Source organism: Tasmannia lanceolata, unplaced genomic scaffold (assembly GCF_043159265.1).
Source record: "Tasmannia lanceolata isolate RefF3 unplaced genomic scaffold, GAP_Taslan_0.1 ptg000037l, whole genome shotgun sequence".
NCBI classification, from domain to species: domain Eukaryota; kingdom Viridiplantae; phylum Streptophyta; class Magnoliopsida; order Canellales; family Winteraceae; genus Tasmannia; species Tasmannia lanceolata.
In genome coordinates this window covers 5528026-5670557 of record NW_027518714.1, presented here as the reverse complement: position 1 = coordinate 5670557, position 142532 = coordinate 5528026, and the positions used below count along the sequence as shown (strand labels likewise).

The window sequence follows — 142532 nt, the reverse complement described above, 5'->3', positions numbered from 1 at the left end:
CGACGTATTCCTTTCGACCTTCTCTTAAATCCCTTTCCTTTTACCCTATTGGCTAGACTTTGGGCTCATCACTTACCCTATTGGCGAACACCTTTCCCAAAAAAACTCAAGTTTTGTGAAATTAGGAAAGAGATGCCTCCTCTTGCATCAAGAAATGCGCCCCCCCCCCCCCCCCCCCCCCCCCCCCAAACCAAAAAAAAAACTTCTCCTGTCTTTTCTACCCTCACCTCTCTCCTTATCTCTCTCCCTTCTCACATCCTTTTCACCTCTCCTCCTCTCCTCTATCTCACCCCCCCCATAATTGGGTTCATACACCGCCCCCTTCTATCCGTCTCTTACCCTCACAATTGGGTTCATAAGCCATCACCTTCTACCCTCTTTTATCACTCCCACGGTTGCATTCACAAGCTGCCCCTTCTATCCCTACCTTATTCATTTCTTGATCTTATTCCTTTAATGATCTATATTCCTCTCTTGATATTGATTATATATTCTCTCTCTCTCTCTTTATCTTGGCTGTGAGAAGCCCTTCTTTCCCTCAGTTTGGCTTGCTTTCTTCCCTTCTCAAAAATTGGCTACAACCTAGGATCAAGTCTCAGTCCATGGATCCTAGTGAATTTCATCTCAAAAATACTTGATATAAATAGAGACTTGAACCCCTTGTAATAGGCACTTTCAAAGAAGTGCCAATGATATGGCATATACTAACAAAGGAGAGAGTAGATAGAATAGAAACCAGCATTGGCTCCCTCAGTTATTGTTACCTTTTTCACTAGAATTTCTCTTCATCATCACTCAAATGAAGGAATAAAAAAAGAAAACAAAAAAAAAATACTGCTTGGGGCTAAAGATCCACCACTTTACTGCCTGTTTCAAAGAGCAATAACTTGGTATTTAGCTGAATAAAAGCAGTTGCAAATCTATGAATAAGACATGTTATATATATATATATATATATATATATATATATATACACACACACACACACTGTAGCATCCTGATCTGCTGAAGGGCATCTAAGAAAGTCTATAAGTTCATCCAAGAGTATCTCTAATGACTAGCACACAATAGGAACCTCCGGTGCCAATCAATTCCATTCTTCTCACTCCACCTTGAAAACTCATAGCACAACGCTAAATTGATTATTTCCTAATAATTCTTATAACTCACAAGTAATTAATTTTCTGAGGTGTCGTAATCCTTAATACCAAAGCATTTTAAATATTAGGCATCAGGTACATAAAATAATGAATCCCAAAAAGCAACCAGTGACCACTAAGTTAAAACTATTATATATGAATGCCAACAAAAAAGGGTAGAAGTGATCAGAACACATTTTTCACGCTAATGAAAATAGGATTGTTTCAACAGAGTAACTCTAAAGAAAAAACCATTTATGCAAAATTCAACAAAAAATGTTAAAATTGTAGTGGAGAATGGTGTCATCAAGAAATATGTACATGAGGACCTTCAGTTGTTCACAGAAAAAACTGTGCCTAATATGCATAGAGGGAACAACCTGTCTAAAACAATGTAAAGTAAGATGTTAAAAACAAATTGACAGAACAAATGGACAAATGGAATCGAGTGTTTGAATCAAAACAGGAAAATCTAATCGAAGAAATAAACCTAAAACAAAATTGCAAATCATGCTTGGAAATTCATAATTGCCATTTATTTCCTTTCTTTCCCCTACAATACCTGTATCCTGGTACTTATTGGATTTTTCCCAAATATCACCCCAATATGATCCAGGTTTATCAGAATCAGTTTTCTTTGCCATCCTCCTTTTCGCTTGCCCCTGCATCCAAAGTTTAGCAGTTAAAGGATAACAATACTGAGGGTTCCCTACACCACTGAAATATGAACTTTGAGAACCTTAGATGAAAATTTATTACTTGAGGTTTACCCCAATGTGCAAATCTACTCAAAAATATAATAAATCTTAAGTCCAAAGATCTAACCAAATGTAAATAGAAATTTTCTAAAGCACCCTATGGGAAATTTTAAAAAAATGTACAAACCACTCCCCAAAGTGTGCCATAATGATCATAAAGGGCAGTGAGTTGCAAGACAAAAATCATAAAGGTCAGGTTTTCAACTAGAAAAAAATGGTGATCATGAGGTCAACTTCATAAAAAGGTCAGTGAGTTGCTAGAAGGAAATAATAACCCAACAACACTTCTCCCCATTAAAGTGCCATTGAACTTTAATATTTTTAGTGATCATGATGAACCGTAATAGAGGAAAACTAAATGTCACTTTTTTTCATGGTGAAGAGGGTAGGAGAAAAGAGACGAATGCCAAATTCAAACAAAAGAGCAAAGACAGACAACTTGCAACAAGTAGATGAAATGGTTCGGCACCCAGTTTCCACACTTTATTTGGCTACAGTAAGTTTCTTTATTAATGCCCATGAGTTAATGGAGGATTCAAGACCTCTCTGCAGGGGTGGGCTTTTTTTGTGTGTGTGTGTGGGTGGGTGGGTGGGTGGGTCGTGTGTGTGGTGGTGGTGTGTGTGTGTGTGTGTGTGTGGGGGGGGGGGGGGGGGGGGGGGGGGGGGGGGAGGTTCAAAAATGACATAGACAATAGGGTCAAAGTAACTACAATGCTAAAGACATCAGTCTAATACTGATCGCCCTCTCAAAGTGCTTTAGCTAATCAGCCCTCTTCAGCTCAGGCTCCACATGTTGAGGTACATAATACGACTATGATCCCCTATCATTTGCGTCATCCTTGTTTGAGTAGGAATACAAGTATCATTGTTTCTATTTAGCTTTTCCCCTCAGTTGTGTAGATTGATCAAGGGTTAACAAAATTAATTGTTAGTCGGGAAGTCACTCATGATTCTTCTCGCAATCCTTCTTTCCATGCTCTAACAATCCTATAGAGCGTGTTTCTTTTTATGGTTCCCTTTCCAAAGGTCCTAGGTCATCTCTTGCTTCCATCACCTTTTCTTGTGAACCTAAACTCAACTCAACTAAGCCTTTGTCCCAAACTAGTTGGGGTCGAATAATGAATCCTTCAGAAAATTTTCTTGCAGAAAAGAAAAAAACAATCATGAAGAAAGCTATCTCTTTCTAAAAATTTTATGAACCTATCTCTTTCTAAAAAGCATTCAATTGAATTTTTCTGAAGTAAGCTAGGAAAGAAGAAATAAATGCTTTTTGAAGGAATAATATACGGAAACTAGTTTATCTTGCTAAAGGAAAACCCATCATAAACTTGTTAGACTGCATAATAGCCCCTTCCAACTTGTGCACCATATGGGTGGTTCCAAGGCGAACAAACCTGGAGATACTTCCATATTAAATTCTAATATATGTTCCAAAAGAAAAGGCACTCCTCATGTTTGTCTGATGAAGATGCCAGTTCCTTTGAGTAATGATAATGACAATACCAAGGTTCATGACATAGGAGCTCCTAGCATCCACTCTTTTGGGAAGGTTTCCTTGTGTCCTACGGTTTTAGTGGGAAACCAAAATAGGAAAGCCTTTTAGATATTGGGTAAAACCTATAAAGAAGAGAAAATGGGCGTATGTTTTTCTCTTGGCGTGGAGGCTGTGTGGCGGCTGCAAATAAGAGGCAAGGGAGAGGAAAAAAAAAGAGAAAGAGAGGAGTTTCTTCTCGGATTTTTCATGGGTTTCTCTTGTGTACGGTCTTGGTTGAGAGGACAAGGGAAAGGGTTGCTGTTTGGAGGTTTTCAGCTTTATCCAGTTGCAATCCTTGCAATTTAGTTTTCTCAAAGTGAAGATCATGTTCTCGCCCATGGAAGTAGGCATCTTGGCCGAACCACGTAAAAACTCAGTGCTCATCTTGTGGTTTACTTTTACTTTTACTTTTCCATTTCTTTTGCATGAAATAAGATCGGAGTAGCATGGCAGTTTTCTCAAAACACTCCATACTTCTAAATGCACTCTTTTCCTGATAAATGGCTATGTGCCTCCAACTGACGCTCTAGATACTTGATCTTGTACATCCACTAACAACTAATACCAACTAATGCCTCCAAATTCAGTCACATACGATCTATTATGTTACTTGGATACCAAATCTCACATAAAGCCTAGGCCTTTGGACCTTTGTATGCTGCTGCATAACCATGCCTTCCAACAAATTGAAGTCACTTGCAATTAATAATGAGAAATCATCAATAAAAGAGTGGCAGATTCAGGAAGGAAATGGAGTGGTATAGGCCCCAAACACTGCTATGAGAGGATAATAAATGTAAGGCACATGAGTATCCAAATTGCAAAAAAAGAAGTCTCCATATGTTTAAATGAACAGATCATGGAAGGAGGGAAAAGTATCCAAGACATGTATGCCCAAATAATGAGGGAAAGAAATGATTGGAAAAAATTGATCAAGGATGTGACTGTCCAAGTGTGTTTCCTCAGTGATGGCTCTGAAAAACATCATGAGGAAAAGAAATCAGAGCAAGGATTTGTTGGAAAAAACTTTAGTTATTCATTCAATATGATATATACATGATAACTGAAAAAGGGAATTCTCTTTTATGAATAAAAGACCTGACCTCACGAGTTATTTCAAATAAAATAAAAACAAAAGCATATAATCATATATGGCAAGACAGCTAAAACAAAACAGAGTATAGAAAAATTGAAATCGTATATAAATGAAGATAAAAAGAAATCAGTGTTTCTACCAAGACTTTCAATTGCCGCTTTTCCCACCGAGAAGATGCCTGCCAAATGAGAGAAAATAAGTGATTAAAAATGCTGAGGTAGTAATGCAAACAGCAAATAAGCTAACAATTCTTTTACACAACAAGCTTAATCGAAAATAAAGATCTTCATATAAAAAGAATAATAGCCATAATTTATTTTAAGTATTGCAAATGAAGCCAATGCTAAAGAGAAATGATTCAGAGAGCATCTCAAACAGTGTTTCAAAATGCGGATGCGGGTTAAAACGCGTCCAAAGAAAATCCTAGTCAACTCAGCGCAACATGATCGAGTACTCAGTTAACGTGGCAAAGTACTGGGTTGGCCCTATCATACCTCGGGACTAAGAGTTTTGATCGACTTTGTAGGGCAAAATGAGGGCTTGGACAAGAATGGGGCCAAGGTAAAAAGGACTCAACTCAGGGGAATCGATGACGACGTGGAGGAGCTTTGAAACTATGATCTCAAAAGCAATTTTCTTGATCCTCTGAGACTTGTTTCTCAAACCAGTCAAGTCATGACTTCCAGGTTGAAAGAGTTGAGTTCGATAATAACTTTTTGAATCCTAACTTAAAATTAAGAGAGAGAGAGAGAGAGAGAGAGAGAGAGAGAGAGAGAGAGAGAGAGATGACTTAGAAAAATAGATTCTGTACGCCTGGTCAGATTGTATATATTTTAAGATATTCTTGTAAGCCCAAAAATCAAGAAATACCATAGCCTTACCATCCTGAAAACATCAGATGAAGCCCCCATTCCTGAAAGCATTAGTCCAACCTGTTCAAATAAAATCCCAATACCATCCAATTCAGCATTAATTTGCAATGACTAATACAAATAATTCAAAATTCAAAGTAACAGCATAGGAACTTTAACTGCATGTTCACACTACATAAATATTAATTCTCAGTATGTTAAACAGAGAGCTGCTATTTTCATCTCATATACTTACAGTTACTCTCTCTACCCTCCTCATTTCATCTTCAAGCAGAGATAGTTGTGCAGCCGATGTCCAATGAATGCAATCAACTGGGCTGAAAAATAAAAGGCCTCAAACTGTTAATACCACGAGTTTTGAACATGGTACAGACACAGAGAGAGAACAATGCAAATGGGAATCACCAACAGAATTAATCTACATAGATTTCATTAATTATCCCTGATGTGAACGTGCCTAAGCCTTCAGATATACAAAAAGGGCAAGGAGCTTCTTACTAAAAAGACTTCAGAGTGAATTAATAAAACATAAATGCTAATAGCAATAAGTTCATTGGTAGATTTAGCAAGTGGAAATCAATCTCTTATATTAGAAATTTCTGTATCATCTTATTATTTGTGTGAGGTACGTTATTCATGAAGTACTCTGTATTTAGCCCACTACATTGACAAAATTTTATATATAATAGAGGCATCATAATTGGAGATCACCACAATGAAGGTGTCAAATCCATATGTAGAATTTTCGGAGTCTTTAGTCACCACCAATAGTTTTAGTTGTTCATTTATCTATGTTTGCTTCTGCATATTTAGATCATTAAACCAGGGCTTCCTTTTCTTTCATTCATGTTTTTGCTTTCTTTGCTTACCTTTTTTTTTCATTTTTACTCCAGATTTCATAGATCTCACAATAGAGATCTCTGTTCTTTATTTTTCATTTGACCATTATGAAAATGAAGAAACATTTTCAAATGGTCAAATTATCAACACGTTATTCTCTATGGCTACCTTTATTACCAATAATACATGGGTAAAATGATCAGAAGTTCAGTATGATAAGGAAAGTGGGTTCTAAAGTTATTGATCCTAAACACGATAATTTAAAACCATGACAAGGTCACAAAGACCAAATGTTAGTACCCTAATATCCCCTTAAACTGGAGTCACTTTGCACATTATTAACACCCTAATAACCCCTAGCACAAAAGTTATAGATCAGACATAAGATCTTGGTCAACTTAGGTTTTCACAGTGGTAATGTCCCAATTTATTTATTTTTTGATTAACCTTGCAAATTCCCACCTTTTATTCTCCTCATGTTCCCGAAACATCAAAGACTTGAAGGAGCTGAATGAAACCAAATTCTACCTACTTTAAAGATATGTGCAAAATGGGGGACCCCTATAGGTTATTTAATCATTTATACTTCAACACTCCCCCTCACATGTGACCCCTCTTTTTTGGGGTTGGCCGTACATGTGGTATTTTTTAATATCAAGGAGTTGCGAGTTTTGAACCCTGTAGCTCTGATACCATGTGAAACAACCAATTACTCCAAAAGCTTAAGCTGATTGGAGTTGGTGTTATTTAATCATTTATACTTCAACAACAACATGATATGCCACAAAGCATGAGTAATAATGTACTCCTTGTCTAATACTTATGTCCCATGATCACCTATATGAAGGCAACAGTAGATGAATCACTTGAAAGGCCTACCATGAGTTATTGTATTCTGATTTTTTTTCTTAATGTTCCATGTCAAATAACTTAATAAAAAAAATTAGTAAGCATGTGACATCTACATTGTTGAAATTGGAACTTACCAACTATCTATGGCCTGTTGAACTAATTCAGGCTTCCCAGACTGACTGCAGACTCTAGCTCTTCCAAAGTCTTCTTCAATTTGAAATACATTTGGGGCCAAGTTGGCACAATTTTTACACCCTGTGCAGCCACAGAAATCAAGTGACGATATTGTTGTAAAATATGAGGGTGTTCTCATAAGCATGATGAGTTGTTAGCCACTAGAGTATTTTAAAATGGCAGAAATTTATACCTATGCAACTAAATTCATCAACAAATGCATGATCCATGGGACTGGTGTCATCCAAGAAGGGATTAATTGCAGTCAATGCATACCCATGAATTTCATCATAAACCATACGTTGCACAGGGTCACTCAGTACCTGTGTTATGTTGATTATCATTAGAACAACAAGTATTGAACGGATTAGTTTAGAAAGAATTGAGTCTCGAGTTGAGGAACACACCGTGTAGACCTCATTGACGAACATGCAAAAGTTATTAGTCTCTGGGTCATTGCCACTCAAGTCTGGATGGCAAGCTTTCATGCAGTTATAGTAAGCCTTCTTTATCTGCCCAGGTGTTGCATCTGGCAGCTGGTAACATGGGCCAACCAACGTTGAAAAAACAAAGTTTATAATTCAGAAATGTGAGATCAATTTTATTCGGTGCAAGTGATCTCGATCACCAGATCTTGTTTCCATGTGTGACAACAATCTTGTTCAGTGGTTCCCACCAGAGATGAATCAAACATATATAGCTTCTAATAATTGATTTCCCTTAATAGGGAATTGCCTCCATTCACGAGATGGGTGGTAGGACAGGCGACAGACCAGCCGTGAAATGCCTTGCGATGGACGCTAGCAAATCCCAACTTAATATTAAAAATAAAAATAAAAATAAAAAATGGGACCCACTGCAACATAGTGGGCTATGGCCCGTCTACAATGCTGACCCCAACATAGTGGTTTCGCTAAATGTACTGTTTTAGATTGAGGAACACTGAATCAAAAGATTTCCCCATGCAATATGATAATCCTAGCACAATCGCGTCTTCATATAAAGTGTCCCTAATAATGACATTGTGGGTGATACCTGAAACCTCTATTTCTGTAGCATATACACCAAAACTCGGAGACTATTTCAGTGTATAGACTATTTCCACACATGGGCGAATATAGAAGAATACACAACCCAGTTCATTTTGGATTTTGAGAATTGATTTTGGATCCAATACTGATTACTGGACTCAGAATTAAACCCAATTTTGAGTCCATTAATCAGTTTTAGACTCAAAATCCAAAACAAACAACGGCCCAAATAGATTCTAAAAAAATCAACAACAATTGGGGGGACGACCTCACAATTGATGAAAATTGAAAAGATCCCACACGAGAAGAAAGAAAAGGAGAGAAATGAGAAGGAAATTTGGAAATACCAAGCCCAAAACCGCGTAATAATCATCGGCGATCGCCTCCTGCGCAACAGAATCACCGGCGACGGCCTTGATTCTGCGGCCTCTTCGCCGGCCGGTCGTCGTTGGAATGACTTTGGCTGGCCTGCGCCATCTGATTCTGGAACAAGAGATCAAAGGGCTTTGCAAATTGAATGTATCAGTGTAAACAGGAGAAAGTAATTGAGCCATTTGCAAAAGTTTCAGAGAGAGAGAGAGAGAGGAAGGGGCTTTCCCTTTTTCTCTTCATCTCAAAAAAAACATGGAGCAGAAACACATAAATCTAGAGATATTTTCTCACGTGAGGAGGAGAAAATCCTTGACGTCAATTTCTAGAGGTAACGATTTTTTGTGTACTGTTTTCTGTATATATTTTTAATAATTTTGCTGAGATGGCACGCTATCGGCCTTTGTTGTCACTGGAATCGTGGAGTCGCGCGTCCCTCTACGGTTGGGGTGGTGGTCGGCTCGTGCAAACGTGTCGAGTATGCAAGTCAGGGCAACCGGGAGAATTTATATCTCCACTCTCTTTTTCACTTTCAAACACTATTTTATTCCTCATGCTTGATGAGGTGGGGTCCAATAATTTATAACTAGGATAGGTGGACGCACCATTTTACTGACACCTCCGTTTTTTGTTCTAGTGGGCCCACCATATCGACCCAGAGTCACAAACCCATGCATAGGGTGAGGGTGGGGCTGCCATTTTACATCTCATGTTGTTGATGAGATGGGCCCAACGCTTTTACACCTCGTGTTTTTATTAGACGTGCAACTTGGGTCAGGCTCAGCCCAAACTCAACGGGTTCAATTTTGGCTCGTGTTTGATTGGCATTTCCTCCTATTGGGTTGCGTTAGGGTTGGAAAAGGCCAACCTGATTTAATTTCGGGTTGGGTTAGGATTGATGCCTTGGCAACCCAACACGACCTCCGTCCTCTAACTTTGTTTTGATTTTCTTTGGGTTTTTGTATTTTTTTGTTTGGCCTCAGGTGACCCCAATTCAACCTGACCCAACCCTATCTTATTTCGGGTTAGATGGGTTAGGTTAGGGCTGAGAGATTTAGAGGTGGGTTGGGTTAGGATTGACAATCCTCAACCCGAGCCTCAGGATAGGTTGGGTTGGGTTAGGGTTGACGGAATGCTTATCTCGGGTTGGATTAGGGTCCCCTAGTTTTTATGAGGGTGAGTCTTACCAATTTATATCATTGAACATTGATTGAGTAGGTTCGGATGGTGTTGGGACAACCATCTCAACCAAATACGTGCATAGGGTGGAGCCCAACATTTTACTCATTAATGTATTTAGACCTGGCAAAAAGTGACCCGGACCCGCGGATCCACCCGGCCTGCCCGTAAATTACGAGTCTGGGTCACTGATTCACCGATCAGTGACCCGTTTGAAATTGACCAACAGATGCCGTAGAGAAGTTCATTTTGACTTTTGGCACTTTTTTTTCCCTGATTGTCGTGACTTTTACTTTTTCTATGTTTTTTTTTCATTATTGTCATAACTTTTGCTTTTTCTGTGATTTTTTTTTGGTAATTGTCATATTTTATGACATTCTTTCGGTTTTTTTTTTTTTTTCATATTTTTTCTATTTTGCTTCCATTTTTCCTTAATTTCTCATTTAAAACTTAGTACCCATGATTATTATTTATTTATTGGTAGCCACTTTTTTCACAAATCGTACTTCTGACAATCTTTGCGGTAACAACATAAATGGTTGGCTGGCTAGCAAATCCCCATACAAATAAAAAAATCTTAAAAAATATGTTAAAAATCCGGGTGACCCGTGGGTCGACCTGGCCTGTAAGGGCTGGGTGCGGGTCCAAGCTTAGTGACCCGTAAAATTTTATGCGGCCTGTTTGACTCGGACCCGTACGGGCAGGTCAAAACGGCCCTGCCCGCCCGTTTGCCAGGTCTAAATGTATTAATGTGATTGATGGGTAGGCTGGGCCACCATCTCTACCCAAACTCATGCATTTAGGATGGAGCCCACCATTTTACACCTCATATCTTGTGGGGTAGGGCCCTATTTTACACCCATGCGTAGTATGGGCCCGGACTACTAGTATTGTATACTTTTCTAAGGGCAGTGACATATTCTCCCCCTTTTTTAGATGGCACAGTCCCTGTAAAACAGTAGTCATAAAAGTCTCATCTAAAAGAATAGTCATAATTCATAAATACACTGGAGGGGGCTGTCCCAAATAAAATACCTTGGCTTTGAGCATCCTATATTTGACTCGCTCTGCTTCCTCTAGCGCTGGCAATTTCACCCCGGAAAGCGGGGATCCGCCCCGCCCCGCTTGGGGAGGGGATTCTCCGATTTGAGCGGGGAAGGGGATTAAATTCCCTGGTGCGGGGAAGGGGAGGAGAAAGGGATGGAGTTGGCCCCGCCCCGCCCTCATTAATGCTATTTTTTCTTGTATTTTTTTTAAGTGTTTTTTTTTTAGGGAAAACTACTAGAAACCCCTTAGATCGAAACATATCTACAAGATTCCCCAAAAAATTTCATAATTTCCATTAGTACAGTTTTGTCCCTGAAAATAGCTTTTTATGTTTTCTTTGACCCATAATCCATTGGGCATTGTCCTTCATTATATTAGTATATTACCCTTAGAAATCCTTAAAATATCTTCATCGAACCATGACTGTAAGGCAACATTAAATCCGTTGAAAATCTCCCTCCCCCAAATAAAGGCAACATCTCTCTGACAAGTGATGAGATTTTATATGGTGTGTGCTCGTATAGTCCATTATTTTTCAAAAAGTAATGTATGGGCTACGCCATAGGATGATCCAAATCGTCCATTTGATGGGCTACAATTTAAAAGTACTTTACAGGCCACACCATAGATCATCCAAACCGTCCATTTGATGGGCCACAACGTAAATAGATTGCAGCCCAAAAAACATTTCCATAGGATGATTGCAACCCTCTAATCTATAGAAGGTACCATAATATGCAATTCCTCTATAGATCAGAGGGTTGGGATTATCCTATGGAAATGATTTTTGGGCCACAACCTATTTACGTTGTGGCCCATCAAATGGACAATTTGGATCATCCTACAATGAGCCCATCAAGTGGAAGGTTTGGATCATCCTATGCCTATGGTAGTATGGTGTGCCCATCAAATGAATGGTTTGGATCTTCCTATGGTGTGGCACGTACAGTGCTTTTGGCAAGTGGGATTGGGAATTAGGGATCTGCTAGGGACTATCGATCAATTAAATGAATCTGAAAGCAACCACCTTTGTCCCCGGGTTAATAAAATGAATAAGACAAAATCTTAGCCTGTGTGGGTTGTGTGGCTATTCTCACAGTCTCACATGCAACAGTCAAGCCGCAACATGCCTGAAGTGATTGTCCCTAGCAAATCTTTAGTTTTAAACTTAACATTTAACAAAGTAAAGTGATCGTCCCCGAAGGATACGGGTCGGGGAGGGGATGGGGATTAGATATTCCCCGTGGGGGAGGCGAGGGGGATTCCCCCACCATCCCCGCAGTGGGGAGGGGAAGGGGAGGGGGGAAATTCCCCGCAAAGGGGAAGGGGTAGGGGACCCCAACATCCGGCTCCGACCCGCCCCGTTGCCGGCCCTCCCTTCCTCCTCTTACACGGGGCTCGGTAATCCGAAGCAAACAATCCCCGAACCTCCGGTCCGGACCAAAACAAAGGAAAAACCTACAGAAGGCCAACAGTCAACTTCACTGGCGGTTGCTCTCTTCTCTTCGCTCTTCAAGATCCAATACAATGTCGGCTCCCAATCCTGCCTCAAGCGACAACGAAGACTGCAACGGCAAGGACGCCGCCGTTGCCAAAACCGCCGGATTCGTCGTGTTTTCCGGCATCGCCATGAGTATTATCAAAGCCCTGACGCCCATGATCAAATCCCACGAATCTCCACCTCTGCAAGAATCCAAGGTAATATTCATTAAGAAGAACAGAAGTTTATTGCCTTCTCATCTCCCCATTTTTTCTCATAGCTTTGGTTCATCTCCCTTACAGAAGCCCATCACTGAGGAAAAATCATCATCACCTCAAATGCTTCAAACCATAGATATTGTGAAGGGGGATACCCTTTGGGGCCTCTCCAGAAAATATGGGGTGCGTTTTTTTATTTTTACTTTGCATGTTTAGCTATCAAATCTCTGGCTTTTTTTTTCTTCTTATTTTTAAAAAAAAAAAAAACAAAGGTATTTGAATTGGGTTTTTTGTGATGATAAATGGTGGGTGGTATTAGGTTTCGATCGATGCAATCAAGGAGGCGAATGGTCTTACAGGGGATACGATCTATGCCGGGAAGAAGCTTGTTATTCCCTGATGTTTCTCTTTTTATTTTTAATTTTTTTTGAATGGCATATACTCTGATGTTTCTCTAGGCTGGTTTTATGGTAGAATCGTTGTGGGCTTTTTGTTGTATCGACACAAAAAACTGTTAAAGAAGAAGAAAAAATTGTTCCCTTTTGTTTCTAGAATGAACTTCTTTTTGAATTCTCTGGCATTCTTGTCACACAACTATCCATGATAAAATCTATCTCGGAGATGAAAATTATCTGCATAGAACCTGTTCAAAAGTCAAAACAACCTACCATAGAATATAATGTAACCTGAGATAAGGATTTATCTATGGAAAACTATCATCGATCAAGCAATTGGATGGTCTTTCTTTTTGAACTTTTAAGCCTAGATGGACTGAAGCCATATAGTTGGAAGGTGGTTAAAAAAATCTTTAAAGCATAGATACTAATAGAAATATCAGTACTTCACCTTACATACAAAAGTAGATTATTTCGGTTATGTTAGACCTTAAGCATCTTGCGATCCTTAAACAAATGGTTTCACTGGTATGCATAGACGGTATCTTATGGTTTGCAGGTTCCCATTGGTTGAGGTGATGAGACCACCCATGGCATTTCATAAGGGCCACATTGCTCTCACCAATGGTCGCATATGGACTTGTATCTCTGCAAATGACTTGGGTTATATGCTAATAATGTCTTTTTTTAAAGTAATGACACCCTCACATCACAGCCTTGCAAGGTTCCATGACCCTGGCCATCTAAATCCAGAGAAATTATATAGCATCAAAGACAACTAAGGGCAAGGAAAAGTGTAACTGAGGATCACTTGTTCAATGATCCAAACCATCCAATTGTTAGTCCCTAATCCATATAGTGAATAAACCATACACCAAAAATACCCTCAAATCTTAATCGCTAAATTTGTGGTCTGTGCAAAAATCTTCATAGACTAGAAGGTTAGCACTCTCGATGGAGACAGATTAATGGATTAGTCTAGTAAAATGGCATATTTTGTTATGACTTATGACAACTGGCATTTTTACTAATAATTGGCCAAATTTTAACTATTTCCTGAGAATAGGATGGTTGCATTTGCTGGTTTGATTTGCACTGCAAAGATGTGTTATTTACCATGAATGTGGTGAAAACTCAGGTTTCATCTGTGTTTCTAACAGTTGGCTTTTGCTTCATCTTTAGATTAATTCATGCTTGGATGTATTTACTGATTCACAGAATAATTTTCTTGTGAATGGTTCTCATTATAATTTTTTATCAATCTTCTATGAGTTGTTGTTGAAGTCCATTTAGGCTAAGATTTATCTATCGTCATGCCTTCCTAAATATTTAAAAGAAAGAAAAAGTATAGAGTTTAGAGCATTAAATTGAATACCATGATTCATATCCTTTACGTAGATTGCATTTGAATCTACACCCAAATTGCAATTTTCATGCAGTTTTGGGTGGTTCTAGGTTGCAGTCGTTGATAAAGGAAGAAAGAATTATATATAGTAGATATTGAATGTAAAACACTTCAGAAGAGAGGGGGATAGAAGCCTGGAGTTAAGGTGTAGTTAAGGTGATGATCTCAACATTCTCGTTTGCTTTACTATGAATTGAATGCATAGAAAACTGAGTACAAATATCATGTAATTCTTCCAAAAGATACTGTTAGTATTGGATGAAGTTAACATTGCTAGTTTAAGGCCTCTGTTTTATGAGAATATAAAGCAAGCTCATGTAGCATGTGTATATGTGCTTGTGTATACTTTCATTCCTTACATTAGTGTTTGGTAGTATGATATTTTTTCGTTTCTATATTGACATAAGTAATGTGCATTAATCAAAGAATGATAAGAGCCAATTTTAGGCTAATGCAGCTCAACATACACGGCCTAAAACCAGAGAAATTTCCGAACTCTCAAACCTAACAAAGGACCGTTCTGGTCGGTAGCTTGCTTGCTATGGCGTTTTTCTCCTTTTAAAGATGGATCACATGAGTGAAGTGCTTACAAGCTCAGTAGTATCATAGATCCCATGAAAGGGGCATTCCACCCATTGAATGATTTTATCTTCTCTTGAGGTGTTTTTTTATCATGGAATTTAAAATCTCCCTCTTAAATAATTTATTATGACCTTGTTGCTTCTGGATCTTTTTTTGTTTCTATTTCTTTTGATAATGGCCTGTTATAATGTTCTTTCTGTAAGCCTAGACCATTTTTTTCTCATTGTTTTGTTCTTTGACATACACTCCATTAATATTAATAACCCATGTGGATTTAAGCATGCTTACATGTAGGTTTTGAGGATCTAAGTATTGCTATTGTAATGTTTCTTTCCGTGCTCTTCTTATTTCTTTCTTCCTCAAGTCTTGTCCAATTTAAACAAGGGTATCCCTTGACCATATTGTTCTAGACTTGTAGCCGTGTACAATTTGTTCCTTGGAGGCCTTGGGAAGGTACTGTTTAGCATTTACTCATTCTCATTGAAATTCATAAATCTTTGTTTAATTCTAATAGTAATCTCACTAAAATGAACAAAACATGGGTAAAAGGATCTAAACTATCAACTGGAATAAGACAGACCATCACCATGACATCATGTAATGACTAAACATACGAACTTCAATCATGGAGAGGGGCTGACCCATGCCCTTCTGAAAATGGGTTTTCTCGATGCATGATGTAGCCTCCTCTTCTACTCATCAAAGAGGAGAAGAACCATGTGCATTTACTTGCAAAGCTCATTCTTTTCCTCTAAATGTAATTTTGTTGGGGATCCTCCTTAACCTCAAGATTACCCATTAAAGTATGGTCAATAATAGCAGAGAATCTGCAGTCCAGTGGAACTGAATCCATGATGCCTCAATACTGAAAACCTTGAACACAAGATCGGACAGTGCTAGTATGAAGACTTGTTACTAAAGCCATGAGTGGGTGCTGGTTTCTTAGTGAAGAATGAAATTATGAATTGGCATTGTTTTTTTAATTATGTCAGGGAAGCTGAAACCCAATGGAACTGTATCCGTGATTCCTTTTTGTTAAAAAATCATCCACAAGGTCAGTTAGTGCTAGCACCAATGCTTGCTGCTACTGTTAAATACTTCAGAGTAGAAGTATGTGAAATTATTGATGGCTATCAGGATATGTAAGTTTAATGTCATGGTTCTCTGGAACTTTCCTATCACCGATTTGGAATTTTCTGTGATTCTGTAAGCTGGATCAAAATTATCTATGTTGTGCCCATTGTGCTACAATGTCCATGCTTATAATATGTGATGGCATGCTGGGTGGACTTTTTCTTCTTCTTTATTCGATATGTGTAACTTGGAATTGCTTTTGACAATCATTGTTAGTGGCATAGATGCAAAGCTTGTGATGTGAGACTTTTCCAGGGGGCAGCCATACAAAGTTGTGGCTTATGGTAATTACATGCTATTTGCTGTTAATTTTTTCACTTGTATTCTTTTAGCATGTTGATTCACAACTCAAAATGTGTATTGAATGAAATTGGGTTGGAAAGCCCCACAGATTTTTAGTTTGAGATGAAATCATGTCTTCTTAAGTAGATGAATCAAGTGCATTACACATTATATACTGAACGAATGAGTAGTTCCTCTTACAGTACCCCTGTTGCGGAATGGAACATAATAAACACAAAATTTTAAGATGCCAATGTTCATAATTCGGATACCTATACAAAATGTTCATAATTAGGATACTTTGGGCTTGTTCCTTTCTTTCTTATGGTTATTTAGTGGCTTTTTTCCCCTTTTCAATTCACTCAGGGATGCCTGAGTGGATTAGTCAGATGGAATAGCAGTTCCTGAAGTGGATAAGCCAGATGGATTGTATCAGATAAAGTTTGTGCCGAGGGGTCTCGGTATCGTTGTCATGGTTGATAGTGAATCTGAGGTGTCTGTTGTTAAGAAGAGAGTTTCATCAGGTCCCAAGAAGGGATCTCAGCTGAATTGTAGGGACAATACAAATTCACTGACAAATACTGCGACCTTTAATCAAAACCAAGGAAAGAGGTTGCAGTTAAATTATTCTTGTAGATATTAATGCAGCAGAATACGCAATCAAGCATTCAAAGTAAATATAAAAAACAATACAATTTTTTGGAGAAAAGAAGCACACAGAGGAAACACTATGAATTTGAGAGCAAGAAGAGTTTCTCTTTAAAAAATACTATTACATCTTTGCTTGTCCAGAGGTATGGGCTTTCATTTATTATAGAAACCAAAGATTTAATCCAACTCAAATAATAACTCCCTCTCCCAGTCAAATAATGACTCCTACTCCTACTCAAATAGAAATAGGAAACAAGAGAGCATGTTTCATCTAAACTACCAAATAATAGAATCCTACAGTCCGAGTCAAATATGGACATTCCCATAATTCTAATCTAATCTAATCTAATCTTCTGGTGTTGTTCAAGAATCTGTGATGACGCCAACAATGCTTTGGGAGGAGGGCATACTGCCGGTGTATCTCTTTTTCTTTTTTTTTTGTTCAAGACTTGCATCTCTACAAAGGTTGAAGTGTTCAAGGATAAAGCGGACAAGGCTCCATGGGCTGGATAAGTGTTTTAAATCCGAAGAGATAGCACTCCTAGACTTCCCTTTGACAACTAGATTTCTTGATAGGTCCTTGACTCCTTGTAATAGTTTAACTTTTTTTCGAACATTTACTAGTTTTTAGAACTATCTAAATAGTAAAACATGTTACTTTACCTTGATTTTTAAGGTTAATGTCATTTTGTAAGAGCCGTTGGACCTCTTCTGCATAATGAAAGTGACTTAAGCAATCACACTCTGGTTTGTCTTCAGATGTCATCAACTTGATGGCCTTAAGCCTATGTAATCTGCAAGTTAAAAACTTCTGTCCTTCTGTAAGATCTATATTTGGTCAATTATTTGATGCTAATTTTTGGCATGAAATATTAATTTCTCTTGTTAAGAAATGGCATGCATAAATGATAAATCTCATTAAAATAAATTTTACTATATTTTCCTCTGAACCATGTCACAAGTCTCAGCCAAATCAAATCATTTCTGCCAAAACAACTCGGCTGTGGCTTTCCTGCAATGAAACTAGCATGTGAAACGTTCATTTGGAATCTGGCTAACTTGTGACCGAAGCTTCCAAACCATTCTTACTTCGGCCAAAACATACATGAGAATGACATGGGACCTTGACTATATGTGTGAAAAATAAAAAAAAACCTTTTTTTGAGGGGAAGCATGTTCCTCACATTCTCTTTGAGCAACAAGCATTATTATGTCCATGGGTTTGCCATGATCCACGTATTTATGTAGTTAGTGTTGGATAAGCGATGGATTAGTAATTTTAGTATTTTATAAATTTTTGATGGTTTTATTATTTTGTGATGACATGTAAGAGCATCAGAGGCATATATTTGGCATTAGATCCATGCATATGAGATTGATCAGTGGACCATCAGTAATAATTTATTATTTTTACAGGTTTTTATTTTATTTTATTTTTGTCCTTGAAGTACCATCAGTATTTTTAAGTTTATCTAATATGTTTTATTTTTACCATTGGTTGCATGAAATCCTGCTCCAATACATATGGGATTGGATAATGATGCGAATAGAAATTATGGGTGAAGATCATGATAAAAATCAAACCTTGGGAAACAGTTTTGAGAAGATCATTGCACTCTGAAACACAAGTTTTGATTAGAAATCCAAACAATTTCCCAATAATTCCAATCAGACCTGTGAATTTCACTCTGAAACATGCAAGGATATGCATATGTGATTTCAAAAATAACTAATCTGCCACCACATGGGATTTGTCTGTCTGTAGCACTGTATCGGGATTAGTTTTTGATAATGTAATTTAGTTATTTTTGAGAATGTTGTGTGACAGAATTGAATAAGGCGTTTTTTCTTAGGACGGATAGTTGCTTTAGAACCTGTGATCAATGGTCACATATTTTGAATAATTCTCATGTTGTGTTGCTTGTTTTGTGACATTTATCTTCACCTCTTGCATAAAATGTAGATCTTCCCTTCTGACTCTTTTCTAACTTTTGCAGGTTCAGAAAATGTAGTCTTGTTCGATAAGTAAGGTCATCCCATGGCAATGGTTTATGGGGTGTACGGTATTTATGTTGTGGCCCATCAAATGAACGGTTTGGATCATCATAAATGGCCCCATTGTACTGACAAATACTGAACTTCATGCTCGCTCTTCATATACATTGAAAGTCAGAGATTTTATTTTGTGTGTGGCTGTGTGTCGCCGGATGCTCAGTATTTTTCAAAAAGTACGGTACGAGTCACTGGACATGCCAGTTTGCTGTATCTCATTTGATATCTTCGTATCCGAGAATCATCAAATTTGACTCCGCATTGTTCGGAAAATTTCGGATTACCATCCAATCAAAGAAGGTTTTTTTATTGGGTTGATGCAAACTGTTCATTTGGGCCATGACGTAAATAGGTTGTGCCCCAAAAATTATTTCCACAGGGTGATGCTATGCCTCCTATCTATGGTAGGACTGCACATTTTGGGAACCTCTATAGATCAAGGGTTAGGATCATCCTATGGAAAGGATTTTTGAGACCCAAACTATTTATATTGTGGCCCAACAAATGATTAGTTTGGATCATCCTATGGTGTGGTCTGTACAGTACATTTTGAAAAATAATGGACTATAAGATCCCGTACCATCTAAAAGATCAATGTTTCATGACCATAATCCGATGCAATAAATCAGATCAAGGATTGCAAAAATCAATGGTTTTATTTTGAAAAATCGTAAAAATACAGGTGTAGCCTACTTGTGCCTCATGAACAAGATCGGATCGATTGATCTGAACAGCAACAATAATTCTGGCCAAAAATCGTGGAGAAATCCTTCCTTGATCTGATTATCTTGCCTTTATGCCCTTAGGCCCTTTATTGGTCGCCGGTTAAATTTTTGTCACAGGAAGTTTGAGTAAAATTTTGGTCCCATCCCATGTTTGGTTGCCTATTAGCACTAGGTTTTTTTTAATCCCACTCTTGTAATGATTGCTTGTGTGATGAATTTTTTAATCCCACTTTTGTAATGATTGCCTTTTCATCCCATCCCAAAATAATCATAGGAACCAAAAATAAGCTTGAGAAGAATTTTTTTCTTCCCAACAGTTCAAGCAACCAAACAGAGGGTTTTTTTTTCTCCCCCATAGTTCGGTCAACCAAACATGAGATTTTTATTTTACCGGGATACTTCTAGGATTTTTTTTTCTCCCACATAAATCCCAGGAACCAAAAAAAACCCGGCAACCAAACTCATGCGTAACTTTTATAGTCCCTCTACTCATGCACGGCATGTCTTTGTAATGATGTTCCACAAGATCAACGGTCTTGTTTCCTTCTGTGGGACCCAAAAATTATTAATCTTTTACCATTGACTCCAGCAGCGACTTTCTGCCTCGTTGTAAGAAGAAACGGGAAAGTTGTAGATGATTCGAGACATTTCTTGCCAAACATCGGGAACCTTCTGCTGGAATTTACATAATCGGTCGCTCCTTTTCCTATAAATACCTCTCCCCTAACAATTCTCTGCAATACAATCTCAAATCGTTTTCTTGAGTCCTGATACGAAATCACTCTGTCTCGTTCTTGTTCTCCTGTTTTTGTGCTTCTGAAATCTTTCTTAATTTCTATTTCTTTTTTATATACCAACGAAGATGTCGATCATCCCTAGCTTCTTTGGCCGACGAACCAACGTCTCTGAACCCTTCTCTCTTGACATATGGTACCCCTTTGAGGGATTCCCCTTCAACAACACCCTTGCAACAGCCCCTCGTTCCAATTTCGCAAGCGAAACCTCTGCATTCGCTAACACACAGATAGATTGGAAGGAAACCCCTGAAGCCCATGTTTTCAAAGCTGATCTTCCTGGGCTTAAGAAGGAAGAAGTGAAGGTGGAGGTGGAAGAGGGGAGAGTGCTTCAGATAAGCGGAGAGAGGAGCAAAGAGAGCGAAGAAAAGAAGGACAAATGGCATCGTGTGGAGAGGAGCAGCGGCAAATTCTTGAGGCGATTCCGTTTGCCGGAGAATGCCAAGGTGGATGAGGTGAAGGCTGCTATGGAGAACGGGGTGCTCACTGTTACTGTTCCCAAAGAGGAAGTCAAGAAGCCCCAATTGAAACCCATTGAAATCTCTGGTTGAAACGAAATATGTTTATATATTGAATCTTAGTATTTTTGTTATGGTGGTGTTTTGTTTTTTCTATGTTTCTGGATAATAAGAAGAGCTGTTGCAAGATAGATTGGTGCTTTTATTTATAAAGTATCATTTTATCTTCGGCAATGGATTGATGTCTAGTGTAAATTTCTATTTTGTATGGAGAATATATTAAGGGTTTAGCCTCAATTTCATTTCCATTCCCATTCAAATTCCATTTCTTCTTTTATGATTTTTAATCTCAGATTAATTCCAATGTTTTGTTAATGGATCTATTCATCCTGGTTTTAACATCCTACCCTCAGAATATGAAGTTGCCTCTTGGATTTGAAAATTTGAGATTAAGGACTAGTTAATTACTTGGTAGAGAACCGACGTATTCAGGTTTTGATTATGGGATTTAGAATCCCAACATTAGGTACAAAATACACATGGTCAGACCAGTCTATGCGCGAACTGTAATAGGCAACTGAATCTTTTCTTCTCTTTCAAATGAGGAAACTCATTCACAATGATTCTAAGAGAAAGGCCAGATCAACCTTACATTATGTGAGCCTGGGGAATTTTCTTAGGTTTTCTTAAAGTTCAAGAGATCCCTACATGTGTGATAAAATTGAAAAGTTTCTATTAATTTTCATTCAATTAAAGAGAAGGTAAAGAGTGTTTTAAATAAAAAGATTTAGAAAAATCTCGTGATAAGAATGAAGATAACTAAATAAAGATTAACCTAATCTTCACTAGTATCCAAATTGATAACAGTTGCTTAATCTACACTACCTGCCCAATGTACCATTCAATAAATCCAATGATCTCTGATATATTCTAACACTATGATTATGACCGTTAGAATTTTTCAGGTTTGAAATGTTTTTAGACTCAGTTTTTTCTTAGGTTTCAATGCTTAGCATATCATTGTCGCCATCGCTGGAGGTGTCTACAGTACTGTGTCATATACCTTGTCCCTCTTTTGATTTTTTGGAAGAGTTATGTTGGATTATATTTGTTTATCTTAAAAACAAATCCGAGAAAATACAAAAGATTAGAGAAAATAAAAAAAAAAAATTACAATGACCATGTATATATTAGGAGGAATGCCAGACTACAGCGAGCCTTTGCAAAAATGAGAGAAAGGGCTCCCTCATTGGCTATGTGCCAATGTGTGTTGCCAGAAATCTGCCCGCTCACTTGTGATGGATTTGATCGATTTTAGTTAGTGTTGGAATGGCGCCTTCTTAGGGGTGGGTCTTGTGATGGATTTTATCGATTTTAGTTAGTGTTGGACTGGCGCTTTCTTAGGGGTGGGTTAGGTTATGGCTGGTGAAAGCCAACCTGATTTAATTTGGAATTGGGTTACGGTCCAAGCTGACAGTGGGCTGCAAGGCATGTCATTTTGGAAATTTCCAAAATTTCCCAAAAGTATCACACGGCTCTTTCTAAAATCAAGAGAATAAAGAAAGCCACATGTTTCTTGGCAATGCATTTCAAATTTGAGTATATATATATACTCTCTCTCTCTCTCTCTGTCTCTCTCTCTACTGCCCTATATTGGCTCGATTTAAGATATATGGGGTCCATTTATCCCTGCCCTTTTTTTTCATTGGCTATTTAAAACAAGTGGTAATGGATCTGTTCATTTGGTGAGCCATCATCATTGTATTTAGAACACCCTACAAATAATGTGGAGGAAATGCAAAAAATCCATCCGATTCAACATTCTTTTGTTTTACCATACAAAGAAACTGAGAATAATAATGTAAAGGAGAATTTGTCTTCTGTTCAGTGTCATTTTCACATCGCATACTCAGACTCTGAAGTTGCCACTTGGATATGAAAAATTGAGATTGAGACCTTGTAAATTACTTGGTAGAGAACCGGCCAGAAGATTTCATATTTTGGTTGTGGGATTTAGAAGGGGTTGGGCACCAAATCTACCTTGTCGAACCCCAGTCTATGCTTGACCATTTCTTAAACCAATTAAGTAGCTAGGCAATTGAATCTTTTCTTAAACTCTTTTTAAGTGTGGAAAGCAATTGACTCGAAGAAAGAACGTGCAATTAGGAAAGAAAACGGTCAAAGATGCATGCTAACGTTGAGATTAATGACTGGCGAATTTTTTAGAATTTTTATAAGGACTTGGGCACCCTCCCCTGAATGGCTTTCTCAGACTATGTTCCAAGAGATGCCTATGACTGCTAGATGTTTTAGAGCGGTTTGATAAGGTAGGTAGTTTGTAATGGGATTTGGGACTTCCATGCAGAACAAAGATCCCACATAGAAAAGAGAATTGATGTGGATGGGCTTATGAGGACTTGGGCACCCTCCCCTTAATGGCTGGCTTTTAAGGGTGAGTTATACCTAGTTCCCAACAAGTGGTATCGGTGCCGGGGGTGTTAACTCCAGTTAGCCTCGAGGAGAAAATCCATCCATCTCGTAGTTCTCACGCTGCTTCCGCACGGCGGGGGAGATTTTTGCGAGTTCCACGCAGATGCAAAGGATCCCACATCTGACCTGGACACCCTCCCCATAATGGCTAATTTTAAAGGGTGAGTTCTACCTGGGTCTCAACAGTCTGAAATATTTTTAGACTCGCTTTTCATAGGTTTCAATTGTTAGGGTATCAATGACACCTCTTCATCATTGGAGGTGTCTACACCATGTCATCTACCTTTGTCCCTCTTTTGATTTTTTGGAAAAATTCTGTTGGATTCGAAAGAATATTAGAGATATATTTGTTTATCTTAAACAAAATTAAAATAAGAAAATACAAAAAATAAAATAAAAATACAATAGCCATGTATATATTATGAAGAGAAATTATATGATGCCCGACCGTCAAAATAAAGTGCGGAGAGAGACAAACCCTCTCTCCCTTGATTTTTAATCCAAGGGAAAGCACCGTTTTTTACTTTTCCTTGGTTAAAAAACCAAGGCAGCAGGTTTTGTCTCCTTCCACCTTTTACATTTTGACGGTCGGGCATCATATAATTTCTCTATTATTAAATACTCTTTCTTTAAGTTATATTTTAAAGGTTAAAATTTTTAATAAAATTTCTTAAAATTAACAATTGATGAAAATTTTCAAAAGCAAAAGAGAACTCCCCTCCCCCTCCCCCAAAAAATAAAATAAAAATAAAAATGTGTCTAACAAACCATTCTCACCTACAGAGGCTGAGGTCATGTCCGTTTTAGAATTTGAGAATTGATTTAAAGTCCAACACTGATTGCTGGACTCAAAATTAAACAAATCTGTGAGCCCAAAAGTCAGTTTTGGAAATCAATTTTCAATAATGATATGGAAACCAAGTTGGGGATTTAGAGTGGAACCGAACAAATAGCCTCTCAACACATTAGCATCTTTCCCTTTTTTGGGGATTTTTCTCCCTGAAAATGGCAAAACTGCCCCTCCCATGCCATGTGGCATGTGGGGATTTGTTTAGGTTCCACTCTTGGTTCCACACATGGTTTATGTAGCAGTATTCTGCTCAAAAATTCAAAACAAGCCTTTGCCCCACTTCCCAAAAAAACCTTGTGGCAGGCATGCGAGGCAGCTCCTACTTAGTCTGCCTTTGGAGTCGGTCTTTTTCTAGGTCATGACTATGGGTGTAAACGGATTGAATTTGAAGCGGATATGGCTATATCCGAATTCGATTACAGTATACACTATCCGAATTCGAATTCAGATACGAATTCGACGGATATTTAATATCTATTACCAAATTCGATTCCGGCGGATATTGTTCGAATTCGGATATTATCCGTATCCATTTATCCTGTAAATACAAAATCTTTCTCCTTTTTGCTCTTCGAATGAATTTTCCAAACCCTAAAACAAGACCTCTACCTCCTCTACTCAAAATTAACTCTCAAACCTTAAAATATATGAGATCATCTTCTTCCTTTTAAAACAAAGGCAGAGAGAGAGGGGATGGATGACGATGTTGGTAGTGGTCTTTGGATTTCTTTTTTCGTGGTGTATATGATGGAATGGGTTTGGGCTAATTTGAACAGGGGAAGTGGGAGTGTTGATGGTGGAAGATGAAGAGAAATGGGGATAGAGATGCGGTTTGAGTTAGAGATGGAGGTGAATGACGGTGATGGAGGTGGCCGTGAGAAGGTGGAGAGGGGCGGCGGTGGATTTTGTTGGAGGTTAGGGGCACCAAGGAATGCCGGAGATGGTGTCTCTGCCTCCTCCTTTCTCCTCTCTCATTCTTCTCCTTGCAAACCTTATAGGTCCGCACTTTAAATTGCATTTTGGGTTTTTATATAACCCTAAGGTGGAAAATTGATCCGAGCCGTCCATGTACCATCAATGACCTAGATGGCCTTTTTGCTTTAGAATTCTCCAGAAGCTATGCCACCATTTTTCAATCGTCATCATCCATTTGTCTCTCCATCCTACAGCCCATATTTGTTGCTTCATAAAGAAGCCATGTCAAACTCCAAGAATGCCCTTCAAATGAGAGATAACTCCATTTCTCACCCAAAATGAAAATTCAAAACAAAATTCACTTTCTTTTAGAAACAAAAGATAGTGTGTCATTACTAAAAATAAATATTAATGATATTATTAATAATAAATAAAAAGGATGTACTTCTCGGATTCGGATGTTAAACAGATCGGATATACCATTTATCAGATTCGCATCCGCTAAGAGCCGGATATCTCATAAACGGATGTGGATAATAAGGGTAGAGTCCTATTACCTAAAAGTGGGGCGATGCCCATCCTTTGTTGTCATGTAAGGGTAGAGTCCTATTACCTAAAAGGGGGACGATGCCCGTCCATTGTTGTCATGCCATCTTGTTGATCAGCCTTCCCGCTGAGCAACAAGTGCAAACCACGAAAACCAAAATCAGAATGAGGAAGTACATGATATCGTGATTAAGTCAATTGGAAATTCAAGCTTGTAGTTGTTAGTTACCGGGACTAAATATCCATCTGATTTATAATGTTCGATTCTCTGAACCACGGATCTGATGCAACACCAAGCAACACTGCAGGTCTAAGTCCTATACTGAACTGAGATTCCCATCCATTATATCTAGGATTAGAGAAATCTACAACCTAAATGTGAAACAACCAATTGCTCCAAAAGCTTATACTGTTAGTGTTGGTGATTTAATCATTTATAGTTTTAGACTTCAACACTCTCCCTCAGGCGTGGAGAGTGTTGCCCATGTGAAACAACCAATTAGCCCAAAAGCTTAAGCTGTTAGAGTTGGAGTAATTTAATCATTTCTACTTCAACACTAAGATTGCATCCAATGCTGAATTATAAGAACGAGTTTGAACAAAAGAACCCAAGATCATCTATTCACGATGAGAGTGGAAGCAGTGGACTGCACTCAGGGGGGCTGACGAAGCAACATTAGACGATTACGCTCCCAGTACCGTTTCTATATTTTTACTAATGGTGACTGATAATAAGCTTTGGAGAAATGTCATTATGGGATGTCACAATTTAAGATGCTAACCCAGAAAAAAATGGGAGCAAACCATGGCCCAACATGAAATGGGACTAGGAAGAGAGGGTTGCACCTCAGGTCGGATTGAAACCCCATTCAAGCTTGAGTTCGAGGAGGCCAATCCAAGCCCAAAACTAAAAAAACATTATTTTTAGTGAGATTATTCTTAGCCCTTTTGAAAAAAGTGAAGGGATGATTTTCAGGCTTGGTCCCGAGAGAGGTGGATCGGACTCCTTGCCAAAGGTTAAAAAAGGGGATTTTGCAAAAGGCGTCTTTTGCTGTGCTTTATTTGCAAAAAAGAGCCTTCTAGTTTGATAATTTTGCAAATAAAGTCCTCACATTTGAGGGAATCTTGCAAATCGGGTGGTGCCATAAATTTGTCACCAATATACCCATGGTGGATTTTTCTTCTCATAAAAGACCAAAACCTCCACACATGAAAAGATGAAAACTAGCCTGTAAAAAGATTAAAATAACCCTGACGATCCCCACAAAGCATGAGGTGTAAACTAGTGGCCCCACTCTCTCTTAGCAGGTAAGCTGGGATTGAACCTCCGGCCTCAGGGTTGGTGAATATATTGTCTTTACCAATTGAGGAACATTGTCTTTACCAATTGAGTGAGAGGCACAGCCCTGATAATGGCCCCACCCATGCATAGGCTCGGGTGGATATCGTGGGCCTACCCCATCAAAACATGAGATAAAATGGTGGGTCACACCCGATGCATAGGTTTGAGATAAGTAGGTGGGACCCATCCTATCAAAGCACTAAAGGGTCCCACCGCATCAAAACATGAAGTGTAAAATGGTGGACCCTCACCCCATCAAAACATGACGTATGAAATTGTGGGCCCCATCCTACGCATTGTTTGAGTTGTGTCGGTGAGCCCTCCCTACCAAACTATATCGGATGGATATCGTGTGACCCAGTGGCGGATCCAGGATTTATGCACAATGAGGGGCAAGCTTATACATGCTTATACATAAGGAGGGCAGGCCTTCAAATTTTAGAAGGGGCTGGGCCTATTAAGGATTTGGTCCAACTCAACGGGGGCAGCCGTTATGCTCAATGTAGCTCCACCCCTGGTGTGACCTACGCCATGAAAATTTGATAGTTGGTGGAACGCATCCTATCAAAACATGTTCTTGACTGGAATTTTGGTCTTTTTATAAGGTAATTTTCGTCTTTTCAAATATATGAGGATATTTTGGTCTTTTTACCGAGGTAAAATGGTGGGACCCACCTGATGCACGGGTATGTGTTGAGTTGGAGGGACTGACCCTATCAAAATATTAAAAGCCCCACCCATCAAACATGAGGTGTGGAATGTTGGGCCCCATCCTTCGCATGGTTTGAGTTGAGTTGGTAGAACCCACCCTAACAAAACATATTGTTTAGTGTCGGCGCCATTTTGGTATTTTTGTATGGTAATTTCCGTCTTCTCACACGCATATTTTGTTCTTTTTAAAGTCAAAAAAATCTGCCACTCATATTTAGGTCAGGGTTATGGCATGACACGACTTTATTTGCAAATTGTTGGACTGGATTATTTATTTTATTTTATTTTTATTTTTGCCTATGGCTCTGTTCACTTGTTTTCCCGGGAAAGGAACAGAAAAGGTTTTCCGGAAATCTGACGTGGCATTAGGAAAAGAAATCTAGGGAAACTGTGTAGGAAAAGGTTTCCCGCGCCTGTTCACGTGCAGAGGAACTGTGCAGGAAAAGATTTCCCGAGAAACTGCTTGCCCACCTTTTTCACTAGTTTTCCTGGGAAAGCAAATCCGACCAAAATAGTGGGATTTGATTTCCCACACTTGTGAGAAAAGAAACATTTCCACATCATTTTTGGCAATTTCCATGTCATTATTTGACATTTTCCACCTAGGCTTGGTACTTTCTCAAGAAAGCAAATGAACACCAGAATTCTATCTTGTCAAAGAAAAAAGAGGTTGTTTTCCATGAATTTGCTTCCCCGGGAACGCAAGTGAACAGAGCCAAGTAAAAGTGAAAACCCTAAAAAGTGAAGATTTTTTTAAAGGGACACCCAGTGTATCAATGGCAAAAAAGGGGCTCATGTACTTTATGTCAGAAATATCCAGAGGCTTTGATTGCAAGGTACACTGGCAAATGGGTGTCCCTGGTGATAAAAGGTGCGTAAATATCATTTCTCTTTTTTAAAACAAGAAACAAGATAAAAACGGGATAACCACGAGAAGGTTGTCGATGTTTCTCGCGTGAAGAGAAAGAATTCGAGAATCGAGCCTTCTCGCGAGAAAAATCGAGAACCTTCTCGTGAAATTACAACATTGGCCCTTTCCGTTCCTATAATTCTATAAATACCTTTATCCTCGCGGCTGCTAAACAGCAGTTGAAAGTCAATCGATTTGTGTTTCACTTTGTAGGCTTTCTCATCCAAAATTCAATCTCTTTTACAATCTCAGTTCCCTTTTTCTGAATTCAGTATCAGCCTTTGTTTCTAATTCTATAGCAACGAAGATGTCGATCATCCCAAGCTTCTTCGGCCGAAGAACCAACGTCTTCGATCCCTTCTCTCTGGACATATGGGACCCCTTTGAGGGATTCCCTTTCAACAACACCCTCACAACAGCCCCTCGTTCCAATTTCGCAAGCGAAACCTCTGCATTTGCTAACACACAGATTGATTGGAAGGAAACCCCTGAAGCCCATGTTTTCAAAGCTGATCTTCCAGGGATTAACAAGGAAGAAGTGAAGGTAGAGGTTGAAGAAGGGAGAGTGCTTCAGATAAGCGGAGAGAGGAGCAAAGAGAGCGAAGAGAAGAAGGACAAATGGCATAGGGTGGAGAGGAGCAGCGGTAAATTCTTAAGGCGATTCCGATTGCCAGAGAATGCTAAGGTGAATGAGGTGAAGGCTGCTATGGAGAACGGGGTGCTCACGGTTACTGTTCCGAAAGAGGAGCTCCAGAAGCCACAAGTCAAAGCCATTGAAATCTCCGGTTGAACATGTTACTATTTGGATTTTATCTTCTATTACATGTTTTAGTGGACCCAATTAGAAAAGCTATTACAAGATAGATTAGTGATTCTGAGTCTCATCTTATATTGGTGTAATAGATTGATATAGTAAGACTTTAGTATGTGATCTCTTCAAATTTCATTTCGTCTTCTTCTCATTATTTTCATTTTCGGATTCATTCCATTAACAAAGATCATTCATGCCCACCCACTGAATGTAAGGTAGTTGGGGTCATTGATTCAATTGGGGTGTTGGTCAAAGTTGGTCATCTAGATATTTAGGACACCCTTCGAATATTTTCAAATATGGGAAATGATATCAACACTCACATGTTTTAATAAGAGGCGCTCAAGTCTCTTGTCTTTTAGTATTTTAAGGGTTGTCAGAGATATATTACAGTTTTCAAAATGCTCTTTCAGGCCCTTTAAATACTAAAAGACAAGAGACTTAAGCGCCTCTTATTAAAACATATGAGTGTTGATATCATTTCCCATTAATATTTTTCATCTTTTTTTTTTTATCGTTCAATGTGATGGGTCAATAAACCTTGGCTCAAAGTAAGACATTTGTTATAGAGTCAGTAAACCTTTTGTTTAAAGTTTAACGAGGATTCTAAACTCACAGGAGCCCTTGTAGAAAACGGCTACAGGGTTCGTGCCATTGGATCCACCTCATCCTAAGTGCATTTATGATGGCACTGATAACAGATGGAGCTCCTCAAAGTTTTAACATTTGTTTTATAAAAGAAAATTCTAAGTGGGAAGTACATGGACCAAAAACAGGAAAACCTAGCAAAAAGAAAAACATATAAAAAGAAGGGCTTCGCTAGGCATTTCGTGGATGGGATGTTGCATGTGAGAGCAACCACCTCGTGAATGAAGACAAAATCTGCTGAAAAAGTGCGCCTGTGTGGCCCATCCTTCTTGAGTTTTTGAGTACCATTGAGTACCATTGATCTTTGTCACATAATATTGTTGGTCTCCTCTTTGGCTAAGAGCAAACTGCCTTACACATGTGGAACAAGTTTGGTCTGCAAATTGTTGCTGACTTTACCGTCAAACAAATATAAAACTTTTAAAAAGAAAGTCGGTCAAACAAATTTAGAACTTTTAAAAAGAAAGTGGGAGTATTTGTTTTACATGGAGCTCAAAAATATAAATGTAGAAAATTATATAGAATTTTATCCAATGTATTCAATTTTTTTTATCGGTGAGACGGAGTTAGGCGGACCAGTACAAGTATAACAAATAAAAAAAGATGATATAATAAAAGAAACAAGACCACATCCCAATCCTTAGAACAATGACTAAGGAAGGAGGCATAACAACCAAGGACATGATATACTTGAAGTCAAAACTTAAAACAAGCAAGAGAAGAGAGAATACACAAGAATTCTAGATCCAGACAACACTCATGAGATTAAGCCCCTAGTGATCCAAGACTTCTTTCATCTTGTGGCTAAATTTCCTTGCTTTCATGCTCTTCCTCAATTTCTGGAACTTTGGAGATTCAGTTTTCCTTTGATGGTGGATTTCTTTTTTTCTTCTGTTGGGGGGTGTTCTTCTTCACCATCTTCCTATTCCAACTCTTCTTTTGGAGGAGTATTCAGATGCAGAGTTTTCAACTAGAGAGTCTTAGTATTCTAGTTTTTCTTCAGATTCTTTGGTAGTGTTGTTGTTGATATATATCTCACTTGGGGCTTCAGGGAACCCCCTATTTTTGATAAACTGCTCTCTTGCTCAAGATTTGCCAGAAGGCTGAAATTACTTTCTATGCTAACCCCTTCAGGGACCTGCTCTTCTTTTTCTAAACAATTTTGAATTAACTTACACTTAGATTTTCTAACATCAGCAGCCACATTTTTAGAATTTTTCTGAGATTCTGCTCCATGAACTTGATCCGTTTTGCTACTTGATTTATTTTTCTTTTAGAACAATGGGGCATCTAGCTGATGTGTGAATGAAATCTTTGCAGTTGGAAAATGATGAAGGAAGCCAATCATACTCAACGGTCTGTTGAACCGGCCCTCTAGGAGTACCTATATGAATGATTTTAGGGAGATATATTCCAGCATTAACTTCAATGAAAACCCATGAATAGTTCAATCTCGAGCGCTCAGCTGTAGGAGTATCCATATATAATGGCATATCAATTGTACTGGCAAGCTTGCTAAGACCAACCTTCGTTCAGAACTTTATATGAAGCCCTGGAAATTTAACCCAAATCAGAATCGAAGTGAGCTTCAATCTTTCAAGAGCACAATCCGAGGTCCTTTTTTGCAGCAATGTATTCAATTTTGTTTGTGAATAATCCTTCATGTTGTGCCATGCAGGTGCCCCTCCTAAAGTGGACATATGCAAATGACTTTGACATTTGACCATATAAAGAACTGTGATTTCAAGGTAGCAAAAACTGTTGGGACTCCACGCAAAAGCAAATAGTCCCACATCGGATAAAATGAAGTGGATGTCGATGGGTTATAAGGGCATGAGCACCCTCCCTCTAACATCTAACTTTTAGGGGTGAGTTCTACTCTGTTAAATTCCTTACAAATGGTGTCAGAGCTCAGGGCGTGGTCACCCTGGTTTGCCTCCGAGGACGTGAATGGCCCTCGGGGAAGATCTCGGAAATGGTGTAATATCTCGGAGTTCCCATGTTACCGCCACATGGAGGGACGAGATTGTCCACGTTGTTTCCACGTGGAGGGGGAGATTGTTGGGGTTCCAAGCAAAAGCAAATAGTCCCACATCGGATAAAATGAAGTGGATGGGCAAGTGATCCATTTAGCTGTGGTTGAAGTTATGATCTTAGACTATTATGCCATGTTTGTTTGAGATTATGGGAACCGATTATGATTCCAAAACCAATTATTGGGCTCAGGAATTACGTTGACCAATAATGGGTTGAGGCCCTCACCATTGGTTATCACAATCTGAAACGAAAAGTGCCTTAATTTTGAGCCCAGTAATTGATTTTGGACTCAGCAACCGGTTGCCATAATCTTTAACGAACAGGGTCTTAGTAACAGACTTGTACTACGGGCCTCTTTTCATAAACTTTCATTTTGGATTTTGAAACTGCTTGTGGGTCCAAAATTGATTATTGGACTCAAGATTAAACGTTAAATCCCTGTTTGTTTGAGATTGTGGCATCCGATTGTGATTATTGGACTCTAATTTTGAGTCCGATAATCACAATCGGACGCCAGAATCGGCTGCTACAATCCCAAACGAACAGGGGCTAAATCATCTCCCAAAGTGATTATTGGATTGGAGGGTTAGGATCATCATATGGAGATGATTTTCGGGGTGCAGCCTATTTACGTTGTGGCCCAACTAATGAGTGGTTTGGATTAACCTATGAAGTGGGACCCACTCTAGCTTTTGAAAAATACTTCACGCCCTCAAACCATAAAAAAATCTGGTATAAATCAACAGCTTAAAAATATGTTAAAAGGGAGATTTTATTGATGTGAATCGGATTTTCACAAAGTACAATGGGCCCACCTTTTAGAATGATCCAAACCATTCATATGATGGGCCACAATGTAAATAGGCCGTTCCCGAAAAATCATCTCCATACAATGATCCTAAGCCTCCAATCTGTAGAGATTTCTATAGTATGCAGTCGGGGGGTTAGGATCATTTTATAGAGATGATTTACGAGGTAAGGCTTATTTACGCAGTGACCAATCAAATGAACGGTTTCGATCATTCTATGAAGTGGGCCCACTGTACTTTCTGAACAATGCGGGCTTCACGACTCACTCTGCGTATAAAACCTCTATTAAAGGATGTCGGTTTATGGCAAACTTGGGCCCGCATTTTAAATAGATAAAGAGAATTCTAGAAAGTAAAAGAAGCAACGGGAAAGATAAAGAGAATTCGAGAAAGAAGAAGCTTTATCGCGAACCTTCTGGCGCAATTACAAAATTAGACCCTTCCCGTCCCTATAAATACCACTAGCCCCAAGCCCATAAGGTATAATAACATCATCAAGTTCCTCGATCAAAGTCTCGGGTTCCAATTTGAGATCAAAGAGTCTCTAAATTCTCGTTTTCCTTTTCCTGAATTAATTCTCAGCTTCTGTTTGTCTACTTAATAGCAACAAAGATGTCGATCATTCCAAGCTTTTTTGGCCGAAGAACCAACGTCTTCGATCCCTTCTCTCTGGACAGATGGGACTCCTTTGAGGGATTCCCCTTCAACAACACCCTCGCAACTGCCCCTCGTTCCAATTTTGCAAGCGAAACCTCTGCATTCGCAAACACACAGATAGATTGGAAGGAAACCCCTGAAGCCCATGTATTCAAAGCCGATCTTCCTGGGCTTAAGAAGGAAGAAGTGAAGGTGGAGGTGGAACAGGGGAGAGTGCTTCAGATAAGCGGAGAGAGGAGCAAAGAGAGCGAAGAAAAGAAGGACAAATGGCATCGTGTGGAGAGGAGCAGCGGCAAATTCTTGAGGCGATTCCGATTGCCGGAGAATGCAAAGGTGAATGAGGTGAAGGCTGCTATGGAGAATGGGGTGCTCACTGTTACTGTTCCCAAGGAAGAAGACAAGCAGCCCCAAGTCAAAGCCATTGAAATCTCTGGTTGAAAGTTGAAACGAGAAATATGTCTATATAGAGTCTTAGTAAATGGTGATTTATGGTCGTGTTTTGTTTTTCTATCTTAAAGGATAATAAGAACAAGTGTTGCAAGATAGATTGGTGCTTTTATTTGTAAAGTATCATTTTATCTTCATCAATGGATTGTTGTAGTGTAAATTTCTATTTTGTATGGAAAAATATATTAAGGGTTTATCCTCAATTTCATTTGCTTTCCAATTCAAATTTCATTTCTTCTTTTATGATTATTAATTAATGTGAGATTAATTCCAATAATTCATACACGCTCACATAATGTGTGCTAATGGATCTATTTACTATTTGAGCCATTGTCATGTTACAAAGTGAAATATGGTCCTTTGGCTAAAGTTTATCATCATCATTGTATTTACAGCACCCTACAAATAATGTGCAGGAAATGCAGAAAATTCATCCGATACAACTTTCTTTTTCGTTTACCTTACAAAGAAACTGAGAATAATATAAATGTGGAGGAGAATTTGTCTTCTGTTCATCCTGATTCTAACATCGCACCCTCAGAATCTGAAGTTGCCACATGGATTTGAAAATTTGTGATTAAGGACTTGTAAATTACTTGGTAGAGAACCGACCTATTCAGGTTTTGATTATGGGATTTAGAATCCCAACATTCGGTACCAAATCCACCTCCTCAAACCAGTCTATGCATGCGGGATCATTTCTTAAACCACTTTAGTAGCTTTTCTTCTCTTTTAGATGGGGAAACTCAATAACAATGATTCTAAGACAAAGACCAGATCGACCTCACATTATGATTATGTGAGCGTCGAGAATTTTCTACGCTGGTTTGTTCAAATCTTTATAGTAGCTGCAAGGGAGAAGACATCCCTATAGAACAAATCCTCACTTTGCTCTCTGAAATCACCCTGAAGGATGTTTCTGGGATGACTCCTAAAGTTTGTTCAAATCTTATTGTAATGGGAGAGTCTCCCCAAGTCTCACATGTTTATTTTGGTTGTCTGCCCCTTGTGCCCCCCCCCACCCCCCCGCCCCCCGCCCCCCGCCCCTTGTAATTCTTTTCTTTTGGTTGAATATATCTGGTTGGGGTCCTGCCTAACCCATCTTACTTACCAAAAAAAAAAAGAAAAAAAAAGAGAGAATTTTCTAAGTTTTTTTCTTTAAGATCTAGAGATCCCTATATGTGATAAAATTGAAAAGTATCTATTAATTTTGATTCAATTAAAGAGAAGGTAAAGAGAGTTTTTTTTTTGAAAAGGAAAAAAAAAAAAAAAACTCTCTTTACCTTCTCTTTAATTGAATAAGAAGGTAAAGAGAGTTATAAATAAGAAGATTTAGAAAAATTCAATGATAAGAATGAAAATAACTAAATAAAGATTAACCTAATCTTCAATAGTATCCAAATCGATATTAGTTGCTTAATCTACACTACCTGTCCAATCTACCATTCAATAAACCAATGATCTCAGATATATTCCAACACTAGGATTATGACTGCTAGAATTTAGGTTTGAAATGTTTTAAGACTCAGTTTTTTCATAGGTTTCAGTGCTTAGCATCTTATTGACGCCATCGTTGGAGGTGTCTACCATACTATGTGATATACCTTTTCCCTCTTTTGATTTTTTGGAAGAGTTCTGTTGGATCATATTTGTTTATCTTAAAGAAAAATAAGAGAAAATACAAAAGATTAGAGAAATACAATTACAATGACGATGTATATATTAGGAGGAATGCCAGACTAAAGGGAGCATTGCAAAAATGAGAGAAAGGGCTCCCGCATTGGCTATGTGTGTTGCCAGAAATCTGCCCGCTCTTTATCGATTTTAGTTAGTGTTGGATTGGCACTTTCTTTGGGTTGGTTTGGGTTAGCACCTGCATCATTAGGTTATGGTTGGTGAAAGCCAACCTGATTTAATTTCCAATTGGGTTTACTGTCGAGGCTGACGTGGCCTACAAGGCATGCCATTTTGGAAATTTCCAAAATTTCCCAAAAGTATCACATGGCTCTTTCTAAAATCAAGAGAAAAAAGAAAGCAACTTGTTTCTTGGCAATGCATTTCTAATTTCTTTATCTAGTTAAAGTCTATTTGGTTGCCGGTAAAATTTAAAACCTAGGAAGTTTTTAGTAAAATTTTCATCCCATCATATGTTTGGTTGCCTGTTAGCACTAGAATTTTTTTAATCTCACTCTTGTAATGATTGCTTATGAATATGACATGGACTCCTTGTCCCCTCTTTTTCTTTCCTAGGGAATGATGTCTTCTCTCTTTCTCTCTCTCTCCTCCCTTCCCATATTTGGTAATTGCACCCCTAAATTTTCGCAGGAATTTTAGGAATTGTAGGAGAAAAAAAAACCTAGTAAATCCCGTCGACTTCACTGTTGGGATTAAAAAGCTCCTGGGATAAAAAAATTTACTGGGAACATTTGGTTGCAGGAATTTTTTTGGTTCTCAGGATTTTTGTGGGACAAAAAACTTCCTGAGAGATTGGTGTGAAAAATAACTCCTTGGAAGTATCCCGGTAAATATCTCATGTTTGGTTGACCGGACTATGGTGGGAAAAAGCTTTGTTTGGTTGTTTGAACTGTTGGGAAGAAGAAAAAAAATCTTCTGCAAGCTTATTTTTTGTTCTTGAGATTATTTTGGTTCCTGAGAGTATTTTGTTTTCTTCCTGGGCTTTCATGCGGGGTTATTTTGGGCCCACCAACCAAACGTGGGTTTCCTGCGGAAATTCCACAACAGTCCCAAGAATATAAAAAATTTCGGCAACCAAACGTAAGTTGTTTAGGATGGAAAATTGAGTTAAAATAGGAATATGTATTTGAGTTATAGTAGGATATAAAAGAGGTTGAGGTTTATAAAAACCTACTTGCAAGGGTCGTTGCACGATTTTTAACCCTTTAGTTTGTTGAAATTTAAAAGGGAGAAGACATTCTTCTTGTATTGTTACTTGTTCTTTGTGGATTCGAAGGTTTAGTCCGATCGGTGTTGACACTGATCAACCTCAACCCCTTCTCTGCGATTTCGGCTAAGCTAGGTGGGATAAGAGCTCTGCTACGTTCCATACATGGCTTCCCATGGAGAACGAGAAAATCAAGAAACCATGATGGTGGAGATGTTTAACACTCTTCATCAGTTTTTTTTTTTTTATGAAAGGTTGAGATTAAAAGACCTGATTTTTAGTGGGATTAATCTAAGCCGTCTATAAAAAAAAGTGAAAGGCTGATTTTCAGGCTCTACGAATATAGAATATTAAAATGTGAGGATAAGTCTGGAATATAAAAAGTAGGAGAAGAAACGGGAAGGGTAAAGAGAATTCCAGAAATAAGAGAACCTTTACCACGAAACATCGCGAACCTTGAGGCGCAATTACAAAATAGACCCTTCCCGTCCCTATAAATACCACTCGCCTGAAGCCTATAAGGTATAACATTAGAAACTCAAATCTCGCTTTCCAATTTGAGATCAAAGTCTTCTTTACATTCTCATTTTCCTTTCCCTGAATTAATTCTCAGGTTCTGTTTGTCTTCTTTATAACAACAACAACGATGTCGATCATCCCAAGCTTCTTCGGCCGAAGAACCAACGTCTTTGACCCTTTCTCTCTCGATATCTGGGACCCATTCGAGGGATTCCCCTTCAACAACACCCTCGCAACAGCCCCTCGTTCCAATTTTGCAAGCGAAACCTCTGCATTCGCTAACACACAGATCGATTGGAAGGAAACCCCTGAAGCCCATGTTTTCAAAGCTGATCTTCCAGGGCTTAAGAAGGAAGAGGTGAAGGTGGAGGTAGAAGAGGGGAGAGTGCTTCAGATAAGCGGAGAGAGGAGCAAAGAGAGCGAAGAAAAGAACGATAAATGGCATCGTGTGGAGAGGAGCAGCGGCAAATTCATGAGGCGATTCCGATTGCCGGAGAATGCGAAGGTGAATGAGGTGAAGGCTGCTATGGAGAACGGGGTGCTAACTGTTACTGTTCCCAAGGAAGAAATCAAGAAGGCTGAAGTGAAAGCCATTGAAATCTCTGGTTGAAACGAAATATTACAGTCGAGAATTTCTAAGGGTTGTGTTTTCTTTTCTTTTGCACGTTTGGGAGTCCCAGTAAAAGACCATCTGATGTCTTCTGGGTATCATTTAATCGTTTTGTATTAGATAGATGTTGTTGCGTTTACTATTTTGTATGCTCATGTAAGAAGGTATTTGGACCCAGAACAATAAAGTGGGATGTTGTCCTTTGTTCAAAAATTTTCGTAACTCTTCTCTGCCATTTACTTATCTGAAATTATTGAGATGCATAAGTTGAATAGCATGTTATCAACGGACACTAAAAAGACTGACCATTAGGCTTCCTTGCTAAAGGATATTCATTGGGAACACTTGTGCCTCGTATGCCTGATCAGATCCGTTGATAAAAACGAGATAAACATAATCCCAGCCAAATTCTATATAAATGACCTTGATCCAATGATCCTAAGACTGTATACATCGTACAGGGTTAAGGATTCCACAAAGAAAATCTAAATCGTTGATTTTTTGTACTCATATACGAGTACATATAGGATATTTTTTTATTTTTTTTATGCAATACGGTATTCCCACCCTATTTTAGGGCAAGACTAATCCCTAAGGATGCGTGCAATCACCAGTGAAGTTCTACAGATCAACGGTCTCGATCTAATATATGTGTACTTCATATGTTACTGTTGATCCCTTTTTTTATATTATGGGTAAGCTGCGGTTTAACGGTAGGGGTTGCCGATTTATTAGAAATAGAAAAAGACAGAAGAATAAGATCACAAAACCAACCCTAACTCGGAACAAGCAAGAGGGGGGAACCAAGGCTCTACAAATATGAGCGACAAGCACTAAGCCTAAGAGAACAAAATTCAATACTTCTGAATTACATAATCATCTAACTTTGAAGGGGTGTGATGGGCTCTTTGTGAGCGCTTTGGCCAGGTTTTCTTGGGAACTTCTTGCCAATTTGATTTTCCAAGTTCCAGGATCTCCTTTTCACCGTTATCCTCATGTTCAACTTGAATCAGGTGGGCTTGATTGAGTTCTTCCACTCAGGATACATTCTTTTTTGGAGAGACTTAAGGCTTTTAATGCTTGTTTTAAGTGAGGGAGTCTCTTCAGGTTCAGAGACTCCAGCTTATTCTTTCCGCCTATTCATTCCCGCTTCTTTGTGGAAATCAAAAGACAACTATTGGGGCCCCCAAAATGCTACATGTAATCACTGATGGCTCCAGAATCAGAGTTCGCGATCGTGCGGTGGGTAGAGGGCTTTCGCTGGGGTCTGCAATCACAAACAAAGGGGTAAGGAAGGTCCGGGGTAGGTCCCGGACGACCACTCCGACACTCAAGTCAGATTCTGGGCTAACAATATAATGAACAACAAGAAATGGCTGAGGTATAATCAGATTTACCAGGCCCAACACATAGGTTCTTTCTCTGATATTTAGGTGGGTGAGTTGGAGGTAGAGGGTAGGGGGGAGGGATATGGCATCCAGCACCTTTTTCCCTCTCTTGCTTAGGGTCAAACGGTCTTAATAACGGTTTAGAGCTTCCTTTAATGTTGCCTGATTTTAGAGAGTAGTTCCCTCCTTTGGTCTCTTTCCTTTTTTTAGGGACTTAATAGTGTAATTGTACTTTGATCTTCATGCAAATTCTCTTCATGAGACGTCACGTGGATCTTTTCATCATTTCAGAGAGAAAACCTTCTTTCGTTGGATTGGAATGTCCCCCTGGTTCGACGGCGCACGTGGCATTGTTGTGTAATCTTGCCTATAATTGTGATGATGAAGTTTTTTTGTGGAGGGGAGATGACACGTGATGGGATCACGTGGCCTAGCCGTGTCTTAGTATTTTGCTTAATCATAATTAGTTACCTTTGGTGTAAGGGTGACACGCGGCGGGATCTAATGGCCTCGCCGTCTTTTCACCCTATCAATCACCTTAATGCCTTTCACCTCCTAATGTCCACGGCTATTGATCCAGGGGGCTAATAAAATATTGTACTAAGGCTGGTGAGCCTTTTGCAAAATGGATGATGCTAACTACTAATCATGGTTTACGAAAGGCAGCCGTCTCGATCAAGGGGAGAGGCTTAATCCATCTGAAATTTACTATAAATATTTTATTTGATCGAAGGGTTAGGAACTTAGGATCGCGTCCTATGGAGTTGATTACCAGGGATAGCCTATTTACATTGTGGGCCATCAAATGAACTTTTTGGATCAACCTAAGACATTGATGCCAATGAACTTTCAGAAAAAAATGCAGGTCTTCAGGCGCACACATTATATAAAATCTCCTACAATATAGGAAAATGTTATCAGCACTACTGTATTTTGATGAGGGCACTCCTAACATTTTTAAAAGTACATTATGGCCCGCACCATAAGATGATCCAAACTGTCCATTAGATGGGCCACAGCCTACCCCAAAAATTATTTCCGTAGGTTGATCCTAATCCTCCGATCTATAGAGGGTTAGGATCAAAACTCTAACATTCAGATCGGAGGGTTATGATCAACCTATGGAAATGATTTTTGGGACACAACCTATTTAGGCTGTGGCCCATCTAATGGACGGTTTGGATCATCCTATGGTGCGGGCCATACTGTACTTTTAATAAATTGAGGAGTGCCCTCATCAAAATCAAGGTTTAAAATTTCGGTTTCGAACCTTGAAATTTTGAAATTTTGGTCGAAATCTGGTACAAAACCCAAAACCAATATTTTATTCAATACTAAATTTCGGTGAAATATTAAATTAATATTAAAAAAAAACTGATTTTTTGGGTCAAATTTCGAAAAAACCGAAATTTCGACTGAAATTCCAAAATTTCGGCCGAAATAAATGACCGTTTCGGTTTTGGGTGATTTCGGTGTCGGTCGGTCGAAATTTAAAACCATGATCAAAATACAGTAGTGCTATAACATTTCCCATAATATATACCAAACATGTTTCTTTCCTCACAGTATATAAAGGGAAATGATATCAGCACATTCATATTTCAATATTTTCACTCACCCAAAGGAATTTTGATTGACTTAGTTTGCAAGACAACTCGAAATCAAAGCTTAAACTCGCAGAGCATAAAAAAGAGTCAATTGATCCAGTGGGCCATCAAATGATGGAGTATAACCAAAATTTAGGGAAATGATATATCGGCAGCTTTTCTTCCCTGAGACAGCCCATTGTAGTGTAAAATGTAGTCATAACTCATAACTCATAAATACACTAGAAGAGGCTGTCCCACAGAAGAAAAAGGGGTGTGAATATATCACTTCCCCCAAAATTAGAATGATTGGCCAATCCAAGCCATCCAATCCGGATATTTCTGGCTTATTTGAATGCTGAATGTTGATAATTTCTTGATCGAGTTTTTCCTCTGCTCATCTATTTGTAGCTCGATAGATGTGGCTTTTGGCTGTGGGCTGTCTACGTAATGGGGCTCACCGGATCAACAATCTCGATCATTCTACCGTTGGGCCAAATTTATGGTCAAGATAAAGAGACAGGTTCATTTTCCATGACTGGATCCAGCTACTTAATTATTGCTCCAACGGTCACTACATTGATCACTGGTTTTCTTTAGGCACATGGTCACTGTCAGGTTAATCCCATGCTAAATTTATAGATATTTTATATGGTAAGTGATAATAAAATCCAATATTTTACAGAAATTACAGTGGGGCCCACTTCACTGAATGATCTAAACCATTCATTTGTTGGGCCATTACATAAATAGATTGTAACCTATAGATCATTTCCATAGGATGATCCCTACCCTCCGATCTATACAGGGGCTGCACATTATAGAAACCTCTATAAACCGGAGGGTTAGGTCCTGCAATGGAGATGATTGGTTTAAATCATCCAGAGAAGTGGGCCCCACTGCACTTTCTGAAAAATATTGGACATCACACTCACTCACCATATAAAGACATGGAAATGCAATATAGACTATTGATCTTGTAGAACATCAATGAGGCAACCCGTTCGGGGTCCATGTTGAACAAAATCTTGTCCGATAAAGGCCTATGAAAAATCAATGGTTTAGCTTTTCTTAGTCGAAGCCTAATGGTCAAGGGCCTAGAACCATCCGATCTCTATAAGTGGGCTGGAACTATGGTCTCTAGATAGATCAATGGAACTTATCGTTCTCTACATGGCAATGGGCCCAAAAGGTGGTTGTTAGCAGCGTGGGGTCACTTACAGCATGGGAGGCCACGGCCCCCAGTGACTTGCAAAATCCCTGATATGCTCAGAAATTCCAATTGTATAGTCATGGCCCTCCTATGAGCAATTTAGGCAAAGTGTAAATGAGCACCCCCAAATGCCTGCAAAATGAATGGTTCAGATAAATAAAAGGTGTGACGCACTATGTCTTAGTCAACAACCTAGTTGTACAGTAACTCAGTAAGGTCGTGCCTTACCAAGACGGTCCAACAGGTCCAAAGGATCTAGACGTTATTGGACAGAATTTGGGCACATCAGTTGAATCTGAACCGTGTCCAAGGATCCATATCTAAAATTCGAAATTATTTTGGATCCTGGCCTAAGGTTGGTAGAAAATTGAATGGAGCAACTTAGATTCAAAAGGAGGTAACAATCTAGGTAAATACCCTTCATGTTTTTGGTCTATTTACATCTATTCACGAGGGGTATGTTTGTAAACCCAAATAGACATCTCTCTCTCTCTCTAACGTTTCATATTTTTGTCTAGACAATCCGATTCGAAATGGAATGTACCCATGACACATAAAGTAGGATTCAGAGACCACGCGATAATGGATCCGACTGAGTGAAATGCTACTCACAACCGAATAATCTTTTTTTGTCGGTAAGCTGGGTTTCGGTGGGGAACCCTACCGGCTTATTAGATAAAGAGAAAGATGTTACATTCATGTGTACAATATGCCATTCCAAACTAAGGAAACATGAGAGGGGGATATCCAAAAACTCAGATTAGAAAAAGAGAGGACGAGTTTGAACAAATTCTATACTATAGATTTGTTTTTGGTTGGCAGCCTGGTAGGTGAAACATTTAAAGGGCCTCTATGGATGACGGCCAAAATGGGCCATTATTATTTGAAAATTAGATTGTTTTGAGTTAATCTTATTTTCAAATTGGACATTGGGCCGTTTTGGAAGCCATTAACTATATTATTTTCCAAATTTATTATGATCATTATTTTCAAATAATTATATTTAACTAAAAAACTATTTGGGTACAAGACCATATGCAAATATGTTGCATTTGGATTGCTGGAATCATGAATGGCATAGAAAAAACACTAGTTCACTTAAAAATAATATGTTGGGAAGGTATTTAATAATGGTAAGAAATTAACATTTGTAAATGTATCTAACATGTAAAGACCAATGCCAAAGGTTCAAATCACAGAAAAGACCAAGTCCATGGTTTTCAATTTCATTTCGGATTTCAGTGGGGACCGAAACCGAAATTTTCTGAAATTTCGGATTTCGGTCCGAAATTTCAATTAATTGGCATTATTTATTTGAACCAAATTTCGGTTTGAAAATTCAGTCAGGAGTTTTGAACCAAATTTCGGATTTCGCCGAAATTCGGTTTACGGTGGTCCGAAACGGTTACCGAAACCGAAATTTAAAACCATGACCAAGTCAACTGGATATTCTTGAGCTTAGCCTTGCACTTCAAGTATTTCCACGTCAGCAAAAGAAAAGTGAATGTAGCCCCCTAACGGCTCAAACTTGAGAAAGAAGTATATCCGTAAACCATGCCAGGACATGAAAAAGGGAAATTATCGCCCATGCTCGTTGTTTTACGCGAATTTACAGATATACCCTTATAACTAAGAAAGAAATGGCGTCTTTATGAACCAGTTGCCTAAATCTTTGTCTGCGGTAGGGCCATCGTAATGAAGGGTTCGATTTGGATCACCCGATCATGCTTGGTCCATCGAATGTGTCGTGTAATTCCTAAATATCAGTGGATCACTAGCAATTAATAGGCTGTGCTTTAAATTTAATCATACGTAACCCACATACAAGTAGACGCATGATTGGACAATCCAGACCGTTCATTCACCCCCAACATTCGTAGCCATTGATTGGGCGGTTTTACAGACCTCTCTCTCTCTCTCTCTCTCAGTTTATTCTAAAACACGGAATCATTTTGATACCTAAAACTTTGATGTATACAACAGGAAAAATCATCTTTCTGGGTGATGCCAATTCAGCAACGAAATCTACAACCTTTCCCTTTTGTAAATAAGTGTTCTCTTAATCAATGGTGTCCTATTGAACAACTTAAAGCATCGATATACAGGAAACAGATTGACACTATCCCCACTCATATTGTCCTTTTCCCATTCCATGCTCCATTAGATATTTAATTTTTTTTCCTTCACCTTTTTCTTTACTCTGTGAATGGAAAGTTTAGGATGTATGCTTGCTGATAACAAAGTGTTGTGAGTTCTTTATAATTCAGGCATGATTTATCCATGGTGTGACAAACAAATTCACAGTTTGGATTTTGGAGTTTGGATCATTGAACAAAACATAATTCATATATGTATCTGTTTTATATGTACACAATTTAGTTTGTCTTCTTCTTTTCTGGTAATTAAGTTTTTAGTATTGTTGTAGCATGTCAACTTCTCTTTTGCAGCCATCAAACAGTGACCGCAGCCTTCTCTTTTAAGCATATTTTTTCCCTCACGGGTCTGCAACTAGTATACAATTAAGATTAGGACTTGTTTGGATACCTCATGTTTTTGTATTTGGATTTAGATTTGACTTATTGATACAAAATACGTCCAATTTTTCTCATGCTTATGTTGTACACGAAAGAGAGTGGGGGAGGAACGTCTTGCTGCAGCAAGGCCTGGGAGCAGCGATGGTGAAGATAATTGCCACAAATATGGACTTTCAAATAATGTTTCGTAGAAAAGATTTGAAATTCAATTTTATTTTTTTATTATTATTGTTATAGCTGATTGGAAAATCAAATTATCCAATCCATTTTCAAATCTCAACTGCGGAATGTGAGAAATTCAAATCTAAATCTTGCTGGTGTCCAATCTTGGCCTTATTTTAATTTAGTGAAGTGACATATTCGCCCCATTTTCTTCACGGGCTCCCAAACGGGGGCAAATATATCATATTTCCCTTCAATTTAAACGAGGTGATATATTTGCCCTTTTTTTTTTTTACTGGGGCAGACGCTTCTTGTGTATTTTTGTAAACGGCGCATTAATGTCTCCTTGGGAGTTGGGAGCCATTAATAACATATTAATTCTAAAACCTGGGGCATGTTTGTCTCGATATTGTTATGTACTCTAAAAATGGGGGCATGTTTGTCATTTTAATTAAAAATAAGAGTATTTTTATCAAAGAAGGCGGCTACATATATTCTTGGCCTACGAATCATTCCTCTGATATGCAAACACTTTGTTGATATATCTAGGGCGATGATATATTCGAGCCTCTGTAGGATTATTCGCACCCCTTGCGACGTGAATGGACGTTAAAAAGCATGAAATCTGCCTCGTCCTACAGGGGTTCGAATTTATCGTTGCCCTAAATCTAAATAGGCCTCCAAATTTCCAACAGATGCCGATTTCACCCATTCTATAGACGGTTAGATAATTCACCCCTACAGCTACAGCGAGTGGGTCTACAAATATGAGATTTTATATGGTGTAAGCTCGACAGTCCGGTATCTTTCAGAAAGTCTTGTCGAGTACGGCTTACACCATTGGATAATCCAAACCGTCCATTTGATGAGCCACAACGTAATATATATTGTGCCCTAAGATGATACAAACCCTCTGATCTCTAGAGGTTGCCATAACATGCAGTTCCTCAATGGATGGGAGGGCTCAGATCTTCTTAAGGAAATGATTGTTTGGGCACAAGCTTGTCGCCCACCAACTGGACGGTTTAGATCATATCCAATGGTGTAGGCCATACAGTGCCTTTTGAAAAGACTGCAGTACACTGGCTAACACCATTATTTTCACCCCCGTGCATTACGTATGCGCCCCTCGTATGACGTGATTTGACGTCAAAAAGCGTTAAAGTTGCCCATTTTTCACGTCAAATCAAGTTATAAGTGGAGCTTATGCGTAATACAGGGAGTGAAAATGTCATCTCCCCAGAGATTTTAAAATATCGTCTCTCCAAAAAAAAAAAATCTCTTGTATTGGATAATTCCGTAATTAAAATTAGATCCGAGGGCAAGAACAACCGTTCTTGGTTATAATAGTCTTCCCCACAAAGAACATCGCTTCTTTTTACACTGCTTCCTTCGTACTCCAAAGAAACAAAGAAAACCATCAAAACCCCTTCTTCTCTCTGAAAACCAGTAAAACCCTTCTTCTTCTTTGTCTTCTTCTCTCACTCATGGAAACCAAATCCCCTTTACTTCTTATCCTACTCTCGCTACTATTATCCTACACCCTCGCCCTCTCTCCCATTCCCATTCCAAAACCCACTCCCATTCCAAAACCCACTCCCATCCCACCATCTCTATCTCCAAAACCCACTCCAAAACCCACTCCCAGTCCAAAACCCACTCCCATCCCACCATCTCTATCTCCAAAACCAGAACCAAAACCAAACCCCAAACCAAAACCAAAACTAACCCCCTCCCCTTCTTTATCCCCAACCCCCCCATCAACCCTAGATCCAAAACAACTCACAGCTCTCCAATCCCTTGACATTCCAACCTCAAAAGACCCCTGTTCTCAACCCTCCCCAAACAACTCAACCCTATGTGATTCCTCCAAACCCTTTCGCCACCTCATCTCCCTCCACCTCATCAACTGTTCCACCTCAGCTCAGATCTCCTCAACTGCCCTCAAATCCCTCAACACCTTACATTCTCTCTCCTTCATAAATTGCCCACTCGAACCCATCAGATTCCCTTCTGATCTCGCCTCAAATCTCCGTTCCTTCACCTGCATTAACAGTCTCCGCCGACTCACCGGCGTCCAGCTCTGCCATCTCCAAAACCTCACCGATCTGATAATCTCAGACGTCTTTGTCAACGCCAGTGGCCCCACCATCATCCTTTCCAACATGAAAAAGCTCAAGTCAGTTAAAATCTCTCAAACAAATCTGACTGGTTTTCTCCCTAAAAAATGGCATTTGAACATCACTTCCATAGATTTATCAGGTAATCGGCTTAAAGGCCACTTACCCATTTCAATAACTAGCTTATCTGATCTTGTTTTCTTGAATTTAAGCTCCAATGGGCTCTCGGGTCAGATACCCGAAACTTTTGGAGACCTAATTTCGCTCCGAAACGTGTCATTAGCCTCAAATTCGTTATCAGGTCCGATACCCGACTCGCTGTCCGAAATGCCCTTTCTGGCTCACCTTGATCTGAGCTCGAATCAGTTTAATGGGTCTGTTCCGAAATTCTTTTCGGAGTTGAAGGGTTTGAAATATCTGAATCTGGAGAATAATAATTTCCAGGGAGTGATTCCTTTCAATGCTTCTTTTATAAAGAGATTGGCTGTTCTTAAAATGGGTGGGAATAGCAATCTGTGTTACAATCATTCTGTTCTTTCTAAGAATCTGAAGCTTGGGATTGCGCCCTGCGATAGAGATGGTTTACCGGTGTCGCCGCCGCCGGACCGGTCAACATCGTCCGATTCTTCGTCAGATGGGAGCGATGAGAGTGACAATTCTGATGAACAAACCAAGCATAAGGATCATCGACATGGGCCGAGTAAGGTTGTTCTTGGAGTGGCAATTGCGCTTTCATCTATTGTATTTATTATCATTTTTCTTGTACTTCTATCAAAGTGTTGTAAGTGAAGGAGGGGAATTGGGTTGTTTGGTCCGAAATTGGGGAGATTTGCGGAAAGATAGTACAAGAAATTAAAGAGCTAAGCTGGTTTGGTAATTCTTTTGATGGTGGGGAGACTTTGTATTTTTGGAGAAAGGATTTGATCGTTGTTTTTGTTTGATAATGGTGGTCTATACAGTGGAAGAAAAATGATGGTGTTTGGGGCTTATCACCCGATATGGAGTTGTCTTGGACTGTAAGTGTCTTTTCCTTTTCACAATCCTTGTTTTTTCATGTTATTGATATTATTTTTTATTTTATTTTATTTTGGTGATGGTAGCCCATTTCCTGCAACCTTGTAGTTCTGCTATTTTCTGTTATTTTATTCAGGTTGACGCAATTTTTTAAGGAAAACTCTTGTTTGGCAAGGCAACTCAACTCGGAAGCAGAGATTACAATCACATTACACTTGAATCAAACAATGCTGTAATCAAACAATGCTGAATCAACTCAACTCAAAGAAGCAGAAATTACACTCACATACTATAACAGTGAAATTACACTCACATACTATAACAGTACTTGCGTAGGTTTTCACTTTTAACTTTTAACTTTTAACTAATAATAGAAAAAAAAATACATACTATAACTTATGTAACTCGAGTCGGGCCCCTTCAAACAAACCCTGCTCGACACGAGATTCATGCGGGCTTTTGGATGCTCAACCCTGCTCGACCCAAAACCTAAGAAACCTGAACCCAACCCATGCTATTTTCGGGTCGGGTCGATGTGGGTCGGGTAAAACCCGGCTTGAGTTACAGCCCTACCAAAAACTTAGTAGGTCTTAATACTCAAGCAGGGACTGTTGGGTTTTGGATTTATTTGGTCCCATTTTCTTCAATTAATTGTAGGTGGTTGTATGTAAAAAGGTGACCAAAAAGTGCTCTGTATACATCAATCATTTATTGATTATTTTCGAAAAATAATGAGACCCAAATAGAATAGTGGCCCATGTTGCCAAGCTTAAAATGAACCTTTGAATTATTGATTTTATATTCCAAACTTCACGCTTTACAGTGTAAGGTAGCTGTAAGCCTGTAATTCAAAAAGCATCATTGCGTGTGTTGATTAGAGGGAAAGGAATTGTGGCAAACCAAAAAAAAAAAAAAGGTTTGGGTTTTTTGGCTTGGCAAAGAGATCTGGATCTTAAAATATAAAAAAGAATAGTGCGTTTTTAACCTGTTCAAATTTCCTTTTTCACTTTTCTTGTTTCCAGTACTACAATCTCATAAAATAAAAAATACTACAATCTCTCTCACCATTATATGGGGAAGAAAGAACCCTTCCAAGTTTTCAAATTGTTATGGAAAGTTTGGTTCAACTTGGAAATCTTGGATCAGGGAAATCAAAACTCTTTCAAAACTTAGATCTAAAATGCCATGATCACGTAGATTGATATATTGGAAATTATACTAATATAATCATTGAAATTTTTAGAATACAAAGATTATAAATTTATCTCGATCGGTCATGGTAGATGATTGATCTGGGTTGGATCTCTTACTGCCTCTCTGGATGATCTGATCTTTAACAGGGATGATCTTATTGTGATTAGTTGAATTTACCAAAATTTCGGTAAATTCCGAAATTTCGGCCGAAATAAATGACCATTTCGGCTTCGGTGTCGGTCTCGACCGAAATCCGAAATTTCGTTAAAACAATGATTAGCACCCAACTGCATTAGTAGTGCTTTTGTTTGTCTTGTGTGGATACCTGCATATTTTGTAAAGTTTCTAGTGTTAGTCGTACGAAGTAACTTAGGATGTCATCTGGTTGTGGGAGAAGTACTTGGGATCCTTTTCCAAACAAAAATATAAACTGAGAAAGTGAATTGTGGGCCCACCACTTTGGTGGTACAAAGCGAAGTGATATAGTCGGCCCAGTTCTTCCCCAGCCAGGCCACCCTCATTTCGTGCGTCTAAGAGTACTCTTTTTACACTAGAAGAGGGTGGCCCAGTGAAGAAAAGGGGGTGAATTTATCATTTCCCTGGTCGAAATCATACCTCTTCTGGGCACTGCAATTGATGGGGTTATAATACAAGATCCTCTGCACCAAAGAATTCTAACACTCTGATTTGTGGTGATCTCTGTGTTGTTATTCTTTCATTTTCGAAACCATTAATTTTACAGCCTATAATTTGAATACTTAAGGCCATCCACTGGAGAATATTTTCAGGGCATGTTACATTTAGGTGGGGACCAATTAATGTTTGAACAATGATTTTGACAACTGAACAAGTGGTCCTCACCCATCTTTTTACTTGCCCTTATAGAACTTGACACCCCCTTGTTTCTGTGAGAATGGTTCACTGCTTGAAGATAAATTCACCTCCTTTAATGTTTTCTTTGGTTTAAAACTTAAAGAACTTTTTTTTGGGGGGGGGGGGGGGGGTGGGTGTGGTGCGAATTCTATCATCGCCCTTTTTTATAGTAAAGTTCAAAAGAGGGCATCGAAGATCCATTGAGCTGGCAGCTCACTCTGTTTCGTCTCACCTTGTCATCTTTTACATGTAAGGGCAATTTGGTATTTTTATAAGAAAAAAAGGGATTTGCTTGGGCCATTGGAGAAGGCATTTCGCAGACCGGTTGTTGCATGTGACAGCAGCACCTTGTGAATGAAGACAAAATCTGCTAAAAAGTGAGCTTTTGTGAATGGTGGCTGCTCTCACATGCAACAGCTCATATGCGAAATGCCTTTTACGATGGACGTTAGGAAATCCTAATTAAAAATATGTAAGGGCAATTCTTTCAACGTGGCTGGATTTGCAAATAAGGCAAAATAGGAGGCTCCTTTTTCCAAAAGCACTTTAGAATTTAATTAGGTGGCGAATTTTGTTATTTGTTACTAATTTAAAATTATAATTTTGTCCTTAATTTAAACAGCCATCTTTCTCCCATTTGCTCCATCCAATAACTCTGAACCAAACCCTAACTCTATGCTACTGCCAGCATTCTTCATTGCCAACTGCCATGGATGTTCATTGCCTTTGTGATTGCTTCTTCGGAGTCTTAATCATGTGATCTATCATTTTTTCTATTCTTCTACCCAAAGAAAAGGAGTGACATCAAGCTCTGCACTCCTGCCCTCACCTTCATCACCACCCACTATCACGAGATGACGATGATGGTATGTAACTTTCTGTTAATGATCTAAATCTAACGGATCCTCACAACCACAATTATGAGAATCTCCTTTTCCTTTGATTCTTAGAAATATCCTTTAGGCCAGGTTTGGATTTGGATTTGAGTTTTGGATACAAAATACATCAGTCATCCTCATGCTGTTGATGTACGAGAGAGAGAAGGGGGAGGGGGGAGGCGGGGAGGTCGGGCTGCTGCGCAAGGTCGAGGAGCAGCGAGGGTAAAGGTAATTGCCACAAATATTGATTTCCAAATAATGTCTCACAGAAAAGATTTGAAAATCAGAGTTTTTTTCATTGTTGTAGCTGATTTGGAAATCTAAGGATCTGATCCAGTTCCAAATCTCAAATGCAAATGTGAGAAATCCAAATCTAAATCGTGTGGGTATCCAAATGTGGCCTTATTTTTATTGTTTGGGAAGCTGGATTGAACCTCAGACCTCAATATTTCACAATGCCTAAAACCAATTGAGCTAGAGACTCAACCCCAAAGAGACAGGGGTGCAACATGGGACTTCCCAAGAGGTTACCATCTGAGTATTACTCTCGCCCAAGCACACTTAAACTTTGGAGTTTTGATGGGATTCGTTGCATTTGTATTTATATTGATCTCAAACTTGATTGAGTTCGTTGCATTTGTATTTATATTGATCTCAAACTTGATTGAGTTCCTATCTGTTGGGACTCCAAGTAGAACTCACCCTTAAAAGCTGAGGGTGCTAAAATCATTATAAGCCCGTCCACATCCTTTAACTTTTCCAATGTGGGATCTTTGCTTTTACGTGGAACCCAACACTATCTGTAGAGCTAAACTCTAATCTATCTAAGGTAATCTATCTAAATCAAGATAGATTGAAGCATTGTAACTTTAGTAACTATGCAACTATAAGAAGAACACCCTGCAATTAGTCAAAGTTAGCAAGAGGTATTCTAAACTGAAGGGCGCCCTTGCAAAAATGGAGTGAAAGGGCGGCCCCATTGGCTGCAAAGGGCAGCTGTTCATTTAATGTACTTTTGACTTTCAGCCCTCATAAAATGCATATCTGCTCCTTGCAGCCAATAAGGGAGCCCTTTCATTTCACCCCATTTCTAAGAGGGCGCCCTTCAGTAATACCTCAGCTAGCAATCCTCTTTTAGAATATGCACATCTTTCTGTAGGACCTCTCTTCTTCATTCTTTTGCCGAATGGATCTCATGCATAATATGAACAGTTACAAAAGTCAGTGATTTAGGCTCTGTCGTTTTGGATTTTGAGTCCAAAACTTATTACTGGAGATAGAATTACACTCAAGCTCTGTAATTTGGCCAATAATCGGTCGGGCCCCTTACCAGCGGCACAATATGAAACGAACAGGGCCTTAATTGAGCCCAATAATCAGCTTTGCCCTCAAAATCCAAAATGAACATGGCCTTGCTTTTCTTTCTCCCCCTTTTCTCGGCTGACCCAAAACTAAGCTTGATGGATCAAGGGCCTACAATCATCTATCTGATCAAAGTGGTCTTAAGTCTTAACTTGGCCTGAAATTGGTTGCCGAAAGACCTGACATACACATGGCACAAGCGTACCCAAAACGTGTTTCTTGGAATGGTCCGTAATAGCCCTGTCTTTTAGCATTTCTCATTGGAAAATGCTTACAAGAAAGTAGGGGTGGACATGGTTCGGTTCGGTTCGGTTTTGGGGTATACCCAGAACCGAACCATATATAATCGGTTCCCTGAAATTGGAACCGAACCAGAACCATATAAGTTTGGAACCGAACCGAACCAGAACCATATATAATCGGTTCGGTTCGGTTCGGTTCTGGGTTTACCCGATCTTCATCAAATCAACGGAATTTCTTCACAATAGTTGTTTGAATGTTTGGTTTTCTTTTCTTGAGATAGAATAATTTTTTGTTTCCAGCTTGTCATCATCATTATGGGAAAAGCAGAGCACAAAAGTCTCTAATGAAATGATGAATATGACTTTGTGGGGGCGTTATACAAACTACTCTCATAATATTTTACTATTTTTAAAAGCCTTTCACTTTCTTCTTACACTTACAAAAACTTTCAAGTTAATATTAAAAACAAAAAGGATTCCCACATCTTCTTTCCTGCCATTAAAATATTAAGGCTTGTTTGGTGAGATTAAAAATATTTGGGCAAGTGCTGAGATTAAAAAACTTGTTTTCCAGTCTGACTAAGGGTTTTAAGGTGGGTCGGTTCTTGGTTCGGTTCTCGGTTCCGGGATCCAAACCCAGAACCGAACCGAATTTCCATCGGTTCCAGGTTATTAGAACCGGAACCGAACCATATAACTATGGAACCGAACCGAACCGAACCATATGTGCCGGTTCGGTTCGGTTCCTCGGTTCGAACCGGAACCATGTCCACCCCTACAAGAAAGTCACTTAGACTCATTCCTAAAAGACAATTACTGGGTACCACTTCTAGCTCGGTTTACCTGATTAGATCCTTTGATCTAAATCGAAACCATTGGTCAGTCCAATGCCTTCGACATTTGGACTCTGTCAAGAAATCTAAACCGTTGATTTTTGTATCCCTTTTTATCCTGTACGCCTTTCTTGGACCTAGAATTTGTCTTTTTAAAAACTCCAAAAGTGATCCAATCGTCAGGTAATTCCATAACAAACAGAGGGTTAGTTTCGGCATTATCGCCAGGTCGGGTTGGGGCCAACCAGAACCCGACCCGACTTCAACCCCACCCAACCCGAGATTTTTAGCCTTAAAAATTATTTAAATAGTCGGGTTCACTTGGGTCGGGATGCCCAAGCCCTCAACCCAAAGCCGACCCGAACTCAACCAACCCGGCTTTTCCCCGGGTTGAACCCGTCAGGTTCGGGTTGAGCCCGCCCAAGTTTCACCTCTTTATTATTAGATACAGGTGACATGGGCCGATCCAATCCATTCTCACAAGAACACGGAGCTTTCTTAAGATGTGCACTCTTCTCTTCCCAAATTGTGGTCTTCGCCTCCCCACATCCTCTGCGTTCAAAACCTTGCTCGGAAAATCCATATTCGCCAACCAACGTAATCTTCTTCAACCCTAACCCTAATTTCTTATCATACTGAGTGGTTTTATTCTATCTTCTCTCGAAATTCCTGTTCCCCCCTAATCTTTCCTAATAACTAAATTTGCATTGTATTGACATTGGTTTAGAATTAAGAAAGACAGAGCAGATGATTTATCTGATTTTGTACCATGAGTAGATTTTCTTCAGTTTAGAAGGATATGAAGAATGCAACGGTAACTGTCGTTTATGGTAGATAGAGATTTTGATGATAACGGATTTGAAATTGCAGACAATGGTCTCAACTCAAATAACCAATACATTTGATCTGTTTTCTCTTCTTTCTTCATAATTCATGAGATGGTATGACAAAGTTATTGATATTATTGGAAAGGGGCCTTCTCATTTTGAAACTGTAGATGCTTAGAAATGCTCCCACCACAATTTCAAGATGTGGGGCATTATTATCTGTTATAGCTAGTTTCTTGTGAGATAGATATATCTCTTATTCTCTTACAACATTCTCATTGTGAATACCGTCTTGTCTTCATGCATCTCATTATCAAATTCTATTCCTCATTTTTTTTTTTAATCTTTTTTTCTGGGGTGGTAATACACTTATTCATTCCACCCTTAAGAGTTCTTACATGAAACACTGAATTTGTAGCTTTTTAGTTGTCATGTAATCATCAAGAACAATGTATGGGTGGTGAACTTCATTCCAATTAGGTGAGTACACATCGCATACTATTAAAGGAAACAGTTAATTGTGATGAGAGAAAGGAGGAGGTGATATATGAATTATTGTTTAAAAGAAACCTTAAACATGATGAATTTGATTGTTTTCTTTTGCTTATGAGATTTTTCGATATTCATATATCATCTTTTAAATCTGACATGACAGTTTGGATTCTAGATTCCCAAGAACTTTCCTCAATGATCTTTCCTTGTCTCAATCATGTTTAGCAATTAGCCTTGTTCTGCACTTGCTTGTGTAAGAATGAGAATGCTCCTAAGGTGGAAGCTTTTTCGTTGGATGGAGGCAGTAACAAAGCTCACCACAAGTGGAATAGTAAAAAAAAGGACTTTTAGGGCCCGTTTGGCTAAACGGATTTTAGCATCCAGGTTTTTAGTTTGAAAACAGTGTAAAAGAGGGTTCATGATCAAGCTGTTGTATGTGTCCCGACAACGTTTCTTGGATTTTAAGTGAGAAATTCAGGTTTTAAAAGTCTCTCCTGCATCGTGAGATTTCTAAAACTTGGAAATATGGGAGGATCTGCTACTCTCTTGCTGACAGAAAGAAGGGTGAGAAGTAAAAAACGAGTCAAAAACGATGGCTGGTCCGCTTCTTCTCGTGTCTCTTAGCTACAATTTTGAAGAAATCCAGGATTCTAAAATCAGGATTCTAAAATCCGCGTATCCAAACAGCCCCTTAGAGTTTCTAGCATGTGTATTACTATATAGAAAAGAAGAGTTGTCAGTAAACCATATTTCATTCTTTGCAAACTAGGTCCCAAAGAAATGAGGATAAAGTGAGGAGGATAAAGTGAGGGGAATAAGAAGGCGGGGTTATATGGTGAAATGGAAGGGGCTGGTCCTGTAAAAAATAGGGAGGGTTTCGAATCTAACCATAAGGCTCAATAAAGGCTGTAAATGAATCTAGGAGTAAACTTGGTTTGGGGGAGAAAGCTTGCCTTAATTGTGTAGGCTTTGGCCTCGTACCTCGGAATGTAGGATATCCAAAAAACTGGTTGGTGCAATCGGAAGTGTGGGAGTCATGGTCAGTTCAGGCAATGACAGTCCTTGTGACCGGTCTGGAACCAATGATCCGACCAGTGTTTAAAAACTCCTTGACTCGGCAAGGAACTCGCCTGAGTCGACTCCTTTTTACCTCGGCCGCATTCCGCATTTCACCACATCCGCGTTCTGCGTTTTGCCTTACAGAGTCAATAAACTCCTTTGACTCTCCCGAGTTATGACCTTGTCAACCGTGTTAACCGCGTTCTTGGCCGCGTCCGCGCCGAGTCAACAAGGATTTTTCTTGGCCGCGTTCCGCGTCAAATCCGCTTTTTTAAACACTGGATCCGACAGATAGATGAAGTGTATTGGAGCTACCCGAGTTAACAAACCACTACCCATGAATACTGATCACAACCCTCATATCAAAGAGTTTGATTCCCAATTAAATCAAATCTGACAGCTTAATTTTCTGCTCTTGCATTTGTGACCAAAATAAGGGAATTCAAGTAACTGCCCTGGCCGATTCAGAGTAGAATTTCAGAGGGTACTGTGGGGGCAGTTCAGCTTTGGAATAAACTACGGGATGCAGAATCAAGCATAGGAGATTTCCTTAAGTTTGATTGTGAACAGAAAGCTTATAGGTTCAAGTCTCAGGGCCCCATCAAATTAATTGGCCACTGCTCAGAGACAATCTTTCAAGCATGACACGTTCAACATGGTATTGTGAAGTATGTATTAAAGCTCTCTGGTTCTTTTAAACTGGGGCGCTAGTCTTCTTAGAAGTTCACCTTCAACCGGAGCTTTCTGCTCCAATAAAAGAAGGCCATGGTGCTGACTGGATTTATAATAGCATGGAGGAGAGTTTCTGACCAAAGCATCAATGGTCTCAACCAATTAGGGTGAGTTTTCAAAGCTGTCCACGGTCAACTAAGCTTGGGAAAATCACCCGGACGAGAAACACTTAGGACGCCTACTTCCCAACGAAAAACCATTCCCTGGAACTTGTGTCTACCCCTGCCAACGCAGCAACCACCTCGTATTATGTTTGAGCAGTGACTTGGCACGGAACTGGAGTATACGGATGGGGTTTTATTTCCAATCTTCCTTAACTAGATTGGCCCAACAACAAACAGAAACAAGCACCTGCAGAACTGTTTGTAGCTGGCAATGCAAATCGGGAAATACCTACAAGAACTACTGCTTCTAACCGCAAAGTGATCCTCAACAGATAGTGATGGAACCAAACATCATATTTCACACAAGATCTGTACCACATGCAATTTAATGACTGATCCAGATCTGAGGATTTCTCACTAATTCATTTAGATTCTCAAATGAGTTTTCGGCCTGCAAGATTAAAACAATTACAGACTTACATGTAACTCGGAAATGGAAATTTATAAATCAAGAGTCACTAGAGGAAGCCATCCATTCAACTAGTAAAGATAGATGAGAACAGAACCTCACAACAGTGCTGAGTTTGCAGAGAGAAGCAAACTGCTTAGGCGAGGAGACTCCAAAGCCTTCCAACTAGGCGCAGAGCTACATGTAGCATAAGGGGGGCAGTTGTCCCTGTTGAGTTGGGCCAAATCTTTAATAGGCCCAACTCAATTGGACCCGGCCCCCTTTAAAATTTGAAGGCCTGCCCCCTTTTGTATAAGCCCGTATAAGCTTGCCCCCCTTATGCATAAATCCTGGCTCCGCCGCTGCTTCCAACCGTTGATCCCGTGCTAAAACAAGGTGAAGGACAACGAGTAAAGGAAAGAAGAGCTTAATTCAAGCTCTGAGATCCCTTTCTGTTTGGACAAATTCCTTGCTGAAATTCTCATTTCAGTACCGGCATTTTAGTCCTTCTATTTAGGCAATTATACCAAATCAAACCAACATGGATATATCCAACATATTGGGGTTGTTTAGTATACGGATAAGAGTGGGAGTGAATTTTACTGTAGAATCCCACACACACCCAAAAACAGGAGTTTCATTTCAGCTCAATTATCTAATACACAATCACAAAAGGTGCCTATGAGTTTTTGGGCTGCCCGATACATGACCCAAAACCGGCATTTTCCAAATTCTTCAAAAAATTGATTAATTCAAGCTCTGAGGTGGTTAGCTTGAATCGAGCTCCACCTACGGCTGATTTTGAAGAAGTGGAGCCATTGGATATGGAGTAATATGAGTTTTTGACTTTTTTCTAAGGGAATGATACTATTATAAGTGTATGAGAAGCCTAGTCTGGACCCACTTACTTGTCATTAGTGTGATTCACACCCTTTACTTGGTAGGTCCTATCATGGAGATGACATGACCAAAATATTGCACTTATCGGATGATCCCCGGTGTCGGATCAATGGCTTGCAAATTAAGGGTTAAGAAAAAATGAGCAACAGTTCACATTCAACTTCTATGATTGAAACTTGAAAGGTTAGAAATGTTCAAATAGAGTAATTATGTCATGTCATCTACAAGTTGGGAGCCCTCAGATGAAGGATTTGGATTGTGTTGACATCATGTTGGTGGGCCCAAGTATTAAGAGCTGCTCACAGTATAATTCATCATATTCCTTTAATGTTTTGGTGGGTTTACATTCTCTACTTTTCTGCTTATTCCGAATCGTACTGAATTTGGATTTCTGCATGTTAACATATCAGTACCAACTAAATTGGGTGCTTAATTAGCAACTGAGGGATCATTTTTGATGCAGCTTATTGAACTTGACAGAGATTGCAGATGGGACTCTACTCTTTCAATTGCGAAGAGACCTAAATCAATCATTTGTTTCAAGCATAAGATGTGAAGAAAACAGGAGAAGGCGTTTTCCTCGTAGGAACACAGCATCTGGAAGAGCATCAAAGGGGGAAGAAGAAAAGGCTCATAAATTGTCTGTTGGTGAATCCTCTAACTCATCTAATCAGGAGGAGATAATTGCATTGTTCAGACGGATAGAGACTTCAATCACAAAAGAAGGATCTGCAGGTCTAGATGCCAAGAAGAGAAGATCCAACAATGCAAAAGAAAAGCAATCTGTTGAGGCAGTTTTGGAAGTTGTGCGCCAGCAGCCATCAAGAAAGCAAGGAAGAGGTAATATAGATCACTGCCACACGCATAGTAGTCAAACTCTTACGAATCGTACAAGTCAACTCCCGAGTCATTTCAAGTCGCTGGACTTTTGAGGCGAGTCGCATGGGTGAATCGCCTCTATTGTAGACTCTTACGAGTCGTCCGGTGACTCGAACGAGTCTTTCCGAGTCTACTCGAAAAATAACTCTTATGAGTCTAGTCGCTGGGCTGGGCTTTCTTGTTTTGATTGTTGAAAACTTCGAAGTTGGAACTTAGAACTTAATTATTTTTGTGCATGCAACTTACTAGCTTATAGTTATTTATATTTTTGGGTTAGTGCTTTATCTATGTGCTATTATTGGGTTATATTTTTCACATGCTTCATCTTTTGATATATAATTATATTTTTTTCAACTAAATTTTTGTTCTTGTCAAAAAATGTTACGAGTCGGGTCACGAGTCATAAAATTAAGAAATCAAGTCACAAGTTGACAACTATGGCCACAAGCATATGCAATTATTGAAAATATTTTGCTGAATGTCATTTGAATAGGTGATTTGACTGGTTCCTACTTAGTTTGTGCTAATGTCGTAGCATACAGCTGTGATTAATCATTAGTATATTTTTGTGGGTTGAGTAGCATAATTTTTCCTTCATATCAACCTCATTATGATATTATTTTGTAATCTTAAGCTTGTGAAAATTTGCACAATTGTAGTCAACTTGAATATATGTGATTCGGTATATTTTCATGCGTAGGTAACACAAGTGTTGCCCCACTTTGCACTAAACTTTTGATTGCCTTAAATTGCATGCTAGTGTTTTCATAAACTGAACATATGATGCCTATGTGTTACAACACTTGGTTTCACTTATTATCAATATGAAAACTATGGGGTGTCATTTTCTGCAATGCCTTGTCTATTTTCATCTTGAAGCATTTGAGGCTATATTTTATTCTCTAAAAATAAAATCAGTTTCGCTGTTATTTTATTCTCTTCGATTAGTTTTTTATTCTGATCCTTGTGATATCTATAGGTAAAGGTGCAAGTCAAGGAGATGATAAAACCTTGTGTCAGAATAGAGGTGCACCGAAGAAAGAATCAAGTATAGAGAATGGTTCACCTAAAGGGGATTTAAAATTATCAAGGCCACCTTCAAATTTTGTGAAGAGATCACCTATCCCATTGCCATCTATGCCCAAAGAAAAGTTTGGTGAGGCCATCGAAGAATTATCACCTACGGAGATTGCAGAGAAGGGTTTGGACCTGCAGAGACTTGACGTGTTGAAGCTTCCTGAGCTGAAAGATCTTGCAAAGTCGAGAGGAGTTAAAGGTTACTCAAAGCTGAAAAAGGGAGAGCTTCTAGAACTGTTGAAAGGGCTGTTGCTGTGCTAGTTTTCCTCAGGCCTTCGTCTTCTTGTTGGGTAAAAAAAATGCATTCTACTCTTTTGTTAATTTTTTTACAGTTGTTTAGATATCTTAATTTAGGTAAGTACCATGACATTGTTTTGTAAAGCTTATGTAAAATTAGCAACAGCTGTTGTAAAAAGAGAAGTTTTGGTATGTACTAATATTCATGGTTGTTGAATGCTAACCAAATTTAATAACTTAGAAGTCCATGAAATGAACGGTTTGAATCTTCGAACAAGGTGGGCTTCACTGTATATTTTAAGAATACGTGCACCTACCTGTGGACACCATATAAAAACTCTAGAAATGAAAATCTCAACTATGGACCACCCAGACTACAAGGTAAAATTTGGATCCGATCTGGCTTTGGTTTCTGTCGTTGGCACCCTAATTGCTACCTACCTTCAATGCATTTTGTCATGTTGGCCGTTAACTAGATATTTTCAAGTCCATTCTTTAATTCTTCGACACATATTCTTTCACTTTTGAGGAAAGTAACACATTCTTGAAATTTCAATGAAATTGATCAACTAGTGGCATGGGAAAGGGTGTGTATCATGGATATTGAAATCTCAGAAATCTCAGAGATTTCAATATCGCTGGTTCAGAGATTAGATTGTTTCGTCTCCCCCGTACACCCCAACCCTCTCCCAAATCTCCCTTCCATATCCCCCAAACATGAAAAACCCCCTAACCCTCTTCAATTTCTAGAAAATAATCATCCAAGGTAAAATAACATGAAGTGATATATCCGCCCCCTTTGTGTTTTACTTGAGACAGCCAACAGCAGTTTATCAATAACCATCTTCACCAGCTAAACATTCGAGGCACGCTTGGCTGCCAGGAATTGTTTTTCATGATAAATCGGCGTCTCTAAAGTGGAGATGACGGTGAAGTCAGCTAAAGGTCCCGAAACAAAATCGGGAAACCAGCGTTGCTAAAAGCCAGGTTGTTGTCCGAATGCACACGTCAATTTTAAACAAATGGCCAGGCCATATAATCGTCAGATATTTTTCAGATGGAAAAACAGATTATCATCAAGTCCAACTCCATAACCTTGCTTCATAAACTTGATGGTTTAGTTTTAAGAAGCGCCTCGTTTCAATCTTTCATGGGAGACACATTGAATTATTATTATATATAAAAAAGTGAAAGGCAAGCAGAGATCCGTTGTAGTCTAGTTGGTTAGGATACTCGGCTCTCACCCGAGAGACCCGGGTTCAAGTCCCGGCAACGGAAATTATTTTTTGGGTTTTGTAGACTTATTTTCCATGGATGTTTTACAAGTTAGAGGGGCCACTTGGATAGCTAAAACCTAGATTTTACAAGATTGAGTGGTGACACCATGGGCCCCACATTGTTTGGGTGATCTAAACCATTCATTTTCCATGGATGTTTTACAAGTTAGAGGGGCCACTAAGCATATTTTTTCATGGAAATCCGTTTTTTATTTATTCCATATAATCCATTTCGTAAGCCTCCTTTTAACAAATCCCGCTCTTTTCCACTAAAACCCCTTTCCCCACTCGCCGAGTCAGTCTTTCTCGACAGAAAAGAACCCCTTCTCAGTTCACCCCTCCGTACATTCTCCGGCAAAGAACAGATGAAAGAGGAGGAGGTGGAAAAGCTCCGAGGCGTGGTGAGAGATTGTGTGAGCAAACACCTCTACTCGTCGGCCATATTCTTCGCGGACAAGGTGGCCGCCCTCACATCGGACCCCGCTGACATTTATATGCAGGCCCAAGCCCTCTTCCTCGGCCGTCAGTATCGCCGTGCCCTACACATCCTCAACGCCTCCCAAATCGTCCTTCGCGATCTCCGTTTCCGATACCTCGGTGCCAAATGCCTAGTATTTCTCTCTCTGTTTTTGCATCGATCCATTTTTTTTTTCTAGGGTTTTTATTGATGCCGTACTGCAGTTAGGGTTTCTTTTTCTTTTTCTTTTGTTACAACATAATGTGTCTAACAAAATGATAAGAGAAAGAATGTTATTTATTCGAATTAGAATTGGTAATATTTCTTCACAATGTAATTTCTGTTAAAATTTTATCTATAAATTTGTAGGATCCTTATATTCTATTGCCTCTTTCTTCCCATTAGGAGGAATTGAAGGAGTGGCATCAATGTCTAGCAATGCTCAGTGATGCTGAAGTGGACAAACATGGAAAAGTTACCCGGAAGGATTCTAATGTTATGTGCTTGGATAAGGATGGGGAAGATCGCGAAATCAGTGTAACCTACGTTCCTATAATGATGTCTCATTGTTTCCTATCATTAGTTCACCTCTCCCTATATAGTCTTACAATTTGATTTGATTCTGTACTTTACTTCTCTCAAATGTTGACATCATGTTTGATCATAATCCATAATGGCTATATGGTATTTGATCATTATCCATCATGGCTAAATGCTCTGCGGTTTTTTTTATTGGACTTTTTGTTGCCATTGTTATTATTCTGGTCTTGTGGCAACATTGGTAACATAGTTTTAGAAACAGGTGTAGGTGCATTATTAGGTTAGGAGAACATATTCTAGTAACAGACTGTTAAAAAATGCAATTGATTTGGGAGGCAATGATTTGATAGATACGGTAAATTTACTGTTAAAAATGATTTGATAGATCCTAATCCTCCATGGATTAGAGGGTTAGGATCATCCTATTGTTAAAAATTCACTGTAAAGGAGTTTTGCTCAATTTAAGGGTGTGTGACTTAAATCAACATAGATTTACTAGATTCAACTATGAAAAACAAGATTTGAAGTCGTATCCTGCACGAATCCTACGAATCAAATGTGTTTAAAGGGAAAATATGTAGGACCCACATTTTAAAAGTGACAATGATTTGTCCGATTTGCTCAAAAAAGTAGGATTCGTGCAGGACACAACTACAACAAGAATCCTTCTGTGTCCCATGCGAATCTATCGCCAATTTGCATGTCAAAACATCTCAACGCGGATTTGGCATAGAGGGGCAAAAGAATTCATGCAACACAAACTATCGATGATACAACTGATATGTATCATTGATTTTGCTGATAGATGCATATCGTTTTGACCTCTTGGCTTCAGTCATTATGCTGACCGATACTTATTTTTCTGAATTCACCTATTCTGGGCACCTTTTTTTTTTTTTTTTTTACACAACCACAACTGGACTTTGCACTATTGTTTGGCCAACTTTATTCATATTCTTAGGCATACACGCCGATAAATTGAGTCTATATTTGATATGGAGACTTCAATATCTGTTTAGAATTTTAAGTTGGGAATGCCAATTTTTCGTCTTCTTACAGATTTCTGCAGCAATATATTTTTTGCGCGGAAAGGCATATGAAGCTCTGGAAAACCGTGCCCAAGCCTGTCACTGGTGAGCTACTGTCAATATTTTTCTTACAGTCTCACGAATGACTATAATCAGTGTATGGTTGCACATATTACTTTTGTAACTTATTTAATTTTGTAGCATAGTACCTTTCTTCCAATTTTGAAATTATATATCACAGTCCGGTGGAAAAATTGCATGATTCTCATTTTTCGGAATGGAGAAGCGAAGCCTAAGGCATAACAGGAAATTGTTGGTGGAAAATCCGTGATAACTAATGATGAAGGTGAAGACAATTGACATAGACTTGATGTCACAGTTAAGCCAGACATGAGAACTCAAAAAAAAAAAAAAAAAAAAAGGAGAAGAAAAAATGTTGGAGTTGGGGAATGTGTGCATTTGTTGAAATAGTGGCTTATGTATAAGAGATTCGAGGTTTACAAAGGTGTCGATCTCATCTTGTCTGGCTATCCTTATTGATAGAACTAACCTTTATCGATGAAATACTGGACAATTGTAAGGATCTAGGTGTATCTTTTTTTCTTGCATTCCTAGATAGGCCACTGAGTTAGCTGAATGTTAGCCATGTTGGGCATTAGTCCTGACGCGATGTATGAAGGCAACCTTTGCTGCTTCGTAGCTTTCTTTCCTTGTTATATATTTCCTCTTATCCTTTCAAAAAGAAAAAAAAAGAAACTTGTTGATGAAAGCTTAGAAAGAACTTGGTTGTTATCTTTCAAAAAATAAAGAACTAACTTTTCTCTATAATGGATGCAGGAACTGCCCTTTATACAGGTTTTTTTTATGCTCTCTTACCAAATAATCACAGATTAACAATTCCGATGAAATAGTTGTTTGATCCATTAATATTAAGACATGATGGTGTATGTTACTGTTAGGATGCTATGATACTGATCCGACACTGGTTTGTCCTTGTATCTGGTACTTGGATGAGGGTACTTCTATTTGATACTTAAAACTTTAAAAGAAGTATGTCAGGCGATGAATTTTAGTGGATCCCGGTATTTGATTCTTGCCAAATCAAACCACTCCTATTCATATCTGGTTAGCATAGGTAGAATGTGAAATGTACTAGACATTTCTTCCATGTTAACATTTTTGTTGACACATTAACGTCAACTATTTTACTTGGCTAGTTGGCTACTTGGTTTTTGCTCCTGATTTTCTGCTTCTGCTTTTATATTATGATTTTTCAACTTATTCCGAACTTCCAGAGTCACAATTGGACTTCTTCGTCTTCTTCTTCTTTCTTTTTTTTTGCAGCAGGGCTTGTAGAAATTTTGAAATCATTTACGTTTGATTGTAGAGTATTGACATTTAAGTATGTTATTTCATATTGATCTGGAGATTTTCTCCTGGCCATGTTCACATTTGTTTGGCATCAAACTAGTACCACACCTATATTGCTTTCTGATTCAGTTCAGGTTTCAGTTTCTTTTTTATTTTCTTCCTTATGCTGCAACTTACTTCACATTGGGTTCATACATTTACTTTTGTTTAATTCTTTAAGGTACAAGGCTGCTGTCCAGGCAGATCCTCTATGTTATGAGGTATGTTTTGGATGAACTAGCCTAGTCATTTCATTTGTCATGGATTGTGAATGGTAAATATTATTGTTACATCTCTGAAAAAGGTATTTTGTGGCATGCGATTTCTATCACGTATGGGTGTGAAACTGATGAATTTGTTTTGGAAAAACAGAAAATAATCCTTCATTATTTTCTCCGTAAAAAAGATGAAACCCCTCAACTTTCTAAAATTTATATTTTCCCCATTTTTTCCATTTGATTTTCAAAGCCCACTCTGTCCATTTTCATTTTTTCTTCTCAGGTATGTTTGTCTTGACCATTTCAACAAGGAGTTGGTGGTTTCTGTTCCCATAGAAATACAATGTGTTCTGTAATTCCATCTCATGGTTGTCTCTCATACTACATATTTCAGGCTTTGGAATGTCTGATTGACAATCAAATGCTTACATGTGAAGAAGGTAATATTCTTCTTTTAGATCTTTGTTTGACTTTGTTTTGTATATTTGTATGCAGTCAGTGAGGATTCATTAGGATTTCCATATTCTGTTATCTTTTACATTGGATCTCTAGGTGTTAAGTGCCTTGTTCACATATGTCAATCTTGTAGACTTTATGACCTTTGTGTTTGCCTTGTCTGCAAAATGTTCGACTCGGTGTGTTTGATTGTAAATTTCCCTGGAAACTGGCTGTTTCTTTTATTCCGAAGATAAATTTCAACTTAGTGGTGGATTTACCATATTTCAGAAAGGAGTCTCCTATCCTCATTGCAATTTACTCCAGAGGATGGATGGCTATCTGCATTTTATTCGTGTTTGATGAAGAAGGTAAAACTATAGCCTTATTAAAGAAGTATATATTCAAGATTGAAGACTAATTCTCTTTGTGATTTTGTATATATTTAAGACTGAAGACTCATTCTCTTTGTTATCTTGTATATATTCAAGATTGAAGACATCCTCTTTGTTATCTTCTTGCTGTTTTTTACTTTTCGGCTTTGTATGCTATATTATTGCAGTTACTGAGCAACTTGTTCTGTTTTCTTTGTTCAGTATGACAATGAAAATGTTTTAGAAGAAAAAATCACAGAGCTAGAAAAAGAAAATTGTGATAATAGTTCCCCAGATCCATGTTATACCCGCACACTGAAAAACAACACTGACCTGTTGGCTTGCAAAGCTGAATACTACCATCAATGTGGAGAATATCAAAAATGCTTTGAGCTGACTTCTGTGTAAGTTGGAAATTGATAATGAATTTTGACTCAAAATAGTGTGATCCATTTGAATTTTAACAACCATATTTTAATTCCATGTTTTTTCCAGGCTACTTGAAAGAAACCCTTTCCATTTGAAATGCACCTTAGTTCATTTAGCAGCTGCTATGGAGCTGGGCCATTCAAATGAGCTGTATTTTATGGCATGCAATTTGGTGAAGGATTACCCTCAAAAGTGAGTATCGATTTGCCTTCATTTTGTGGTTTATTAAATATGCCTGTATCGTGATTGATTGAGTGCCATAATAGTAGCCTTTTATTATTCATAGGCAACAATCAAATAAATACGGCGCACATTATATTTCTACGGTGTCGATCACTGGAACTTGGGGTAGAGCTTGAGCGTGCAGTTGTCGATCACCGTCGTCGATGTGGGATTGCTCGCGCTCAATAGGATTCAACCGTGTCAATCGCTCCCCTATTTTTCTTAAAAACTATTTATTTATTTTTAAAAACGCTTTAAAAATAGGAAAACTGTATTTTCAATAAAACTAATCAAGTGTGCAACTTTTTTTTTTGAATGGTAATCAAGCATGCATCATATGTTCTAATTTTATTGTGTTAATCGTTGCCTGATGTACCGATTCATTTTTTCCATTTTGGAAATTACTTATTTTCTTAAAAATGCTTTAAAAATAAGAAAAATCTATATTTTTGAAACTAAACTAATCAAACATATATGATAGAATAATGCCATTAATGAAAGTGGGCCCTATCATAATCCATAAAACTAATCATTGTTAACTAACCAACTTCTCCAAAAGCTTAAGCTGTTGGAGAAAGGCGTTATATATCTTTTATACTTTAACACTCCCCCGCATGTGTGGCCCACTTGGCAAACATGTGGCACACATGTGGTCCCACTTTGGGCCGACCATCGCATGTGGATTTTTTCTATCCGGGAGGTTTGAACTTGAGACCTTTGGCTCTGATACCATGTTAAGCTATTGGAGAAGTTAGTAAGTTAACATGGTATCAGAGCCAAAGGTCTCAAGTTCAAACCTCCCGGATAGCAAAAATCCACATGCGATGGTCGGCCCAAAGTGGGACCACATGTGTGCCACGTGTTTGCCAAGTGGGCCACACGTGCGGGGGAGTGTCAAAGTATAAAAGATAAATAACGCCTTTCTCCAACAGCTTAAGCTATTGGAGAAGTTGGTAAGTTAACAATCATTATTCAAACATAAAGTGCACTACTAAAAGCACGCTCTTATCTCAACAAAAACCGTGGCTTCTATGTTTTGGATAGTGTCATCACCATGGATTTTGAATGTTCTTTTGGTTTCATTGTCGTGTTACCTTATATTAGTGTAGGAAACTAGCCATTGATGAATGCTTGTAGTTCTTTTGGCTTCTTTGTCTTATATCCTGTATTAGTGTAGGGAATTTATTTTTCGCAATAAATTTGTTATCGTTCAAAAGAAACATTTATTGATTGGGATTCGTTCATTGTTTGTCAGAGCCTTATCGTGGTTTGCTGTTGGTTGCTATTACTATTGCATCAAGAAGTATGACCAATCACGGCGATATTTTTGGTAATACTCATGTTGTCTTGAGGATGAATTCCTTTTAAGTCATCAAAGGATGCTATGCATTTTTTGTGTTATTTTTCTTTTTTCCTTTTTGCAATATCATTCCAATGTATTACATGATCGTTGCGTTCAATTATATTATTTCTGTTGCATTTTCATTCCCACCTTGTGGAAGATGGTAGTAATATCTAAACATACCAATCTTAAATTCATTAATTTATTCACTCCTTAAAAGATTATGCTAATCTTCTTTATCTTCTTATATATATATTTTTTATATTTTACTTCGGCTATTTATTTGGTGGGTAAATGAATTCCTGCAAATGATAGGTTTCTAGTGGTTGATGGTCCAGTACTCCAGTACAGAGACAAAAAGGTGGAGAGAACCTGATAGATTGATAGTATTCTTTCTATATCATATCTTTACTGGATCTCACTCTTGTTGACAGTGGAAACATGTTAGATTGATGCAAAAAACATAACAAATGATACATGTCTTTATCTTCAATATGTCTTCATGATGTTTTGAATCTTTGATATTGTACTACTTAGCTTGTAATGTGCAATGAGCATCTAGTTGCCCTCTGATCCCAGTGCTCCATCCATCCGGTGTTGCCATTAAAATCGGAATGGGCTCCCATCCGTCCGTGTTATCTCAACTCAACTCAACTCAACTAAGCCTTTGTCCCAAATTAGTTGGGGTCGGCTAATGAATCCTTTTGAAAATTTTCATGAAGAAGTTGAAAGGATCTACCCGGCTCAACTCCGTCCGTGTTATCTAATTTATATAATTTTTGTGGTTTGTATCGTTATAGTTTTTGCAAGGAACATTTTTGAAATTCTTTCAATGTGGAACTCTTTTGGTTATTGGGTGCATTATGGACATCTTAACTATTGCGAAGTGTTTTTGGAACTGAGGTATCCATCAAGTGTCACCTTTGAATATTTTGGATGTAATTGAAAATTTCTTTCATTGAAGGAGAAAGAACGCAGTTCAGAGATTAATTGTCTATGTGAATCAAATGATATCATATCTCTAATTAGTACCATTCGAAAAAAAAATCATATCTCTAATAAGCAGTTGGTAGTGTGCATCGTGTTCAGATGCTATGCCAATTCCTTTCACCATATCATTCATTTTTTTTTCCTTTCCAGCATAGTTGTCACAATGTGCGAGGACGGAAGTCCTTAGAGCAAAATCCAGTGAATGCAAGGAGTTCAATAAATACATTCAGAACACTGTGAGTAGTTAAAGGACAAAACCTATAAGAGATAATTTACAAGACATTGTAAGCGTTGAAAGAGACAGATCTTGGATGCTGCACTATTGGTGCCCGAAAGAGTAATCTTTCCTATTTCTTTTTTTATTCAATTGAAATGAAAATCCTCAGTGCTTAATTTTGCTGATAAAATATGGCACAATTTGGACTACATTATTACATGAAGATACAGTGAATGACTGGCGCACCAACTAATGTAAGAAACTACCATTTGTGTGGGCCAAGCAGTGATGCCACAAAGACAAAGGAGAAGATGCAGATGCTGAAAAGACTTTGACACTCGACGTTTAATGTGAATGTGACAAAGGAAGGGTGCCTGATAAGAGATATATAGATTGCCACGAACTAGTCCTCTGGTGAAGACCTCCATTCACATGTCCTTCACTTGAACAAAAATTAGGGTGAAGATAAAATAACAACTTAATTGGGAAGTGAACTGAAAGAAATACAACTATTTAAGTTGGATGTTAGGAACAAGATAGGTTATGAACATCAAGCGAAAGTACAACGTAGAAAATTCAAAATTTATATCGATAATGGGAATATAAGATCCATCACCTGTTACAACATGTTATGGATCAAAATAAGGAACAAAAGAAGACATGTTTTATTTGGGTTACAGAGTATGCACCTCCCATACCCCTGTATTTGTGAACTTCTTTCCTTTTAGTTTGGTGCCCTTGGCTAAGATTCAGCTGATGATTGCTTCATTGATCTGACTGCCTGTTTGGACAAGGTCTTTGAAGGTGGGAAGAGTTTGAGCAAAGAAGTACTTAAAGTACTGCAGTGAGGGATTCGTGAGTACCATATTTGTTTGTTCTTCTTTGTTGGTATTTATGTCTTGTTTCCCAGAGTATTTGGGGGTTGGTTTTGAAAATCGTATTTCGTGGAGACTTAAAAAGGGAGAAAATAGAATGTTTAAAACAAAATAGTTTCTCCTTCATATTTTGTAAAAAAAGCATTTCTATAAGAGAATAAAAGTAGGTTTTATTTGAGATTTTCTCCAATATTGGGTGAAGAAGGAAGATGAGTTTTGTTGTTTGGGATTTTCTTCAATTGGAAGTTGGCATTACAATCAGTGATTGCATTATCGACTCCTGAGCTATAATACATAGCAATCCATAGAAACTGCAAAAGAAGCTTTTTGGTTAAAAGGTTTTATTCGTAAGCTTGGGTGGAAACAAGAGAAGGCATGGGTATACTGCGACAGTCAAAGTGCCATACACTTAGCAAAGAATAAAATGTACATGCAAGAACGAACATACATGTGTCAAGTATCATAAGATAAAAGAGTACATAGAAGAAGTCGAGATCTATCTTCATAAGGTGGGCATGGAAGAGAATGTTATAGATATGTTTACTAAGCCATTTAGAATGACTAGGCTCAAGAATTGCTTGGATTTGGCCAATATCACATAATGTTGATGATTGGTAGTGCACCTCATGTAATGGGTTGGGAACCTTATGTACAGGAGGTGTAGAGCTGTGTTCTTGAGAGTACACAATTTAGTTCATCTCCAGGTGGTTGTGAAACAATCCAAGCTCGAGGTTGTTGGTATTTATGTCTTGTTTACCACAACAGTTGTGAGTTGGTTTTGTAAACTGTATTGTGTAGACTGTAGAGACTTAAAAAGGGGAAAATAAAATGGTTTCTCTTTTGTATTTTGAAAAAAGGCATGTGTATAAGAGAATTAAAGGAGGTTTTGTTGGGGGCTTTCACCCGTGGATGTAGGCCATTGTGTCAAAGCAAGCAAATCGTGTGTTCTTTGTGTGTTGCTCTCTTGTGACTATTGTGTGTTTGCTTTTATTTTTTCCTTTTATAGCGTTTTTATTGGATTTTATCTGTCGGATTTACCCACATTCTCCATTTCCCGCAATATTGATACAACACTGAAATCAATTGAAGAATGTGGGATAATTGAGCCAATCGTTCATCGTCTAGTCCTCAGACCTTCTTGTTGGGGAGTTGTGGAGCTTTTCTTGAGGTTATAGAAGCTTTATTACAATGTTCTTGTACTCTCCTCCTTGGAAGATTGTTGTGTCTTTGAATGGGGCCGTAGCACTCCTTTTATAGAGTCTAGGATCTGGGGGTTTATGTTTCTAAGCAATTTGAGACTAAAATTCGTGCAAAAGCTAGCTTGAGAAAGTTTGGAAGGGTTTTAGAAAGGTTTTGTTTAGAAAAGTTTGAATGGTAGAAATGAGTTTTATGCAAGAAAACTCGATTTTTGGTAAGCTTGAACGGGTAGGAATCAATGCTTGGGTTTTGCACGAATCTAGACCTTCTTAGAGGTTTACTTTAGCAATTATGGTGAACCCAATTGAAAACATTGGCTTTGGATGCGAATTGGAGCTGTTTCTAAATTTAAACTTTTGCAACTTTTGTAGGCTTTGGTGTGCCAGATTTTCAACCGAGAGACAAATCCATCAATCGAGAATTCTGACTATCGATTGAAAGTTTCTAAATTTGACACCATAGTGTTCTTTGTGATATTTCCAACGGTGCAAGAATCGCCTCGATCCCATTTCAGATGGAGGAGATACGACCAGTTGTAGATAGGTCTTTCGACGATGTCTACGATCCACCCTGATAAAAACCTAGGCCTTTGGAAACTTTTGGACTTTGATAAAAAAGAATAGGATTTTAGAAAGCACTTAGAAATGTCATATTTTAAAGCTCTGGATTGCTTCTGGAAATATTCTTCTTTAATTATTTTGCACGATTTAAAAGCTTTTTAGAGTATTTCAAATTGGTTTAAACTCTTGTTTAAAATATGAGATCAACTAAACATCTTTAGGCTCAGATTTCTAGGTTTGCTTTCAAGATGTTTATCATTTTAGTCTTTTGACTCTAAGAGATGATTCAACATATTCAAATAAACACAACTGATCAATATTAGCACACTCCACCTCTGACAAATGTCAGATCAGGTGTACAAAATGAGGTTTCTTCAAATACAGGTTGTTATATATGCATAGAGCATTAGAAATGAGCATATATGTTTTATGTGGTTTATTATTTAGTGGACTACCTCGTCATTACGAGTATTTTGGACTTTGTCTTCTTATGTATATAGGCAATCATATCTCGCATTTTACAATTAATGAAAATAGATTTCTATTCTAACATGCGACCTATCTCTTGTTATCTCTTCTTCCATATCCATCATATGATTCAGGTAGCTTTTACATATTATCATAGCAGTCAAGATCAAGTCACAAGGGCAGAATCTGGTCTGTAACGGATGTACTTGTGTCTGTGCTTTTTCGTCTTCCTGTTCTCCGAAAGTCTCAAATCCCCCCTTTTGTTCCTTTTTTTTCTTCCAATCTTTAAATTTTAGCTTGACAATTTACCATGGATGCTAACACTGTTCACAACCTTCATTTTGAACAGCAAATATGCCATTTTAACTGCATTTGTAGGTTGTTCATTGACCTTGGTGGCCAGGCTCAATGCAAGGGGCTACTTCACTTCCCGCATCGGAACCTTTTTTTGCTCCCAGACCTTGCATTGCAACAATCCAATGTGCATAAATTTCATCTGAATTATAACTGTTGACATTTTTCATCCAGATCTTGTTGCTAACCCAGTTGTTTTGTGATTGTAGTAATAGTTTTAGAAGTCTGATCACTTAATTTCTATAAATAGCTTGCGAGGAGTCTTTCTAGTCAGTCATTCTTCCTTAGATTTTCTGGCCTCTTGCTCCATTTTTATCACCCATACCCCCTCCCCATTTCGTGCAAAGAAGTTACAGATTTTTGTACTGTGTTATTGTGACTAATTTACTTTTCTTCTTAATTATCTTTATATGGTTGTTATGGCATAATGTCTCGAATATATTCCATCTTTCTCTACCCATCCCAAAAAAATAAATAAAAAAATTGACCTTTCTCTTTTCCTTGCAGCAAGGCTACAAATTTGGACGGAACATTTCCTCCTGCTTGGATAGGTTTTGGAAATGCTTATGCGGTCCAAGAAGAGGGTGATCAAGCAATGGCTGCCTTCCGCACTGCAGCTCGTTTGTTTCCTGGGTAATTTATTGATATGTTTTTTCTGTTATATAGCTATATATATATATGTGTGTGTGTGTGTGTGTGTGTGTGTGTGTGTGTGTGTGTATAGCTATATAGTTTTCTATTGTATTTTCTTGGTATGATAAAATAAAGAGTAAATGTTTCAATTACTTTGTTGGTAGACTGGCAATAAAAATATATGTTGGTACCTCACTTTAATAAGTTGGAATTGAAGATTTGGGATTTATTTATTTATTTTAATCATAACATATCCTCTTGATTTATGTAATGTGCAGTACTAATGTTTCTTGCTTTTAATTATGTCTGTTCTTTCTGGCTGTTGCACTAAGAGTTTTATTTTAGGATCCATTTCAACGGATGCGAGCTTTAGGTGGAAGAGTCTTGCTTTAAAAGGACATTTTCACTTGCATGTTTCATAAGCACTGATTCCCGATAAGATAGGACTTGTTTAGCATTGATGTGAGATTGGTTAGACCTCTACCTTAGTGGCTATGATGTATGATTCCTAAGAGATCGTACGTTCCAATTTTGAAATGAACACTCCCAAAAAGAAAAGACACACTTTGGTATGAAATTCTGAATATTTTCTGATTGCAAAGAATTTAGGTTCCTCTCATTTCCTGATTATATATCTTGGTCACCCTACTCTAAAAATGTTACAAGGACAAGGTAATTGAAAGGGTTGAGAAGAAATTGGCAATGTAGGAAAAAGTTAATTATGGTTTTGGGGAAGAATACCAATCATAAGTTCTCTCTATTGAATTATCCGGTCTATTTCATGCGACTATTCAAAATCCACTCAGATGTAGCATATGTGTTGGAAAAATTCGAGGAGATTTCTATGGTAGGGAAAGATGAAATGACACCAAATGCCCAATTGTGTGGAAAAAGGCTTGCAATCCAATGCGTAAAGATGGACTTGGCATTGGACATCTCAAGGAGAGATTTATGTCCCTTCTTGGAGACTGTCACTAAGGGGAAACAATTGAGTATAAGTATGGGATGGGGTGGGTGACTGGTCATGTGGCAACCTCAAGGGGTGGGGGTTTCGGATCATGTTAGCTGGTTAGTTCATCTCGAGTCAAATATGAGTCAAGGACCAGGTTTAGAGTGGAAAGGGTGGAGCATTCATGGTTTGGTGAGTTTTGTATGCCATGCTTATTTGAGTTTGTACTGTTATTGAACTGTAGGGAGATAAGTATTAGAGGGGTGCCCAAGAATGGGGGAAGAGGGGATGAGTGGGTTTTGGAAGTTAGTTTTTATATTTTACCTAAAAGATGTAAGGTATGACTTTTACCCTTTAGGGTTTTAAAGAGTGTTCATGTGTACTTGTTTATGTGTCTCCTTCTGAGCTATGATTTTTAGATGCAGTCATAGTTACAAACGCGGGCATGGGAACAAAGATGCACCTTTTCACGCTTTTTTTTTTTTTTGAATAGTGAAGATCTTTTATTGATGGAGTAAAAAGAGGTAGGGGCAGACCGAAAACAACTTGGGTAGAAACAGTGAGGAAAGACTTGATAGCGAGGAACATAACAGAGAACATGACCTTGGATAGGATAGAATGGAAGAAAATGATCCATGTAGAAGAACCCAACTAGAGCCAGGATTAGAGCCAGACAGATTCCTTTGAAATTTTTCTAAAGGATTCATTTAGCCGACCCCAACTAGTTTGGGACAAAGGCTTTGTTGAGTTGAGTTGAGTTGAGTGAAGATCTTTTATTAAAAGAAGCAAAAGCCCAATGACCAAGGTGGTCAAGGGGAGTACATACAACACATGTGTTGCATAATAGATACAAAGCAAAAATAATAAAATCGACGCAGCATCCTGAGGAAGTTAAGTAATCAGAAGTCAAAAAACACTTATCTGTCGACACCCATGCGAGCTAGGGAATCCACCTCAGAGTTGGTTGATCGCCAGATATGTACCTTTTCACTTTCTAAAATGTAGGACATGGACACAGATAGGGTTATTCCATGCCATTATATAAGACACATGACATGTATAAAGAAGATACTGTAAAACTTAATTAAATTTAACTCCAAAATTAGTAAATAACTTATAATTAATAAGACTCGCAAGTGAAATTAAAATAGGATCTGCAAGACACATCAAAATTATTATTGCATATATGCGACAACAACAAACAAAAAGCATGATATTTAATATGGAAAGTGCCATATTTTGAAACATAAGTTATTTTGACCAATAGAATTACCTATACAATATCCAATATGAGTATCGATTATCGTATCATGTCAGACAAATTTTCAAGGCCATGGTGTCCGATATGAAATATGGCTTCTTACTGCCTCCCTCTCTAAAACTTTGCAACCTTGGATTCATATCTTTGGCTGTTTTTCCTTTGGATATTGCTAACACATAAACCTAGTAACATGTATTACACATGTCTGCTAGGCTGTGTATCATCATGGGACAAGGCTTAGTGCTTCTGTTTCTCCTTATTTTAATCTCAGCATAATGTGATCATATATTATTGGTGTGCAGCTTATTTATAAGTGCAATTTTATTCTATGTTATTGGTGCGCAACTTATTTATAAGTGAAATTTTATTCCCTTCAAAATTTACTCTTCACAGTTGTAATTGTTGTATTTTTCTCGTTCCAGGTGCCACTTGCCAACTTTATATGTCGGGATGGAATACATGCGGACACACAACTTTAAGCTCGCTGAACAGGTGATGTTTCATGCCTGTAAGCATCAAGCAGTTGCAGATTATAATAGTAAAATAATTTGGTTTCCACTTTTCATTTACACGTGTTTTCATTTAAGAACTTCATTTTAGTGCTATACAGAATATAAAAGATCCTCTAAGAAATTAAACCACATTATTTACAACATTAAATGGATGGAGGCAAATACTTTTCATTTGGTTCTAGCTCCATTAGCTCCATATACAAGGATCTTTCTTAGGTCAAATTTAAACTGTTACTTGTTAAACTGGAGTCTGAAAAAAATTCGTTCTTAAATTATGCTGTTATCCAAATATACTTGACACACTTTTTTGCCAAGGGAGAAGAGTTACTGATAAAAAAAAGGGAGAAGAGTTTTACTATTTCGGCCAAGAAAACTCAAAAGAAAAATGCCAGAATACATGACATCGGCACAACACCTGGGTTTCCCAAAGATGCACCATCAAATTTGAGTTTGTGCGCTTCTGGGCCTAGGCGAGCCCATTTGCATTTCCGCTTCTGTCATCGTACTCTATCTCTAACAATGATCTCCCACTTATTTTATACGTCTTGCATTAAATACTTTGAACTCCTTCCTTGCATTGGTCCATAATATCAATATGAGAGTCTCAAGTCTCCCTTAGAATCCAAGCAATATGTTTCTTTTACCCTCAAATGTTCTTCAGGTTCTTTCTAACCAAAGTGTCCATGCCACCACAACTAAAATCATGCGCCAAAGAATGTGCCCTTTCTCACCTAGGTCTGTGCAATTCCACTCTAAAAGCAAAGAGAGAGGAATCCCTTCTATCTTTGAATTATAAAGCAAACGATTAGATACTATGTATCTGTAGGTGGGTTTTATAATAGTTTTTTTTTTTTTTTTTTTAATTCGGTAAAATTGCCTTCCCTATTTGTTGTAGAAAAAATTGTGAACTGGGCTGGATGCCAGCTAATTGGAGTTACCCTAGAGAGGGAGACTAGCTCTATTGACACCAAATACTCCATGCAGTTCACAACATTTCCGTCCATGATTATTCCCATTGGAAACAAGCCATGCTTATTGCTGCCTACTGTTCTATCACTTTCATCTTTTTTACTGGCATAGAAAAATCAGTATGCGCATTCTGCCTGAAATCTAACTAGATATTGGGAAAGATTTGTTAGTTATTTATATTTCTATGCTGTTCATTATGGAAATAAATTGCAGAATTTGCTTGCATTTTGAGAAAATAATTTGTTATATGTAGCAGTAGTAGAATTATTCTATAATTTAAGCACAGCTTTTATCCTTGCAAATCCTGATCTGTCTTTTGTCTTCAGTTTCTTATGCAGGCAAAAACAATTTGCACTTCTGATCCCCTAGTGTATAATGAACTTGGAGTCGTTGCTTATCATACAAAAGAGTAAGGAAATTGCCCCTAATGAAATGCGTTTCTGTATAATTTGGGTTTTGAATTGTTGACTTCTTCTCTTGGATGATGGTTGTTTGGAATTTATCTGTACAATACGTTGCAATTTAGAGAGCACTAAGATACATTTATATAATGTCATGGTTACATGCATTGAAATGCCTGGAATTGAGAATTATTCATGCTGTGCAAAGATGCCTTTACTATGACCTTTTTTATTCCACTTTTCTATTATTCATTTCCTCATTAACAGATTGTTTGGTGTAGAAAAACTGTTGATAGTTGTTAGTAGCTGCATTTTTGTACTTTTGTTTTTCTTTCCAGGATATCTCTTTGTTTAGCTCTCAATTTTTTTTCTCATATGTTTGGTTAGTCAACGGTCCCGAAATCATATTTCTCTCTCTTTCTTATTATCATTTCATTCAAGAATATCACCCATTGATATATTTGTATTTTTATATTACTCTTTTAGGTATCAAAAAGCTGTGAGGTGGTTTGAGGAAACTTTGGCTCACGTTCCATCACCATTATGTGAAATGTGGGAACCGACCTTGGTGAATATGGCACATGCATTAAGGAAGCTAAAGTATGTTTATGTACAGAATGTTTAAGCTTATAGCATTAGTCATTATTCTGATTTCATAGAATGTGTAAATGGTTCTCAGTGCATAACTTCTCTCTGGATAGTTTACGTCAATTCTTTCTTGAGAAGAATTGTTTTACATATTGATGTGTAGAGATTCTGTTGCATTATTTGTCAAAGCTTTGTCGACTATGAGTACACATTTTCGGCATTCTCTTTGAGAGACGCGTGCTTATGAAAGACAAACAGCCCTACTTAAGAGCTGAATGAATTTTTTGGTTTTTTTCTGAGAGCCATGGATTTTCGGTCTGAATCTAGACTAGAGTGGACTGAACTCTTTGACTTGCCCCAGTTGTCCTACCACCACCCCGTCAAAAGTTCAATTCACATAACTAGTGTCTACTTGAGTTCAACTTATGGAAAAACAATTTCCCCTGCATATATTTAGTCTATTTTCCCTAGTTTCTGTATGACTGCTATTTCGCTTGAATGTGCTGTGTTATTTTCTCATTTGGTGGATGATTATACACATTGCACTTGGGTTAGCTGACATAGAGAGAAGTTAGAAACTTTTCTTCGCTTATAACTTTTAAGAAACTGTGGTAGAACTTCACTTCGAAAAGACAAAGGGTGGTTGAGGATTGATACGATGGTGTGTGAAATCCATCTTGAAAACACGAAAAGAAGTGGACAACATAAGTAAAACAGAGGTGGAAAGAGCATTATGTCGTGGACCTGTTCTAATAGGGTTAGACCGTGGCACGGCTGAAAACTGATATTTTGTTTCCTGCAGAAGTCCGTAGTAAGAGAATTCTACATCGAAGCATTGTAGAAAAAACTGGGGATACCTATGCCATAAAAAAAAACATTGTAGGAAAAACTGCCTCTGACAGTCAGGCCTGTCAAACAGAGAAGATTGGAATCCACAATATTACTAAGTTGAAAAAAAATTATTTTACTCCAGTAATTCCTTTCGATAGAGCTAAAGCGGCAAGAAAGATGGAGAATGGGAATTATGAAGAAAGACCTCAAATCCACTTATGTAATCTCTTTGATTGCATAGAAACAAAAACATAAATTTAGAGGAAGATTTCTGTCAGAAGGAATCATGGCAGCAAATGTAAATATTTACAGAGAGAAAAAGCACCTTGAATCGAGTCGTGGGACTACTTGTTCGTTATTTGTGTTGCAGTTTTGCAACTATAAAAGTTTTCAGATCATACCATCAACCTATAGGGTGGGGTGGATGGGTGGGTGTTGTGGTGGGTCGAAATTGGTTATTTTTATGTTTCCTTGCCTTTTGACACTTAATTCAACTAACCTAATTTCCCAATTGGGTGACTGAAAAACACAAACTTTTCTAAAATGGGAACTGGTTTTTGCATGACACGGACTGCATTTTCCATTGTTTTCTGGATAATTTGAGCGGCTGGGGTCAATTCTCAACTCAGCTCACTGGCTTTGTGAGTCATGATTGAAGCATTCAATTATTCTATGTGGACAAACAGAGAAAATCAGATTTAAGATATCCAAATAGGATCTTAATTTCCCAATCAAACATTAACTCTATCAAGTGATGTATTTGTTTTTCTGAATTCTTATGGTATGTGGGATTTTCCAAGACTGAAATTGAGATTAAACTATTGAAAAACCAGGGTAGTTTGATCTTTTGTTTCGTTTTTTCTTTTTCTATTTTTAGTACATTATAAAGTTAGTAGGGCTGCGTATGTAGTTGTTAGTGATGGGTGGAGAGTTCAAGCAAAGTCCTTCTTTCTTGTTCTTTTTTCCTTTTAGAGGGGTTATATTAGCAGCGGTCATTCCCACGACCTCAAGGCTGCAAATTAGCATCTGTTTGTTTATCTTAAGCACATAAACTTGGTTATGAGTACGGCATTCTATAAACCCTATGGTTACTTTTTTAAGAGAATGTCTCTTTCCACCTGGTACGTGGTGATAATGCCTTTTCGCATCTATTTTTTGTTTTAATCTTAAGCACGTAAACTTGGTTATGATTACTGCATTGTAGCCATTAAAAAATGATTACTGCATTGTTTACCAAAAAAGCTGTTGAATTACTGCAATACGTATTGAAGTGAAATATGCTTTTCCTTTTTCTTTACATTCCAACTTTATGAAGGTGGTTGATGCTTTTTGTACGACTATTGGTTTGGTGACCACCTTTCATGACTACTTTTACAATTTGAATGAAGAAAATTTCTGATTTCTTTTCCTATGATGTTAAACTGAGACGAAAGTCAATTGTTTATCAGGATGTACAGTGAGGCAATCTCATATTATGAGAAGGCACTTGCGCTTTCAACCAGAAGTTTGAGCACTTATGCAGGTCTGGCATACACTTATCATCTACAGGTATGTTTTTAACTATTTCCACTTTTTATCTTTTTTCTAGCATGATATATAGCCCTTTAGTACTACAGATTTAAAAAGCAATTTCCAAAGGTATATTTGATGTAATAATTTAAAATTTGCAAATTGTATTTAAAAAGTGATTGGTCGGCAGTCCAGTATTTTGCATATGCATCCATTGCATGATTAGCTGTCATAATTCATTCTACATATCTAACGACAAAGAAATGTGTGGTGGAAATTAATCTCAAATGCTGGGATTGGAAACTCTAATATAAAATTGCCTGGTTTTCTACTTTTTCCTATTGTTAGATGAAGTAGACTAAATCTAACTTTCTTTCCTGAAGCCTAGTTTTCAAATTTTGAATGCATCATCCTGAAGGTTATGTTTAAATTATACTGTTGTTTATATGAATGTGTGAAGTGTGAACGGAGAAAAGAAAGTTTCAATTGAAAAAATAGTCTTCCTTAACCTTCAGGACAAACATAGTTAAATATTACATACCGTTTACCTAGATGACTCACACTTATCTAAATGAAAACCGTAATTGAACACTTGTTTTATTAAACAGAGGAACTGTAGAATATGCAATAGGAGTAAAGGGTGACCAAACCAATTTTTTTTGAAAGGCAATAATTTTTATTTCAGAAAAACAACAGATACAACCATGGGGACAAGCAGTCCCCAAAACGTAGTAAGGCATACAAAGGCCAGTTATAGGCAATACAGGAAAGTAAACCAAAACAAAACTTCCCAGAAGCTAAGAGATCATACACAGCACACAAAAACTTCAATTGCGCTGTCAAGTGGATTATCTGACACCTTCTTGAGGAATCTATTGAATCACCTCAACCTTTTCCAATTCCACACGCTCCTTTGCCAAACAATCAGCTTCTCATTGGCCGATCTTCTCATGTGTTGGATTAAGGGGCAGTTTAATCGCACCAGATCCTGTATCTCCGCAATCATATTTTTCAAGCCTCCAAGGTCTCCGTCTTTTATTTGATGCTCAAGCTAACACATTTAGTGAATCTCCTTCAATGATGAGGGGGCCCAAGTAGTTCTTTGCATACGATCTTGGACCAAAAGGCAATGCCCTCGCTTCGGCTTCATTAGCATCACAAAATCCAGCCAGTAAGACATAAATAATTCACTGCTAGAATCGCGGATCAAACCCCCAATACCACATTGACCCGGGTTGCCGATAAAACTTCCATCAAAATTCAACTTCACCCAACCCACCGGAGGCGCCTTCCACTTGGGAGCTATTTTCTCTTACCTTTTCTTTTCCCATATAACCGCATTCCAATTTCTAAGAATTTCTCCTACACCATAACGAAGGCCAATCTTTTCTCTTGTCCAAGCTAAGCTATAAGCTTGGACAAGAGAAAAATATCGGGAGTTAGTTCTTTATCGTTCTAAATATGTATAAAGGCTATTCCTTGTAATCTTTGCAAGTTTTTTTGGGGGGTCATTTCTGACAATCTCTTAATGAATGTTTATTTCTGTGGGTCTTGAGATTTTTTTGGGCTCATTAATCCTACACGGCTACACCCATGAAAAGTCACTTTTCTTCTTTCCTTTTTCTAATTCTTGTTTTTCATTTTTTTTTCTTTTCTTCTTGGTATCGGGCTCTGTCCTTTCTTTTCCGTTCGTCCTTTCTTCAACCAACACTCGGTCTAAGATCTACTCGTTTGAGAGCTTTAGAAGCATGATGTGGTTGTCATTAGGTGACAAATTGGGCCTCATGTAATCAATTGTTATTTTTAGGTAATAATAATACTTTTTTTTTCTTTTTTTTTTCTTCTTTTGATGAGGTCTGATAGGTCTTTGATGGAGATATATGATAGAAATTAAAAAAAAACAGTTTTTGATTTTCTTTTTTCTTTTTATGCTTCAAGGAGTATCAAACCTCAGAGCTGCTAACATTGGCAGTACTACTGATAACATCAGCCATTATGGGTTCATATCCTAGCTATATGCTGAAATTATTCTAGTCCATTCCCTGGTCTTCTGATTCAAACTTCCTGCACAATGGGTTGGTTTTGTGTTCTTCATTCTAGTATCTCAAAGGTGCTATTGAACTACGCGGAAAATAAAATGAATTATATTTTGGAATGCCAGAAAGCACAGATTATACTCATACTTCTCAAGTTCTCTCTAAAAGCTGAGTAATTATAAATTACACTAATAACTCATTAGTTGGAGTACAAGAATGAATGTCTAGCAACATAAAGCAAATGGTAAATGTATACCATAATGATTTCTATCGTTGGCCATAAATTTTGACTACTCCACGTCAAGTTTGTGGTAATATTCTCGAACAGAATTTTCTTTGTTATTGTTTCACATTATTCTTTTCTTGTAATTAACCATCTCGTTCCTTTGAATGAAATTTTCTGCCTTTCAAAAAAATATATTCTCGAACAGAATCCACCCTTGTGATTGTTTATGCAATCCATTGTTGTATCTAGACCAAGAAGCCTTATTGCAATTCACTTCAAAAGTTGGAATTTTTGTTCTATGGTGATCCTAAGCCATCCTGCTCTTCTAGTGTGACCTATCGGCCCTTTTATCCATGTTTACGAAAGATGTCCAGAAAAATTCAGAAACCGAATAAAGCTTCTAGTTACATTGTATGTCAAGTCCTCCGTTTTAATCTCATTTTGCTCAAACATTTTTCAACAACCCTCTTGGATACGTGGATTTTAGAATCCAGGTTATAGTATGAAAGCGGTGTAAAATTCTGGATTTTACAATCCAATATCCTGGATTTTAAGTAAGAAATTCAGGTTAGAAATCTCTCCCCCATCCTGAGATTTCTAAAACGTAGAAACACGGGACGATCTCTTACTCTCTCGCTCGATGGAAAGAAGTGCGAGAAATCAGAAAACGACAGACGGTCTCCTCCTTCTCTCTCGTCTCCCATCCACGATTTTGAGAAAATCCAAGATTCTAAAATCTGCGTATCCAAACGGCCCCTAAATGAGAAATACTGAAATTTCAAGTGTTGCATGAGAAATAACTAAATCGCACAATGCTATTTCAGCTCCTGCCTTTTCACCTTAAGCATGCTTTTGCAATTTTGATTACTATGGATACCATCAACACCTTCTAGTCTTCTGATCTTGTCTCTGAACCCTGAAACCATAATTCTTTCTTCTTTTAAATCCTGAAAACCTCTTCAATTTTGATGTCTTGATGGTTATTGCCCTTTTTTGACAGGACAACTTGAGTGCTGCAATTACCTGTTATCACAAGGTAAGTTCCAGTGAACTGTGTTTAGTGGCAGCAACATACATGCTAGGCAGAACTCTTTATCTCTTGTCTACAGTCTAGACCGTGGAACAGAACAGTACATATGACCCAATTTTGTTCCGTGGTGTATTGACTCGAAAGAACAATTAAAAACAGCTACAAATTCCAGTTAAACTCATATCTCCTCGGAAAGATTTGTTATAGTTTTTGAACCATCATGGTTTCTGTCCAAGCAAGTTTTTAGAATATGATGTGTTATCACTAAATTTTGTTTGGAATCCAGGCATTGTGGTTGAAGGCAGATGATCAGTTTTGCACGGAGATGCTAACGCTGGCTCTTGTGGATGAAGCCCGCAGCGGCACCGATCACAAAGTGAATACCCCCATGTCCAAAGTCCATGCTTAATAGCGGGTAAATCTCACTCATCTGGAAATATATACATTGCCTCGTTTATGTATTGTATAACATCGAGAAAATGAGAAATCGGCTGAAGCGCAGGCATTGAGACCAAATAGTCAATGTTGCAGTTCCATTAAAATTTTGATTATATTTTTCTCTCTTTACATATTTATATGTAAAAATAGGAATTGTACTAATTTACACTTTTACCAAATCAATGAAAATCCAAGATCCGGTTTTGCTTAGTGGTGAGTCCAACCCCTGCACTCCAGATGATCCAAAAATGATCCTAATCGTCTGATCAAATGGCATTTTGTTTGATTGTCTGTTTGTAGACTGCTCTACAAGACAGTTAGGATTTTCCAGTTGGTGCAACTTCTTTTCTATGGCCAATCTGTAGAAGGTGTTGATTGTTTTTCAGAAAAAAGGACTCTTCTGGGACCTTGGTAGTTTGTCCAAATTAATTGTGGGCCATGGATCTCCATAATCCCTGCTCATTGTTTTTTTGAGGAGTGTGTTTAACGGTTGATTTTAGGTCCAAGAAACTTTAAACACAGATTGTGAAGTACAAAAACAATGTGCAACAATCATTATCTTTTGAAGCAATATGTACAAAGATTAGAGGAATTCTACAAGGGAAATGTTATCAGCACTACTGTATTTTGATGAGGGCACTCCTCACTTTATTAAAAGTACGGTATGGCCCTCACCATAGGATGATCCAAACCGTCCATTAGATGGGCCACGGCCTAAGTAGATTGTGCCTCAAAAATCATTTCGATAGGTTGATCCTAACCCTCCGATCTGAATGTTAGAGGGTTGATCCTAACCCTCTATAAATAATATTTACAAATGAGGAAACAATGAGAATTTAGAATGCTGAGATGGTGAGAAGTGGCAGAAAATAGGCCATGTTTGGCAGCCATGATTTTTTTTTTTCCACTGAATATTAGTTTATCACAATGGGAGGGGCAGAGGGTGAGTGGGAGAGAATTTAGAGGTCTGAGAACTAGCTGAAAAGTAGGAAAAAGAAACTCGTTTTGTTTTTCCTTATTTTTCAGCCACTTCCCACTCATGCCCTCTCAATTCTCTTCCTCTCCCACTCTCCTTACCCCTTTCTCAACCAATGGTAAGCTGATATTCCATGAAAAAAATTTCATGATTGCCAGACATGGCCTTAATAGTTTTTATTTTAAAAATTAACTTCTCTTGAACTGAGATCAAGAAAATTCACTTTACTGGTACTTTTAAAATATGAGACTGATTATTTTCACTATTTTTCAGAAGACTAACCAATCTTAAATCGAGATCAAGTGAACTGAAGAATGCTGAGGCACGACCTCGCGACGCCGGTGAAAGACACAGTATACGCCCTGGCGAAAACATCCACTGGCAGACTTATGGGTTCACCTAGGGTGAGATTTGAGTTGATCTCGGCACAATCTCCCAAGATCTGCTCAAATCTAGTGTGAGATTTGAGTTTATCTCGGCACAATCTCCCAAGATCTGCTCAAATCTAGGGTGAGATTTGAGTTTATCTCAGCACAATCTCACAAGATCTTCTCAAATCTCAAGATTTGAGCAGATCTTGGGGAGATATTTGAGTAGATACTGGCACAATAACTATCAGAATAGACCAGCCCGACGCATACTTGATCTCTTCACAATATACACGAATGAGAGATTTGAATCATGCAAGTGGAACACTTTTGATTCCCCAAACAAAGAACGAAATAAAAAAAACAAAAGAGTAAGGAGTGTATCTCAAGATTTGAGCAGATCTTGGGGAGATATTTGAGTAGATACTGGCACAATCACTATCAGAATAGACCAGCCCGACGCATACTTGATCTCTTCACAATATACACGAATGAGAGATTTGAATCATGCAAGTGGAACACTTTTGATTCCCCAAACAAAGAACGAAATAAAAAAAACAAAAGAGTAAAGAGTGTATCTCAAGATTTGAGCAGATCTTGGGGAGATATTTGAGTAGATACTGGCACAATCACTAACAGAATAGACCAGCCTGACACTATCAGAATAGACCTGCCCGACGCATACTTGATCTCTTCACAATATACACGAATGAGAGATTTGAATCATGCAAGTGGAACACTTTTGGTTCCCCAAACAAAGAACGAAATAAAAAAAACAAAAGAGTAAAGAGTGTATCTCAAGATTTGAGCAGATCTTGGGGAGATATTTGAGTAGATACTAGCACAATCACTATCAGAATAGACCAGCCCGACACTATTAGAATAGACCAGCTCGACGCATACTTGATCTCTTCACAATATACACGAATGAGAGATTTGAATCATGCAAGTGGAACACTTTTGATTCCCCAAACAAAGAACGAAATAAAAAAAACAAAAGAGTAAAGAGTGTATCTCAAGATTTGAGCAGATCTTGTGGAGATATTTGAGTAGATACCAGCACAATCACTATCAGAATAGACCAGCCCGACACTATCAGAATAGACCAGCCCGACGCATACTTGATCTCTTCACAATATACACGAATGAGAGATTTGAATCATGCAAGTGGAACACTTTTGATTCCCCAAACAAAGAACGAAATAAAAAAAAACAAAGAGTAAAGAGTGTATCTCAAGATTTGAGCAGAGATTTGAATCATGCAAGTGGAACACTTTTGATTCCCCAAACAAAGAACGAAATAAAAAAAACAAAAGAGTAAAGAGTGTATCTCAAGATTTGAGCAGATCTTGTGGAGATATTTGAGTAGATACTAGCACAATCACTATCAGAATAGACCAGCCCGACACTATCAGAATAGACCAGCCCGACGCATACTTGATCTCTTCACAATATACACGAATGAGAGATTTGAATCATGCAAGTGGAACACTTTTGATTCCCCAAACAAAGAACAAAATAAAAAAAACAAAAGAGTAAAGAGTGTATCTCAAGATTTGAGCAGATCTTGGGGAGATATTTGAGTAGATACTGGCACAATCACTATCAGAATAGACCAGCCCGACACTATCAGAATAGACCAGCCCGACGCATACTTGATCTCTTCACAATATACACGAATGAGAGAGTTGAATCATGCAAGTGGAACACTTTTGATTCCCCAAACAAAGAATGAAATAAAAAAAACAAAGAGTAAAGAGTGTATCTCAAGATTTGAGCAGATCTTGGGGAGATATTTGAGTAGATACTGGCACAATCACTATCAGAATAGACCAGCCCGACGCATACTTGATCTCTTCACAATATACACGAATGAGAGATTTGAATCATGCAAGTGGAACACTTTTGGTTCCCCAAACAAAGAACGAAATAAAAAAAACAAAAGAGTAAAGAGTGTATCTCAAGATTTGAGCAGATCTTGGGGAGATATTTGAGTAGATACTGGCACAATCACTATCAGAATAGACCAGCCCGACACTATCAGAATAGACCAGCCCGACGCATACTTGATCTCTTCACAATATACACGAATGAGAGATTTGAATCATGCAAGTGGAACACTTTTGATTCCCCAAACAAAGAACGAAATAAAAAAAAACAAAAGAGTAAAGAGTGTATCTCAAGATTTGAGCAGATCTTGGGGAGATATTTGAGTAGATACTGGCACAATCACTATCAGAATAGACCAGCCCGACACTATCAGAATAGACCAGCCCGACGCATACTTGATCTCTTCACAATATACACGAATGAGAGATTTGAATCATGCAAGTGGAACACTTTTGATTCCCCAAACAAAGAACGAAATAAAAAAAACAAAGAGTAAAGAGTGTATCTCAAGATTTGAGCAGATCTTGGGGAGATATTTGAGTAGATACTGGCACAATCACTATCAGAATAGACCAGCCCGACGCATACTTGATCTCTTCACAATATACACGAATGAGAGATTTGAATCATGCAAGTGAAGCACTTTTGATTGCCCAAACAAAGAACGAAATAAGAAAAACAAAAGAGTAAAGAGTGTATTGCGATTTTGGTGCGTAAAAACATAGGAGAATAACTCTGGTTGAAGGCAAAAGGGGATTTTTGAAAGTCTATGCTTAATATGTCCTTGGATTTTAAAAAATCCATCTATCAGGATTGAGCATGCTTAAGTGCAAAATGCACACGTAAAATTTTGCGGCAGGTTGACATCCTACGGTTATACAATCCAACGGTTGAGTTTAGCATTACTCATCAGGCAAAAAAAAGAAAGAAAGAAGAGAGTATAGCATTCCTCATAAATAAGTGAAAGTTTTTATGACTCATTATTTATATAAAAAGAGGAATACCATTTTTTTTGGGCGCTTAAGTGGTTATATCGCCTCCCATTGGTTCGCTTAAGCGGGACCCAGACATTTAAACAAATGGGAGGCGTTATAACTACTTAAGCGCACCAACACTTTTCCCATATAAAAATATTAATAATTTATATTTATATTTATAAAAAAATTGGTTAAACATTAATGATAATTACTATTTAAACAACCTATCAAGGTGCGACAACTTAAATCACAGATAGAGCATGTCGTCTATCAATTGAAAGAGTCGGGTGTACTTTTTATTAAATAAATGGGATTTGCTAGCATCCATTGCAGAAGGCTTTCTGCGGACTTATGGCCCAATTTCTTAGAATTACACGAGTATGTACCGAGTAAAACCACCACTATCTATAGTGTGAAAATAGTTTAAAATGGTGGTGTTATAAAAAACAGGATACGTACATCAACTATTCTGTTTGTGAAGATAAAAGGATCAATTACCAATGGGGAACAAAAATTAGGTGGAATTATCAACAGGACCCATGCTTCTGGAAGAGGTTGGGGAGGTGCCTGGAGTAGCTGTTGGTACTGACCGACGAGAGCCGTCATCTGTTGAAAAAGAGCTTGAACTTGATCCGTAGTGGGTGTAGGATTGAGGTGGTCCGAATGAGCCGGGCTCTGTTCGGCTGTAACAGAAGTAGCCACCACCTGCGAGGCGATTCGCTCACTCTGGGTCCTGCGAGGTAGCATGGCGCGAGTAGTCCGTGTAGTTGGTACCCGAGCATTTCTCCGTCCTGCTATTTTGTAAAGGTATTTGAACAGCTTTTAGTTCGTGGTCCCACGAATGGCGCCAATCTGTTAGGCCTAAAATCGGTAACAGATACGGCAGTGACGTCAGAGCTGAGCTGAAGGACCCGAGGAGCCAAAGTGAAGGAACTGTATTCTGCACAATAGCAAACGAGGTCAGAAGACCAACCCGGAGTGTTACTCCGAACAGGCCCTTCGACACTCAAGTCAGTATGAGCAGGAGTGCAGAGCTAGTTTTAAGAGTGGTTGAGAAGAAGTTATTATTACCCCTTGGTTTGAGCTTTGAAAGCCCTTTTATAGAGGGTGGTTGGCTCACCTACCCCAGGACAGGTGTCGGCCTGTTATAGGCTTGAGTTTACCTACTCTGAGGTAATTACCATAATACCCCTGGACAGGTGTCGGCCTGTTATAGCTTGCTATTTTTATACCCCATCAGGCCCCTTAGAGTTCCACCAAGAGAAGCTAAAGAATAGAATTATGTCTGGCCATGATCTTATGAATGAGATATCAGTTCGGCATTGAACAAGGACCCATGTGGGCCATGTCATGATGGTCCATCATATCCACCGTCTGAGTTACACATAGGTCCCATGTAGGACCTAGTATTGATTATAAGGATCCTAAGGGTGTTTGTCCGTATAGCCGGACTCTAATTTTGATGTATTCATGGGTAAATTTGGAGAATGGAGGACACGAACTATCGCACAAGATCGAAAATTTTGGCGTCTTGAGTTTTGTTTCTATCCTCATTAAGTGGCTATATGCGCACAGCTTCTTGTTTATAACAACACCCCTCTTCATGTCTTTGCCTAAAAAATTTCACTAGTACAAGAAATTTTATTTACTGCATGAATTCTGTGTGAGTTTTTTATTCCTGGTTGCTGTGTTTATTTTATTTCATACCTAATTTCTGTCATTTATCCTTTTTATCAGCATTAAGAGGATAGGTTGTTCTCGTTATGATGATAAAAGGCTAGTTTCAATGGTTGTCTCATTCCTAAAGAGAATATTCTAGTAGGTCCTGTGACTTCAGTATAACTCACTTTCCACATAAATTATGTCTACAACTGACCTTCATACTATCTTTTATCATCTCAGCTTTAGGTAGACATGGACCAAGCATTCTGACTTGGTCATTGCTGCCAATTTGGGCCTTCTAATGGAGTGGAAATAACTAGGAGTGAAAATAAGGGAGATGATATATTCGCAACTCATAAATCGACCCCCATCTCTCTCTCAGCAATGCCCTATTTTGGGAGCGATTTATCACTGCCCATACAAAAACATAACACATTTTTGTAATCCGTCAGAATTCATCAGGCTCAGATCTGATTCAGACATGTCCTCCAATCTTGAATATAGATCCATACTTTTTTAAACCCTAACTAGATCCTGAAATAACCAGATTTTAATTAGTGTCCAAGATCCGTTTTAATCGGACCACATCTTGAGCATCCATCGGACCTTGAACAGGTCTAGTTTAAAGCTAACATCAAAACCATATAGATAAAGCCTAGTGGATATCAGTGGTGCAACACTTAATTTAAATCAAACATCAAAACCATATAGATAAAGCCTAGTGGAAACAGGCAATTGGGTGTTCCATCCACATGTACAAACGGGTTCTCCTCTCCAATTGAGCACACATTAGGACTGTAGGGTTGATTCTAACAACCCAAATATCCTCTCCTAGAAAACCATCCAAGCTTTTCTAAACTAACCTGAATGTGAAAACACTCAACCTGCCCAAGAACAGCTCTAGTTTCCTCTCTTTTTTCTCTGTTTTGGGTGGAATGAAAGCACAATACTATCCATGCATCTCATCCAAACTCCTGTCAAAACATATTTACACGGAAAAACCACGGAAGTATAAAGGCGATGACCAGACAAGCCATCAAGAAGTTACAGAATGGCTGACCTCTCAAACATCTCCTCCGCTCCGATGAGTAGCTGCTGCTTCCGTGAACCAATACCCTCTCATTCCATTGCTCCATGAATCTAGTGTTCCCCACACCAGTGAATCTAGTGTTCCCCACACCGTGGTCCATTAGATGGGCCACGGCCTAAGTAGATTGTGACTCAAAAATCATTTCGATAGGTTGATCCTAACCCTCCGATCTGAATGTTAGAGGGTTGATCCTAACCCTCTATAGATCGGAGGGTTAAGGTCAACCTATGGAAATAATTTTTCGGGCACAACCTATTTAGGCTGTGGCCCATCTAATAGACCGTTTGGATCATCTTATGGTGCGGGCCATACCGTACTTTTAATAAAGTGAGGATTGCCCTCATCAAAATACAGTAGTGCTGATAACATTTCCCTTCTACAATAATATTTACAAATGAGGAAACTATGAGAATTTAGAATGCTGAGATGGTGAGAAGTGGCAGAAAATAGGCCATGTTTGGCAGCCATGATTTTTTTTTTTCCACTGAATATTAGTTTATCACAATGGGAGGGGCAGAGGGTGAGTGGGAGAGAATTTAGAGGTCTGAGAACTAGCTGAAAAGTAGGAAAAAGAAACTCGTTTTGTTTTTCCTTATTTTTCAGCCACTTCCCACTCATGCGCTCTCAATTCTCTTCCTCTCCCACTCTCCTTACCCCTTTCTCAACCAATGGTAAGCTGATATTCCATGAAAAAAATTTCACGATTGCCAGACATGGCCTTAATAGTTTTTATTTTAAAAATTAACTTCTCTTGAACTGAGATCAAGAAAATTCATTTTACTGGTACTTTTAAAATATGAGACTGATTATTTTCACTATTTTTCAGAAGACTAACCAATCTTAAATCGAGATCAAGTGAACTGAAGAATGCTGAGGCACGACCTCATATGAGATGAGTCCACTACAACATAGTGGGTCCCTCCTTTGACTGATCCTGACCGTCCATTTGATAGGCCATTCTTTGATCTATGATGGCCCGAAAATCATGCTAATCATATAATCCTGAGTGTTGACATCCAAAAAGAAGTAATGTGAGCCCCCCTTTATGTAAATTTTTACGGTTGATGTTTCAATGACAAAGAATACACATTATTGGACCTTAGGAACAGATAATTGGCCTTATTTTGGGGCCATAAATGATCTAAAGGCCTCTCAGGTAGAGGGTTCAGATTCATCGATCAAAGGTGGGTCCCACTATGTCATAGTGGGCAAGCCTCATCGGGTTACAATGAGAACGCCCGACTAAAGCATTCCTCCAAGAGACTAATCAAGATAAGCTGTCAAAATTAAAATAAGGGGGGAATAGACTAATGTCTGCTACTATAGGGCAAAGCTATCAGTTGATCACCAGGGAAGTAATGTGATTTGTGTGACTTTTGTGTGACAACGTCAGCATAACAGGGCCCACGAGGTGGATGGTGTGGACCCCAACAAATTTTAATATAACAATTGGAGAAACGTAAACGAAAAGTCTTCACCTAATTGCATTCTTATCTTCTAGAGTTTTACAGATAAGGTGAAAGTAGATATAGTAATTGACCACCATATAGCAAGTAAAGGAAAGGAATTACTGGGAAAGAGTCAATCCCCCTTGAAGAAAGGACATGGTTTAGGGAGAGAGGAGTTGTGTTGGTGTTGCAAATTGGAGTTGAGAGGTCCCTTGAGAAGTCCCCCAAATAGCTCTCCCGGATCGTAATATATCTCTACCTCTTCAGCCCTCACTGACTCGTCAACCTGTGAAATTGCCAAAGATCATTTTTTGTGATTAGGTCAAACATGGTTATAACTTATAATTATTTTTGTATTTAAGAGCGTGCTATTACAATATAGAAGGTAGAGGAAGGGACTTATTGATAAAACCCCTGGCAACAAGGCACCATTATCACATTGGGATTTCCTAGGGAATTTAGTGGAAAGGCATTTCGCGGCTGACTTTTGCATGAGTGAACAGCCACAACCCAAAAGTGAGCTGGCAACAGGTGGAAAAGTGAGCCTGTGTGTCATTTTGCGGCTGACTTTCGCATGAGAGAACAGCCACCTCAGATGCTTTAATGAATAAGACAATATTTCTGCCGAAAAGTGAGCTGGCATTTCGGGGCTAACTTTTGCATGAGAGAACAGTGTGAAAAGTGAGCCTGTGTGTCATTTTGAGGCTGGCTTTTGCATGAGAGAACAGCCACGTCAGATATCTTAAATGAATAAGACAATATATCTGCCGAAAAATGAGCCTGTTCTCCCATGCAAAAGTCAGCTGCGAAATACCTTTTCACAAGAATCCCTAACAAATCCCATATTATAGGTGATGATATATTCGCACCACCCAGTAAGCTGATTAGCACCCCTTATAACGTGATTTGACGTTAAAAAGCGTTAAAAGTCTAACGCAATTCACGTTAACAGGGGAGCGAATCATCCTATAGGAGGGGGGGGGGGGGGTGTACAAATACAGGCATGCCGGAGATAAGAAAGGATGGTGTGTGTTACCTTAAGAACAGCCACTCCGGTAAACTCAACCTTCTCTCCGGTGGGAGCATGACCTTTGAATGGACCCTCCATAAAACCCCAGTGCCTAAACTTGAATACTATAACTGGTGGGCCCGAATAAACACTTAGAACTTCCCAAGCAAACCCACGAGGAAAAGCTGATTGGAAAATGTCATGAGACGATTCAAAGCTCTCTTTGTCAGCTTTGTAGTATTGAAATTCCTCAGGCAGAGAGTTTTGCAACAAAGCGTTATAGCTCCCCAGCTCTAGGGTTTCTTCCCCTGATAATCCTCTTCTCCCTGTTCATCACATATTTAATTAGTAATTTAAGTTTAATTTTGATTTCATTTAAAGATGAAGGAAAAGAGGATTAAGAGACCATTAACAAAGAACTTGAATTTTTCAGGGTTTAAGGATTTGAAGTCTTGTAAGTCTATCTTGTGAGAGAGCTCCATCTCCCATGTCTTAAGGGCGTTCTGGACGATCTCCTCTAGTGATCCTGTAGGCCATTCCTAAAATCCATGAAATATGATTGAAGGCAGAAAAGGGTTATTTTCCTCTTTGACACAAATAAGTTATCATATATACATGGGAAGGGGCTTCAAAGTTCAAACCCAAGATAGTTCCATTAAAAATAAGCAATAAGAACAAAAGGAAAACAGTAATAACAAGGACCCTTTTGCAGTAGTGTGTTGTACCTTGGTTCGGCCTTGTTCGAAAAGTTGATTAACAATATCATAGTTTGGAGGGCTACCATGTCTCCATTGGGTGTTCTTCTCTCCCTCTCCATGCATGTGAGATCGGTACTTATCGCCAAAACTCATATCTGAAACGAGAGAGAGAGAGAGCAGGGTTTTCTTAAAAAAGGAAATGAGACAGAAGACAGAGAGAGAGAGAGGGAGCAGGGTTTTCTTAAAAAAGAAAATGAGACAGAAGAGAGAGAGAGAGAGAGAGCAGGGTTTTCAAGCCACTGCAGATGAATTAAATGAATAAGACAAAATCTGTTGAGAAGTGAGCCTACGTGGTTGCTCTCTCATGCAACAGCCGGCCTCAACGCAAAATGCCTTCTGGCGATGGTCCTTAGCAAATCCCATCTTATATTCATTTTTTATCTTCACAAACAGAATAGCTGATGTACGTATCCTGTTTTTTATAACACCACCATTTGAAACTATTTTCACACTATAGATTAGACCTGGCAAAAGCGACCCGTGCCCGCGGGTCGACCCGACCCACGCAAATTTGCGAGCACGGTCTGAGTTTTAGTGACCCGTCAAAACTAACCCGTTGGTGACCCAACCTTCAAAAACTCGGGTCGGGTCGGGTCAACCCGCGGGCACCCGCAAGTCACTTGGCTTTTTAAAGGGTGGTGATTTTGTTATGCTAATCTAGTTAGACGGCTTTTTTTCTAATGCAAAGGAGGGTGATTTTGCTATGCTAATCTAGTTAGATGGCTTTTTTTTTCTAATGCAAAGGAGGGTGATTTTGTCATGCTAATCTATTTTTTAAGAGTTTGATGCCTAAATAGGTTATGACTGGCACCATAGAATATAAATGGGTTGTGGCAAGCACCATAGGTTGATCCCAACCCTCCGATTTGAATGTTAGAGGGTTGATCACTTGATCCTAACCCTCTATAGATCAGAAGGTTAGGATCAACCTATTGAAATGATTTTTGGGGCACAGCCTATTTAGGCTGTGGGCCATCTAATGGACGGTTTGGATCATCCCACGGTGCCGGCCATACCCCCCTCATCAAAATCCAGTGATAATATTTTCCAAAATAAACTACTGTTTGAATTTGCGGGTGACCCGCGGGTTGACCCGGCCCACCCGCGGGCCACGCAGGTCACCAAAATTCTGACCCGCAAAAATGCGGGTCATCTCCTGACCCGACCCGTGTGACCCACACCCGCATCACCCAGACCCGGCCCGACCCACCCGTTTGCCAGGTCTACTATAGATAGTGGTGGTTTTACTCGGTACATACTCATGTAATTCTAAGAAATTGGGCCATAAGTCCGCAAAAAGCCTTCTGCGATGGATGCTAACAAATCCCATTTATTTAATAAAAACGTACACCTGACTCTTTCAATTGATAGACAACATGCTCGATCTGTGATTTAAGTTGTCGCACCTTGATAGGTTGTTTAAATAGTAATTATCATTAATGTTTAACCAATTTTTTTATAAATATAAATTATTAATATTTTTATATGAGACAAGTGTTGGTGTGCTTAAGTGGTTATAACGCCTTTCATTTGTTTAAATGTTTGGGTCCCGCTTAAGCGAACCAATGGGAGGCGATATAACTACTTAAGTTCAAAAAAAAAAAAATGGTGTGCTTAAGCACACCAACGTATTCCTCTTTTTATATAAATAATGAGTCATAAAAACTTTCACTTATTTACGAGGAATGCTATATACTCTCTTTTTCTTTTTCTTTTTTTTCCCTGGCGAGGAATGCTAAACTCAACCGTTGGATTGTATAACCGTAGGATGTCAACCCGCCGCAAAATTTTACATGTGCATTTTGCACTCAAGCATGCTCAATCCTGATAGATGGATTGTTTTAAAATCCAAGGACATATTAAGCATAGACTTTCAAAAATAACCTTTTGCCTTCAAATAGAGTTATTCTCATATGTTTTTACGCACCAAAATCATTACTCTTTTGCTTTTTTTATTTCGTTCTTTGTTTGGGCAATCAAAAGTGTTCCACTTGGATGATTCAAATCTCTAGCTCATTCGTGTATATTGTGAAGAGATCAAGCATGCGTCAGGCTGGTGTATTCTGATAGTGATTGTGCCAGTATCTACTCAAATATCTCCCCAAGATCTGCTCAAATCTTGAGATTTGAGAAGATCTTGGGCGATTGTGCTGAGATAAACTCAAATCTGACCCTAGATTTGAGCAGATCTTGGGAGATTGTGCCGAGATCAACTCATATCTCACCCTAGATTTGGGCAGATCTTGGGAGATTGTGCCAGGATAAACTTAAATCTCACCCTAGGTGAACCCATAAGTCTGCCAGTGGATGTTTTCGCGAGGGCGTATACTGTGTCTTTCACCGGCTCGCATGTCATACCAGCCACCTCATGAATGGAGACAAGTTGTCTCCATTCACGAGGTGGCTGGTATGAGTTGTCTCCATTCACGAGGTGGCATGGTGATCCTCGGAATTAAATGAGTCGTGGCGTTTGGTTTGCATTTATATTTTCTTATTATATGCTGCATTTTATTTGGATTTGGGTGATCCCCGCAGGCATAACAAATGAAAGGATATATATGGAAAATGATATATTAGCTCCCTTTTCTTCGTTGGGCCACTCCCTTCTAGTGTAAAAAAGTGGCCATAAATACACTAAAGCTAAAGGGGAGCAACCCGGGTTGGAAAAGGGGGTGAATATATTACTTCCCTTATATATTTCACCATAGGTGTTGGCCCAGATTGAATGGATCAATTCAGCAGAGCTGTAATACATCAGAGAAAGGAAACGGAGCTACGAAATTTCAACAATAGGTAATGTACGTATTCGCCCCATTTTTTCTTCCCCGACCCACCCCATTTGAAGTGTAAAACGAGTCATAAATACATAGGGTGGTCCGAGGAAGAAAAGGGGTACCACTAATTTTTATTTTTGGGAGATGATAAATTCACAGTCCTGTAGGATAATTCGCTCCCCTGTTACCGTGAATTGACGTCTGAAAGAGTTAAAAAGAAGGGTATGCTGCAGACTTTAACGCTGTTTGACGTCAATTCACTCTACAGCGGTCCGAATTATCGTATAGGAGGTGCGAATATATCATCTCCCTTATTTTTGCCCCTAGTTATTTCCACTCCATTAGAAGGCCCAAATTGGCAGCAATGACCAAGTCAGAATGCTTGGTCCATGTCTACCTAAAGCTGAGATGAAAAAAGATAGTATGAAGATCAGTTGTAGACATAATTTATGAGGAAAGTGAGTTATACTGAAGTCACAGGACCTACTAGAATATTCTCTTTAGGAATGAGACAACCATTGAAACTAGCCTTTTATCATCATAACGAGAACAACCTATCCTCTTAATGCTGATAAAAAGGATAAATGACAGAAATTAGGTATGAAATGAAATAAAATAAACACAGCAACAAGGAATAAAAAACTCACACAGAATTCATGCAGTAAATAAAATTTCTTGTACTAGTTTAATTTCTTAGGCAAAGACATGAAGAGGGGTGTTGTCAAATTCACTTGTTCAGTAGAACAGCAAATGAGGATAGAAACAAAACTCAAGACGCCAAAATTTTCGATCTTGTGCGATAGTTCGTGTCCTCCATTCTCTAAATTTACCCATGAATACAACAAAATTAGAGTCCGGCTATACGGACAAACAGCCTTAGGATGCTTATAATCAATACTAGGTCCCACATGGGACCTATGTGTAACTCAGACGGTGGATATGATGGACCATCATGACATGGCCCACATGGGTCCTTGTTCAATGCCGAACTGATATCTCATTCATAAGATTATGGCCAGACATAATTCAATTCTTTAGCTTCTCGTGGTGGAACTCTAAGGGGCCGTTCGTTTTAGATTTTGAGAACCGATTTTGAGCCCCAATAATAGGTTTGGATCTCACAACCGGTTATCAAAATAAAAAAAGAACAAGGCCTGTATGAACTTAATTCGGAGAGGAATCATGTGATCAAGGTGGGGCCATCAGCAATGTAGGGGCCACACTTCTTTCCAATAGTCGAATCACTGAAGAATCACGTTCATGTGGCACATGTGGAGCCCACAGGTGATTGTTAGGTAGATATCCTAACCATGAGAGTCTCTATTAGCAGATGTAGGGGTAACTCTAAGTAGAACTTGAATAGGGTTTGTTCAAGTTTATCTTATTTTGCCTGTCAAAAACACGTAGAAAATTTTAATAATATTTTTCCTCTACAAACTATTCAAAAAATTCCTGCAATCCAAACAAGGGCTTATAGGGAAGGGATCTACTCATGTCCACATCACCATCCACTCACATCCGAATAGGATAAGATTCAACTATTGATATTTGAATCCAAGCCCAAGGGTACTGGAGTTTTAGAGTGGGTTTTCAAGTCTCTGGAGTTTGGGTTATCCAGTATCAAAATGGGGTTACCAAATTTCGAATGGGCTTATCAAGTCCCTTATGAACACGTTTTTACTTTCTGTTTTTTTTTTTCACTCGTTCATTTTCACATTTTTTTTCTTTCTACCGTACGATTCATCTTCCCCATCCTCCATTGAAAGGGAGAAGGAGAAATGCAAAACCCTAAAACAAATGAAAAACAAAACCTAGATATTGAGAGATAGATAAGAATGAACTCACGTTTCAAATTTTTGAGTTTTCCCACCTCCAATGGTGGCTAAATGATGAAGAAGATGACTAGTAAGGTAAAAAAACAAAGTTGAAAATGAAAAAGTAAAAAAAAAAAAGAGGGAAAGAAGAGAGAAGCTTGAAAAGTGGAAAAGCAAAACGTGTTGCTTAAGAAAAGGGCATTTTTGTCCAGCTTTTAATGACAAGACCTCTTTTGTCCCTCGTTGATAATTTCTGAAAAGCATGGGTCCTGTTGATAATTCCCCCTAATATTTGTCCCCCATTGGTAATTGATCCTTTTATCTTCACAAACAGAATAGCTGATGTACGTATCCTGTTTTTATAACACCACCATTTTAAACTATTTTCACACTATAGATAGTGGTGGTTTTACTCGGTACATACTCGTGTAATTCTAAGAAATTGGGCGGGCCATAAGTCCGCAGAAAGCCTTATGCAATGGATGCTAGCAAATCCCATTTATTTAATAAAAAGTACACCTCACTCTTTCAATTGATAGACGACATGCTCTATCTGTGATTTAAGTTGTCGCACCTTGATAGGTTGTTTAAATAGTAATTATCATTAATGTTTAACCAATTTTTTTATAAATATAAATTATTAATATTTTTATATGGGAAAAGTGTTGGTGCGCTTAAGTGGTTATAACGCCTCCCATTTGTTTAAATGTTTGGGTCCCGCTTAAGCGAACCAATGGGAGGCGATATAACCACTTAAGCGCCCAAAAAAAATGGTGTGCAGCGCACCAACGTATTCCTCTTTTTATATAAATAATGAGTCATAAAAACTTTCATTTATTTATGAGGAATGCTATACTCTCTTCTTTCTTTTCTTTTTTTGCCCGGTGAGGAATGCTAAACTCAACCGTTGGATTGTATAACCGTAGGATGTCAACCCGCCGCAAAATTTCACATGTGCATTTTGCACTTAAGCATGCTCAATCCTGATAGATGGATTGTTTTAAAATCCAAGGACATATTAAGCATAGACTTTCAAAAATCACCTTTTGCCTTCAAATAGAGTTATTCTCCTATGTTTTTACGCACCAAAATCGCAATACACTCTTTACTCTTTTGTTTTTTTTATTTCGTTCTTTGTTTGGGCAATCAAAAGTGTTCCACTTGGATGATTCAAATCTCTAGCTCATTCGTGTATATTGTGAAGAGATCAAGCATGCGTCGGGCTAGTCTATTCTGATAGTGATTGTGCCAGTATCTACTCAAATATCTCCCCAAGATCTGCTCAAATCTTGAGATTTGAGAAGATCTTGGGAGATTGTGCTGAGATAAACTCAAATCTGACCCTAGATTTGAGCAGATCTTGGGAGATTGTGCCGAGATCAACTCAAATCTCACCCTAGATTTGGGCAGATCTTGGGAGATTGTGCCAGGATCAACTTAAATCTCACCCTAGGTGAACCCATAAGTCTGCCAGTGGATGTTTTCGCGAGGGCGTATACTGTCTCTTTCACCGGCGTCATTAGTGGCGGTCGTGAACACCGGTATATTTTCAATTTTTACCACCACCTGTGACATGTAAAATGTAAATATTGCTGGTCTTTCGCATGTCATACTAGCCACCTCACTGAAGAATCACGTTCATGTGGCACATGTGGAGCCCACAGGTGATTGTTAGGTAGATATCCTAACCATGAGAGTCTCTATTAGCAGATGTAGGGGTAACTCTAAGTAGAACTTGAATAGGGTTTGTTCAAGTTTATCTTATTTTGCCTGTCAAAAACACGTAGAAAATTTTAATAATATTTTTCCTCTACAAACTATTCAAAAAATTCCTGCAATCCAAACAAGGGATTATAGGGACGGGATCTACTCATGTCCACATCACCATCCACTCACATCCGAATAGGATAAGATCCAACTATTGATATTTGAATCCAACTCCATTCAGATTCAACAAGAAAATAAAAGTCGAATTTAACTACCATTGCAAAAATTATGTAATGTATGTTCTTATCTAGCACAACGACTTCAGTTATTTCCATATTTGTTATGAAAAATCCTAAAATTTCCTTGTAATTTATTTTAAATTTTGTTATATTAAAATTACTAAAATACCCTTATAACATTAAATAGTCCATACAAAAGGGCAGTGATAAATCCACCCCCATCTCTCTCTCTCTCTCAGCCATGCCCCTATATTGGGAGCGATTTATCACTGCCCATACAAAAACATAACACATTTTTGTAATCCGTCAGAATTCATCAGGCTCAGATCTGATTCAGACATGTCCTCCAATCTTGAATATAGATCCACACTTTTTTAAACCCTAACTAGATCCTGAAATAACCAGATTTTAATTAGTGTCCAAGATCCGTTTGAATCGGACCGCATCTTGAGCATCCATCGTACCTTGAACAGGTCTAGTTTAAAGCAAACATCAAAACCATATAGATAAAGCCTAGTTGATATCAACACTTCATTTAAATCAAACATCAAAACCATATAGATAAAGCCTAGTGGAAACAGGCAGTTGGGTGTTGCATTCACATGTACAAACGGGTTCTCCTCTCCAATTGAGCACACATTAGGACTGTAGGGTTGATTCTAACAACCCAAATATCCTCTCCTAGAAAACCATCAAAGCTTTTCTAAACTAACCTGAATGTGAAAACACTCAACCTGCCCAAGAACAGCTCTAGTTTCCTTCTTTTTTTTTTCTCTGTTTTGGGTGGAATAAAAGCACAATACTATCCACACATCTCATTCAAACTCCTGTCAAAACATATTTACACGGAAAAACCACGGAAGTATAAAAGCGATGACCAGACAAGCCATCAAGAAGTTACAGAATGGCTGACCTCTCAAACATCTCCTCCGCTCTGATGAGTAGCTGCTGCTTCCGTGAACCAATACCCTCTCATTCCATTGCTCCATGAATCTAGTGTTCGCCACACCAGTGATATTTTTTGCAGCCTCACCACAAATTTCACAACACCTGCATTACCATAAAAGGAAAAAAATCATTCATATAATATATACTAAGTTTGGTGTACCTTGAAGAACCGCTGAAGGGCGAGTGAGGAATGTCTGCTGTTTGCACTCCATTGACTAGTTTAATTTCGTTCCGGACTACAATTGCTGAAACTAGGTGCAGATCTATATCATTATAGATTAGTTAACTAACACGGCGTTCATTAAATTATTCAACTTATATCTTTATCAGTTGTGTGTTATAATATATACAGATGCTGGCTCCTTTTGAGGAAACACATTATGTAATGACACTGTGACCTGAGCGGATTTTTGAAGAGAATTGAATTTCCAGAGAAGAAGAGCATATATGACATATTTTGGTCAATTTGCCAAAGCATTTAGGATTTCTGGCAGCCTAAACATTCATTGCCGATATCTAGAGCAAGGTCAAGGGCAGATGGAGTACTTATACTCTCTCATTCTCTCCTGGTTAGGGTTTCTAATTGGTAAAGGGAAACTCGAATCACTGGAGTAGCATTTCATGCTATCTTATGCTATTCGTCCACTTTCACATCAACATCTTATATCAAACTAACCATCATGGGTGTAGTATATATGGATGTGATTAGTATGAAGTAGTTTTATTACTTGATAGATGATCATAATAGCTTGTATACACCGCATTTCAATTGTATTTAAAATTGTATAAGCATCTTCATTTCTGGTTGTTCAAGCCATTCCCCTAAAAAATGCCCCACTTGTATCGTCCATCCAAACTCAAATAACAGGTTGAAATCAAAGTCATAGTCCCTTAGGATTCTTGCTAGCATTTACATTACTGAAACAAGCATGCCTTAATATGACCAACAGCCTGATTAAGAGTACCTAAAGCACTGCTTCTGATTAATAAAAGTAATAGCAAGTGATGTTACTGAAGGAAATAACACTAAACACTGTGTAAAGAAGCTAAAATAGAATTCTTCCAGCAAGGCCAACATCAAGTTTCGGACTTAATTCTTCCCTTACAGAATCATACTTCAAGATCAAGCTGACACAATTGAAATTTGGTGAAAGTTCCCAGAATACACTGTAAGTGTGCAAGCGGCCAACTAGCTTAGTCGATAGACACAAATGGGACAGCAGCTATAAAGTGGAATCTTCAATAAACAGCAGAGCAGATGATGCCCTAAAATATTAATTTCCTTCAGAGAATCTAGGGTGTCTGAGAATTAATGATAGGATTAGAATAAGAAGTTTAGTTTGCATGAGGAGCAAGTTAGTGATTTAGGGGCCGATGCAAAGTTGTAAAGACCTTCATCTACACTTTCTGTGTTACGCCTTGTAGCTTTGCTTTGTTCGGTGTTGGGGACCTAAAACACCACTTCAATTCCAATGGAAGATCAAAGAGAGAATATGCTGCTTGTAGAAATCTAAAAGTATCAGAAATTCAGAATATTCACTCAAAAAATGAAGAAAATAAGATACTGAAAAACATAAACTGTTTCATTGATGTGTTGCATTACTCATTACAACTACTTTGAAAACCGTAGAAACTAAGATTGACTGCTGATTGGAGACTCGGCAAGAAGCAAGATTGAAACTGATAAAACCGACAAAGTTAGACCTCGTACTTTCCAAAACCAAACTAGGACACTGCTTACTACAAGTTCACAGCCTTGAAAACACTTTCTCAATTCGGGAGCTATCAAAATAGGAAATTTACAGACTCTCTCCCAGAAGCCCAAAAGTTAGTAGCTTGGATGCATTTCTAAAAATTACTCTAAAACCTTCATAATCTCCATAAACATCCACAAAAGCCTGCCAAATGTGGATCCTTTCAGAAACCCACCTCCAAGCAACCATTTATATTCAAATTTCTCAATTTTTCATGCTAGACCTAAAAGGAAATTTCAAATAAGTGTCAAATTCGTCCAACAAACTTTGATAAATGGACTCCCTTCAAAAACTCACAAAAATTGACTATAAAAATTTCCAAAAATCTGGCATAACTATCAGAAATAAAAATGATCGGACTGAAGAAAATTCATGATTTTCTAAGATGGGTAGATCCCAGTCGTCACAATGCTCACATCAGAAGGCTGTGGTTTTTAGCCCACTTTTCATGCCCCATCTTTCTTCATTTTTTTGCATTGGAGACAATCCTTAGAGATTGGGGGAGACTAATGTTTGCAGGAAATCAACTCATAGTGCCACTAAGTGTTGAACTACGTATTTTCAGAAGTTGCACATCCAGTCATCATAACTAGAAAGGCATAGCTGGATTTCTGAATGGTCAGCTGCTAGTTGTTGCAGATTTGCCTAGGCAATTGCTTATAGGATTTTAGGAGTGGATAGTTGATAGGTGATTCTTCACATAAAATATTGGATACTGTTGAATTTTTTTAAAGTCCTAATACGTTATGCGGATGTAAATTGAACATGATGGGCTGTAAGTTTACTGATTATAATCAACTCAAAAGGAACTCTAGAAGCAAGCATGTAATAAATTCGGTGGCCAATTTGTATCATAACCGCCATAAACAAGTGGTAAGAACTAAAACGTTTCAATGAGTGCAAAAATTAACCATTTCATAAATCAATTATGTAAAGAATGAATGAAAACAGAGGATGAAAGAATATTTGGGTAGTATATGAATTTCGATCTTGTTGTCTTTTTGCCAAAAAGTATTCAATATAATTAATTGGAATCAAGTAGTCAGTTGAAGGACCCATGATCGACACCGGATGCCTACTTTAAAAGTATAACTCAGGAAAACCTTTATGTTCACAATTTTAAGACACCAATACGACGACATACAAGATTTTTTTTTTTTTTATTGTTTCTTAATAAGGAAACCGAAATACAGTGAAAGAGAGGGAAACGTACCCCCACTAGGAATACATAACAACCGTCTACATCAATAAACACCTACCCTGCTGCCCACCCAAACAGACCATACAATCTTATATTACCCAGAGTCAATCGATACCACCTCTTCCTTATCTACCCCGTGCCTTGCAAGTACCGGCTCGCTTATTTACAGACCTCTTCATATGAATGAATTACGAGTGAACAATCAATGATAGATCTTGGATTTCCAATACGATACAAGACAACTTCCAGGGCTAGGAGACTTTTTGGAAGCCCAATGCCTGCCGAATCCCCTTCAATAATTAGAGGCCCTGCCATCAAACTCACATACCATCCCAAGTCCTACAGGAGGGCTCACGCTTTCACCTTGTTAGTCGCACATCCCAGTCGGACCGGAGAAGGAGAAGAAAGTGTGACAGCTATTGTCATGAAAGAGCCGACCAATTCTCATTAGCTATTATGCTCCAGTTTCTTAGAACCCCCTTCCCTCTCTTTCCCCGCAATGAAATAATGTGATAATATTTGTCAGCATTTCTTAACCATGAGACAAGATCAATCTTAATTTCCGTTACAATCCACCCAAAGCTTCTCTTTTTATCATAAAAAAATGTGGTCGTTCCTTTCCTTCCATAGATGTCAAATCAAAGCAAAAGGAACTAGTTTCCAAAGGGTCCGCCTAGTTTTACTGAAAGGACTGGAGAGCCAATGTAGAATTGTCTTCTTGATGGATCTATGAAATACCCAACCCAAACCGAAACTTTTGAGAATGAAGTATCATAAGCGCAATGCAAAATGACAATGAAGAAATAAATGATTGCAGAATATGCTGTTGAAATGGTGATGTATAATCACCACCACTTTTTGTATTTCTTTTATTTTCTTGTTTCTTTCTTGGAGTGGGTCCCACTTGGTCTTTAAGTGGGATGTTTTTTCTTTCATTCATATATATAGTTTGTATATAAGAGAAGGGCTTGAAGCAACAATAAATTAGATTGTGAGGCTTTGAGAAGAGTAGAGAGGAGGAGAAAGTCTAGGGCAAGAAGAGGGGTTTTCTTTTGGGCTATAGGAAGGGCTTTTGTGGTGAAGCAAAGCAAGGCTCTCTACTTGGTTACTCAAGGTGTTTCACTTGGGCTCTTGGAAGGCTTTTTGTGGTGAAGCAAAAAGGGTTTTTCCTCATCTTCTTGTTTACTCATGGTGTCTTCTTCTTCCATTGTTCTACTTCATTGGATTTTGTCTATTGTAGCACAAACATTGTGTTGGAGAATTTTCCAACTACTTCTCGAAGGTGGGTTTTTCCATGTACTCGGTACAGAGACTTGGAGGTTATTTTGAGGCTACATAGAAGGTTGGAGAGAAGGGTTTTATCGGTGGACTTTACCGGTAGAGGTAACATTGTACTATTTGGGTTCTAAATAGTGGATTGAGTCTTGCCTTGTCTGTGGAGTAGCCCATTGTGGTGAAACACGTATATTATTGTCTTCTTGTGGTTGCTTGTGATTTGCTCACTTCGGTGGTTGTGGTTTGTTGGCATATATTTTCTCTCTCTTGTTAGTGCAAGATCTTGGGTATTTCCATGTTTTCGCTGGAGTAGCCCATTGTGGTGAAACACGTATATTATTGTCTTCTTGGTTGCTTGTGATTTGCTCACTTCGGTGGTTGTGGTTTGTTGGCATATATTTTCTCTATCTTGTTAGTGCAAGATCTTGGGTATTTCCATGTTTTCGCCGGGGGTAGATTGGCGGATGTTATTGGCGGTGGGTTTTGGCCGCAACATATGCATATGCATTAATTGATAAGGTGGATGGGTGGATTCTTCTTCTCTTGAGACGATCGCAAGTATTGATTCCTTTGTTCCCCATAGTCCAAGCAAAAGCGGAGACTCAAGGAGGGGCCAGAGATCACCAGATGATGGAATAGTGGGGTCCTCAATCCAATGCCTTCAATTAACCCGTGAGAAAGGGAAGGGGCAAAGAAGTAACAAATGTGGTTAGGGGTCCAAACTTAGGTATCAGGGTAAGATGGAGAAAAATAATGGGAATCAAGAAGACAAAGCAAACAAGATCGACTCTCAATTTTATTGTCCTTGAGGTTTCTTCTAAGCCTAACTGCCCACACCATCACAAACTCTCGTCCCTATATCGGTAGCTATACGGTATAGGTTCATAAATGCATGGCACAGCAAGGCCTTCCCTACCCAGAAGTCTACCAAATAGTGAGTTCCCACCCAGCCACCATCATCCCCCAACCCCACTATAAACCTAACCAAGGACTTGTATGATGACATGAACCCACAAATGGATTTCCATGCATCCGAACCTTTTCCGAAGACCAGGTTCCTACTCTCCCAATACCCCCAAATTGTGTACAACGTAAGTAGAACCTAGGAACCCACCAAAAAAAAAAGTAGAACCTAGGACACTCGGCTGGACAGTCCGACTTGAAATGGATCATAACCCAAACTCATAATTTTGTTTCAACAAGACTCCTCTCATATCTCCATAGCCATTTCCCCCGAAGGACTTTGTTCCTTAGGCTTCGTTTCTTTCAACGTAAAAATGATGTAAAATTTGTTATATGTTCTTTTTTACAACATAAAACAAATTTTACGTCCATTTTTACGTCGAAAGAAACAGAGCCTCCTCTCATATCTCCATAGCCATTTCCCCCGAAGGACTTTGTTCCTTAGGCTCCGTTTCTTTCAACGTAAAAATGATGTAAAATTTGTTATATGTTCTTTTTTACAACATAAAACAAATTTTACGTCCATTTTTACGTCGAAAGAAACAGAGCCTTAATTGAATTCTTCCAATCCCAATGCCCCCCTTGAGCCTTCAACCTGCAAACCTTCCACAATCTCAGTAAATATTTTAGCCTCTTGCTCATCACCTCTCCTTCCGATTGAAAATCTCTTTGCAGCTTTTCGATTATCTGTGTCACCTTTGCCGGTATTTGTATAAAGACATGAAAATAAACTGGGAGGTTTGCCAATGTCGCCTTAATAAATGTGATCCTTGCCCTAGAGAAAGATAGTATTTCTTCCAACGGCTAACTTTCTTTCCAGTCTTTCTATCACAGGATCCCAGAGTGCTGCTTTGGGGACCCCGAAGCACAAAGGTAGTCCAAAATAGTAGATGGGCGAGGTTTCTAATTGACAACAGACGGCCAGGGCCTGCTCCTGCACTTCTTCTACTTGCATGTTGATTCCAGCCACCAAGCTTTTAGAGAGATTGATTCTTAAACCCGACACCAACTCAAACTATCTAAAGATTCTCTTCATGTTCCTTGTCTAAGCCATGCCTTACTTGAGAAATACGACGCTGTTGTCTGCAAACTGCAAATGGGATATCGGGTGCACATTTCTACTAGATTTCAGGCCACCAATGAATCCCTTCTCCTCTGCCTTGGAAAGCAAGAGGCTTAAAGCTTCCACCATCATTATGAATAAAGGAGATACTATTAATGCTGAAAACTACCAAAATCTATGCGACCTACAAAAACTTTCAATTATATACTGTCATTTCAGATTTTTAAAGATCATATTCACAATAGTAAGCATATCTTTTAAGCAGACAAATGATATAAATAATATAAATTACATGATTCAAGCAAGTGGCTTCAAATATAAATCACAAAAACAATTCAGAATGGACCTCTTAGAAAGTATGCGTACAAATAAAATAAAAATAATCATACAAGTGATGTAAGAATAGCTGATAATAAAATTATTCATGCAAGAATAGCTGATAATAAAATCAAGTAAGCAAATGTTGAGGTCAAGGGAATGGCATTCTTTATCCATAAAAGCAACTGTTTTGTCCCCTTTGGGGTTCCCAGGTACCAAGTAAATTGTTGTGAGAAGTCCTTACTGCAGTTCATACAGATTATCAGTCTCGTCTATAGGTGACAGATAGTTATTAAAAAAACAGATAATATGGATTGAAAAAAGCCAATCATGAGGAACTTTAATACAAGATCAGATTAAACACAGAAAATCAATGTCCACAGAAAGGAAGAATATGTTGAAGGAAATTCAGTTCATGTTGAATATTGTTTATGTGAGAGGTCCTATAAATGCAAATATTAAAACCATCACAATATATAGAATTCATTTCATCTTTATAACATTCGAACAACATACATGAGGACACCATAGTAGGAAATGAATAAGAGAAATGGTTACAATTACCTGTTGCCCTTTAGCTTAAACCAGACCTCGGCACAGTGACGATGTGCAATACCAAGTTCGTCTTTACAGGCACAACCTAGTGGGATCAAATCCGAAGGGTCCGATTGGCGATCAGAACCCAAATGACAGATCCTACAAACCTTCTCACTATCCCAATTTCCGCTATTCAATCCTTCAGTGCTACATTTAACATTGGAAACATCACAAGCTTCTCTCTCTGGTTCAGTAAAAGTCACTTTCAGCTTTTCTACAGATACCTTACACTTCTCTAACACATTAGCCTTATCTTCTGAATCACAATTTTCACCATGAAGAGATTCACTTTGAGAAGATCTCACCTCAATTATAGTCTCTGATGCAACTGAATTAGATGAATGCTCACAGATTTCATTTGAATCCCCATCTTTAACAGCAGAGCGTTCGATTCCTAACGATCTCATCTCAATTACAGTCTCAGATGCAATCAAAGTAGACGAATTGTCACTGATTTCTATTGAATAATCGTCTTTCCCAATATCACATTCAGTTTTAGCAGATCTGACCTCCATTATATCCACAGATGGAACAGGATTTGATGAATTCTCGCTTATTTCTTTTGAATCAATGCCCTCGCCAATACTATATTCTGTTTCTGCATATCTCACCTCAATTATAGTATCAGATGCAACTGAATTTGATGAATTTTCACTGATTTCTTGCAGATTGTGCGTCTTTTGATCCATTGTTTGCCTTAGATCCTACGTATATATATTCCAACCATATATGAAGCTTATTCAGGAAAAAAAAAAAAAAAAAATTTTGCACTCTCAACAGTTCCAGTAAGAAATCAAGAGTCAAAGCTTTCTTTACTCCAAAAAAGTTATAGCAGACAAAGGAAAATAACAAAATGATCGATTGCCTTTATTGGTGTCGGCCTTATTATCAGTTCCTAAACAAAATCTCCAAATTTCGTCTAAGAAAAAGAGCATCGGAAGCAAAATCTCGGAAATCTACACTATTATTGGAAACTCAGATATTGATTCCTCATTTTCAATCTAATATTTACCAGCACAAAACCGATCTAATTCCTATAAATCCAAAACAATCAGTTGCAATCCAGGTTTCGAAACCACACCTTCAAAAACCCTAAATCTCCGAAATCGCTTAAACTAAATTTCCAGATCAAGAGGCGAGATCTTCAAATAAATCCACCTTCCTCACTCCAACCTTTAAAAACTAGATCAGAAACTTTTTCTATTATGGCTTATTCAAGACCTTTCTCAATCAAAATCCTCTGAAATTGCGAAATTTCTTCCGAAAAACGTGTCCGACGAAGCTGTAAGTGCGAGACTGGGGGAGAAAATAACGGAAAGTCAAGGAACAATCAAATCAAAACGCGCGTTTATTAATGACGGCATTAGGAAGAGGGATGTTGACTCGGGATGTTGGAGTTTCCGCCATTTTTTAAATCGAGACAGAGGTGAAAGAAAGGGATCAAAGAAATAAAAAAATGGATTAAAGAATCACTTCTTTGGAGAGGAAAGAAGGATGCATACGGAGTCTTCCGTTTCACTTCTTCTTCCTAAGAAAACTGTTGGGCAACCGCCCTCTGAATCTGAAACGGTAGCTTCGAAGCTCTGCTTTAAGCGAGAGAGAGAGAGAGAGAGAGAGAGAGAAGGAGGGCCCACCTAAGGTTAAATGTCTCACTCCAGGAACAATTCTGTTACATTTTGGGACGTTGATTTATTGGATATTTCGGAGCTTTCATCTCAACCCTACGTTTGGTTTTTTGATGGACCCGCAACTGACGCTTTTGATGGTGGGTAGGTTGTACCTAAGATTGCTACTTTCTGAGATAATTATGCGAGATTATTGAGTAATTTACTTACATGTGACCTGGTCGGGTGTGTCTTTATTAGATTTAGTGGTTGATTTATTTGGGACAATTAGAAGGTACCAGGGTAGATTTTTGTCGCTTATGCAAGGTTAGACGTGTGTTATACGGGACAAAATAATTTTAACGAGGTACAGCAGTACAGTTTTGCCGTTTTGGTGGGGAAATGATAATATACGGCCTTCGCTTTGATAGGTGCACCCCTTTCTGTTTTTTTATTGGGAAAATAGATGAGAAGGGTCGGGATACGGCTCAATTGGATGGCCCCTACTTGTCTTCAAAAATATGAGAAATAGAGGGCAGCTACCCACTTTCGCATTTATCCATTTTTGCATGGTGGTTTCGCATTTGAAAACAAAGAAGCCACGTGCCACTAGCCACTAAAAGATAAGATGGCTTTGTTGGGGTTAATTACAGCCATAAGTCCAGGTACATGTCCCCTAGGTTTAGGCGCTGCTGGTTTTGGATTTTGAGAATTGACTTTGAGATAAAAATTAAACACGATTTGGAGTCCTAATCAGTTTTGGACTAAAAACCTAAGACAGAAAAAATGCCCATGTTCTCACTATTGGATAAAAATGGTAAAAATTATTAGAATAGATTAGATCTTGACCGTTCGATTTGGTGTAGATCTCACTATCGGATTGTCGTGGTGGTATATTAGGCTAGTAGATTAGAAGAGATAACTAGAGTGATAAGGAAAATAGATTAGGATAAATTCCAAAAGCATCTATACAAAGCACTCAAAAGATATACTCAGAAAGATATGGAGTAATTGTAGAAAGAGATAAAGATAGAACCTTCCTATCCTAATCTAATTTTTTAATCACTCTAGGTTACCTCTTCTAATCTACTTGCCTAATCTACCACCAAGACAATCCAACAGTGAGATCTACCCCCAATCGGACCCTGTAACTGTAAGGGGGGTAAATTTTCAAAGCAATATCAACTAATCTCCGAAGCCATATGCAACCAACCTCAACTATATTCTCTTCGCTCTTCGCTACGGGCAATATGGCGTCAAAGAAAAGAGAGGCCACACGTGAGGAGGAGTGTTAAAGTATAAAAGAATAAATAACTCCTTCTCCAACAGCTTAAGCTTGGAGTAACTGATAGTTTCACAAGAAGACTTAACCTAAATCTCTCTGGCTTAAGAATTTATTAATGAGTTTAACCTATTATCATAGGAGAATGTAACACGTTACCATACCAGTCTAAACAAAGAGAGGTGTATCTATCAAGAAAAGGGTGTAAGAAAATAGTGATAAGGTCATTAATGATTCTAAAGATGGAAAAAGGATAATTAAAAGCGTTTCAGAATGTTTTCTTGCCGTTTTGCTTTTCCAGTCTAGTAAGACCGAGTTGGGCCAGATGCCCTGTCAAACATCATAAAGTTAGAAATTTTGCGTATTTATAAGTTATTAAATAACCCTCCCAAACACGCCAACCCAGCAAGTCCATGTCTGAGTGGGATGGACCAATAGAACTCACAAAGTAAACTTTAAGAAAGAGTAGAGATAATTACAAAACAATATTTTAGATGAAGCTTTGTTTTTTTGAAAGGAGACTGATATCCACACTTCCTTATTTTGTTAATAGCACTACCCACTTTGTTTTACCCTATTTAAGGGAGATGATATTTTCACTCCGCCTGCATTACTAAGCATTCGCTCCCTTACAACAACGCGATTTGACGCGAAAAGTGGGCAACTTTAACACTTTTTGACATCAAATCACGTTATTAGGGGGGGCGCATACGTAATGTCACAGGGAAGTGAAAGTATCATCGTCCCGTATTTAATTAGCTTTTCAAGGCTATTCAAAACGCTATATATCAACATCAAAACAAAGTGAGTAGTGCCATTATCAAAATATGGTAGTGTCCCAATGCTCGCATCAAATCTTACTGTTTTACGAAGAAACCCGCCCATTCGTGTATCTATGGGCTATGGCCCCGGTTTTTTCAGACCTCTACCACTCTGTTTCTTTCTAATCTTTTAAATCTATCCCCCTTTTGCCATTTTCACGAATTGAGCAGCCACCTCTGATGAACTAAATGAACAAGACAAAATTTGCTGAAAAGTGAGCCGCTGTGGCTGCTCTCACGGACAATAGCCCAGCCACCAAATGCCTTCTCCGACGGTCCCTAGCAAATCCCTTATTCAAAATATCTATCTGTTATATAATGTGAAGCCCTTCTTATTTTTAGTAGGGCAATGATAAATTTGCAAACCCCTAGGATAATTCACACCCCTGTTAACATGAATTGACGTCAAAAAGCGTTTTTTTTCCACATTGACTGTTTTAAAGGGGTGCGAATTATGCTACCTGAGGTGCGATTTCATCATCACCCATGCCCTATTAGTATTATTAATTAGAGATATGCTTGACTGACGGGCAGGAATTTACACTTGGGGGCCAGACTAATTTACACTTTGCCTGCAGTTGTCATTGGGGGGCCACTTACTAATGCCTGTAAAACCCTTTTTGTTATATTGATAAAAGGGATTTTGCAAGTCATTTGGGGGGTGGGGGGAAGATATTCAGATCTCAAGATTTCTTCTTCCTGTTGGTACCCGAACTGCCAAGGCAAGTCTAAAGATTTAAATGATTTGAGCGTAAGTCTTAGGTTAGATTGGAAGAACTTTCCAGTTGATGAACCGAATTCCAAGATAGGAGCATTTGGAAGGGTTAGATTTCACAGATCAGTGTGACCATATCATAGGAGAGGGTAACATTTACCTCTATCAAGGTTGTGTTGATGCTCCTTATCATTTTGTATCTACACCAGAATAAACAGTGAGAGGTGATTCTATCAAGAAAAAGGGTGTAAATCTCAGCAGAAAATAGTGATACGATTCCTAAAGATGGAAAAAATGTAATTAAAAACGTTTCAGACTGTTCTTTTGTGGTTTTGCTTTTCCAGTCTTGTAAGACCGACTTTGGCCAGCTGCCCCTGTGGTTGTCAAACATAATAAAGTTGGAAATTTTGCATATTTAGGGTCTGATAGTTTTCAGATTATGACAACTGATGGTGAGGCTAATTTGGGTCCAATAATCGGTTTGGGTTCTCACCATCTCATGTCACAATCTGAAACGAACAGGGTCTTTAAGTTTAATAATCCTCCCAAACACGCCAACCCAGCGGCAGCAAGTCCATGTCTGAGTCATATCATATGGACCCTTGGAATTTAAGAGCAGAGATAGTTACAAAACAATATGACTCAGACATGGACTTTAAGAGTAGAGATAGAGCCTTCTTTTTTTGAAAGGTGACTGATATCCACACTCCCATATTTTGATAATAGCACTACCCACTTCGTTTTACGCTGTTTACTTAGTTATTTCACGGCTGCCACTGTACTCAAAATGAAATAAACATCAAAACAAAGCCAGTGGTGCCATTATCAAAATATGGTAGTGCGAGTATCAAATTTTACCATTTTACTAAGAAGCCCACCAATCCATCTCTACGGCTCCCTTTCTTTCAAATCTATATGGTTCAATTTCTTTCAAAATTTTCAAATTTATTCCCTTTATCAAATTTTGCCACTTTACGAAGAACCCCCCCATCCTTCTCTCTGGCTCCATTTCTTTCAACGTAGAGAAAATGAGCGTAAAATTTGTTTTAGGCCCATTTTACTTCAAAAGAAACAAAGTCTATAAGAAAAAAACTCAATCAGAAGTCCCAAGGAGAGATAAGAATTGTCGCAGAATAAATTTCCCTTCACACATGTACATCACACTATATGTATAAAATTTTATTATATATAACAAAAGAGTGAGGGTATATTCCTTTTACCTTCTTCATGATTTTTTTCTAAAGGATTCATTTAGCCGACCCCAACTAATTTGGGACAAAGGTTTAGTTGAGTCGAGTTGTATAACAAATGAGTGAGGGATTGCCATGTATGCACGTGATTCATTCTAAAAATGTATATTTTAATGACCAATGTTTTTGTAGGACCCAATATTTCGACCTTGGATTCCACATATCACCTGTGTAGTCCCCATGAGTTGATGTAAATGATCATGCTCCCATGCCACACAGACACCCTATGTGTAATGTAGATACCAACGGTTTAGCTTTTTTTGGCATCCTTAAAGACACCTTATAAATCAAGTTCTCAGGATCATCCAATCATGGAGGGACCAACTGCAGTGGTTTGCTACCCATCATATCAAATTTGATTATGTGCATGTGACATGCATGAATCTAGAGCCACCTTTCTTTCTGTATTATTTGCATGTATTTAAATCATACTGTACCATAGTTTATGAACATATAGATGAGTCACCATAATGCAATTATCTGGCATGTAAGACATTTTGATATCTATAGAGAAAGAGTATAACCTAGGACACTCGGCTGGACAGTCCGACTTGAAATGGATCGTAACCCAAACTCATAATTTTGTTTCAACGAGACGAATCTCATATCTCCATAGCCATTTTCCCCGAAGGACTTTGTTCCTTAGGCTCGGTTTCTTTCAACGTAAAAATTGTTATATGTTCTTTTTTACAACATAAAACAAATTTTACGTTCATTTTTACGTCGAAAGAAACAGAGCCTTAATTGAATTCTTCCAATCCCAATGCCCCCCTTGAGCCTTCAACCTGCAAACCTTCCTCAATCTCAGTAAATATTTTAGCCTCTTGCTCATCACCTCTCCTTCTGATTGAAAATCTCTTTGCAGCTTTTCAATTATCTGTGTCACCTTTGCTGGTATTTTGTATAAAGACATGAAAATAAACTGGCAGGTTTGCCAATGTCGCCTTAATAAATGTGGTCCTTGCCCTAGAGAAAGATAGTATTTCTTCCAACGGCTAACTTTCTTTCCAGTCTTTCTATCACAGGATCCCAGAGTGCTGCTTTGGGGACCCCGAAGCACAAAGGTAGTCCAAAATAGTAGATGGGTGACTGGGTGAGGTTTCTAATTGACAACAGACGGCCAGGGCCTGCTCCTGCACTTCTTCTACTTGCATGTTGATTCCAGCCACCAAGCTTTTAGAGAGATTGACTCTTAAACCCGACACCAACTCAAACTATCTAAAGATTCTCTTCATGTTCCTTGTCTAAGCCATGCCTTACTTGAGAAATACGACGCTGTTGTCTGCAAACTGCAAATGGGATATCGGGTGCACATTTCTACTAGATTTCAGGCCACCAATGAATCCCTTCTCCTCTGCCTTGGAAAGCAAGAGGCTTAAAGCTTCCACCATCATTATGAATAAAGGAGATACTATTAATGCTGAAAACTACCAAAATCTATGCAACCTACAAAAACTTTCAATTATATACTGTCATTTCAGATTTTTAAAGATCATATTCACAATAGTAAGCATATCTTTTAAGCAGACAAATGATATAAATAATATAAATTACATGATTCAAGCAAGTGGCTTCAAATATAAATCACAAAAACAATTCGAGAATGGACCTCTTAGAAAGTATGCGTACAAATAAAATAAAAAATAATCATACAAGTGATGTAAGAATAGCTGATAATAAAATTATTCATGCAAGAATAGCTGATAATAAAATCAAGTAAGCAAATGTTAAGGTCAAGGGAATGGCATTCTTTATCCATAAAAGCAACTGTTTTGTCCCCTTTGGGGTTCCCAGGTACCAAGTAAATTGTTGTGAAAAGTCCTTACTGCAGTTCATACAGATTATCAGTCTCGTCTATAGGTGACAGATAGTTATTAAAAAACAGATAATATGGATTGAAAAAAGGCAATCATGATGAACTTTAATACAAGATCAGATTAAACACAGAAAATCAATGTCCAAAGAAAGGAAGAATATGTTGAAGGAAATTCAGTTCATGTTGAATATTGTTTATGTGAGAGGTCCTATAAATGCAAATGTTAGGTCTAAAATTGGTAACAGGTTATGGTAGGGCTGGATGGTCCGAGCTAACAAGTCACGACTGAAGGGCTGGTGGAGTCCTGCGCTGCACAAGGGTACAGACAAGAAAGAAAAAGGTCAGAGGACCAACCCGGAGTGATACTCCGGACGGGCGCTTCGACACTCAAGTCAGTATGAGCAGGAGTGCAGAGCAATGTCAGAGCAAAAGCTTAGAGTTTTTATTCTCAGATTTCAGAACCCTCACCTTAGTACAAGTGAAGGCTATTTATAGTGATTCTGAGCCACCTGTCTAGGACAGGTGGTAGTTCTGAGCCACCTGTCCAAGACAGGTGGTGGCCTCTGTATGGACCAGGTCTCATACCTAAGGAGGGCAGGTGGAAGTCCCTGATTGGTCCAGGTGTCATACCTAGTAGGGACAGGTGTTGGCCTTCCAGCGGTCCTTGTGAGGGCCACGTGCCAGCAGCCAATTGGATGCTGAGTTCGGACCCATCAGCACTGAGTCCGGATTCCCATCAGTGCTGAGTCCGGACCCCATTAGTTGCCCCCTGGTTCTTCGAGCCAAGAGAATGGCTAGAAGAAGCAAAGAGAAGGTAAAAACAGCATCTGACCGGCCTTAAGGCCTCTGGGCAGCTCAAGCCGGACTCAGATTCAGCTAGAAGGAATCGTGGCCGGACAGGAGCCTCCGGGCGCCCTGGTCTGGCCTTGAAGTTTGGCCTGAAGGAGCACGGCCGGGCAGAAGGCTCTCGGTTATCCAGTACGGCCAAATTTTGGACCAGAAGGCTCTCGGTTATCCAGGCTCTCGGATTCCCATCAGTGCTGAGTCCGGACCCCATCAGCAAATATTAAAACCATCACAATATATAGAATTCATTTCATCTTTATAACATTCGAACAACATACATGAGGACACCATAGTAGGAAATGAATAAGAGAAATGGTTACAATTACCTGTTGCCCTTTAGCTTAAACCAGACCTCGGCACAGTGACGATGTGCAATACCAAGTTCGTCTTTACAGGCACAACCTAGTGGGATCAAATCCGAAGGGTCCGATTGGCGATCAGAACCCAAATGACAGATCCTACAAACCTTCTCACTATCCCAATTTCCGCTATTCAATCCTTCAGTGCTACATTTAACATTGGAAACATCACAAGCTTCTCTCTCTGGTTCAGTAAAAGTCACTTTCAGCTTTTCTACAGATACCTTACACTTCTCTAACACATTAGCCTTATCTTCTGAATCACAATTTTCACCATGAAGAGATTCACTTTGGGAAGGTCTCACCTCAATTATAGTCTATGATGCAACTGAATTAGATGAATGCTCACAGATTTCATTTGAATCCCCATCTTTAACAGCAGAGCGTTCGATTCCTAACGATCTCATCTCAATTACAGTCTCAGATGCAATCAAAGTAGACGAATTGTCACTGATTTCTATTGAACAATCGTCTTTCCCAATATCACATTCAGTTTTAGCAGATCTGACCTCCATTATATCCACAGATGGAACAGGATTTGATGAATTCTCGCTTATTTCTTTTGAATCAATTCCCTCGCCAATACTATATTCTGTTTCTGCATATCTCACCTCAATTATAGTATCAGATGCAACTGAATTTGATGAATTTTCACTGATTTCTTGCAGATTGTGAATCTTTTGATCCATTGCTTGCCTTAGATCCTACGTATATATATTCCAACCATATATGAAGCTTATTCAGGAAAAAAAAAATTTTTTTTTTTTTGCACCCTCAACAGTTCCAGTAAGAAATCAAGAGTCAAAGCTTTCTTTACTCCAAAAAAGTTATAGCAGACAAAGGAAAATAACAAAATGATCGATTGCCTTTACTGATGTCGGCCTTATTATCAGTTCCTAAACAAAATCTCCAAATTTCATCTAAGAAAAAGAGCATCGGAAGCAAAATCTCGGAAATCTACACTATTATTGGAAACTCAGATATTGATTCCTCATTTTCAATCTAATATTTACCAGCACAAAACCGATCTAATTCCTATAAATCCAAAACAATCAGTTGCAATCCAGGTTTCGAAACCACACCTTCAAAAACCCTAAATCTCCGAAATCGCTTAAACTAAATTTCCAGATCAAGAGGCGAGATCTTCAAATAAATCCACCTTCCTCACTCCAACCTTTAAAAACTAGATCAGAAACTTTTTCTATTATGGCTTATTCAAGACCTTTCTCAATTAAAATCCTCTGAAATCGCGAAATTTCTTCCGAAAAACGTGTCCGACGAAGCTGTAAGTGCGAGACTGGGGGAGAAAATAACGGAAAGTCAAGGAACAATCAAATCAAAACGCGCATTTATTAATGACGGCATTAGGAAGAGGGAAGTTGAGTTGGGATGTTGGAGTTTCCGCCATTTTTTAAATCGAGACAGAGGTGAAAGAAAGGGATCGAAGAAATAAATTTTTTTACCTCTATAGAGAAATTTGCATTTGCAAGGCTTTATATAGCCTCTTTGTTATATAAAATCGTTAATTCTAAAGTGAAAGGCGCCGTTGCAAAAAACCAGCAACAGGGCGCCTCTATTGGACCATCTCACAGCTTTTATTGGGTGAGATGGTCCAGTGCGGAGACTTGCAAAGGCAAAGTAGGAGATTAAATTTGCAAAGCCCTCATTTTTGTAGGCAACTAATATTTGCACAACTATGTTTTGATAAGTGCACTACCACACCTTGTCTTTTGCTATTGAACCAGCTGTCAATGCTTATCAGTTATCACAATCTCCAAAGAGAAAAAGAAAAAAAATTCATTCAAGCAAACTAGTATGAATAGACAATGTTGGTTATTGCAGGCAGTGTCGAAGTCAATATCATTTTTTTAAGAATTGCCAAACTTGCCCTAAGTCTCCGTTCAGCATTGGACCTGAACTCACGGAGTTGCCCGTCCAATAACCAAGGTTTAAAATTTCCGTTTCGGTACCGGTTCGGACCATAGAGTTTTAAAATTTCGGTCGAAATCTGGTACATAACTCGAAACAAATATTTTATTTAATATTAAATTTCGGTCGAAATTTTGGTAAAATATTAAATTAATTTTTTTGGGTCAAATTTCGGAAAAACCGAAATTTCGGCCAAAATAAATGAACGTTTCGGTTTTGTTTCACTTCAGTGTCGGTCTCCATTGAAATCCGAAATTTAAAACGATGCCCATAACCAGGGTACTGAGTCGCTACCGTTTCTGAAGAGTCGCAACCGTTTCTGAAGAGGAGAGATTTTAAATCGTGTAAGCCCTTGTAGTTCCGTATTTTAAGAAACTACTGTACGGACAACATCATAGGATGATCCAAACCGTCCATATGGTGTAAGTGTTTAAAAACGCGGTTTCGACGCGGAATGCGGTCGGAGGAAATCCTTGTCGACTCGACGCGGACGCGGTTAAGAGCGCGGTTGGCACGGCCAAGTCAGATGAGCCGTAATTTTTTATAAAAATAAATAAATAATTCAAAAAATAGAAATAATATAAAAATAAGTATTAAAGTATTTGTTACAATAACGCACCATATTTCTCGATGGTGGATTCGACATCGTCCCATGCTCCCATGCAGGATCAAGCGGCATTGAGTGTCACTATATCTAGAAAAGTGTAAAAATAGGAGAGGACTGTCATTACTAAAATAAGGGATTAGATTATATGAGTTTCTATATGGTGTAACCCCCTATAGTCCATTATTTTTCAAGAAGTACTATATGGCTTAAAATATAACATGATCCCAACTGTCCATTGGATGAGCCACAATGTAAATGCATTGTGGCCCAAAAATTATTTACATAGGATGATCCCAACCCTCTGATCTATAGAACTTTCCATAATATGCAGTTATCAATAGATTTAGGATCATCTTGTGGCAATCATTTTTTTGGGCACAACCTATTGATGTTTTGACCCAACAAATAGATGGTTTGGATCATCCTATGCGCGAGCCATACAAAAAATATACCATATGTATTATTTTTCAAGAAGTACTGTAAGGCTCACATTTAGACCTGGCAAACGGGTGGGTCGGGCCGGGTCAACCTGCGGGTGCGGGTCCACGGGTCGGGTGAGGAAATGACCCGCATTTTTGCGGGTCAAAATTTAGGTGACCCGCGTGGCCAGCGGGTGGGCCAGGTCAACCCGCGGGTCACCCGCAAATATGCCGCAAATATGGGATTGTAATAATTATTCTGATTTGACAGCATCTGTTTTTTCAGTAATTGTCATAACCTTCTATATTTTATTGGTATTTTTTCGTAATTTTACAATTTTATAACAATTTTTAGGTAATTTTTCATTTAAAACTTTATAATTTAGCTATTTTACTTTTTTCTGTGTAATGATTAGACCTGGCAAAAGCGACCCGTGCCTGCGGGTCGACCCGACCCACCCGCAAATTTGCGGGCACAGGTCTAAGTTTTAGTGACACGTCAAAAACTAACCCGCGGGTGACCCAACCCGCAAAAACATGGGTCGGGTCGGGTCAACCCTCGGGCACCCGCATTTTTACAGTATTTTTTAATTTCTTTGAGAATGTTATCATCACTGCTGTTTTTTATGAGGGAACTCCTCACTTTATAAAAAGTACGGTATGGCCTGCACCATAGGATTATCCAAACCGTCCATTAGATGGGCCATAGCCTAAATAAGTTATGCCCCAAAAAATTATTTCCATTGGTTGATTCTAACCCTCCGATCTATAGAGGGTTAGGATCAACCCTCTAACGTTCAGATTGGAGGGTTAGGATCATCCTATGGAAATGATTTTTGGAGCATAACCTATTTAGGCTATGGCCTATCTAATGGACGGTTTGGATCATCCTATGGTGTGGGCCATACCATACTTTTAATAAAGTGAGAGTGCGCTCATAAGAAACAGTAGTGTTGATAACATTTCCATCTTAATTTTATTTTATAAGAATTTGCTACCAATTTTCTCCTATGGCAATTTCTCGGCAAGTGGCCATCGTGGTTCAAAGATCCGCACAGGTCGAAGGTCGAATGTTGCGAGCAAAAATGAAAAAAAGTAATCATTACACCAAAAAAAAGTAAATTAGCTAAAGTATAAAGTTTTAAATGAAAATTACGTAAAAATGGTTATAAAATTGTAAAATTACGAAAAAAATACCTAATAAGTTATAGAAGTTTATGACAATTAGGGAAAAAAATACCTGCAGTCAAATCAGAATAATTATTACAATCCCATATATTTGCGGCATATTCACCCGCGGGTGGGCCGACCTGGCCCACCCGCGGGTCACCTAAATTTTGACCCGCAAAAATGCGGGTCATTTTCTCACCCGACCTGTGGACCCGCACCCGCATCACCCGTGGGTTGACCCGGCCCGACCCACCCGTTTTTGGGGCATAACCTATTTAGGCTATGGCCCATCTAATGGACGGTTTGGATAATCCTATGGTGCAGGCCATACCGTACTTTTTATAAAGTGAGGAGTTCCCTCATAAAAAACAGCAGTGATGATAACATTCTCAAAGAAATTAAAAAATACTGTAAAAATGCGGGTGCCCGCGGGTTGACCCGACCCGACCCATGTTTTTGCGGGTTGGGTCACCCACGGGTTAGTTTTTGACGGGTCACTAAAACTTAGACCCGTGCCCGCAAATTTGCGGGTGGGTCGGGTCGACCCGCGGGCACGGGTCGCTTTTGCCAGGTCTAGTTCTAAGGTAAGGCCCTGTTCATTTAAGACTTTGCCAACCGAGTGTGAGTCCAAAACCAATTAGTGCACTCAAATTTTCCTTCAATTTTGTATCCAATAATTCTATTTTCTTTGTGTCTATGCGTCTTTATTTGATTGTTGGGTTCTAAGGTAAGGCCATGTTCGTTTAAGATTTTGCCAACGGAGTGTGAGTCCAAAACAATAATCGATAGGTTTTGGACTCACAGTCGATGAACAAACCCCATTCCCATTATGAAAATACCCTTAATAAAAAAAGAGTCCCAATGTATACAGCGTAGAGAAGCTGTTTCCGTGACTTGAACCTGTGACCACCAGGTCAAAAGAGAGCAACCTTACCGTTGTGCCAAGGCTCACCCTCTCAAAAATGCCCCTAATCAAAATATATAAATAAACAAATAACCAAATTTTTGCGCCCTTCATTTATTTCATTTGGTTCTTGGGCACTCAATCAGGTTTTCTGGGTACATCTGAGTCACAGTCCAAAATAATTTTGAACCTCAAGATATGGATCCAACAACACAATAGAATACAGTTGTTGTGCTCAAAAATCCTAACGTTCTGATCCTTTGGTTCCATCCGTCTGGGGCAGTGACAGCTTTGGTAGTGGAGCCATGGGAAGATTGACTGAAAATTTTCCCGCAAAAAACAAAAACTTGAAAAGATGAAAATAGAAAGCTGCTCAAAGCCTTGGTTTTCATTTTTCAAGAACAGGGGTTTCCATTTTCCCCGCAGAGCTCATTTATTTATACCGAAAACTACCGAAAATCCGTAAAAAGCAAGTACCAGAACTCACTTGATTTGTGAGGAGCTGAAGACGGGACTGCCCCTTGACTCTCCTATATGACGAAACCCCCTTTTGAACTCTTTCACAGGAAAAGGACGTTACACCACTGGAAAAGAGTGAGGGTATTTCCGTCATTTAAGCCCATTCTATCTTCTACACTCCGTTATCTATTTGCAATGACAACTTTTCATACTATTTAAAGAAAATCAAAACTTTGCTCCGGATTTTTAAGGGTATTTACATCAGTACCCGCTCTACTAGCATCCACATCCATCTTTTCCTGGACACAAATTCTCAGAAAGCAGAAAATCACACCTATGTTTTTGGAATTGACTCCTATATATTAGAACATTAATTTGTTTTACAGTCTTCTGATTAGATGTTGATAGCATCTAGTTGAGTAGTGCCATTATCAAATTATGGGAATGCGGATTGTGTAACCTTCTTTATATTGTATTGTTGGATCATCTGAAAATGTTCCAGTCCCATCTTCTTCTGCTTTAGGGTCTTTTCGGTAATTTTCCGTTGTTGTAATAATGTTCTTTTTTGTGATGGCTTAGTCTGGCCAAAATCCACTTTAAACGGTGAAGGGTAGTTTTGTAATTTAGAAAAATTCTCAGTGACCTCCCAAAAAAGCCTTCTTTCTACAAGGAATTACGGCAATTCACAGGTGAAATCCTTCGTCAGAGTAACTCCTCCATGTGACTCGAGGCAGCGTTTTTGTTGGGAAACTCCGAAACTCCCATCCACAGGAGGGTAATTCCGTCAATTCACTCACTACAAGAAGCATCCTATGATAACCGGAAGCTCCGCCCCTTCGTATTCAGGGATAATTACGTAAATTTCAGATTATTCAGTTCAATCCTCTTAACCGTACTTTATCATTAATAATCTAGCGGAATTTGCTAGGTACTTTAGCAGAGAGACATTTAGCTGTTGTCTGTTGAATAAGACAAAATCTTCTGCAAAGTGAGCATGTGTGGCTGCTGTATCTTGCAAAAGCCAGCCGCGAAATGCCTTTCTACAGAAGTCCCTAGCAAATCCCCAATCTAGCTTTTCTCCCGTAACTAATTGTTAGTAAATATTTGAAGAGAGAGAGAGAGAGAGGCATAGCTGTTTTCCACATGGCCTCGTTGCCGCTGGGGCCTCATCCACCAGAGAACGAGGGAGTGAAGATCGCGCCTCGCCTACCTGAGATGGGAGACGATAAGGTATTTTCTCTCTAGATTTCTTCGTTTTCCTCTTGATTTAGGGTTTAGATTCCCTACTGCTTTCTCTCTTCCTTTCTCTTTTGTCAGTTTTCTTCTGATGAATCGATACATATTTCATCATTTTTTATTTCTTCCATCCTGTGATTGTGATCGATGCAAGCCGATCTTGTTTTTCCTTCTCTTTGTGTAATATTTTGTTGTTCTTCATGGATTTCTGATCTTCTCTCTGGTTTTTCCTTCTTTCTTTTGTTTTTACCCTTAATGATGCTACGACATTCTCTCTTTGCTCCGTTCTTCGTGATCGCGGCGAAGGAACGATTTTCTTGTTAACGATCTCTTGATCTTCAGCGATCGGGTCGACCCGCGGGCACGGGTGGCCTTTGCCAGGTCTACTTGTGAGCGCACTCTCACTTTATTAAAAGTATGGTATGGCCCACACCATAGGATGATCCAAACCGTCCATTAAATGGGCCATAGCCTAAATAGGTTATGCTCCAAAAATCATTTCCATAGGATGATCCTAACCCTCCAATCTGAATGTTAGAGGGTTGATCCTAACCCTCTATAGATCGGAGGGTTAGAATCAACCAATGGAAATAATTTTGGGGCATAACCTATTTAGGCTATGGCCCATCTAATGGACAGTTTGGATCATCCTATGGCATAAGCCATACAAGAAAGAGATCATCCAAAAGTTATAAGCCATTTAAAGTAATTAGTATTGAAATGAATTTTTGAGCATAACCTACTTACGTTGTCACCTATCAAATGGACGGCTCAGATGATCAAACCAATTAAAATAGATATGACAGGGGATTATCCAACGGTTTGTATTATCCAACATTAAAAGTTTAATTGCAGCTAACTTTTTCATAGAAAAATGGGTAGCCGCCTAGTACACCTATGCTATGCTATGCCTGTGTTTAATAAATGGCATTAAATGAGTCGGGCTATCAAAGCAATTTTGAATTTTTTTTCCTTTTTCTTTAGGGAAATGTTATCAGCACTATTGTATTTTGATTCGGGCACTCTCACTTTATTAAAAGTTTAAAACTATATGTGCTCCATTTTTTACTCGGGACAGCCACTTCAAGGTCCTCAGGTGTGTTTGTACTTTGTAGCATTTCTTTAACTTATCGGGGCTGTCCCAAGTAAGAATAAGGGCCCAACGTGTCATTTAATGCACTGTAGGGAACAAGGGCCCAACGTTTCCAAACACTTGGTTTGATACGTCTTTTCAAAAGGAGGATGACTTAGCAAAATTAGAAATAGTTAGAAAAAAGGAGGAACAGTACTAGTCAGCACTGGTGTGCTACTTAGACTCTCCCCTACACTTTCACCAAACCCAACAGAGTATTGAGTGTGACACTCGACTAGTCTTCCCCAAGACTTCCACCAAACCCACGAAAACTTACAGATTTTATATTCTGTGTGTATAGAAGATCTTAATCCGATCACAAAAGTGGAGGGACTAGATCAACCGAAGTATTATTCTTCCCATACTTCATTTTGCATGGATCCTCTGTTTCCACCAACTCCTTGATTGACTGTTGATTTGGTCCGTCGTCTTTTCTGAATGGATTAAGATCTTCTATAGTGTGAAACGTGAAGTCTAGTATGGGCTCACTAATGGGATGATCCAAATATTTCAGTTGTTGGGCTTGGGCCACAACGTAAATAGGCAGTACCCATAAAATCATCACCATAGGATGATTCTCACTATACAAATGATCCTATCGGTAGGGAAATGTGTCTTATTTACTAACGGAATACTGGTCTACATATTGGGAGATGAGTTTTTGGCATAGGAAAATGTGAGAGGAGAGTGATGCAGTAGGGAAGATTATGGGAAAATTTTTGGTAATTTTTGTTTTTGGATTCGACATCGTCCCATGCTCCCATGCAGGATCAAGCGGCATTGAGTGTCACTATATCTAGAAAAGTGTAAAAATAAGAGAGGACTGTCATTACTAAAATAAGGGATTAGATTATATGAGTTTCTATATGGTGTAACCCCCTATAGTCCATTATTTTTCAAGAAGTACTATATGGCTTAAAATATAACATGATCCCAACTGTCCATTGGATGAGCCACAATGTAAATGCATTGTGGCCCAAAAATTATTTACATAGGATGATCCCAACCCTCTAATCTATAGAACTTTCCATAATATGCAGTTATCAATAGATTTAGGATCATTTTGTGGCAATCATTTTTTTGGGCACAACCTATTGATGTTTTGACCCAACAAATAGATGGTTTGGATCATCCTATGCGTGAGCCATACAAAAAATATACCATATGTATTATTCTTCAATAAGTATTGTAAGGCTCACATTTAGACCTGATAAACGGGTGGGTCGGGCCGGGTCAACCTGCGGGTGATGCGGGTGCGGGTCCACGGGTCGGGTGAGGAAATGACCCGCATTTTTTAGGGTCAAAATTTAGGTGACCCGCGTGGCCCGCGGGTGGGCCGGGTCAACCCGCGGGTCACCCGCAAATATGCCGCAAATATGGGATTGTAATAATTATTCGGATTTGACAGCATCTGTTCTTTCAGTAATTGTTCATAACCTTCTATATTGGTATTTGTTTCGTAATTTTATGATTTTATAACCATTTTTAGGTAATTTTTCATTTAAAACTTTATAATTTAGCTATTTTACTTTTTTCTCTGTAACGATGACTTTTTTTCGTTTGCTAGCAACATTTGATCATGTGCGTATCTTTGCACCACGATGGCCACTTGCCGAGAAATTGCCATAGGAGAAGCTTGGTAGCAAATTCTTATAAAATAAAAAATAGATGGAAATGTTATCAACACTACTGTTTCTTGTGAGCGCACTCTCACTTTATTAAAAGTATGGTATGGCCCACACCATAGGATGATCCAAACCGTCCATTACATGGGCCATAGCCTAAATAGGTTATACTCCAAAAATCATTTCCATAGGATGATCCTAACCCTCCAATCTGAATGTTAGAGGGTTGATCCTAACCCTCTATAGATCGGAGGGTTAGAATCAACCAATGGAAATAATTTTGGGGCATAACCTATTTAGGCTATGGCCCATCTAATGGACAGTTTGGATCATCCTATGGCATAAGCCATACAAGAAAGAGATCATCCAAAAGTTATAGCCATTTAAAGTAATTAGTATTGAAATGAATTTTTGAGCATAACCTACTTACGTTGTCACCTATCAAATGAACGGCTCAGATGATCAAACCAATTAAAATAGATATGACAGGGGATTATCCAACGGTTTGTATTATTCAACATTAAAAGTTTAATTGCAGCTAACTTTTTCATAGAAAAATGGGTAGCCGCCTAGTACACCTATGCTATGCTATGCCTGTGTTTAATAAATGGCATTAAATGGATCTGGCTGTCAAAGCAATTTTGAATTTTTTTTTCCTTTTTTTTAGGGAAATGTTATCAGCACTATTGTATTTTGATTCGGGCACTCCTCACTTTATTAAAAGTTTAAAACTATATGTGCTCCATTTTTTACTCGGGACAGCCACCTCAAGGTCCTCAAGTGTGTTTGTACTTTGTAGCATTTCTTTAACTTAAAGGGGCTGTCCCAAGTAAAAACAAGGGCCCAACGTGTCATTTAATGCACTGTACCCCTTTTTTCTTTCTTGGGACAGTCACCTTCATGTGTTTATGTCTGTTCTTTTACAAAGATGGGGGGCTGTCCCAGGTAAGACAAGGCCGGATGTATAATTTCCCTAATAAATACTTTATTGTAGGGTTTCATTACCTTAGCAGATAAGGAAACTAGAAAAGAACCTTTCTTCTTCCTCCTAACAAAGAAATCCACGAAAACCAGAGACTTTTTCTTCTTTTGCCGAAAATTGAAAGCCCAACTAGTAGGAAATCCCGCAAGGAGGGTTTATCATAGGCTGTAGGTGTGGGTTTGCTTCCACAAAAAGAAAACAGTGGATGAAGGCAATGGCAAAAGGTTTTTGCACAAGAAACTAAGGGAGATTGAGCTTTTCTTTGGATGAATAGAAATGTGAGACATTCAACACAGATTTATAGGTATGAATCGTATCATTTTTGTTGAATAAATCAAGCACGGATCTTTCTTTTTTTTGTCTTTTTAAGCCTTAGATTCAGAAATATGTTTTGGGAAGATCAACCAGTGGGAGGAGTCACGGATCGCCAAGATTCTCCTGCTAGTCGATCCCATCCAAGAGAAAAGTAATATTCGTGTTTGACTCGGCCCGGACTCGCCGAGTCTGCTACTCCAAAATGCAGTCTTCACGAAACTGAGTCGACTCGGCCGAGTTCCGTGCCGAGTCAACGAGTTTTTAAACACTGTGTAACACAACGAAAATAGATTGTGCCTCAAAAATTATTTCCATAGGATGCTCCTAGCCCTCCGATCTATAGAGGTTCCCGTACAGTATTTTTTGAAAAATAGGGAACTTACAAGGCTTGCACCATATAAAAACATACAATTTCAATCCCTTCAATGCTACCTTATTGGGCCGCGAGAGGGACGCTACGTGTACGTGATCATATCCATTGATCCTAACTGCCATCCTAAGTCAGGACCTTGATCCCCAAGCTCCCAACAAAGCCTCTTATTTTTCTGCAGGTGTAGACAGAAGTTTGAGAAAGCGAGCGAAGATGTGCACATTAGAGAAACGCGGCCGCGTCTTCGTCCTAACCCTAACTGGAGACCACGAACACCGTTTCAGCCCCACCGTCATCGACGACCTCCAAGCCGCCCTAAGCCGAGTCCGAGCCGAACAGACTCCCGGCTCCGCCCTCGTAACCACCGCTGAGGGCAAATTCTTCTCCAACGGCTTCGATCTCACCTGGGCCAAAGCCGCCGGATCCGGCTTCCGCGATCGGCTCCGCTTTATGGTCACCAAATTTGAGCGTGTTATGGCCGATATGATCTCTCTCCCGATCCCGACCGTTGCAGCCGTGACGGGCCACGCCGCTGCAGCCGGATTCTTACTGGCGCTGAGCCACGACTACGTCCTTATGAGGAAGGACAGAGGGGTAATTTACATGAGCGAGCTGGATATAGGGCTTCCCTTTCCGAAATATTTTATGGCGATTATGAGAGCCAAGATCACGGCGAAGGGGGCTCGGCGTGACGTGGTGCTGAGAGCTGCGAAGATCAAGGCGGAGGAAGCGGTAGAGAAGGGGATTATCGATTCGGCGCACGATAGTCCTGAGGAGACATTTGCTGCTGCTATGCGCCTGGGGGAGGAATTGGCCGTTAGGAAATGGGACGGTGACGTGTACGCTGAGATCCGGAAAGCTACGTTTGAGGAAGCTTCACAGGTGTTAGGGCTTTTGGATAAGGATGAGAAAACGCAACCCAACTCACGCCTCTGACATTTTCGTTAAATTATTCCCTAAATAAAAGGGAGGTCTTTTTCGTTTCCCTTTTTTTTTATGACTCTTGTTTTCTATCAATAAAACTGTTTCATTAGCGATCATGAAATCTGAAATCTGTGAATGGTGTTTCCCGGCAGAGCGCCGGTAGTAGTTTTGGCGTTGGAAGCGATTAATCCGTTGTTTCTCTCTCCTTTTTTTTTGGGCCCACTTCAAATCGCTCTATTTCTTCTTTCGTGGGGAAATGCTATGCAGAGTTGCAGACTAATAGGTAATCACGGACCAGTACTTTCTCCGATTGGTGGGTGGGTTTTTTTTTTTTTTTTCCTAGGATTTATATGGGAGAATATTTGGAGGTCACATCAGCAAAATCTTGTCTTGAAATTAGTGTTAGGATTAAATTTTTAGGGCCCATCTAATGGACGGTTTGGATCATCCTATGCGCGGCCATACTGTACTTTTTAATTAATTGAGAGTGCCCTCATCAAATTTGGCGTGCAAGCCAATAATAGGGAATGCAGGTGTTTCTATTAGAACTTGAAGATGCTATTTGAGCTTGAAGCAGTATTTCTATTAGAACATGAAGCAACCGAATGGACTCTTGAGAAACTCTTTGAGCTTAAAGCAGTATTTCTATTAGAACTTGAAGCAACCGAATGGACTCTTGAGAAACTCTTTGAGCTTAAAGCAGTATTTCTATTAGAACTTGAAGCGACTGAATGGGCTCTTGAGATACTCTTTGACAAAAAGAATACAAAAGAAAATTTACTGCTCAAGTCTCATTCCTTATTCAATTAATAATGGAAAAACCACATCACTTGATTAGGTACTCGCCGAAAAAATGGACGATTTGGATCATCCTATGGAGTGAGCCGTACAGTACTTTAAAAAAAAAAAAATTTAATGGACAATACACACCATATAAAATCTACAGTTTATCATTTCTCCTACATTTAATATGAGTAACACAATGCACATCTTAACATCTCCATCCTCAAAGCCAGGAAAGTGACCAAATGGTTGGAAAATAAAAACCCAAAACAAAGAGAGATTGGATTTGAAGGGTTATACCAAAATAGTAGATTTGATTTGGGAAGACTGTAGTTGCCATGTTTAAGGGAAGCCATGAAGTTTACAGGGTGCGCTTCTATTATAACTCATTTATTTCTTCAAATGACACCAATTCATAAGATCGGGCCAGTGAATGAAGAGGGAAGAAAGGAATAGCTTTGAAAAAAGATGACTTGAATTCAAACTCTTTTTTTTTTTTTTTGAGGAAATTATATTTTATCACCGCCAATGTAGATTTTTGGGGAGTGAATTGATCACCGCCGTTATTGTCATTTTGACGATAGATCTGTTACCAAAAGAGGAGCCTGGTTCAATGCCGTGTGTAGACCGGGGAAGACCAATGAGCAGTTATTTCTTGAAAATAAAACTTACAATTTTGGTGAAAGGCTTCAAATATAAGGCCTTGCATCTCGATTTCGTCCATGAACGTTTAGAGAAAGGGCGAGCGAAGATGTGCACGTTAGAGAAGCGCGGCCATGTTTTCGTCCTAACCCTAACGGGCAACAACGAGCACCGATTCAGCCCCACCCTCCTCGACGAAATACAAGCCGCCCTGGGCCGAGTCAGAGCCGAACAGACCCCGGGCTCAGCCCTCGTAACCACCGCGGAGGGCAAATTCTTCTCCAACGGCTTCGATCTCACCTGGGCCAAAGCCGCTGGATCGGGCTTTCTCGATCGGCTCCAACTCATGGGCGATAAATTTGAGCGGATTCTGGCAGATATGATCTCACTCCCAATGCCGACCGTTGCAGCCGTGACAGGCCACGCCGCGGCTGCTGGCTTCATGCTGGCCCTGAGCCACGACTGCGTCCTTATGAGGAAGGACAGAGGGTTTATCTACATGAGCGAGATCGATATCGGGCTTGTTATACCGCCTTATTTCATGGCGCTGATGAGAGCTAAAATCACAGCACGGGGTGCTCTGCGAGATATGGCTCTGCTAGGCAAGAAGATGAAGGCGGAGGAAGCTGTGGAGAAGGGGATTATCGATTCAGCGTACGATAGTCCTGAAGAGACGTTTTCGGCTGCTATACGCCTGGGAGAGGAGCTGGCCGGGAAGAAATGGGATGGTAATGTGTACACTGAGATTCGGAAATCAACGTTTGTGGAAGCTTCTCGACTGTTAGGGCTCGTGGATGATGACGAGAAAACACATCTAACTTCTCGCCTCTGAGAAAATATAATTTTTTTTTTTTTTCGTGTGTGTGTGTGTGTGTGTGTGTGTGTGTTTTTCCATGGAGCTGCGGCGGTAGTTTTGAAGTTTCAGAGGAACGATGATGGTTTATATTTGCAGGAGACTATGTAATATCTTTTATTTGGAAAAATTCTATACAGACAGAAACTAATCAGACTAATGCTCAGAAAATATAACGAAGGGTCTATCTAAAAGACAATAGTTCAATGGTACGTATCCCCCCTTGAAGCTGAACCTTGTCGTTGTAGGAACCTTTCTTTGAGCTGTGCCATGTCTTCCGGGTGGCATCCTTAGGAGGCATGTTAGCCCATTGCCCATGCACTTTCGTCACATCATTTTCAGCCCATTCTCCGTATAAACAACTCGTTTATTCCTCTTCACCGTTCCGTGTTTCAACACTGCTACAGCTTCCTACTTGATCTCCCTCTCATAATCTATTATTGACAAAGTTGTTTGAGATTAGGCGTTCCATCCTGGTTTACATTCGTTTCAAACACGAAACATTGAAGACAAGGTAAATATAAGAACCTTCCGAGACCTCCAGTTTGTAAGCAACAACTCCCACTCATTAGGGACCATAATATTTAGGAGCTAAATTCAAATTTGCCCTCACAGCATGTATTGTTGTAAAAAACCCACGGTGCCTTTTCCAAGTCTACACAGCAAAAGTGATTTTTGGATATAACAACTTAAAGCTCAGCTAATTATATTGCACAGCAAACAACATAAGTGTCATTTTCCATCCATCCTCCAAATTTGGACTTAAACTTTTTACACAAAATCAATTGAGATTCAAAAAAACATTCACTTCTAAACCAGAGGGGCCTATATTACCAGAATAGGAAAAGAAACTAACCCGCCTATGTGTTTTGGAATCTGCCATAAGCAGTTACAGTAACAAACACAACGAAACAAACCGGTGCTCTTTCCTCCAGATGGGCTTCTAAACCCTGATGAAACACTCTGCATCTTATACTTGCGGCTTTCCGATCGAACTGATCCAAATTATCTTATGATCAGACAAATATACAAGCCATAAATGTTGGCAAAACAGAAACAAGCACCAATCCCAAAAGACCAGCCGCTTTTGGATTTTTATAACGATGTCCCACTGGATTCTCCCATTTGCTCTTCCGAACTGCAGCAAATAAGCTTAGAGTGGCCTTCGTTCCTTATACATAAAAAGAAGCCGAACTCACCCTCCTCATATTACGTGCCCGCCAGGTGCAAGAAACTCAGACCAGATTGCCGCTTCACATGGTCGGGAATCAACTTGTTGATAAGCTCTGGTGAAGCACCAGTTAACTGAAACACAGTGAAAGAAATCATCTTTGATTAGTACTAAAATTTAATGCCTGTCACAAGACTAAGATGACTAATAAGGATATACCCTATATTTAGTTACATATCCGTGGCAACACCTACTAACATATAAAGCAGGATACAAAAGTAAGCTTAAAAGGAAACAAAAGATAATTAATACTCATGATGGTGGGATCTCTGCAGATGGTGAAACAGTTGAACCTAAACAGAAGCATTATGTGAAATAGGACTGCAACTTGGGTTGAGCTTTTGCTAAAAACTGAATTGGATTTAACCCAAACCGGACCCAATTTTATTGTACAAGCTCAATCGAATTCCCAACAATCAACCCGAGTTGCACCAGTAATGTGAAAGAGCGGCTATTTGCTAAATGCAGAGAGCCGTATGCCACTAGAAGTAGGGCCACAAAATGCGCTCACATTGTAGCAGAAAACATGGTAATCACAAAACTCAGGGAACATGGAATACAACTTCCAATTTCGTGTAAGCCACATTAGGTAAGGAATTTGCACTGCAATCAAGTTTTTTTGGCTGAACTATATGTTATGTTAAAAGTTTAGGAATCCAACAATCCCTAGAGGATATGCTTGGTATTTGGCCTGAAGTAAAGCCTAGATTTGGAACTTTCTTGCCTCCCAGCAGGAAATACATGACAATTATCACATAAGATGAAAACTTCTTGGATAGAAATTGAGGCATATTGGATTCTTAGCATCTTGACTTTTGACATATTGGTTACGGTGCATGATATCAGAATTGGAGGCACTAGCGAAAGGTAAAGAACATTAACATGCGTTAAACCAGTGAACATTGGACAAAGATCACTCAACCAACAATCAAATGTGGTGTGCAAATTATTATGAAGTGCACCATCAAAATTCAGGAGCAATTAAGACTACTGTTTCTAGAATTCTCGTATGTGTTCACAATTTATTTTCTAAAATTCCATATCAATGAGAAGTACAAAATATAACCGGAGCATATCAAATAACTAGAAATCCACCACCTGCTCAGACAGACGGATAAGTTACATGGGCAAGATATGGCATTCACCCAACATTCATAAGACTAAATATAATCTAGGTGACTTTATTGCAGAAATATTAAAGCATGTTCAACTGCAAGTTCTAGCTCAGAATAGCTAGCACACATGAGATCGTGGTTTGCTTAACTACAATTTCAGGAAAACCATCAAACAACCAACCAAACCAGGCTACCAACAATTGATCTAACGATTGAAGTACTTAAGAATACATTCATTATTAGAAAATCGACATCTATGATTCTATCCTTGTATTTGAATATCATAAATATCAAAACTTGAAAAGATAGCAGTAAACATGCTTGATTTGCTTCCCTTTTTAGTTCAACAAATTTGATTTGCCATTTTAAAAATATAATATAAAACCCATATTTAAATAACTACTTGCCAAATTGAGCTCCAATAAATTGGCAACCAATAACCAAGAGGAAAAACCAACAGGTATGAAAACAAATAGGCAATATCAACAAAAAACCTAAAAGGGTAATATCAATAGTAAGCAATAGGCCAAGGAAAAAAGGCACAGCTTAAACAATAGAAATGATCTTAACTTCCAATTGAGCGTGCATACCGTAACAGTATCAGGACCCAAAAATTGACTACAAAAGTTGGAAATTAGAAGTCCAAATAAGTGCCAATGGTACAGTACATATTGAAAGAAAAATATAATCATCTTGCAGATATAAAACATACTTCTTGTTTGAAGTTGAAAAGAGGCGGTAAATGGCGACCGTTTGGCAGGCGGGTGTTGGGCTCCCGTAGATCGTCAAAGAATGGATGGGCACATGCTTCCAACTGAAACACCAAAAAATCAGTTACAAACGAAAAGTGATGCCAATATCCACATGCAAAAAGTAGGAATACCTTTTGCTTAAAATTACACCAGAAAGCAAAAGAAAATGGCAACTAAGTCAAAATGCAATAATCAACTAAAGCAGAAATGCCTACTGTAAGAAGTGCGGCTACAAGTTGCAGTATTTTAGTGAAAATTCCACAACCGACCAGAAAGCAAAAGAAAATGGCAACTAAGTCAAAATGCAATAATCAACTAAAGCAGAAATGCCTACTGTAAGAAGTGCGGCTACAAGTTGCAGTATTTTAGTGAAAATTCCACAACCGTGCACAGAATTAGGGAAAAATATTTTGCAATGAACAAAAAATTGATTAATGGTATCAAGCAGAAGTAGAACTGATCGGTGGCAATTACAGCCAACCAGAATTTCACATTGGTAATTATACGATTCCAAAACTTTGTTCTTGTTCCATATGCAAAGAGCAGAAAAAAACTCACTGCGGTGCAACGAAGACTGGGTGAGTATTGGAGAAGCCGTGAAGCAAGATCTATTGCTTCTGGAGGCATCCGTATATGGAAAACCTGTACCAAAAAACTCACATAAGAATAAGCAAGCACAGAAAACATTCAAAGGGAAAATATTCAGGCAGTAATATTTCTCAAGTTGGCTGGCTTGATAAGAAATACAGTATATCTATTTAACATATTCAAGTTTCTGTTGTGAAAAATATTATCTTGGAAGGTACTTTGATCAGTAATAAGGGTGTCAATTTTGGCTCGGGCTCGGAAGCTCGCTCGAGCTCGGCTCGAATCCTTAACGAGCCGAGCTGGCTTGCCAAGCTCATTAAGCTTAACGAGCCGAGCCCGATTTAGGCCAGGCTCGGCTCGTTAAGGCTCGTTAAGAATTTAATATATTATATATATATATATATATATATATTATATTAATATATACACTAAAAGGGTTATCCAGGGAGTGAAAGGGGGAGGCAAAATATGTCACTTCATTTTTGGAACCCCATTTGTTACTTGGGCCACCCCCCATAGTGTAAAAAAAGTAGTCAAATTACACTAGATAGGGCTGTCCAGGGAAGATGAGGGGTGTGAACTTAATATAACCCAAGCTCGGTAAGGCTCGAGAGCTTGGCCGAGCCTGACCGAGCCGAGCCTGACCGAGCCGAGCCTGGTTCGAGCCCGAGCCTGAGCTTAACAAGCCGAGCCGAGCCTGGCCAGGCTCGGCTCGTTTACACCCCTAATCAGTAGCCATCTACTGAAAAAGATATCGCCATTGAAGTTAAACACCAGGTGTCAATATGTTAGCCTACAATGATATAAGTTCACTCAAATCCATGTCTGTGATTCAGAAGAGCTGTTCCAGAATGTATCTACCATTCATAAAAATCACCATATATTTTTTCAAACATGTATTCTATTAAAAAAAGAAAAATACAGAAAATGAGGCTAAGGAAAATGGTGAACAAAAAGAAGGGCGGCCCAGTGCACGATGGCTCCCACCATTGTGAGGTCTGGGGAGGGCTAGATGTACGCAGCCTTACCCCTACTTTGCAGAGAAGCTGTTTCCGTGACTTGAACCCGTGACCACCAGGTCACCGGGTCAAAATGGCCAATAAAAAGAAATAAGAAAAAAAAAAGATAACCAAAAAGGTTACAGATTGGGCATCTCATTGCCATGACCAAATTTGAGCAAGATATTCCAAAATTGGCTAAAAGATCCGCCCGGCCATTTCCATTTTCTCAGATCTTTTCAGTGTTGTAAAACAATACACCATATAATATCACTTTAAAAATGAAATGCTAGTCACTGTTTCATATCAGAAATCTTAAGGGAGTCTGTTACAATAAAGCAGACTACCAATGGAATTAAAAAATGGATACAACAATACCTTGTGCCAAGGGTGTGCTTTTATCTGTGGAAACTTAAATTCAGTGTAATTAGGATTCATACACCGAATTTCCTCCCTGGTTGGAGTACCGAGAACCTACAAAAACAGGCACCTAGTAAATTATCACAACTCATCAAAATTTAAAAATCTCCAGTAATATCAATCATGGATAGCATCTACCTTGATGATCTCAACAAGCTGATCAACCGCGCTCTCTCCAGGAAAAAGCGGCTAGGGAAATTGTAAAAATTGAGTCAGCAAACTAGAAAAACTAGAAAAATAGGAAGCCAACTAGAAAAACTGCAAATTTTAGAAGTTGTCAGAAATTACAGAAAGAAAACGCTTAGTGTCACCTGGCCAAGAAGCAGCTCAGCAAGTACACAACCTGCTGACCATATATCAATTGATGTCGTATATTCTGTTGCACCAAATATGAGTTCTGGAGCACGATAGTACCGAGAACATATATAAGATATGTTCACTTCACCCTTTACCTGATCAGACAATTACATACATTGGGAAAAGAGCATACAAGGAAAACTAACATGCAAGAATAATAACCTCATATAGCAAAATGAATTGGAAAGATGCAATAAAAACTTTTATTTTAAATCCATAAAATCCATCCAAGGCTTATAATCTGATTATCATTACCATACATTGTGAAAAGAAGAACATACAAGGGAAACTAACATGCAAGAAAAAATAACCTCACAAGCCAAAATAAATTGGAAAGATGCAATAAAAACTCATATTTATACCCGTAAAAGACCATCTGGCTTATAATCTGATTATAACTAGCATACATTGTGAAAAGAAGAACATACAAGGAAAACTACCGTGCAAGAAAAAGTAACCACATGAACCAAAATAAATTGGAAATATGCCAATACATGCTATTGGAAATAAAGGGGCACAGTTCAAATCATTCTCCCAGGTGAAACAATGCATAGTGACAAATCCGATAATAAGGAGTTTTTCTAGTATTTAATTCAATAGTTAAGACAAAGAGGGAGCCACATGAGGAATGAGAAGATCAAAGAAGCCGCTTCCCACAAGACATGATTGCTTTAGCATGTGATGGACATCTACACCCACCAAGCGGTTAGAAACAACCAGGTCTTAGAGTACACATACGTCACTGGTTTTTTCCGGTAATATGGCATTTCAAATTGTGACTATCCTGCAACTGTTCTGCGACTTCACTTAGCATTCCCCCACTCCCATGCCTGTTTCGTAGGCAGCGTGGAAATGGGTGTTGTCGGACTATCCACCACCTCTCTTGAGCTACTATCATCTTAAAATTACATGTCTTAACTTTGAAGCTATTTCTTCTATTTTTTTTATTTTTAACTTTGAAGCTATTTCTAAACAAGGACTAACTTCAGTTTGGAGCCACCAATATGGTTAAATTGCTACTAGAAACGTCGAAAGTTATTTCCACAGTCAACAGAACAAGACCTGACCAAGATACTGTTAACAGGTCTTTAGGTCTTTATTGTAATGCCCAAGGGCATACTTGTCTTTGTACTTCACTCTTTCTTATTTATATTACATGAGTGAGGGGGAGAACCCTAACTCAATCTTTTCTCTCACTCTTTACTTTCTCTCTTTTCTCTACCTCTCTCAACATGGTATCAAAGCTCTAGGGGGCATGGATGCATCAGGTGACATATAGGAAGCATAGCATTTCCAAAATCAGGTTGAGACCGCAGGGTGAGGCATTTTGCCTATCGTCAAGAGAAGAAATTAAGTGAATACCTCATGGTGTTTTTCTTTTTAATGTAAATATATGAAGATGTATGCGAATTATATTGCATCCGAGCTTATTTTCCAAAGAAAAATAATGGCAGGTAAAACAACTTGGAGGAGCCACCTTTTCAATGATCCAAACCATTCACTTGTTGACCCCCACAGTACATAAACCATGGCCCAAATATCCCTCTTCAAAATGCAGATATAGCCCAAAACACTGCCAAAGCAAATCCTAGTCGACTCGTCACGACCTGATCGAGTACTCAAGTGATGCAGCCAATACCTCAGGTGATGCGGTCATAACTCAAAAGAATCAAAGGAGTTTTGATTGACTTTGTAGGAAAAAATGCAGATTTGGACAAGAACTTGACCAAGGTAAATGGGAGTCAACTCAGGCGAGTTAATGCTGAGGCAGGGGGGATCGAAACTATAATTATAACACTAAAGGGGTTAATCCTTTGTTTGAATTGTGGTCAGGATTATATAGAAGTTATGCTTCACACCCTACCATCCGGCCCCATCACAACTTATGGGCAACGAGTGTCCAGGGCTCAGCAAACAGGTCCTAGCCACTCAACCAATCTCCATAGAAGCCTAATGGTCAAAAGGGAAGAGGCATCCCCAACTACTCTAACTCTTTTGGGGCATTCTGCCCCACAACCTATATTGAATGCCTTCGCAAAACAGCTGCAACCAATGCTTCCACAACAAACATATTCACAAAGAACCCATCATTAGTGTTGCATTTTCCAAGGCATCAACGGCTTCCAATCAATATCTCACATCAAGTATTCCAATGCAGAAAGAAAGCATCACATATAGCACTAAATGCTCCTCATGAAGAAGTGGCTATTGCTGGTCTTAACCTGTAATCCAACAGATATAATATTAGCCAAATGACCCAGATCATTATAATTGTAGAACGTCATCTGCTTATGAGTAGGTCACTATCTGGTGATTCGTCAAACACCATCTCCAAACGATAATCAGGAGATTGGGACATCATGACAATCACTAATGCTTTTGGTCATCAACTTCAGGAGTTACAAGCCTTCCAATAGGCTTCCTTCCTTAACTCTTGACTCTTAAAGGGCATCAGTATCACCTTTCTTTTCTTCCGGTCCGGTCCGGATAGCTTGACCTACTGGAGGGGAAAGCCTAGGACTGAATGAAGCCTTTAGTTGCAGTAGACGATCAAGAATACCTTGATCGATATCCGAGTCAACTATTCTCTTATGTCTTCTATCTATAGGTTGGAGGACGGGGAATAAAGAATCGATAAGGAAGAATGATGGGCAGGGAGGAGTATTCAGACAGAAGTCCTGACGGAGGGGCGTATAGCAGAAACGGAAACTCGGGTAATAAATTATGTGGGGATTTCTAAATATAATGTAATGTGTAATGGGTTAATGTAAAGGCGGTTATTGGACCTCGAGAAGGAAGATCCCTTAGTCACAGAAAGGTGGAGTGGGTTCACTTTTTATTGGGTCTTAAGTTTAGGAAGGCTTTGGGGTGGCTATATCAATAGGTAAGATGGACTTTCTCTAAGGGTTGTTTATGTGGCTGATTTAGAGGGTGAATTAGGGCTTAAAATTAAAACGGACAGTAGGTGGGGTTTTGAGTTGATGATCGGAGGGACATATAAGGTCAAAATAAAGAGGATATGGGCTGGTTTTGGGTTTGGCAATAATAGATTGGATCGAATGGGTGCAAAAGAATTGTGATAGGCTGTGAGCAATTTGGGTTGAATGGTAGTGGTGACAATGGCTGATGAGTGAGTGTTGGTATAATAAAAGAAAACAACTCAACAATAATATGGGGACGGATAGTAAAGATGGATCACGGCAAGGAGCAGATGCCCTTGCAACAGCAGCGGATGGCTGATGCTTCTTTCGGACGGACAACGGACAAGCAGCAGATGGCTTGGCAATTCGCAAGCAGCAGACGGCTTGGCAATTCGGGACCGGGGCTAATTTGTGAAGATTTCCTTCAACAAAAATGAATTCTCATTAATCAAAAAGCTCCTAAAAACGTTTACAATGATGCCTTTTTATAGGCTTTTGAAAAGAAATCCTACTCCTTCTATAACACACTTAGTTTACTAGAATTACTATTCTAATCTAGTTTCCAAATAAAACAAAAACTCCTTTCCCAAGCTTTCCACATTCTAGTCTAGTTTCCAAATTAAACAAAAACTCATTTCCCAATAAAACTCTTCCTAATTCAAACTCCTACCTTAAATAAATACCTAAAAGAAAGAAAGAGATAATTACTAAATATTTAAAAGAAAGGAAGAAATTATTAAACTCATTTTGGACCGTTGATCTGCATAATTGATTTGGGCAGCCAAGATGCACCTGCATCAAGTCCCTTAACAAATCTATAGTTCTATTGGGGAGGTGGAGAACCCTACTGCATACAGTTCGAGGGAAAGAGTAGGCCTTTGAAGGGATTGTTATGCCTTTAACATTTTTCATCTCTGTTTTCACCAGTGTGCTTTGGCAAGGCTAGAAGATATGAAACATAGAGTAGAAGGAGGAACTCAGTTTGGTAAGTTTCAAGCTTGGTCGATAAGTCAAGTTGTCACTCTTAGAAGCAGGTAGATATGAAGCTGAATGTCGATGCAAATTGCGACATTCCGAGCTGGCTTCCATCGGGAGGTGGGCCTAAGGAAACATTTGTATGTGTATTCCCGATGGGCCTAAGGAAACATTTGTGTGTCCGTGTATTTTTGATGGACCAATATTGAGGTTGTGATGCAATCATCTAGCATATTCAAGGAGCCAATCCTACAAAGATCCGTTGTAGGAGACTACCATGCTTTGGCCTTGTCAACGTATTCGAGTGCAAACAAATAAAAATCTATGTTTAGAAAATAAGTAATAACCATACACTATAAACAAAGATAAACCCACACATTCAATGTAAATCAAAGAATTATCATGAAATTATATAGTTTTGCAATCAAGATCACCTATATTCTTTGCATTGGATCCAATTAAAGTAACAACCAACGGTGTTCTTAGATTGTTCAATAAAAAAAATATACTTAATAAAGGCCCGGAAACAGAAATTATAGTGATTACTTCTTGCACATCCAAGAATGAAAGAGGTGGCCCAACAAGCCCACATGACATTTGCCTTTTTGTTCTTTTTAGAACAACAAAAAAATCCTTTGATCATATCATTAATTCTATTCACCAGCCACATGACAGATTAAAGTATATCACATACTTTTGAATGGTAATTTAATTAATGCACAACAACTAAAGAGGCTATGAGACCGCGAAAGTGTGAGAGCCAAAAAAAACTACACCAAAAAGACGAACAAAAAGCAAAAGCTAAACAAAAAAATCACTACAAGAAGGGAGAACATCATGGAGGAGAAATTCAAAGAAGGTAATCCTGTCTCCATCATCCCTGGAACGAGCAAGGTAATCAGCCTCACAAATGGCTGATCGTCGCACCTGTCTAATATTGATGACATAACCCTTGATCACGTCGTAAATCCCCTCTACAGTGTCAGCAAATCTCCATAGGTAACCGAATCTGTTCATCACCCATATTATTACATTGAGGAACACACCCTCAATGAAAAGATCATCCATCAGAGCTTGATCGATGCAATTGGCTAATCGCC

The 142532-nt window shown here is 38.7% G+C and overlaps 13 protein-coding genes, 1 long non-coding RNA gene, 1 other non-coding gene and 1 pseudogene across 20 annotated transcripts in view; 11 read left to right on the top strand and 5 right to left on the bottom strand.

The window, feature by feature from the left end:
- LOC143860096 (DNAJ heat shock N-terminal domain-containing protein) overlaps positions 1–8921 on the bottom strand; it is a 13531-nt gene extending 4610 nt beyond the window's left edge. The window contains exons 1-8 of one of the 2 annotated variants that reach the window (XM_077370617.1): positions 8644–8921; positions 7673–7777; positions 7459–7588; positions 7226–7346; positions 5635–5716; positions 5409–5459; positions 4667–4705; positions 1702–1801 (exon numbers count right to left, since the gene is read on the bottom strand). In XM_077370617.1, the coding sequence (XP_077226732.1) occupies positions 1702–1801; positions 4667–4705; positions 5409–5459; positions 5635–5716; positions 7226–7346; positions 7459–7588; positions 7673–7777; positions 8644–8850 (835 nt within the window). In that variant the 5' untranslated portion in view covers positions 8851–8921. Of the gene's footprint in view, positions 1–1701; positions 1802–4666; positions 4706–5408; positions 5460–5634; positions 5717–7225; positions 7347–7458; positions 7589–7672; positions 7802–8643 lie in introns of both variants that reach the window. The other variant, XM_077370616.1, reaches the window with a different exon arrangement.
- Positions 8922–12195: 3274 nt separating this feature from the next.
- On the top strand, positions 12196–19293 carry LOC143862353 (uncharacterized). 2 transcript variants are annotated; one of them, XM_077373382.1, is made up of 3 exons: positions 12196–12589; positions 12674–12772; positions 19036–19293. In XM_077373382.1, the coding sequence occupies exons 1-3, from the start codon at positions 12419–12421 to the stop codon at positions 19048–19050; spliced, it is 285 nt and encodes a 94-aa protein (XP_077229497.1). In that variant the 5' UTR covers positions 12196–12418; the 3' UTR covers positions 19051–19293. The 2 variants fall into 2 exon arrangements, with proteins under 2 accessions (XP_077229497.1, XP_077229496.1); XM_077373381.1 differs by lacking the exon at positions 19036–19293 and adding an exon at positions 12909–13143 and having other exon boundaries at positions 12203–12589.
- A 1185-nt stretch (positions 19294–20478) lies between these two features.
- LOC143861698 (17.8 kDa class I heat shock protein-like) lies at positions 20479–21364 on the top strand. Its single transcript, XM_077372571.1, has one exon. The coding sequence runs from the start codon at positions 20678–20680 to the stop codon at positions 21158–21160; it is 483 nt and encodes a 160-aa protein (XP_077228686.1). The 5' UTR covers positions 20479–20677; the 3' UTR covers positions 21161–21364.
- A 7629-nt stretch (positions 21365–28993) lies between these two features.
- On the top strand, positions 28994–29796 carry LOC143860522 (17.8 kDa class I heat shock protein-like). Its single transcript, XM_077371202.1, has one exon. It carries the CDS (start codon positions 29139–29141, stop codon positions 29619–29621), a length of 483 nt encoding a protein of 160 aa, XP_077227317.1. The 5' UTR covers positions 28994–29138; the 3' UTR covers positions 29622–29796.
- A 3809-nt stretch (positions 29797–33605) lies between these two features.
- LOC143861475 (17.8 kDa class I heat shock protein-like) lies at positions 33606–34443 on the top strand. Its single transcript, XM_077372403.1, has one exon. The coding sequence runs from the start codon at positions 33749–33751 to the stop codon at positions 34229–34231; it is 483 nt and encodes a 160-aa protein (XP_077228518.1). The 5' UTR covers positions 33606–33748; the 3' UTR covers positions 34232–34443.
- A 3201-nt stretch (positions 34444–37644) lies between these two features.
- On the top strand, positions 37645–38484 carry LOC143862029 (17.8 kDa class I heat shock protein-like). The gene has a single exon (XM_077373021.1). It carries the CDS (start codon positions 37789–37791, stop codon positions 38269–38271), a length of 483 nt encoding a protein of 160 aa, XP_077229136.1. The 5' UTR covers positions 37645–37788; the 3' UTR covers positions 38272–38484.
- Positions 38485–46520: 8036 nt separating this feature from the next.
- On the top strand, positions 46521–48153 carry RLP51 (receptor like protein 51). The gene has a single exon (XM_077373496.1). The coding sequence runs from the start codon at positions 46642–46644 to the stop codon at positions 48061–48063; it is 1422 nt and encodes a 473-aa protein (XP_077229611.1). The 5' UTR covers positions 46521–46641; the 3' UTR covers positions 48064–48153.
- A 5957-nt stretch (positions 48154–54110) lies between these two features.
- On the top strand, positions 54111–60617 carry LOC143860807 (Rho termination factor). Of its 2 annotated transcripts, none has more exons than XM_077371626.1 (3): positions 54111–54267; positions 58713–59072; positions 60091–60617. In XM_077371626.1, the coding sequence occupies exons 1-3, from the start codon at positions 54174–54176 to the stop codon at positions 60447–60449; spliced, it is 813 nt and encodes a 270-aa protein (XP_077227741.1). In that variant the 5' UTR covers positions 54111–54173; the 3' UTR covers positions 60450–60617. The 2 variants fall into 2 exon arrangements, with proteins under 2 accessions (XP_077227741.1, XP_077227742.1); XM_077371627.1 differs by having other exon boundaries at positions 54127–54267; positions 58722–59072.
- Positions 60618–61630: 1013 nt separating this feature from the next.
- On the top strand, positions 61631–61703 carry TRNAE-CUC (transfer RNA glutamic acid (anticodon CUC)). The gene has a single exon. It is a non-coding gene; the product is annotated as a tRNA-Glu (tRNA).
- A 236-nt stretch (positions 61704–61939) lies between these two features.
- Positions 61940–84411, top strand: APC6 (anaphase promoting complex 6). Of its 2 annotated transcripts, none has more exons than XM_077371328.1 (16): positions 61940–62313; positions 62565–62696; positions 63759–63832; positions 65319–65358; positions 65750–65795; positions 66082–66161; positions 66387–66568; positions 66660–66785; positions 68071–68145; positions 73326–73451; positions 76084–76153; positions 77469–77551; positions 78030–78143; positions 80411–80510; positions 83734–83769; positions 84050–84411. In XM_077371328.1, exons 1-16 carry the CDS (start codon positions 62068–62070, stop codon positions 84170–84172), a joined length of 1653 nt encoding a protein of 550 aa, XP_077227443.1. In that variant the 5' UTR covers positions 61940–62067; the 3' UTR covers positions 84173–84411. The 2 variants fall into 2 exon arrangements, with proteins under 2 accessions (XP_077227443.1, XP_077227444.1); XM_077371329.1 differs by lacking the exon at positions 61940–62313 and adding an exon at positions 62337–62474.
- Positions 84412–90719: 6308 nt separating this feature from the next.
- On the bottom strand, positions 90720–92421 carry LOC143861109 (uncharacterized). The gene is made up of 2 exons (XR_013239889.1): positions 92000–92421; positions 90720–91540 (listed from the first exon to the last, which is right to left on the bottom strand). It is a non-coding gene; the product is annotated as an uncharacterized LOC143861109 (long non-coding RNA).
- A 203-nt stretch (positions 92422–92624) lies between these two features.
- LOC143861108 (pathogenesis-related family protein) lies at positions 92625–94496 on the bottom strand. The gene is made up of 4 exons (XM_077372015.1): positions 94347–94496; positions 94028–94160; positions 93649–93947; positions 92625–92898 (listed from the first exon to the last, which is right to left on the bottom strand). Exons 1-4 carry the CDS (start codon positions 94470–94472, stop codon positions 92746–92748), a joined length of 711 nt encoding a protein of 236 aa, XP_077228130.1. The 5' UTR covers positions 94473–94496; the 3' UTR covers positions 92625–92745.
- A 6951-nt stretch (positions 94497–101447) lies between these two features.
- LOC143860610 (uncharacterized) lies at positions 101448–110612 on the bottom strand. Its single transcript, XM_077371342.1, has 3 exons — positions 110114–110612; positions 109000–109736; positions 101448–101963 (listed from the first exon to the last, which is right to left on the bottom strand). Exons 2-3 carry the CDS (start codon positions 109719–109721, stop codon positions 101744–101746), a joined length of 942 nt encoding a protein of 313 aa, XP_077227457.1. The 5' UTR covers positions 109722–109736; positions 110114–110612; the 3' UTR covers positions 101448–101743.
- A 13693-nt stretch (positions 110613–124305) lies between these two features.
- On the top strand, positions 124306–129962 carry LOC143860723 (enoyl-CoA delta isomerase 2, peroxisomal-like). 2 transcript variants are annotated; one of them, XM_077371517.1, is made up of 2 exons: positions 124306–124443; positions 129055–129962. In XM_077371517.1, the coding sequence occupies exon 2, from the start codon at positions 129087–129089 to the stop codon at positions 129807–129809; it is 723 nt and encodes a 240-aa protein (XP_077227632.1). In that variant the 5' UTR covers positions 124306–124443; positions 129055–129086; the 3' UTR covers positions 129810–129962. The 2 variants fall into 2 exon arrangements, with proteins under 2 accessions (XP_077227632.1, XP_077227631.1); XM_077371516.1 differs by lacking the exon at positions 124306–124443 and adding an exon at positions 128201–128492.
- Positions 129963–131014: 1052 nt separating this feature from the next.
- Positions 131015–132091, top strand: LOC143862307 (enoyl-CoA delta isomerase 2, peroxisomal pseudogene; annotated as a pseudogene).
- A 656-nt stretch (positions 132092–132747) lies between these two features.
- LOC143862306 (shaggy-related protein kinase eta-like) overlaps positions 132748–142532 on the bottom strand; it is a 15826-nt gene continuing 6041 nt past the window's right edge. The window contains exons 7-12 of the mRNA XM_077373325.1: positions 137491–137631; positions 137318–137368; positions 137138–137233; positions 135732–135815; positions 135134–135235; positions 132748–133380 (exon numbers count right to left, since the gene is read on the bottom strand). Of these exons, the coding sequence (XP_077229440.1) occupies positions 133285–133380; positions 135134–135235; positions 135732–135815; positions 137138–137233; positions 137318–137368; positions 137491–137631 (570 nt within the window). The 3' untranslated portion in view covers positions 132748–133284. The remainder of the gene's footprint in view (positions 133381–135133; positions 135236–135731; positions 135816–137137; positions 137234–137317; positions 137369–137490; positions 137632–142532) is intronic.

What these genes read in the sequence shown, in the direction of transcription:
- RLP51 (XM_077373496.1), top strand. Translation starts at nt 46,642, where the DNA reads ATGGAAACCAAATCCCCTTTACTTCTTATCCTACTCTCGCTACTATTA.
- LOC143862353 (XM_077373381.1), top strand. Translation starts at nt 12,419, where the DNA reads ATGTCGGCTCCCAATCCTGCCTCAAGCGACAACGAAGACTGCAACGGC. An exon ending in CACCTCTGCAAGAATCCAAG is followed by an intron (nt 12,590 to 12,673) that starts GTAATATTCATT and finishes TCTCCCTTACAG; the next exon opens with AAGCCCATCACTGAGGAAAA. An exon ending in GCCTCTCCAGAAAATATGGG is followed by an intron (nt 12,773 to 12,908) that starts GTGCGTTTTTTT and finishes GGGTGGTATTAG; the next exon opens with GTTTCGATCGATGCAATCAA.
- LOC143861698 (XM_077372571.1), top strand. Translation starts at nt 20,678, where the DNA reads ATGTCGATCATCCCTAGCTTCTTTGGCCGACGAACCAACGTCTCTGAA.
- LOC143860807 (XM_077371626.1), top strand. Translation starts at nt 54,174, where the DNA reads ATGTGCACTCTTCTCTTCCCAAATTGTGGTCTTCGCCTCCCCACATCC. An exon ending in ATCCATATTCGCCAACCAAC is followed by an intron (nt 54,268 to 58,712) that starts GTAATCTTCTTC and finishes TGAACTTGACAG; the next exon opens with AGATTGCAGATGGGACTCTA. An exon ending in ATCAAGAAAGCAAGGAAGAG is followed by an intron (nt 59,073 to 60,090) that starts GTAATATAGATC and finishes TGATATCTATAG; the next exon opens with GTAAAGGTGCAAGTCAAGGA.
- LOC143860522 (XM_077371202.1), top strand. Translation starts at nt 29,139, where the DNA reads ATGTCGATCATCCCAAGCTTCTTCGGCCGAAGAACCAACGTCTTCGAT.
- LOC143860723 (XM_077371517.1), top strand. Translation starts at nt 129,087, where the DNA reads ATGTGCACATTAGAGAAACGCGGCCGCGTCTTCGTCCTAACCCTAACT.
- APC6 (XM_077371328.1), top strand. Translation starts at nt 62,068, where the DNA reads ATGAAAGAGGAGGAGGTGGAAAAGCTCCGAGGCGTGGTGAGAGATTGT. An exon ending in CATGCATTAAGGAAGCTAAA is followed by an intron (nt 78,144 to 80,410) that starts GTATGTTTATGT and finishes ATTGTTTATCAG; the next exon opens with GATGTACAGTGAGGCAATCT. An exon ending in CATACACTTATCATCTACAG is followed by an intron (nt 80,511 to 83,733) that starts GTATGTTTTTAA and finishes CTTTTTTGACAG; the next exon opens with GACAACTTGAGTGCTGCAAT.
- LOC143860610 (XM_077371342.1), bottom strand. Translation starts at nt 109,721, where the DNA reads ATGGATCAAAAGACGCACAATCTGCAAGAAATCAGTGAAAATTCATCA. An exon ending in TTTAAGCTAAAGGGCAACAG is followed by an intron (nt 101,964 to 108,999) that starts GTAATTGTAACC and finishes ATGGTAATGCAG; the next exon opens with GTGTTGTGAAATTTGTGGTG.
- LOC143862029 (XM_077373021.1), top strand. Translation starts at nt 37,789, where the DNA reads ATGTCGATCATCCCAAGCTTCTTCGGCCGAAGAACCAACGTCTTTGAC.
- LOC143861475 (XM_077372403.1), top strand. Translation starts at nt 33,749, where the DNA reads ATGTCGATCATTCCAAGCTTTTTTGGCCGAAGAACCAACGTCTTCGAT.
- LOC143861108 (XM_077372015.1), bottom strand. Translation starts at nt 94,472, where the DNA reads ATGAGTTTTGGCGATAAGTACCGATCTCACATGCATGGAGAGGGAGAG. An exon ending in TCGAACAAGGCCGAACCAAG is followed by an intron (nt 94,161 to 94,346) that starts GTACAACACACT and finishes CATGGATTTTAG; the next exon opens with GAATGGCCTACAGGATCACT. An exon ending in ATTCAAGTTCTTTGTTAATG is followed by an intron (nt 93,948 to 94,027) that starts GTCTCTTAATCC and finishes TGTGATGAACAG; the next exon opens with GGAGAAGAGGATTATCAGGG.